Source organism: Dermochelys coriacea, chromosome 14 (genome assembly GCF_009764565.3).
Source record: "Dermochelys coriacea isolate rDerCor1 chromosome 14, rDerCor1.pri.v4, whole genome shotgun sequence".
In the NCBI taxonomy this organism is placed as follows: domain Eukaryota; kingdom Metazoa; phylum Chordata; order Testudines; family Dermochelyidae; genus Dermochelys; species Dermochelys coriacea.
This window is the reverse complement of record NC_050081.1, coordinates 32,255,311-32,373,128: the sequence shown is the minus strand read 5'-3', so window position 1 is coordinate 32,373,128 and position 117,818 is coordinate 32,255,311. Positions and strand designations below refer to the sequence as shown.

The 117,818-nt window shown below is 43.6% G+C and overlaps 5 protein-coding genes and 2 pseudogenes across 5 annotated transcripts; 2 read left to right on the top strand and 5 right to left on the bottom strand.

The window, feature by feature from the left end:
- Positions 1-18,122: 18,122 nt before the first annotated feature.
- Positions 18,123-19,065, bottom strand: LOC119842515 (olfactory receptor 14A16-like). The gene has a single exon (XM_038370779.2). The coding sequence runs from the start codon at positions 19,050-19,052 to the stop codon at positions 18,123-18,125; it is 930 nt and encodes a 309-aa protein (XP_038226707.1). The 5' UTR covers positions 19,053-19,065.
- A 19,848-nt stretch (positions 19,066-38,913) lies between these two features.
- Positions 38,914-40,407, bottom strand: LOC119842509 (olfactory receptor 14A16-like). Its single transcript, XM_038370772.2, has one exon. The coding sequence runs from the start codon at positions 40,319-40,321 to the stop codon at positions 39,368-39,370; it is 954 nt and encodes a 317-aa protein (XP_038226700.1). The 5' UTR covers positions 40,322-40,407; the 3' UTR covers positions 38,914-39,367.
- A 17,066-nt stretch (positions 40,408-57,473) lies between these two features.
- On the bottom strand, positions 57,474-63,220 carry LOC122456605 (olfactory receptor 14A16-like). The gene is made up of 2 exons (XM_043497021.1): positions 62,529-63,220; positions 57,474-62,433 (listed from the first exon to the last, which is right to left on the bottom strand). The coding sequence occupies exon 2, from the start codon at positions 58,650-58,652 to the stop codon at positions 57,693-57,695; it is 960 nt and encodes a 319-aa protein (XP_043352956.1). The 5' UTR covers positions 58,653-62,433; positions 62,529-63,220; the 3' UTR covers positions 57,474-57,692.
- A 6,322-nt stretch (positions 63,221-69,542) lies between these two features.
- LOC119843061 (olfactory receptor 1020-like) lies at positions 69,543-70,841 on the bottom strand. The gene has a single exon (XM_038371957.2). It carries the CDS (start codon positions 70,669-70,671, stop codon positions 69,730-69,732), a length of 942 nt encoding a protein of 313 aa, XP_038227885.1. The 5' UTR covers positions 70,672-70,841; the 3' UTR covers positions 69,543-69,729.
- Positions 70,842-83,073: 12,232 nt separating this feature from the next.
- LOC119842507 lies at positions 83,074-84,059 on the top strand (annotated as a pseudogene).
- Positions 84,060-95,185: 11,126 nt separating this feature from the next.
- On the top strand, positions 95,186-96,229 carry LOC119842510 (olfactory receptor 14A16-like). Its single transcript, XM_038370773.2, has one exon. The coding sequence runs from the start codon at positions 95,225-95,227 to the stop codon at positions 96,176-96,178; it is 954 nt and encodes a 317-aa protein (XP_038226701.1). The 5' UTR covers positions 95,186-95,224; the 3' UTR covers positions 96,179-96,229.
- Positions 96,230-98,756: 2,527 nt separating this feature from the next.
- Positions 98,757-100,161, bottom strand: LOC119843059 (annotated as a pseudogene).
- Between the last annotated feature and the right edge of the window lie 17,657 nt (positions 100,162-117,818).

Sequence of the window (117,818 nt, the reverse complement as noted above, 5' to 3'; positions counted from 1 at the left end):
CACTTCCCCCTTAATTGAATTGGCTTGTTATCACTGACCCCCAGCTTGGTAAGGCAACTCCTATCTTTTCATGTGCTAGAATATATATTCTGTTTCCTGTATTTTTCACTCCATGCATCTGATGAAGTGGGTTTTAGCCCAGGAAAGCTTATGCCCAAATAAATGTCTTAGTCTCTAAGGTGCCACAAGAACTCCTCATTGTTTTTGATGATACAGACTAACACGCCAACCACTCTGAAACTAATAATAGTAGGGCCCAGATTTTCCTGGATGTGATTGCTGACAGTTTTCTTCACCAAATAGTTGCTGAACCAACAAGAGATGATGCCATGTGAGATTTGGTATGGGTGAGCAATGAGGACCTCATAGAAGAACTGGTTGTAGGGACAACCTTGGTTCGAGTGATCATGAGCTAATTGAGTTTCAACTAAATGGAAGGATAAACAAAACTCGATCTGCAACTAGGGTGTTTGATTTCAAAAGGGCTAACTTAAAAAAATTAAGGGAATTATTTGGGAAGTGGACTGGAATGAAGAACTTCAGGATCTTAATGTGGAGGAGGCTTGGAATTACTTTGTAGAAGTTGCAGAAGCTATCTGAAGCTGGCATCCCAAGCAAGGGGAAAAAATTTGTAAGGAAGGGTTGCAGACCAGCCCAGACGAGCAAGCTTCTCAAACAGGTGATTAAGGGAAAGCAGAAAGCTTGCAAGGAATGGAAGATGGGATGGTTCATCAAGGAAAGGTACCTCATGTTGGTCAGAAAGTGTTGGGATAAAGTGAAAATGCCAAAAGGCAAGCAGAGTTGGACCTTGCAAAGGAAATTAAAACCAATAGTAAAAGGTTCTATAGCCATCTAAATAAGAAGAAAACAAGGAAAGAAGAAGTGGGACCACTAAGCACTGAGGGTGGAGATAAAAGATAATCTAGGCATGGCCTAACACCTAAACAAATACTTTGCCTCAGTTTTTAATGAGGCTAATGAAGAGCTTAGTGGTAGTGGCAGGGTGGCTAATGGGAACGAGGATATGGAAATTGAAATTACAACGTCCAAGGTGGAAGCTAAACTCAAACAGTTTAATGGGACTAAATCGGGGTCCCTGGATAATCTTCATTCAAGAATATTAAAGGAATTGGTACATGAAATTGCAAGCCTAATAGCAAGGATTTAATGAATCTGTAAACTTGGGGATCATAAGCTAGGATTGGAGAATTGCAAATATACTGCCTATATTTTAAAAAGGAGAAAAAAGTAAGCCAGGAAACTACAGATTTGTTAATTTGACCCCAATTGTATGCAAGATCTTAGAACAAATTTTGTAAGAGAAAGTAGTTAAGGACATAGAGGTAAACAGTAATTGGGATAAAATAAACGTGGTTTTACAAAAGGTAAATTGTGCCAGACCAACCTGATCTCTTTCTTTGAGAAGTTTCAGAGTAGCAGCCGTGTTAGTCTGTATTCGCAAAAAGAAAAGGAGTACCGGTGGCACCTTAGAGACTAACAAATTTATTAGAGCATAAGCTTTCGTGAGCTACAGCTCACTTCATCGGATGCATTGGTGGAAAAAACAGAGGAGAGATTTATATACACACACACAGAGAACATGAAACAATGGGTTTATCATACATACTGATATGTATGATAAACCCATTGTTTCATGTTCTCTGTGTGTGTGTATATAAATCTCTCCTCTGTTTTTTCCACCAAATGCATCCGATGAAGTGAGCTGTAGCTCACGAAAGCTTATGCTCTAATAAATTTGTTAGTCTCTAAGGTGCCACCGGTACTCCTTTTCTTTCTTTGAGAAGATAACTGATTTTCTAGACAAAGGAATTGCAGTAGATTTAACCTACCTGGATTTCAGTAAAGCATCTGATACAGTTCCACATGTGAAATTATTAGTTAAATTGGAGAAGATTGGGATCAATATGAGAACTGAAAGGTGAAGAAGGAACTGGTTAAAGGGGAGACTACAATAGGGTCATACTGAAAGGTGAACTATCTGGCTGGAGGGAGGTTACTAGTGGAGTTCATCCAGGATCGGTCTTGGGACCAATCATATTTAACATTTTTATTACTGACCTTGGCACAAAAAGTGGGAGTGTGCTAATAAAAATTGCGGATGACACAAAGTTGGGAGGTATTGCCAGGGCGGAGGAAGAGCAGAATATCAAATAAGAGGATCTGGATGACCTTGAAAACTGGAGTAATAGAAATGGGATGAAATTTAAAAGTGCAAAGTGCAAGATCATGCATTTAGGAACTAACAACAAGAATTTTTGCTTTAAACTGGGGACGTATCAGTTGGAAGCGACAGAGGAAGGGAAAGACCTGGGTGTATTGGTTGATCACAGGATGACCATGAGCTGCTAATGTGATGTGGTCGTGAAAAAGACTAATGCAGTCCTAGGTTGCATCAGGTGAGGTATTTCTAGTAGAGAGAGGGAAGTGGTTGTGAGACCACTGGTGAGACCTCATCAGGAATACTGTGTGCAGTTCTGGTCTCCCATGTTTAAGAAAGATGAATTCAAACTGGAACAGGTGCAGAGATGGGCTACTAGGATGATCCAAGGAATAGAGAACCTACCTTATGAGAGGAGACTCAAAGAGCTTAGCTTGTTTAGCCTAACCAAAAGAACGCTGAGGGGAGATATGATTGCTCTCTACAAATACATTAGAGGGATAAACACTAAGGAGGGAGAGGAGTTCTTTAAATTAAGTGCCAATGTGGACACAAGAACAAATGGATACAAACTGGCCATCAATAAGATTATGCTTGAAATTAGATTAAGGTTTCTAACCATCACAAGAGTGAAGTTCTGGAACAGCCTTCCAAGGGGAGCAGTGGTGGCAAAAAACCTAACTGGCTTCAAGACTGAGCTTGATAAGTTTATGGAGGGAATGGTATGATGAGATTGACTATATTAGCATGTAGCCGATCTGCAACTGATAGCAGCAAATATCTCCAGTGGTTGGTGATGGGTCACAAGATGGGGAGGGCTCTGAGTTACTACAGAGAATTCTTTCACAGGTATCTGCTTGGTGGGTTTAACCCACATGCTCAGGGTCTAACTGATTGCTATATTTGGGGTCGGGAAGCATTTTTTCCCCAGGTCAGATTGGCAAAGACCCTGGGGGGTTTTCGCCTTCCTCTGCAGCATGGGGCACAGGTCACTTGCCAGTTTAAACTAGTGTAAATGGTGGATTCTCTGTCACTTGAAGTCTTTAAACCATGATTTGAGGACTTCAGTAACGCAGCCAGAGGTTAGGGGTCTATTACAGGAGTGGGTGAACGAGGTTCTGTGGCCAGTGATGTGCAGGAGGTCAGACTAGTTGATCATGATGGGCCTTCTGGCCTTAAAGTCTATGAGTTATTAGATCATCCAGTCTGAGCTCCTGCTTAACAATAACCACAGAATTTTCCCCGTTATCCCTGCACTGAGCTCAATAACTTGTTTGGCTAAGACGTACCTTCCAGAAAAGCAGCCGGTCTTGATTTGAACATATCAGGAGATGAAAATCCATCATTTCCCTTGGTAGATTGTTCCAATGGATAATCACATAAAACATTGGCAACAAACTGTGCCTTATTTCTTATTGAAATGTATCTGGCTTTAGTTTCCAGCCATTGGTTCTAGCTGTGCCTTTCCCTGTTCGACGAAAGAGCCCTTTGATAACCAGTGTTTTCTCCCCAGTAAGGTGCTGATACGCTGTGATCAAATCACCTCTGTCTCGACTTTGATAAACTGAACACATCGAGCTCTATAAGTCTCTCTCTCACTGGAAGATATTTGAGAGCTGGAGAAAATCGATTTTATGGCTCTTTTCTGCTCCCTCACCAGTCTTTCAACATCCATTTTAAAATGTGCACCCCAGCGCTGCCCATGGTATTCCAAAATCGGTGTCACCAGTGCTCTTTACAGAGGTGAAATCCTCTCCCTGCTCCCCTGTTTATACAGCCACGGATCACATCAGCCCTTGCCCCGCAGCATCATGCTGGGAGCTGAAGCTGAGCTACTTGTCCACTGTAGTCTGAGCTCCAGCTTAACAATGTGATGGGGGCGAGGGTCAGACACATGAGCTTCCCCAGAGGAGGGCAGGAATGAGATTGCACCATATCAGTACCTGCGATGAGGAGTGACAAAGAGCAACAGCACAGATGGGAAAGTGACTCTGCCAATGGCAGTGCCCAAGGCACAGATGAAACCACCCCTTGGAGCAGATGCATACTCAGATTTCTCTCATTCATATCCCATTAGTGACTAGTCCAGAAACACTGAAACTGCTTATAATGAATTGCCAGCTATTATTGATTAATGTTAAATATTAATTATTGACTGAGTGACTATCCAAGGTCATACAAAGAGGCTGCGGCTGATCAGAGAAGAGACCCCAGGTCTTCTAAGTCACAGGCTGTGCCCTAACCGCTGTAGTACCCATCCTCAGGAAAAAAATTAAGGTAGAGCAGTAAACACTTGGGCAAAGTTTCCTAATCTGTAAGGAATCCAGTCTCCATTCAGTTCATTTCTAATGTACACCCTTTTTCTGTGGGGTGCTCAATATTGCCCAAGAAATGCTGAGGGCCCTCAAGTCCCACAGAAATCCAGGGAGGAAATACTCAGCATGAGACATAAAGCATCTGAGGACTGGGCTGGGATGGTGCATCGGTATCTGCCTCCCAGAAAAGTCTGGAGAGGCAGCTGATAAGTAGCTGAGAAACTGAAGGCCAAGGTCCCTGAGAAAATAATGATTTGTCAGGGAGAGAGAGATGGGGACAGCCAGCCAGCGAGCAAGAGGGTGAGGGGAGGACAGACAGAGGGATGTGTAAGGGCAGAGATGATAGCTGGGTCTCTGTTGTGATTCATCAGTTTTTCTAGCTGTGAACCACAAAGAAACTGACTCTGAAGTCCTTACTCCGGCAGAGCTCCCAGCGTGTGAGGACACTGTCCAAGGGGGGTGTCTCAGAGCAAGGGTTGCATATGAACAAGGACCTGAGGATTTGCCCCGAGGCTAGTGACACTTACCTTCAAACCACTGCATGAAGCAGTGAGCTCCCCATCACCAGTGACTGGGTCTGGTGTTAGTCAGCCGTCTTGTCCCAGTTTGTGGGCAGACACCTGCCTGTGGCTGCTGGGATGGGCATCTCTCGCTGCCTTTGTTGATCATTGGCATCATACAAACCCTTAATGTCTCCTGATCTGGATTCTTGCAGTATTTATCAGGGAAAGCAGCCAGCCCCTGGCCCTTGCCGCTGCTGTTGGGATCTCCCTTGGGACTGCTGCCAGTGATCCTCTGGATTTCCTCCATTGGAGAATTGATGCTGTGTTACTTGTTAAAACAATGTAACATCACAAGAATAGCCACTCTGGGTCAGACGAGTGGTCCATCTAGCCCAGTGTCCTGTCTCTGGCAGTGGCCAGTGTCAGATGCTTCAGAGGGAATGAACAGAACAGGAAAATTATTGAGTGATCCATCCCCTGTCATCCAGTCCCAGCTTCTGACAGTCAGAGGTTTAGGAACACCAAGAGCATGGGGTTGTGTCCCTGACCATCTTAACTAACAGCTGTTGATAGATCTGTCCTCCATAAACTGATCTAATTCTTTTTTTACTCCAGTTATGCTTTAGGCCTTCACAGCAGCCCCTGGCAATGAGTTCTGCAGCTTGACTGTGCGTTGTATGAAGAAGAACTTCCGTATGTGTGTGTTAAACCTGCTGCCTATCAATTTCATTGGGTGACCCCTAGTTCTTGGTTTCTGTGAAGGGGTAAATAACACTTCCTTATGCAGTTTCTCCACACCCGTCACAGTTTTATAGTCCTCTCTCTTATCCCCCCTTAGTCGTCTCTTTTCCAAGCGGAGAGTCCCAGTCTTTTTAATCTCTCATCATGCGGAAGCAGCTCCATACTCCTCATCATTTTTGTTGCCCTTCTCTGCACCTTTTCCAATTCCAATATATCTTTTTTGAGAGAGGGCGACCACATCTGCACACAGTATTCAAGGTGTGGGTGTACCATGGATTTATATAGAGGCAGTAAGATATTTACTGGCCTATAATCTATCATTTTCCTAAATGTTCCTAACGTTGTTCACTTTTTTGACTGCCGCTGCACATGGAGCAGATGTTTTCAGGGAACTATCCACAATGACTCCAAGATCTTTCTTCAGTGGTACCAGCTAATTTAGACCCCATCACTTTGTATGCATAATTGGGATTATGTTTTCCAATATGCATTTCTTTGCACTTATCAATAGTAATTTCATCTGCCATTTTGTTGTCCAGTCACCCAGTTTTGTGAGATCTCCTTTGTTACTCATCCTCTGTCTGTCCCTCACCTTCTTGCTTCCTGACTTTCTCTCTCTCTCTGAGAACTCATTGCTTTTTCAGGGACCTTGCCCTTCAGTTTCTCAACTACTTATCAGCTGCTTCTCCAGACTTTTCTGGGGGCAGATTCCTATGCACTTTCCTAGCTTTGGACTTAACTTTCTTGAGTAATTTTCTCTCATCTGAAAATGTTGCCACTTCACTATTTACCCCTTTTCCCGGATCATTTATGAATATGTTGAGCAACACTGGTCCCAGTACAGATCTTTGGGAGACCCCATAATTTACATCTCCCCATTGCGAAAATTGACTTTTATTCCTACCCGTTGTTTCCTATCTTTTTAACCAGTTACTGATCCATGCAAGAACCTTCCCTCTTATCCCCTCTCTGCTTGCTTTGTTTGAGAGCCTTTGGTGAGGGACCTTGTCAAAGCCTTTCTGACAGTCCAAGTACACTGTATCCATTGGATCACCCTTTTTCACATGTTTGTTGACACCCGCAAAGAATTCTAATAGATTGGTGGGGCAAGATTTCCCTTTAAAAAAGCTATGTTGGTTTTTCCCCCAACACATTGTGTCTATCTATGTGTCTGATCATTCTGTTCTTGACGATAGTTTCAACCAATTTGCCTGGTACTGAAGTTAGGCTTCCCAGCCTGTCATTGCCAGGATTGCCTCTGAAGCCTTTTTTAAAAATCGGTGTCACATTAGTTACCCTCCATTCATCTGGTACAGAGATTGATTTAAGTGCTGGGTTACATACCACAGTTAGTAGTTCTGCAATTTCATATAAGTTCCTTCAGAATTCCTGGGTGAATACCATCTAGTGCTGACTTATTACTGTTTAATTTATCAATTTGTTCCAAAACCTCCTCTATTGACATCTCAATCTGGGAGAGTTCCTCAGATTTGTCACCTAAAAAGAACAACATAGGTGTGGGAAGCTCCCTCACATCCTCTGCAGTAAAGACTGATGCAAAGAATTTGTTTAGCTTCTCTGCAATGGCCTTGTTTTCCTTGAGTGCTCCTTTCTCACCTTGATTGTCCAGTGGCCCCCCTTCCTGCTTCTGATGTACTTAAAAAAATTGCTTTTAGTGTTTGTGTCCTTATCCAGTTGTTCTTCAGATTCTTTCTTAGCCTCACTTACTTATACTTCTATGCTTGATTTACCAGAGCTTATGCTCCTTTCTCTTTTCCTCAGTAGTATTTGACTTCCAATTTGTAAAAAGATATCTTTTTGTCTCTGCCTTTTTTACTTTGCTGTTAGCCATTTTTCTGGTCCTCTTTACTTTTTTTTGGGGGGGGGGGGTAAATTTAGTTTGAGCCTCTATTATGGTGTTTTTAAATACTCTCCATGCAGTTTGCAGGCATTTCACCCTTGTGACTGTTCCTTTTAATTTCATTTAACTAGCCTCCTCATTTTCATGTAGTTCTCCTTTTTGAGGTTAAATGGTACTGTGGGGGTTTCCCCCTACAAGGATGTTTATATTTAATTACATTATGGTCACTGTTACTGAGCAGTTCATCTATATTCACCCACCTGGATCAGATCTTGTGCTCCACTTGGGATTAAATCAAGAATTGCCTCTTGTAGAAAGAAAAGGAATACTTGTGGCACCTTAGAGACTAACACATTTATTTGAGCATAAGCTTTCGTGAGCTACAGCTCTCTTCATTGGATGCATGAAGTGGAAAATACAGTGGGGAGATTTTATATATACAAAGAGCATGAAACAATGGGTGTTACTGTACACACTGTAACAAGAGCGATCAGGTAAGGTGAGCTATTACCAGCAGAAGAGCGGGGGTGGGGGAACCTTTTGTAGTGATAATCAAGGTGAGCCATTTCCAGCAGTGGAGAAGAACGTGTGAGGAACAGTGTGGGGAGGGGTGGGGGGAATAAACATGGGGAAATAGTTTTACTTTGTGTAATGACCCATCCACTCCCACTCTTTATTCAAGCCTAAATTAATTGTATCCAGTTTGCAAATTAATTCCAAGTTAGCAGTCTCTCATTGGAGTCTGTTTTTGAAGTTTTTTTGTTGAAGAATTGCCATTTTTAGGGCTGTAATCGAGTGACCAAAGAGATTGAAGTGTTCTCCGACTGGTTTTTGAATGTTATAATTCTTGACATCTGATTCAAGTCCATTTATTCTTTTACGTAGAGACTGTCCAGTTTGGCCAATGTACATGGCAGAGGGGCATTGCTGGCACATGATGCCATATATCATATTGGTAGATGTGCAGATGTATGAGCCTCTGATAGTGTGGCTGATGTGATTAGGCTCTATGATGGTGTCCCCTGAATAGATATGTTTATTTTTCTTATCTAATAAATCCTTAGGTAGTTTACTATAGGATTGGCTACAAGCATCATCTTTGGTGTAATATCTAAAGTGCAGTTGCCCTGGGGTAAGTGACTGGTCCTTTGGGGCTGGGAATAACCTGAATATTGTGATTGTTGGTGTAAGGGGCCATCTATTGCAAAGGCAGGCTCACCTGGGTGGCAAGACAGACTGGAGTGCCCAAGGGGACTGTCTGTGACTCCATGTTAAGGTTGTTGTGGTTCTTAAGGAGTTCCCACTTGATACTTGGTTGGTGAAATCTAAGTCTATTACTCACAGCCAATGTGGGGGTTGTGCCCTGCTTCTGAACAGTCTGCCCTGAGGTTGGTACCCGTGCTCTTCAGCCACTCCAGACAGTCTGACAGCTCTTCTTCCCCCATCATCAGGGATGGCATGAGTGAGCCAGGTGGTCTTGAAAAGTGTGACAATACTCTCCCCTGTCTTCAGCAACTCAGGGGCTGGAAAAGGGTGTGAAGTGGCCGTTACACTTTACAAGTGTGGTATTCTGTTGGGGGAGTAGGATCAGTGTTTGAACATAGGGCCAGGTCAGGGAGCACCTGCCCACTGCAGTGACACGGTAGAGTAGGAGTGTATGGTGTCTGTATTTTGGGGTTTCGCACAAATAGGGCAGTGTTAAGGTTGTGTGGGCATTTATCTTCTCTCCGTATTTCCTGGTTCTCAGAAGTCAGAGTTTTGCTGAACTCAGCCTTTGGGAAGGGCCCTAGCTATCACCGGGCACCTTAACTCTGCATTAACAAAGGTTTTTTGTGACATTTTATTTTCTAGATTTTTAAACAGAAGTAGCAATGTTTGTTGACGGGAGTTACTGGCTGTTTAGACAGCTGTCGTTCTCACCTAGGTTTGCAGTTGATGTGCTACTGTGGCTCAGTAATAAACAAAAGACCTAGTTTTTATATTGTGCCTTCCTGTCCCACCCACAGCAGCTCCAGGGCTCAGGCCTCAATGGGGGATTGTGGGGACCCACCTATTGTCCAAATCCCCCACGACTCCTACACAAGCAGAATGAGGAACTGAGACAGTGCCTGTCAAGGTTCCTTCCCCACTCTGAACTCTATGGTACAGATATGGGGACCTTCATGAAAACCTCCTAAGCTTATTTTTACCAGCTTAGGTTAAAATTTCCCCAAGGTACAAACTATTTTACCCTTTGTCCTTGGACTTCCACTGCCACCACCAAACATTTGACTGGGTTTATTGGGAAAGAGTTGTTTGGAAACATCTTTCCCCCCAAAATCCTCACCAAAACCTTGCACCCCACTGCCTGGGGAAGGCTTGATAAAAATCCTCACCAATTTGCATAGGTGACCACAGACCCAAACCCTTGGATCTTAAGAACAATGAAAAAAGCATTCAGTTTCTTAGAAGAAGAATTTTAATATAAGAAAAGGTAAAAAGAATCACCTCTGTAAAATCAGGATGGTAAATACCTTACAGGGTAATTAGATTCAAAACATAGAGAATCTCTCTAGACAAAACCTTAAGTTACAAAAAAGACATGAAGACAGGAATATCCATTCTATTCAGCACAGCTTAATTTTCTCAGCCATTTAAAGAAATCATAATGTAACGCATATCTAGCTAGATTACTTATTAAATTCTAAGACTCCATGCCTGTTCTGTCTCTGGCAAAAGCATCACCCAGACAGACACAGACCCTTTGTTTCTTCCCCCCATCCAGCTTTGAAAGTATCTTGTCTCCTCATTGGTCATTGTGGTCAGGTGCCAGCGAGGTTATCCTAGCTTCTTAACCCTTTACAGGTGCAAGGGTTTTTCCTCTGGCCAGGAGAGATTTTAAAGGTGTTTACCCTTCCCTTTATATTTATGGCAGTGCCTGTTGGGGGGGAAGACCTCGGCTGTTGTGGGACAAACACCTCCATCTTGGGGATCCACATCATGGATGTAAAGGGGCCCCATTGGGGTGGTGGATCATGATGGACAAGACCCTCGGCAGGGGCTGGGGATCCTGGAAAGGGACAGGACAATCTTGGTTCCAGCCCAGGTGGGGAACATTTGTACCTTTTCTCTGCACTGAAGCTGCTCTCTGATGACCTTGAAAGCAGCTTCATCTGTGGCCATGTCCACCCCTTCCTCCTCCTCCGAATCCCTGTGGTTCCCTGAACTAGGGAGAGAAGGTAACTGGGTGATGCCTGCTGCCACTTGAGGGAAGGATGGGGCGTGGTGGGGAGAGCAGGATTAAAGACCCCCCTTCCCACCTCAGGGATCCAGGGCAGATTGGGCCCCAAACCTCCCTCTCAGGGATGCCTTCAGCCCCCAACAGCTCCAGAAGCCCATAGCAGAGAGCCCTCCCTCCATTGTCCAGGACTCCATGGGAGGTGCCTACTCCCCCAGCCCTGGAGCAGCAAAGACCAAAGTGGCAGCAGCTCTTGATGCCCCCACCCCCACATCCCCTTGCTGAAGGGGCAGCTGTGTGATTGCTGCTGCTATCAGTGGGGTTTGCATGGCTCAGGCCAGACACCTGGGCTGGGGACCCTCCCCACCATCTCACTGGGAGAGCGTCTGGGCCCAGGGTGTTCACATCCCCATCCTCACCCTTCCCTGAGCCCAGCCTGGCTCCTCACCTGGAACAAAGCAGTGGCATCCATCAGCCTCGCTGCTGCCAGAGTCCCAGGTGCTGCTGCTGTCCCATGCTGAGCTGGGACAGGTGCTGGGACAGGGACCTTCCACCTCCTGGCCTTAGGGGGCTGGAATGTCCTCAGTGACCGGGCAGGGAGAGGCCTCCTGATGGGAATGAGGGCTGGGCTCCTGGGGCCGCTGCTGCCCACACAACATATGGATTTTAGCCCTTCAATGCACTACTCCTAGTGACACTCTCCAATGGATCCCCATCCTCCACCAACCGTGAGGTAGGTAGGAGTGGACCGTTATTATCCCTACTTGAAAGAGGGAGATGCTAAGACGGAGAAAGGAGAATTGATTTGTCTTAGGTCACACAGCCAGTCAGTGGCAGAGTTGGGAATAGGACCCAAGAGCCCTGATTTTCAAACTAACCATCGGATCTTGAATTTCATACACTGAATGACCTGAATAAAGTGCTCTCAAATGAGCTCCAGACCAACAAGAGTGCACAGGAATTATTCAGCAAGTATTTGAGAACTGGAATGTTTGAGAGAATCATGAACTGCTCAGAGACAATTAATGCAGAGGAGGAGGGACCTGGAGGGAGCTGGGTCCGTAGGGAGGGGGGTAAAGCGGTGCGGAGGTTGTAGCAAGTGTGGGCCAGGGGTTCCTTAGGTCAGTAGCAAGGACTGGAGGTGCATGTGAGACTTATGTCATCCCCAGTGAGAGGCTGATGGGAGGGGACGTGTAGGAGAGGTAGGGAGCAGGAGTAGCCACCCCAGGGGAGGTAGCAGAGGTAGCAGAGAGTTTCGGAGTGGGGGGGCAGCCTGGAGGTGAGGTTGACTCTGGTGCAAACTAGTGTGTTGGGAGGAAGAGAACACACATTTAAACACTGAATAAGAAAAAAAAGACATGGTTTTACAAAAGGTAGATCATGCCAAACCAACCTGATCTCCTTCTTTGAGAAAGTAACAGATTGTTTAGACAAAGGAAACACAATGGATCTAATTTACCTAGATTTCAGTAAGGCATTTGATACCATGCCACATGGGGAATTATTAGTTAAACTGGAAAAGATGGGGAACAATATGAAAATTGAAAGGTGGATAAGGAATTGGTTAACAGAGAGACTACAGTGGGTCCTACTGTAAGGTGAACTCTCAGGCTGGAGGGAGGTTACCAGTGGAGTTCCTCAGGGATCAGTTTGGGACCAATCTTATTTAATCTTTTTATTACTGACCTCGGCACAAAAAGTGGGAGTGTGCTAATAAAGTCTGCGGATGATACAAAGCTGGGAGGTATTGCCAATTTAGAGAAGGACCGGTATATCATACAGGAGGATCTGGATGACCTTGTAAACTGGAGTAATAGTAATAGGATGAAATTTAATAGTGAGAAGTGTAAGGTTATGCATTTAGGGATTAATAACAAGAATTTTAGGTATAAACTGGGGACACATCAATTAGAAGTAACGGAGGAGGAGAAGGACCTTGGAGTATTGGTTGATCATAGGATGACTATGAGCCGCCAATATGATATGGCCGTGAAAAAAGCTAATATGGTCTTGGGATGCATCAGGAGAGGTATTTCCAGTAGAGATAAGGAGGTTTTAGTACCGTTATACAGGGCACTGGGGAGACCTCATCTGGAATACTGTGTGCAGTTCTGGTCTCCCATGTTTAAAAGGGATGAATTCAGAGTGGAACAGGTACAGAGAAGGGCTACTTGGATGATCCAAGGAAAGGAAAACTTGTCTTATGAAAGGAGACTCAAGGAGCTTGGCTTGTTTAGCCTAACTAAAAGAAGGTTGAGGGGAGATATGATTGCTCTCTATAAATATATCGGAGGGATAAATACAGGAGAGGGAGAGGAATTATTTAAGCTCAGTACCAATGTGGACACAAGAACAAATGAATATAAACTGGTCTTTGGGAAGTTTAGACTTGAAATTAGACAAAGGTTTCTAATCATCAGAGGAGTGAAGTTTTGGAATAGCCTTCCAAGGGAAGCAGTGGGGGCAAAAGACCTATCTGGCTTTAAGATTAAACTTGATAAGTTTATGGAGGAGATGGTATGTGGGATAACATGATTTTGGTAATTAATTGATCTTTAAATATTCAGGGTAAATAGGCCCAATGGCCGGATGTTAGATGGGATGGGATCTGAGTTACTACAGAAAATTCTTTCTTGGGTATCTGGCTGGTGAATCTTGCCCAAATGCTCAGGGTTTAGCTGATTGCCATATTTGGGGTCGGGAAGGAATTTTCCTCCAGGGCAGATTGGAAGAGGCCCTGGAGGTTTTTCACCTTCCTCTGTAGCATGGGGCATGGGTCACTTGCTGGAGAATTCTCTGCTCCCTGAAGTCTTTAAACCACAATTTGAAGACTTCAATAACTCAGACATAGGTGAGAGGTTTTTCGCAGGAGTGGGTGGGTGAGATTCTGTGGCCTGCGTTGTGCAGGAGGTTGGACTGTACGATCATAATGGTTCCTTCTGACCGTAGTATCTAAGAAATCTATGAATCTATAAGAATGGATTCTCCTGTCACCCACAAAAGGGGTTCCTGCAGGGCAGGTCTGGCGCACATTGGCAAGGGGTGGGATGTGGAGGAAGTGTATCTAGCCACAATCTTTGCTTCTACATGTTCTTTTGAAAAATAGACTTCAGGCTGAGGTTTTCAAAGGAGCCTAAGGGATTTAGGCACCCAGGTTCCACAGTGTTTCAGCGGGAGTTGTGCACTCCTGACTCCTTTAGACACCTTTGAAAATTACAGCTTTCTGCCTCTTGGGCTGCTGATCTGGCTGTTTGACGAAGAAAGAAAACAGAACAGGCAGGGAAGGGGACATGGAAGAAAGCCCTTTGTCTGAAAAGTAGGTCATTCAGTGTTATCAGTGTATAGTCTGCAGCCATTAAAACATCTTGTTTCAGCCCTGAGTGTACAACATGCTGCATACAAGTTCCTCCATAAGCCCACAGAGCCAAATCCATTCCTGGTGTAACTCCCTGGAATCCAGTGGACTCTCACCAGATGAATTTGACCCAATCTCAAGTGTTTTACTACTGAATCCTCTGCAATGCCCACTGGGGATAATCACAGCTCTGTGCTCCCAATCGGCGTTGTGCCCAGGGAATTCTCCACATGGTCTGCATGGTCTACTTTCTATTGACACCTGAATCTCTGAGCCTTTACACACTCTGCAGAATTTAAACATGGAGACATGAATGGGAAGAGATTGTGCCTGATAAAGTGTCCTGAGGAATGATGACACGTCCTGATATAAATCTCCACTGGGTAATGGAGGAGATGAGGAGTCAAATGTGGAAAACTATCTAAAGTTTTAGGTATTTAGAAACCTAAATATTCAGCTAGGTTCCTACTGGGGTCCTCAAATGTGCCTAACTCCTATTGATTTCATGATTTCCACTCATCTGAGCTGTCACTAATTATCTCCTACTGGGCAGTCTTCTGAAGGACCAGTAAGCCAGCTTGGACCTGTGAAGCCCATCTGGACAGTGCAAAGGGGAGTTCAGTCTCCAGAACACATTCATGACCTGCATCTCCACAGAGATTGTGCCAACCAGCAATGGGGACATTGTCCATCCAGTTAGTGGTGGGTTTTATAGTGACAGGGCAGATCCATGACCTCAGATCCAAAAGCTCCTCTCTTGAATGTTGAGGAATTTGGGATCCCAGCGTGAATTAGAGTCTTGGTTTGGGCCCATCTCTCCTTTTCTGTCATGTAAATGCATTCTTGCTTAGGGGAATATTTCTTCTTTCAGCCTGAGTAAGTCTAGATGCTATACCCCAGCAATGTCCCAATCTTCTTCCCACTGGAGTCCATAGGCTCTCCATGAGTTCTGGGTACAGCTGGTTGGGAATTCTCCACTGGAACAATTTTCTAATGTGAAATTCTCTTTCACAAAATCAAAATCAAAATTTTCCATGAGAATATTCTCTAGTGGCACCTTGGTCACTCCTGTTCTCTGCCTGTGGAACACAATGGTTTAGTCTCCCAAAGACTGAAATGCTGAGTTTAACTAAGTCATTTGACTCAATGCAGGGGTATGTGGGTGAAGATTAATGGGCTATGACATACAGGAGGTCAAAGTGGATTATCTAACACTCCATTCTGGCCTTAAACACTATGAAGCTATGAACACTGGATCATTGCTTTCAGAGATGACTTAAGGTTGCCTGGGGCCCTGGGCCGGAGCAAGTAGGTGGGCCCTGGAGCCGGAACCATGGCCCTGTTCCGCCCCTTCAACCCATGGCCCCATCCTGTTCCGCCCCTTCCCCCATAGCTACGACCCCTGCTCGCTCCTTTTCGGGGGGCCCCCCTGCTGCAGCCACAAGACTGGAGAAGCTCTGTGCCAGTGCCATGACGGGGAGCGAGAGCTCCTTGGGGCCACAGTGGGGGGAGATTTTTCCATGGGCTCCAAATTGGCTGGGGCCCCAGGGCACAAGCCATGGTGGTGTGAGGTAATCTTCCACTGATTGCTTTCACAATATATTTAAATTGCATCCAAAACACTGCTATTATACATATATATGGTAAAAGTTGGAATATGCCCAATTTGTGGTTGCCTACACAACCCCCCATGCATCAATGTTGTGCCCTGCATGAGGGAGGGATACTGGCAAATCGTGCTTTAATGGAAACGGCACAATACAAACTACCCGCATTGCTCAAGTGTAATTGAAGATGCAATTTACAACTGGCATTAGATCATAGTTGACAGAACTGCAGTTGACTCTCCAGGGTAGTGTCGTCTCCGCAGGAGTAAGGGAAATTAAATTCAATAGGTATGAATGACACTGAGTATACACTTTGGGACAGATTTTACCACCTTTCTTCATGTTGAGTAGCTCTATGGATTTTAATGGGACTGCCCATGGAAAAGGAAATTCTCAATGTGAATAATGGTGTCAGGCTCTGTTGGTTAGTAGATAAAAAGAGATACATATTCACAGCATCATAGCACTGTACTCTGTACACCATTCACTCTCAGTGCTCAGTAAAGAGAACTGTCAATACCTGAAAAACAGTAGCACCTATGGCTGGTTAAACATTTTCCATCAAAAGATTTATGGTGGAAAATTGGACTTTTTACTAAATGATTTTTTTTTTCAGAAAGTGTCTTATTTTCTCTCGAGAATTGATTTTTCACTGGAAAACAGAAATCCTAAAAACCAAAAATTTTGAGCAAAAAAAAAAAGAGTTTTTCTAAAGTTTTGGCAGACTTTGACCTCAAAAAATTGGGTTTGGGATTTCAAACAAGCAAACAAACAAAACTGTTATGAGGTTTTCTATGAAAAGTCTAAATTTTTCATGAGAAAATTATACACACACACACTCAGAGATGACAATTTGTGACTAGCGCTGGTATCAGAGAAAGGAGACAAAACTGGTATGTGCCAACACAAGGAGAGGAATTTGAGTTTTGATACATCCTGAAACTACCAATCGGTCCCCATTCACATCTAGCTATCTATATATACTAACCACTAGGCTACAGAGTTATTCTTTCCTCTCTCGCTTGCTCTCTCACCCAATGAATCCTTATGTATTTATCCAAAGTGTAACAAGTTCAATGGGAGAGAATTCCACATCAGAATACCCCACAGCTCAGGGGTTAGACACTCAGTGGTTAGGACACAACCCACATTTTGAATGGGAATAGATCCAATAGGTGGTCTTTGAGCACATATACCAAATCGGGCCCCACACATGAGTTAGCAGACAAAATCCCATCTTCCCTCCAGATGGTGAATTGCTCTGGGACTGAGGTGGGAGACAGGTGTCTGGACACCTGGAGTGTGGCTGTAGTTTTATTTGAGCTTTAATATAATTAAAAGACACCTATCCAAGGCCCTAGGTGCCCTAACATGTCATTACTAATACAATACAATCCCAGTTGCCTTAAAATAATAATTTCAGCAGAAACTCAGTCATCCAGAGAGCTACAGAACCCTTTCTCACGCCTTCATCATTGTGGGAAGCAAACCTTCAGATCTTTCAGAAAACCCAGTCAAAGAGAGAACACATTGGCCTCCCGAATACATGACAAACTACTGAAACAACAATGTAACCAATCATTTCCCTTCCCCCGAAAAAGGGGGGAAAACAACCCTAAAACCAAATTGACCAACTGATAAAACCAAACAAAAGCCAGACGAGCTAGCTTTAACAACCTGGCCCGGTACCCATTTACACAGTCACCCATCTTGTGAAAGCGGACCTAATCACTGGGTGCCACATACTTCCAAGGTAATTGCGTATGGGTAGAGGCTCATCGTCACTAGCTCTGGGGCTCTAGGAAACACTGCCAAACTCAGACCTCTGGTCTGACGCCCTTCTTTTGGCCATTGGAGGCCACTGTCCAGCTGCCTTAGAACTCAAAACCAGTGTCTAAGTTCTCCCAAGCCCCCAGACACCTACACACACTCTGCCAGAGCTTCACCTAGACTGTGCTCATGCTCGGCTTCTAGTTGAACCCCTTTAAGAAGAATGTAACAGGAAGGCGAGGAACATGTGTTGAGCCAAGGGATTTCTTAACCACAGAAACTTTATGCATTAAGCCCTCAAGAGTTACAGATCTTCAAAAACAAGACGGTCCTGAGACATCCGCTCCCCTAATCTGATCTCATCCATTCTGTAAGTCCAAGGTTGCAGGCTGAGAAGAATCCCTTCTGCCCTCTTGCTTCTGCAAATCCTTTCTACTTGTGGGCATGGTGGGCCCCTCTCTGCACAGAGCAGAACGGCACTGTTAAATAGGCCCTCGTCTCTGTGCCAGGGGTTCAAACTGTAAAGAAACACGGAATGAAATCACAACCAAAGGGAAAAAATGGACAGTTTATTTCAGTTGAATAACCTCCACCCTATCAGTTTCCTCAATGCAGCTTTGATCTCCTTGTTCCTCATGCTGTAGATGATCGGATTCATCACTGCTGGCAGCACAGAATAGAGAACAGCCACCATGAGATCCAGACCTGAGGCTGAACTGGAGGTGGGATGACTGTAGGCAAAAGTGGCAGTGCAAAAAAACAAGGACACCACAGTGAGGTGAGGGAGGCAGGTGAGGAAGGCTTTATGCCGGCCCTGCTCAGAGGGTATTCTCAGCACTGTTTTGAAGATCTGAACATACGACACAATTATAAAAACAAAGCAACTTAAGCCTAAACACACACTAAAGGCAATAGCCCCAGTTTCACTGAGGTACAAGTCAGAGCAGGCGAGCTTGAGGAGCTGGGGGATTTCACAGAAGAACTGACCCACCACATTGCCTCCACGGAAGGAGACTGAAAATGTGATCCCAGTGTGGAGTGCAGAGTAGAGAAAAACACTGATCCAGACAACAGCTGCCACTTGGACACAAGCTCTCCTGTTCATCACTCTCTCATAGTGCAGTGGTTGGCAGATGGCAACGTATCGGTCATACGCCATGACAGTCAATAAAACAAGATCTGCTGAAACAAAAAAGACAAAGAGAAAAACTTGGGCAACACATCCAGAATAAGAAATTGATCTGGTGTTCATGAGGGAATTGGCCATGGATTTGGGGACAGTGATAGAGATGGAGCCGAGGTCTAGGATGGACAAATTCATCAGGAAGAAGTACATGGGGGTGTGAAGATGGTGGTCAAGGACAACAACTGTGATGATGAGAAGATTCCCCATCAGGGCTGCCAGGTAAATCACTAGAAACACCATGAAATGTAAAATCTGCAGCTCCCGAACATCAGAGAATCCCAGGAGAAGGAACTCGGTCATGGTGGTTCGGTTGGACATTTTCTTCCTCAGTGTGATGTCTGTGGAGGGAAGGAGAAGGGCAAAGGTCAGGATTAGAATGCCAGAGGAATTGATCCTGATTCTCTCTCTGTAATATCTCATGATGTGAATGTCAAGGGTGCACAGCACGCATCACTTCCATCAGCCAGAGCACTAATCAGGTGCATTATCGCATTAGTGTAAACTGGATTATTTCACTTAAAGTCAATGGAGCTGGGTCAGTTTACACCTTCTGAGGCTCTGGCCTTAGATAAAATGCAGTATGAAGGATGGGACAAAGAACAATCCAAATCCAACAATTCTAGCCAAGATGGTTCCCTATTGTGACAAACAGCAAGCCCACAACTTGGGCATGAAACTAACATACTAAAATGACAACAGCCTGATTCCCACTTTCCAAAGAAATACGACATTGACTCACCCAGCTTCCTATGTGGCAGCTCGTCTGTGATGATTCCTCCACACAGACGACCTGCTACCTCTTTCCAGATTGATTCATGGCACCAATCCTAGCTGCACTTCCATCTCTATGTGATGATGGGCTAGGAGCGTCGTTCAGTTACTGCTAGGTTGTATTGTTTCCCTCTGTGACTTTGTGTCCGTGCTGTGCAGGTCAGAGTCAGTCAGGAGACTTGGGTTCTGTTCTTGGTTCTGCCACTGACCTGCTGGGTGACCTTGGGCTGGTTACTTCCCCTCCCTGTGCCTCTGTTTCCCCTCCCTCCCTTTCTCTGCCTTGTCCATTAGGACGGGAAGCTCTTAGAGGGGTGGACTGTGTCATACTATGTGTATGTTCTGTGCACCACTCAACAGCACTGCCATTTAAGTGGCAGCAATATAGGACAGCAGATATGGTGCTAGAGCAGGAGATCTAGGTTCTAATCTCATTGACCTTCTGTCTCTCCTTGGGCAGTGTCAAGATAGAAAGGTTTTGTCTGTGGGCTTCAGCTCAGTCTTTTAGCTTCACAGTGCTTAAAATATATTCTGTGGGCTATCGACTTTGCTTTATTCAGTTTAACCATCCTGGAGCTATCCCTTTGAAACAGTTGCAGTAGAGTGAATGGGTCTGAAATTGTGGTTATTAGTGGAAAATCTTAATGTTTCCCACCTTGGTGAAAAGCTAAGTTTCCAGTTCTGGGTAGACAGACATTTTCTGCTTTAATTATTTCAAAGGCAAATTGGGTTTTCAATTAAACACATTTTCATGGAAAGTCTCTGCTATCCTCAATATATATTTTGTTTTTCCAAAGATAGCAGAGGTTAATTTTTTTCAGTTTTCAGTTAAAATTGTTTTCTTCTCAGTTCCATGATGAAACAAGTGTTTGAGTTTTCACAGTTTCTATGAACAATCCATTTTTGCTGCTGAAAAATAAGCAAATAAAAAAGCCTGACTGGTGCTAGGTATTTGATTAAATTTATAGTAAAACTCTTCAAGACTTCCAATTGTCAAACATATTTATGTTCTCACATGTGCCTTGTATATTAATACCCTAACATATTTAATTAAAATAGGAAACTTACTGTGCTGGTCTTTGTGGATTTTTTCCCAACTTGTGATGCATTTGATCCTCCTCTGTCAGAGAGATAATGTTCAAATAATCCTATCTGTCTGTCATGCCCACATCACTATATTATCCAGAAGCTGTTTTCTGAGTTGCCGGGTCTCTCTGCAGTTCCGAGCAGACAGCAGACTCCACAGATGTGTGCTCCCTGCTTCCCTCCTTGGACAGGCTTGGCTGAGAGATGATGTACTAAACGGGATCAGAGACTGAAAGCCCCTCTCAGCTCTAGAGCTGATCCTGGTTTGTGCAGGCACCAGACATGGTCACAACCTGGGATGTCCCTATTCTGGGGCTAAATAGCTGAATCTGGTCTCCAGGGCTGTGAGCCAAGCTATGATCTTACCTCTGGAGCAAACCACCCTAACAACCTCCCCTCCCCTAGATGAACCTAAACTCAGGGAACAGCACCCTCCCTGGATCTCACACAATGACAGCATCACCCGAAGGACACTTGACTAAAAATAAGGCAGGGCTGAGTCTCAAAGGGTGTCCCAAAGGGATTGCGGAATAAAATATATATTTATAGTACAGACATGTGACCTACAATCGCTAAGCCTAGTAGCACCAGAACCTCAGCTGGCCTGAAATAGCCTGTTCCTTCATTAATTCCACATAATTACCTCTGGGTGAGCAGAGATTGTTGTTGTTTTTTTCCGTCCCCCCCCACCCCCCCGCTTCTCCTGCATTGCATCAGCAACTCTTGGAGTACAGCCACCAGAGGAACCCACAACTCAGGTTGGCTGGGCTGATCGAAGTAAGTCATTAAGAGGTACCCAAAGCAAACACTAAAAACTAAGGACCAGATCCTCAGCTTGTGTAGCTAGGGCTATTTTTGCCAACTGGGGATCTGGCCCTTTGATTTCAATGGAGCAATGGCTGATTTACACCAGCTGGGGATCTAGCCTGTTACACAGTTTCAAATCCATATTCTTTTCCTGTGAATTTTTAAACCAAAGACGAGACAAAAGTTCTGAACCTGTCTGCACTTTCTTAGTTCTTTGTTCCATGGGATTAATTATAAGCGTGTAACTTTTAATGTTAAGGAGCGATTCATTCCCACTAGGGACAGAACTTTGGAGGAATTCAGTGTTGCTAAGATTTTCTGTATCTGAACTTTCACTTCTATTAGGATGAATGGCCGAACTTTTCCTTTCTTTCTAGCAGCAGTGCTATTATAGCTAAAGTTGGGTTGTGACTACCATTAAAAAGTCGACTTTCTAAGGCCTCTAACATTGACATGCTTAGTTAGATTCCTTTGAAAATTGGTGTGCTTCCAGAGGGTGCAGGGTAGGATTAGTAAATTGAATTATTGGTCATTTGAGCAAGGGGTTTCCTGATTTATAGCCAGTGGTGCAAGTAGAAATCATTTCTTGATGGTACTGCACTCGTGGGAGGGACACAAGGGGAGGGCATGTGACCTCCTCTTGTGACCCTCTATGTGACTCCTCCCCACCCCCAGCCCCACGTTCTTCCCATTCCCTGCGACACCCCCCTTTGTATATACAAACATCAAAATGCTTAACTATTCACTTTCTACCTACATATGTAATATTCAGTCTGTTTATATGGAATATGGGGAGTTGGGTGAGGAACCATTTCAGCATATGTAGGACTTATTAAAAGACAAATTTTAAGTAGAACTGTATCCTACACTGCTTTATGGTATTGTACCCAAACATTGCATTTCAATGTGGGATTCAACTTTTTTTATAGGAACAGAACAGACTCCTGAAACTCTTACCAGTCCACAAAAGTGGTCCATAGTCATGCAAATAGTCCCATTGTCTTCAATGGGATTGATCAAATGATTAAGGGTTTACAGGATTAGGTTCCAAGTTTGTAAATTGTTCTGGATGAAACTGACAATGTCTGAGCTGTCAGATCAGAAGGAGCTTCATCCGAATAAAGGTGGGCAGATGTGTGATACGTCTTAGCTCCATTGCTAAGATGAGGAACATCTTTTCAGCAAAGTTCTTGGCAAATTCCTGAGGCAGCTGGCTTAAGGCATTATAGTGTCCAGCATTATAATTTTCACTTATAGTTCTCTCACCCACAAAGCTGGGAAATGAGGCATTTGTTTTCTTTGTTTGCTGCTCCAGTTCCAGTTAACAAAATCCATGTTAGGCTAGTTTGACTGCAAAGAAGAACTCTAGGTACACTGGGGGCAACACCTGTTTCCCGTCAGATGGCAGAACTGGGCTGACATCAGAATCCAAACATCCTCTGGTCAGTGCAAGCAGAGGCATTCCTCTGATGATTTGGACTCGATGTGATGCAGTATGGATGCCATGGATAATTCAGACCAATGGGGAGAAACAGAATAAAAAACACTGTTTAAACACCTTCCATCCCTCCCCTCTTCAGGACTCCTGACCAATGTTACCACATAAAACATATGATAACAAACTTAAACATAGCCTTTGTTTGTTAGCATATGTATTGTGCTGTTAAAGCCATTTAAATAATGAATGTCCTCCCTAGCTGCATTCTGCCCCTTTAAGGAGCAGAGTGCAGCCCCGCCCCTGCTCCAGAGGCAGGGGCAAGCACCAAGTCTTTCTGGTACCCCGTACCCACTAAAAATCTCTTGCCAGTACTGCATACCAGCGAGTACCACCCTAGTTGCACTCCTGGTTGTAGTCCCCCAAAACAGTTTCCTGTTGCTGCCTTATAGGTATTATATGGAGAAGTACTAATGACCTCGTTGAGATTGATGGCTGTGTATTCACCCTTCAGTTAACATAACTAAGGATAAGTTAATCACAGGCCCCCCCTAAGACAAAAGGAGTGCTAGAGCTCATGGCAGGATGATAGCTGGCTCTTCAATCCTTGCCCTTAGCAGTCCCCTGCAGCATCCAGGCACCAAAGTGCACAGTGTGGAAGGAAGGAAGGGCTCCCCCGTGGAGGGGCCATGGACTCTCCTCTGAAAGGAAGGGGCCCTCACTGCCATTCTACTATGTTCCCAGCTCATTCTCATCTCTTCTCATCCCACCCCGATCTCAGCAGCTCCATCAAACCAAGGGAGCTGAGCCAGGGGCCACTCCTTCTCCTGGCCCTGAGGAGTGGGATGCTGATATGGCTGTTCCCCTTTCCTTCTCTTAGCAGGTTGAGGTCCTGGCTCCTCACTGAAGGCCTGGTTTGCAGAGATGTTGAGGCCGTTCAAACTGCTCTGACTGGAACTAGAGTTTTGGTGGTTGTGGCATCTCTGCAATTCATGCCCTTAGTCCATCCTGCTCATGGAGTTGAATTCACCTCTAGCAAGGCACCTGCTCTGACTCATTTTCCTTGCAGCTTCCCAGACATCGAATGGTGATGGGACAGGAGTGACTTTTTGGGGCCTAGAGGCAACAGGCCCTGGGTCCCACCCCCAATCACCTGAACCTAATCCAGCCTCTCACTTTATCCCCATCAGCTGGGCAGCTTCCCCAAAGATGGAGAAGTCCAGGACCAGTCCAGCCGGGCTGAGGTGCAGCAGTGGGTCATAGATGGCCAGCAGCGCCACCTGCAGGAAGGATCTTCTCTGCCCCTCAGAGAATATCTCTCCAAAGACCTAAAAGCAACAGGGCACAAACCTTTGGCAGATTGCACAAAGCCAGGCTCCAAACTGGGGGGGCTGGGACAGTATCGTCCTATAGTGGCCCCAGTGAAGGTCTCAGGTAGCACTCCCCACCCCACTGATGTTGCCACCAGCCTTTTGTAGGGTGAAGTAATGAAACCCAGGAGCTCACCATGTCCTCGACCCAAGGCAGGGCTCTTCTGCTTCCTGACTCGCGATGGTGCTGGGAAACCCCCACACCCACTCTGTGCTCCCACAGGGAGCCAGAAATCCATCTGGGATCTGGTCATGCAATAGCTGAGCGAGTCTTTCCCAGCTCATTGACCCAGCGGCTCCCCTCTCAGAAACTCAGGGATCAGTCACGGAGATAGAGGCCGGATCCCTTGAGACACCATCATGCATTGACTCACCCACCCCGGGGATTCCCTTGGTTATACGTAGCGATGGATCCCTGTAACACACACAAGCCATGGCCACTAGTGAGGCTCCAACCCAGGCCCTCACGTTCTGTTAAGTGCCAAGCACAGGACACCAGGTTGCATTGGAAATCAAGAACCTCTAACCCCTGTGAGACCCAGGAGATGGCCCTGAGAAAAGCCACTGGTTCCTCCCAGTGGAGGAGGGCCCTAGGGGAATCAAGCGTTCTCTCCCACGGGCACAGATTGTTGGAGAGGGGGCGGGAATTGTCCTGAATCCTCCCTGCACCCCAGAAAACTGCAGACATGAGCAGGGATTCTGAACCCCTGAATGATGAACAGATGGTCAGGAAGGAGACAGGCCAGCCGTGACTGACCACCTATCACCACAACTTCTGATCTAGTGAGACAATTATGGGACATAACCCAAAGTACATGGACAGAATCCGGAGAGCAGCAAAAGCCCTTCTACAGCTCTAAAATCAGGGAGTCACATACTTCCCCACGTCATTGAGTCTCAGCCCCATGGGGTGGGGAAGGGGTTCATTTTTACAGAACATTCACCTATCGATGGACCGTGACCTGCTTCCTTCTACCACAGCACATTGGCTTTAGTCTGACTTCCTGCACATTACAGGCCACAGAATCTCACCCATCCACTCCTGTAATAGACCCCTAACTTCTGGCTGAGTTACTGAAGTCCTCAAATAATGATTTAAAGACTTCAAGTTACAGAGAATCCACCATTTATACGAGTTTAAACCTGCAAGTGACCTGTGCTCCATGCTGCAGAGGAAGGCAAAACCCCCCAGGGTCTCTGCCAATCTGACCTGGGGGAAAATTCCTTCACCACCTCAAATATGGTAATCAATTAGACCCTGAGTATGTGGGCAAGACCTACTAGCCTGACACTTGGGAAAAAATTCTCTGTAGTAACTCAGAGCCCTCCCCATCTAGTGTCCCATCATCAGCCACTGGAAATATTTGCTGCCAGCAGCCACAGATTGGCTCCATGCCATTGTGGGCAGTCTCCTCAAACCATCCCCTCCATACATTTATCAAGCTCAGTCTTGAAGCCAGTTAGGTTTTTTGCCCCCACTGCTCCCCTGGAAGGCTGTTCCAGAACTTCACTCCTCCTCCAATGGTTAGAAATGTTGGCCAATATTTGAGCCTAAACTTGATGGCCAGTTTATATCCATTTATTCTTATTTCTACATTGGCGCTTAACTTAAAGAACTCCTCTATCTCCCTACTATTTATCCCTCTGATGTATTTATAGAGGGCAATCTTATCTCCCCTCAGCCTTCTTTTGGTTAGACTAAACAAGCCAAGTTCTTTGCATCTCCCCTCATAAGGTAAGTTTTCTATCCCTCGGATCATCCTAGTAGCCCTTCTCTGCACCTGTTCCAGTTTGAATTCATCTTTCTTAAACATGGGAGACCAGAACTGCACACAGTATTCCAGATCAGGTCTCACCATTATCAGTGAGATGTGAGTCCAGCCAAAGATATCCTTCAGCTCTAAGGGTATTTCATTGCAACAAACGGGGAAGGTTTAATGTCTGAAGAGAGAATTCTTAAAAGCCAAATGCAGGTGAGACAATGAAAATCAGCTGACCCAGTTCTCCTCTCAGCCCTGTTCAGAAAACAGGGCTGAGCTAGGGTAGCTGGCAGGAGAACGTCACTCAGTGTTTATGTTTTCACATTAATTTTGTATTTGGTGGCTGGCCTGGGAGATGAACTTTTTCCATCTCTACCCCTGATTCTGAGCCCTGCAGGGCTCCAGTGTACCTACCTAAAATGTCCTTTGGAGAACATAATTAAATAAATTCCCTTGGCAAAGCTTCAGTTGCTCAAAAGCTTGGTATTCGGTGGGCCCCCTGTGTAGGCAGCTAGATCAGGTCTCAAACCATTTGCATATCCAGTAGCTGCAGTTCTGGCAGGGTGGGAAGAGTGTGTTTTAATCTAGATGTGGTATGAACTTTATTCACAGCTCTTAATGAGCTCTGAAAGCCCTTTGTCATAAGTCGTTGTCCCCTCCATGTTCTCAGATAGTATCAGCTCCCACTGATGATCTCAGGAAAAAAAGTCACAGGGTTAATAGGGATGTCCATGCATTTCAGCACAAGAGATTTTTACCACACCATAAAGATCAGAGGACATCTTGACTCAAGAGACACCAACTGACCGCTACAGGCCTGTTTACTAATATGTAACTGACCAAGGACTGGGTTCTGAACTCAGTGGCATCAGTGTGAGCTCTGATTATGTTCTCCCAGATCTCTTTCCACTCTAAAGCATCCTGGAATCTGGTCTAGACTGTTAGTTTGTCCCTTGCCCACAAGGGGCTACATATTCTGATGTATTGCTGGGGGTTGAGGGAAAGGAGGAATGGTAAGGACATATTTTTATTTATTTATTTATGTTTTTTCATGGAAAATTTTGACCAGAATGATGAGAGACAAGGTGGGTGAGGTAATATCTTTTATTTGACCAACTTCTGCGGGTGTAAGAGACAAGCTTTCGAGCTACATCGAGCTCTTCTTCAGGTCTCTGAGTAAGCTCGAAAGCTTGTCTCTTTCACCAGCAGTAGTTGGTCCAATAAAAGCTATCACCACACTCACCTTGTCTTGCTGCTATCCTGGGACCACCACGGCTACAACAACACTGCCAATGACAAGGATGGAAACATTTTTGTTTCTGTAAATTTTTGGGTGGAAAATTTTGATTTTTGAAGGAAAAACCAAAAACGCTGAAAATGTCTGGCCAAGCCTGGGAAAAAATAATTGCTTTGGGGCCAAAAAAATTTGGTGTTGGGGGTTTTCAGTTTTCTGACTACAAGTCTTTAAAGAAAAGCCGACACTTTTAGTGAAAAGATTAATTTAACAGAAAACCCTGGAAATGAGTTTCCATGGAAAATTGTTGACCAGCCTCATTGAAAATCCCAGGAGCTGACAGAGCTGGTGCCAGGTGCATCTGGGCAGCACCGTGTCTCTTGCTGCGTGTGCAGTGGCTGAGGCAGGGAAGCAGCTAGGAAGAAGTAGCTGCCGGGTCTCTCTCTCCCTCCCACCCTCTGCCCTGCTGCTGCGGCTATAATGGGAGAACATTATGAGAGGAGGCTTAATGATAGAAACATGCCGTATCTTCCAGGCAGAGACTCCAGAACAGTAATAGATAGTTCTTACTTAGAACGTTTCATCAGTAGAATTCAAAGCACGTCACAACCTTCAAAGTATTTCTCCTCACAGCACTGCTGTGCAGTAGGGAAGTGCTATTTGTCCCCATTTCAGAGATGGGTAATTGAAGCCCAGAAAGGCTAAGTGATTAAAAGTTTGGTCAGTAGAGGTAATATACTTTGCCATCTGTAAGGCTTTTGACTTGGCACTGTGTGACATTTTGCTTAAAAATCTAGATTGAAAGAAAATTGACATAGCACATGTTAAATAATTTAAAAACTTGCTAACGGATACATTGCAAAATGTAATGCTACACAAGGAATCATCACAGAGCATCCAATGAAGTGAGCTGTAGCTCACGAAAGCTTATGCTCAAATAAACTTGTTAGTCTTTAAGGTGCCACAAGTACTCCTCTTATTTTTGTGGATACAGACTAACACAGCTGCTACCCTGAAACTTGTCGTATATGTTGTCCTGTGTGGTAGTATGTGTCACATGACTACTTTTTTTGTTTTTTTCTTATTTTGTTGCAACAAAAGCCAATTTTATACTTTTTAAAATATAAGTGGTACCACACTATTTTAATATTATGTTGGGTTATACCTATCAGAATACCAATTAATTTATTTTTTGCAAAGTTCAAAAAGGCCTCAGTTATAAATATGTGTACATATATTTCTGCCTCAACAACTAATGCAACTGCAAACAAAAAGGATTATCATTTATTAATCACAGGGGTTTTTTTATTCAAAGAAAAAACTGTAGGGGAAAAACCTCCACATTAATGCAAAGGGATATGAGAGTTTTTGTTTGCTTGACTATCTGAGTAGTGGGTCTTGCTCACATGCTCAGGGTCTAACTGGTCACCAGATTCAAGGTAGGAAGAAATTTCCCCCCAAGTCAAATTGTTGGGGATTTTTCACCTTCCTCTGTAGCATAGGGCACAGATCACCTGCTGGGATCATCTGGGCACATCTCACCTAATTAATTCCCTGCCACTCCAGGGATCTCAGGCTCTGCTGTTCTCTGCTAGTGGCTCACAACAGTGTAGTCTCCTGAGGACTGAAATCCTGAGTTTCACTAAAGTCATTGGGCTCAATATAGAGGTATCTGGGTGACGTTTAATGGCCTGTGATATACAGGTAGTTGGATTGGATGATGTAATGGTGCCTTCTGGCCCTAAACGTTGCAAAGCTATGAACACTATGAAGAATTCCTTTAAATTGCCTGCAAAAACCTTTATTAGAAAAGATATCTATTTGACTTGCAAAGCCAAGGACTTGAAAGTTGGAAAATGCCTGATTTGTAGTTGCCTGCATCCATACTGTGCACTGAGTGAGGCAAGGCTCCTGGTGAATCATCCTTTCAGGTAATCAGCACAATTGCTCAAGTGTAATCAAAGGCACAATTTGCAACTGGCATTAGGTTGTAGTTGACTGTCCAGGGTTGTGTTAGAACTAAGGGGAGTAAAATTCACTAGATGTGAAGGACACTGAGTATACACTTTGGGCCAGATTTTACCACCTTTCCTCATGTTGAGTAGATGTTACTCTAAGAAGTTCTATGGATTTCAGTGGGACTACTTTACATTACTTTACATGAGGGAAAAAGGAAATACTCAACATGAATAAGGGTGTCAGACTCTGTCAGTGAATATATAAGAAAGGATACATTTTCACAGCATCAGTTTTTAGAGCAAGAGTGTCCTCTGTACACTATTCACGCTCAGTGCTCAGTCAAGAGAACTGAGAGTACCTGAAAAGCTGTAGCATCTATGACTGGTTAAACATTTTCCATCAAAACATTTTTGTTGGAAAACTGGGCTTTTCACTAAATGAAAAATATTGGCAGGAAGTGCCTGATTTTCCTCAAAAATATTGATTTTTCATTGGAAAACGGAAATCCTGAAAATGAAAAATGTTCATATAAAAAAGTAGTTTTAAGATTTTCAGTTTTTCTATGAAATGCCTAAATTTTCCATAGGAGAAACTATTTCCAAGACTATTTCTGAAAAGCACTAGGAGCAAGATAAAGGAGAGGAAACTCGTCTGTGCTGACACATTCCATGGAGAGCGATATGAGCTATGACACATCCTAAGTTTACCTACCAGTCTAGGCTGAGCTTTTCAAAGCTCCCAAAGGGATTTGTAAGCTGCAGGCCCTCTCTTGGGGTTAGGCGCCTACAATATTTTTTTTACAAGAAGCTGGGGGGGAGGAGAGAAGGAGGGAGCCACCCTCATAACTTATAGCCCAGTGGTTAGGATATTCTCCTAGAATGAGGGAGACAATGCCCTCCTCTGCCGAAAGGGATCTCACCTCTTAGGCAACTGCCCTAACCACTGGGGTACTCTGAGGTGGGTCCTTCCCCATCTGTCCTGTAGAAACTGTTCCACTGTGTACTATTTATGAATCATTGGAGAAGGGGGACCAGATTCTGGGTCTCCCACATCCTGGCTGAGTGCTCTAACCTCCAGGCCATAGGATCTCTCAGTTTTACGCTAAATCTAATGACTAAGTATTCATGCCGTGGAACAGCTTCACCAGCTTCAATGGTCAGGATTAGAGTGACAGAGATAATGACCCTGATTCCCCACTTCATAATATCTCATGAGGTGAATATCAAGGGACCACAGAACTTTCCACTTCTATTGACCAGGAATGATGTGTGCGCCTCACTGCTGACCATCAAAGCACTGGTCATATGCTTTGTCCCACTAGTGTCCATTGGCATAGCTCTTTTATAGTTAATGGGTCTGTAAGATTTTACACCATTTGAGGATCTGGGCCAAGATGTCGCCTGATCAAATGAATTAAAAAAATAGAAAAAATTAGAGCCCAAGCCCAACAGACCTAGCAAAAAAGGTCTCCAGTTCTGTCAGACAATAGACTAAAAATTTTGCCATGAAACTAAAATACTAAAACAACACAGTGTATATTGCATTTTCTGCAATTTGTGCTCAGCTGGCAGCAGTACCGCACAATCAATATGGTGCTAGACTAGGAGGTCTGTATTCTGGTCCCATTGACCTTGAGTACGTACCTTCAGGGTCTAAGGCAGGTTTGTATATCAACACCTTGTGCATCTAACTCCCTTAGACTCCCTTCAACATCTCAGCCTAAAATAACAAGTACAACCAGGCAACAGTGGCTAGAGAGGTGACCCAGACACTAGGTTAGCTCAATTATCTGTGCCTCAGTTTCTCCAGGCATAACATGGGGCTTAATCACTGAGAGTGGATACATAACTCACAATGAATTCTCAATTAGAGCCTGGCCCACATTTTTTTCTCTCCATGCAAGTACTGTAAAGGGTCTCTTTGTTAAGCTACATGTGGATGTATTGTTTGGTTGTTTGGTTGGTTGATTGGTTGGTTGGTTGGTTGGTTTTATGGAAAATTGGGGTTTCAGCTAAAGAAAATTTTTCTCTGAATCTTTTCTTGAAAAAAATGATTATTCTTGGAAACTTGAACACAAAACAAAAAATTGGTTTCCAGTTTAAAATTTGCATTTTTCAGCTGAATTTTGGACTGCCAAAAAGTGAAAAATAAATACATAAATAAAAGTTACATTTTGGGGTTCTGGTGAAAATTCAAATTTTTGCAGAGGGGAATGAAAATTCTGACCAGCCACAGATATTTCATTAAGTTGATACTAAAAGTCTAAAAGAATTCAAATTGTAATTTCACATTTATGTTCTTAAATATCCCCTGAATATTAGTCCTCAAAAATGTGTTTAATTGAAATAGCAAATTTACTGTGCTGGTCTGTGAAGTTTGTCTCAATTTGTGATTCATTTGATTCTCAACCATCAGGATTGTTTAGTTAAATATTTGTCTATCTACCTATCATGCACCCATCATTGTATTAGCCCACAGTTGTTTCTATGTGTTCAATGCGGTTATGCTGATTTACACAGGCTGGGATCTGGCCCACTCTCTCCAGTAGAGCTGTATCAATTTACACCAGCTGGGGATCTGTCCCATTACACAGTTTCAAATCCATATTCAGTGCCTGTGAATCTGCACTGAAGACAAGTCACAAGTTGCTAACCGGTCTGCACTTTCTTAGTCCTTTGCCTTTGAGGATAATTAGAAGTGTAACTTTTTATGGTTTCAGAGTGATTCATTCCCACTGGGGACAGAACTTTGGAGGAATTCAGTGTTGCTAAGATTTTCTGTATCTGATTTTCAGCTTCTATTGGGATGAATGGCCCAATTCTTTCTTTCTTTCTTTCTTTCTTTCTTTCTTTCTTTCTTTCTTTCTTTCTTTCTTTCTTTCTCTGTAATTACATGTTTTTCTTACCTCAGACAATGGCTCATCAAGCGGCAGGTGCAATGCTGCATGACATATTTAAAATGTTTAATTCACACAGGTTGTAGGTATGTCAGAGAGACTAAAAAGATTTGAAGGGCCAGGTCCCTATCTGGTGTTTATCGGCCTTCATTTTATTGAAGTCAATGGGGCTTGATACCCCGTTGGTGTAAATTGGCATAGCACTAAAGAGCTATGCCATTTTCCAAGAGCTGTGTATCTGTGCCTTGATGCTTAATTTTGTGTTTGTTCTGTAGCTGAGATTCTCATCGCATAACACCACCCTCCCAGACTCTCTACTGATTCAAGCTGGAGTCATTGTGTTGGTTACACTCAGGGCAGACCTCTGCTTTCAGAGCTATTAGCTCAGGCTCTTTGCAGACTCAGACAGGCATTGTTGCATTGGTTGACTCAGGGCAACTCCCCGCTCTCAGAGCAATTGGTTCAGGTTCTCTGCAGACTCAGGTGGACATTGCTTTGAGGGTTATGCTTGGCTATTGTCTGAGGCTTGGATAACACTTTCAAGCTTTCCTTGTCAGCCATTTCGACTAGAAAATTACTATTGCTTAGAAAATAAAAGCCGAGATTCTGCTGCAATGCCATGACTCCGAGAGCCGGGCCCTGGAGATTGGCCGATAATGTTTAAACCTTAATCCATCCCCAAATGCTTTCCTAATATAACCTTTCCATACCCACAATTGTTGTAGCTTATGCCGGCATGTTATGTGAACTTGAATGGGCAAGGGACATGGTCCCCTTAACTGTGCCTGGGTGTTGAGGCAGTTGGTGTGATCATGAATGAGAGGGAAGTGTTCACAAGATAATCTCTCTATTGACGTGACCCGTGAGCTGAAAAAAAAATGGTGATGCACGCTTCCCAAAGTCTTCAGCTGGTATTTTCAAAGGAGCCTCATTTTCAAAGCTGCCCAGTTACAGTGGACTGTCAGATATCCAGTGAATGGAATAACCTTTAACTTATACCCAGCTAGGAACAAATTGACCAGTGTGAACTAAAGGTAAGAGGGTCCCTATCTCAGCTGAGGTGGGAGCAGAACTACACTTTCAACCCTCCAAACTCCTATTTTTGAGAATCCTACAAGACACCTACAAACCTTTAAAAATCTGTCCCTTTGGTGTTCTAAAATCACCGGTATTCACAAAACCTGAGTTAGTGGCCCAGAAGCCCTGAGAACCCTGGCTCAAGATAGGTTCTCAGTGTTCCCAGGCTCCCTGCTTCTGAGCCACAGTTAGAGATGGGGATCCCAGGGCTTTCAGTCTCCTGGCTCTGGGGTGGGGAGGCTGGAAGCCCTGGCATGGCAGGGCTGCCCTGGAGCCATGGATCCTGAGAGACTAGGCTCCCCAGCTTGGCAGGCAGGCAGGGCTTGGTGGCCAACCTGCTTTTGCTTCACTGAAAGTTCATGGAACCCCAAAGTTCCTGAGCTCTATGACTCTTTGAGTTCTATGAATCCACATTATTGGACAAAACTCAGTTTCATTGGAAAATTTCGATCCAGCTCTACACGTGGCCTCCCTGTTATTGTCTCTGCCAGAAGCTGGAGTGAGCTCCACCCTGCATCATTGGAAGAACTGACTGAATACAGAAAAGTCATCCCTGGATGACTCATAATGTTACTTTTTCAGGGAATTTGATTCAGCTGAGTTCATGACCCCTGTGTGAATATTCTGGCAATGCAGACAGGAAAGTTGATGGAATCAGTGACATTTAAGCAATGAGATGGGATTTTCAAAGGGGCCTAAGGGAATAATGGGCAGAACTCCCATTGTAAGTCAATAGGAGTTGGATACCTACATATTTTAGGCCCAGTTGAAAATCTCAGTTTCTCAGGGTACACTGGCCCTTTAAGGGGAGATGGTTCTTATAGTCAATCCCAGGTGATGGGTTTGAGTTTGGAGCTGTGGATGGGTCAGGTGACCAGGCATCACAGGAGGGAGCCTGATCCATCAGAACAAGGGTGACCAGTGGGTAGGACAGACCCAGGGGAAGTTTCTCTGGAAAAGTCCATAGTCTGGAATGGGCCTGGCAGAGCGCCACTGCTCAGCGAGATCTGAGGAGCAGAAAGAGCTGGTCATGATGCCCTGATCCAAGGTAAAGATGAGAAGAATTTCAGGGCACAGGGAGTCTCCTGCAGGGGATCCAGATGGGACCCAGGGTCAGAGAGGACTTGGGAAGAAGCTCTCCATAGCAGCCAGAGGCTGTGTGGGCTGTATAAGTAGGGGCATTGCCAGCAGATTGAGGGATGTGATCATTCCCCTCTATTCGACATTGGTGAGGCCCTCTGGAGTACTGTGTTCAGTTTTGGGCCCCACACTACAAGAAGGATGTGAAAAAATTGGAAAGCATCCAGCGGAGAGCAACACAAATGATTAGGGAACTGGAACACATGACTTATGAGGAGAAGCTGAGGCAACTGGGATTGTTCAGTCTGCAGAAGAGAAGAATGAGGGGGGATTTGATAGCTGCTTTCAACTACCTGAAAGGGGGTTCCAAATAGGATGTATCTAGACTGTTCTCGGTGGTAGCAGATGACAGAACAAGGAGTAATGGTCTCAAGTTGCAGTGGGGGAGGTTTAGGTTGGATATTAGGAAACACTGTTTCACTAGGAGGGTAGTGAAGCACTAGAATGGGTTACCTAGGGAGGTGGTAGAATCTCCTTCTTTAGAGTTTTTTAAGGTCAGGCTTGACAAAACCCTGGCTGGGATGCTTTAGTTGGGGATTGGTCCTGCTTTGAGCAGGGGGTTGGACTAGATGTCCTCCTGAGGTCCTTTCCAACCCTGATATTCTATGATTCTATGATTCTAGGAGAGACCTGGCTAGAACAACAAAACTAGAAGCCCAGGGGGGTGTAATGGCCTGGTGAGTCTGGAGAAGGCAGCTCCAAGAGTCTGTCTTTGAGACAAACTTTTATATTATGTCAATAACCAGACCCCAGAAGCGGAGAGAAATTCAAATGCACCAGTGACAGGTTTCAGAGTAGCAGCCGTGTTAGTCTGTATTCGCAAAAAGAAAAGGAGTACTTGTGGCACCTTAGAGACTAACAAATTTATTAGAGCATAAGCTTTCATGAGCTACAGCTCACTTCATCGGCATCCAATGAAGTGAGCTGTAGCTCACGAAAGCTTATGCTCTAATAAATTTGTTAGTCTCTAAGGTGCCACAAGTACTCCTTTTCTTTTTGCAAATGCACCAATGGTAGCAGTTTGTTTAATTGGGGAAGGGGAGAAACTGAGGCAGTGGCAGGGTCTGGCACCAGTTGGCCCTAACCCTAATCCAACAAAACACTTAAACATGAGATTAACTTCCAGCTTCCAATTGGACTTCTTGTGTGTTTAAAGTTAAACACGTGGTGAAGTGGTTTGCTGGATAAGGGCCTTAGTACAGAATATTCAAAGGAGCGGACTTTCGAATTCACAACTATGACCGTTCGGAACAGATCCTCAGGTGGTTTTAATTCTCAGAACTCTCTTGACTTCAATGGAGATATAACAATTTACACCAGCTGAGGATGGGCCTCTTCCTTTTTAAGGAACCTGAGTGTGACAATTCAACTGATCCACTCAGGGAAGGGAAACAGAGCATGTTAAAAATATATCCAGTCAAAACAGCTCAAAGTTCAAACGCCAAGTACTTAAGATGAGCTGTTTGTAGATGAGCTGTGGACTAAGATATTGTCAGAGAAATTCTTTGGGAAATAATGTTTAATAATTAAAGAAAATAAGAAAATCATGATCTGTACATAGTCTTCAAAAGAAAATGAGTCACAATAATTTGCATAAATTATTCATTATCTATCTCTCTATTCACAGTCAAATAGAAATCTATCATTATGACACAATGAGGTTGTGTGTTAGGACAAAGAATGGTCCTCTCTCTCTGTCTGTCTATCTAACCTCAGACTCTGCCTTTGTCTATTGTATGTGTAGTGTACACAACCATGCACAAAGACAGTATTCTAATACTAATAGGCCAACTTCTGAGATCCTTTCTCAGTTTGGATGTGACTAGATTTACATTGGATGGCATATGGAATACCAGATCAGTGCATGTGATGGCATTTTTCCTTTTACACCAAATTATAACAAAATGACCCCAGACAAATAACTTGCACCAGTGTTTATGTTACTATTGAACTTAGTCCAGTGTCTTTCGGCCAAGACCTCATGAGTATTAAACTGATGATGTCAATGGAGCAACTCTGTGCTAGCACTGGTCCAGCTGAGATGGGAATCTCACCCTTCCATCTCTGTTGCATTCGCTTTCTCCAGGCTGCCTTGAGCCACACTTGGATCCTTGTGTGTATTGGCAACTGACCAAATCCTGATCCCTTTGAAGTGAGTGGCTAAATTCCAGTTACTTCAATGGGATCAAAATTTGGCCTCATTATCCAGAGTCTGATTGTCTTTAGGAAACATTGCAAAACCTTCCTTTTAAATAAGCCTTTCAACAACAGCAAGAATGACACAACATTGATTTATGCAGCGGTGTTGTAGTCGTGTTGGTCCCAGGATATTAGAGAGACAAGGTGAGTGAGGTAAGATCTTTTATTCCTCAACTTCTGTTGGTAAGACAAGCTTTTGAGCTTACACAGAGCTCTTCTTCAGGTCTAGGAAATGTACTCAGAGTGTTACAGCTAAATACAATTTGGAACAGATTTTTTAGTGTAAGTAAACACATATTTAAAGTAACACATATTTAAAGGTGAATTGGCCCATTGATGATATGGGGTATCATCAAACAATTACAATCCACACTCAATGGGGACCACATCCTGAAAGAAATCTTTCTTGAACCCCTTCTTCTGGCCTTCAGACAGCCTTCCAACCTGTTCAAGCTCATCCTCAGAAGGAAGCTTCCCACAGACCATGACACATGAACTCAAAGCAGCACCAACCCCTGACAGAACTACAGATACAAAACCTGCAGACATATCTCCACTACTACGATGATCAACACCCCCCACAAAACAACTGTCAAGATCCATGGGTCCTACACATGCCTATCACAACATATGATGTATCTCATCCACTATACTAAACTCCTAATAACAACTATGTGGGTGAAACCAGACAATCATTATGCTTTCAAATGAACTCACACAGAAAAATGATAAAAGACAAAAAGCTGTAGGTGAACACTTTTCATAAACTGATCACTCTATATCTGATCTCTCAGTCCTTCTCCCAAAACAAACCTGCACAAAACCTTCAAGAGATGAGCCTGGAGCTTAAATTCATAACTTTGCTAGATGCCAAAAAACATGGAGTGAATAAAGACACTGGATTTATGGTTTATCACAACAATCTATAATAGACTAACCACCCCACCCCTCACCTCCTTCCCTATGACTGGAGATGTGTTAATGGGCATCCTCACCTTGAATGGTCTCTTACAATATGTGTTAACTACTTATATTAAAGGTTTCAGAGTAGCAGCCGTGTTAGTCTGTATTCGCAAAAAGAAAAGGAGTACTTGTGGCACCTTAGAGACTAACAAATTTATTAGAGCATAAGCTTTCGTGAGCTACAGCTCACTTCATCGGATGCACCGATGAAGTGAGCTGTAGCTCACGAAAGCTTATGCTCTAATAAATTTGTTAGTCTCTAAGGTGCCACAAGTACTCCTTTTCTTTTTACTTATATTAAACAATCTGTTCCATCTTATATTTAGCTAAAACAACATATGTATCTGCATGAGTTTTTTCATGAAGTTGGTGGATTTCCACTTCATATGGCTAAATTCAGTGCCTTGCATAGTGACAGGTTTCAGAGTGATAGCCGTGTTAGTCTGCAACAGCAAAAACAACGTGCTGATACAGACTAACACAGCTACCACTCTGAAACTTGTGTTTAGCTGTGACACTCTAAACACCTTTCCCAGACCGGAAGAAGAGCTCTGTGTAAGCTTGAAAATTTGTCTCTCTCAACAACAGCAGTTGGGCCAATACAAGACGTTACTTCACCCATTGCTCGCAAAACCCCATCAAGGAGATGACATACGGGCATGCCCAATAAATGAGAAAGCACTGACAACACTGTCTACCCAAACACTCAGCATCTCTCCAGGCAGGGGCACCAGAACGGAGATGGGGGGGGCAGGGGGCCATGGCCCCATCACTTTTAAAGGTGGGAGGGCTATGTTCTCCCACTTTTGACGGGCCTTAAGTGTGAGCAGCGGTGGGGAGGGGGCAGAGAGGAGCAAGCGGGGGGAAGGGCCTTGGGGGAAGAGGCCGTGTGGAGGTGGGGCCTTGGTTCAGGTGTCGGTGGCCCCCCCACTTCTAGGGAGCTTCCGGCTCTCCTGTCCCCAGGCACTCCCACCTCATAAAGAAACAAATCAATCCACCATTACAAAACCCCCCAAAAACCCTAAAATAAAATAAAAAAATCTGAGAAAGAAGCAAGAACCAAACAACTGCACTGATACCACAATCATATTTTTTACCCTGAAGGGAAGAACAAAAAAAGGAAAGGAGTCTCTGGCTCCTCAGGGTCTACTAGGGGCTTTTCTATGGCTACTGACTTTATGTGGAAGGTCTCAGATAGCAAGGTAATGGGTGGCAGTGTGGAATCCTATGATACATAGAACAAACTCCTGCAAGTCCTTCTTACATGGGATTATGGTTGGCACCTGACACAGGGTAGGACTCTGAACTTAAATAAGTCCCCTGTCTCTTTGTCATGTGCTAAAATTAAGACTTCCAGACCCACCAGTCATGCTCCCCCCTCCAATCACTTGCAGACTCCCTATACTGCAAAAAACTTGTTCCATGCAGCAGGGCCTGTAGGTGAAAAGCAACAAAAATCAAAGCGATAGACTGCTATTGAGCAAGCCCAGCCTTCTGAAGTCACCATGTGAATATATACCTAGATAGTAAAACACCGAGTTCATGATCTGATGCTGCCATATCCCATTCTGTCACACCAGCAAACAGAAACCCAAAAGCCATCGTACCCCAAGCAAAGTTTTAACCCCAAAAAAGGAGAAGAACCAGAGACTCCATGGAGTCCACTGGCTACCTTCTAATGGCTACTGATTTTATGTGGAAGGTACTCAGATAACATGGTGAGGAGTGGCAGTATAAAAGCATGAGATAGATAGGTTTTCATCTTATTTATACTGGTATAAACCTAGAAGAACTCCACTGACTTAGTGGAGTTAGTGTGGATTTACCACTATACATACAGCATTTTGCATAAAAAAAATCACACACCATATTCTTATGGGGACAATAATGTCATCAGTTGATTGTATTTGTAAAAAAAACACAGATAAAACCATGTTCATCAGAGAAACACAGACATTTTATTCTTGTTGAATAACCTCCACCCAGTCAGTTTCCTCAGGGAAGCTTTGATTTCCTTGTTCCTTATGCTGTAGATGATCGGATTCATAACAGGCGGCAGCACGGAATAGAGAACAGCCACCACGAGATCCAGAGCTGAGGGAGAGCTGGAAATGGGTTTCATGTAGGCAAAGACAACAGTGGAAAGAAACATGGAAATTACGATGAGGTGAGGAAGGCATGTGGAGAAGGTTTTATGTCGGCCCTGCTCAGAGGGGATTCTCAATACCGTGGTCAAGATCTGAACATATGTCACAATTATAAAAACAAAGCAACTTAGGGCTAAACACACACCAAATCCAATAACCCCTACTTCACTGAGGTATGAGTTAGAGCAGGCGAGCTTGAGTAGCTGGGGGATTTCACAGAAGAACTGATCCACCATGTTGCCTCCACAGAAGGTTATCGAAAACGTGTTCCCGGTATGCAATGAAGCATAGAGAATTACACTGATCCAGGCACTGGCTGTCATTTGGACACAAGCTCTCCTGTTCATTATAGTCTCATAGTGCAGTGGTTTGCAGATGGCAATGTATCGATCGTATGCCATGATCGTGAGTAAGACGAAGTCAGCTTCAGCAAAGAAGATGAGGAAAAAGACTTGGGCGACACATCCAGAATAGGAGATGGACTTGGTGTTCATAAGGGAATTGGCCATAGATTTGGGGATGGTGACAGAGATGGAGCCGAGGTCTAGGATGGACAAACTCATCAGGAAAAAGTACATGGGGCTGTGAAGGTGGTGGTCAAGAGCTATGGGTATGATGATTAGAAGATTCCCTGTCAGGGCTGCCAGGTAAAACATTAGAAACACCATGAAGTGCAAAATCTGCAGCTCTCGAACATCAGAGAATCCCAGGAGAAGGAACTCGGTCACGGTGGTTCGGTTGGACATTTTCTTTCTTAGTTCATCGTGTGATGGCTGTGGAGGGAAGGACAAGAGCAATGGTCAGGGTTATAGTGAGAGAGGGAATGACTCTGATTCCCTCTCCATGATATCTCATGATATGAATGTCAAAGGTGCACAGCACTTCCATTGACTGGAGTAGTGAGGGCTCCTCACCGCTCACAAACAGAGCACTACACTGGTGCGTTATCAGAGGAGTGTAAATTGGCATCACTCCCTTAAAGTCACTGGAGCTGGGTCAGTTTACACTTCTGTGGATCTGGCCCAAGATGTGGCTTGATCAAATGCAGTATGAAAGATGGAACAAAGTACAACCCAAATCCAACAATCTTAGCCAAAATTATGCCCCTATTGCTACAGACAGCAGACTCACAACTTGGCCAACTCAACTACTAAAATGCCAGCAAAGTCTGATTCCCACTTAACTGAGAAATACAGCACAGAATCACCCAGCTTCCCGCATGGCAGCTTTTCTGTGATGATTCCACCCCAACATCCCATATACCACCTGATGCCTATTTATACGTTGAATTATGGCACCAGATCCCAGCTGCACTCCCACTGCTGGGTGACGATGTGCTGGTCGCATCGCTCAGTTACTGCTAGGTTGTGTGGGTCCCCTCTATGACTATTTCTGTGCTGTGTGAGTCAGGAGACTTTGGTTCTAGTCTTGCCTCTGTCACTATGTGACCATGGAGCAGTCACTGCTGCCTCTCTTTCCTCCCCTTCCCTTTGTCTGTCTCGTGTACTTTGAACGTGAACTCTTTTGGGGATGGATTGTGTCTTCCTACATGCATGTTCTGTGCACATGTTGACGGTATTTTTGTTTAGCAGGCAGCAGTGTGGGACAGAGGCTATGATGGTAGAAGTGGAGATCTGGGTTCTAGTTCCATCAACCTCCTGCATGTCCTTGGGTAGGATAAAGAGAGACAGGCTTTATCTGGGAGCTTCGACTCTCAGGGCTTTAGTTTACAGAGGTTAGTATGTTTAAAACACATTCTCTGGGCTACCAACTTTGCTACTTAATCGTTTTTACCATCCTGCAGCTACCCCTTTGAAACAGACAAACACGGTTGCAATAGAGGGAATGGGGTTGAAAATTATGGTGTTACTGGACAATATTCATGTTCCCCACCCTGGCTTAAAGCTAAGTTTCCAGTTAGGAGTAGTCAGACAATTTCGACTTTATTTCAAGGGAAAATTCAGTTTTCAGTTGAATATATTTTCATGGAAAGTCTTTGATATCCATAAAAATGAAAAAAAAAATTGATTATACCTAAACATTTTCAGGTTCCAACAGTTTTAGGCTGAAACTGTTTGGTTCTCACAACCTCAATGAAAAGTCAATTTTTCTGGTGAAAAAAAAATCTGATCATCTCTAGACATCTGCATAATTTGATAGTAAAAGTCTTAAAGAGTTCTAATTGCAATTCATATTTCTGATATTAAATTTGCCCCATATATTAATACTCTAACATATTTAATTGAAATAGAAAACTTACCTTGTTGGTCTTTATTCCAATTTGCAATGCACTTGATCCTACTGTGTTTGGAATCATTTGTCATTATCTATCTATCTATCTATTCACCCACTGCCAGGATTGTTTGGTTCTCTTTCTCTCTCTCATGCCCCATCACTGTATTATCCACCAGTACACCAGCTGTTGTCGCATCCCTTCGCTGGACGTCCTGAGTTGCAGGGGTCTCTCTGCAGTTCCTAGCACAGATGGGCGCTCACTGCTTCCCTCCTAGGGCAGGCTTGGGTGAAAGGGGATGGACTAAATGGAATCAGAGACTGAAAGACACTCCCAGCTCTAGAGCTGATCCTGGTTTGTGCCTGCATCAGACAAGATCACAGCCCAAGATATCCCTGCTCTGGGGCTAACTAGCTGAATCTGGTCTCCAGGGCTGTGAGCCCAGCTCTGCTCTCACCTCAGGAGCAAAGCATCCTGACAATCTGCCCTAGTTGACCCTAACCCCCCAGAGGGGGAACAGCACCTGCCCTGCATCTCACATGATGACAGCATCTCTTGAAGGACCTTTAGCTAAAAACAAGGCAGGGCTGGATCTCAAAGGGGGTCCCCACAGGATGGCAAAATAAAACATATATTTGTAGCACAGACATGGGATCTACAATAGCTAAGAGCCTCTTGGCACCAGAGTCTCAGCCGGCCTGGAATAGCCTGTTCCTTCATTAACTCCACATAGTCACCTCTAGGGGAGCAGAAATGCTTTATTCCTGCATTGCACCAGCAGCTCTTGGGATGCAGCCACCAGAGGAACAGACAGCTCAGGCTGCCCTGGCTGCTTGAAGTTCCTCACTAAGAGACAAACACTAAAAACTAAGGACCAGTTCTTGAGTTGGTGTAAATTGGTACACTTCCATTGACTTCAGAGTAGCATAGGCTATTTACACCACTTTGGGATCTGACTCATTAACTTCCAGGGAGCTACATCTGTTTACACAAGCTGGGGATCTGACCCATAATGCAGTTTCCAACCCATATCCTTTGCCTGTGAAACTGAACCAAAGAAGAGTCAAACATTCGTAACCAGTCTCCTCTTTCCTAGCTCTTTGTCCACTGGGATTAATTACAAGTATAACTTGTAAGGGTGACAGAGCGATTCATTCCCACTTGGGACAGAACTCGGGACAGTGTTGTGGAGATTTTCTGCATCTGGTCTTCCACTTTTATTGGGATGAATAGCCCAGGTCTCTTTCTTTCTTTCTTTTTCTTTCTTTCTTTCTTTCTTTCTTTCTTTCTTTCTTTCTTTCTTTCTTTCTTTCTTTCTTTCTTTCTTTCTTTCTTTCTTTCTTTCTCCGGAGTAATATTTTTTTCCTTTCATCAGGACAACATTAAAACAAAAGCCTCATTTGGCTGCAGATTCACTGTTTAAAAATGTGTAATTTACACGAGACATTCGTGTCAGAGAAACTGATGAAATACAAAGAGCCAGAGAGTAGAAATCAGCCCTAGACCTATTGGAATCAATGGTTCTGATCCTCAGCAAGTTGAAATCAGGGAGCTCCACTGGAGTGAATGGGTCAGTGTCCCAGTTTCTGTAAATCACCTCTATCTGCCTTGGACTCAAAGGGTCCAGATTCCCAAACAGCTGTTGTGTAAATCAGCCCCAGCCCCAATGAAGTCAATTAGACCAGTTCCTCAGCGAATATAAATTGGCAGAATGCTATGGAAGTAGGCCACGTTACATGAGCTAAATATCTGTGCCGTGACGTCTAGTTTTTTGTTTGTTCCTGTATCTGAGATTCTCATTGCTGAACATCACTATCCCAGCTCAATGCTCCTGGAATATTCCAATAGGAGGGTTAATAGAAACCTGCAAGATGGGTACCCAACCAGTAAATGAACTGATGAATATTATTATCATCACAGCAACGCCCTTCTAGTTAAAGTTGCACCATGAGTTCTGTGTAAAGGTCCTCCTTTCTTAAAAAAAAAAAAAGTAAAGAAAAAAAAGAAAAAAAGAAGACATGCTTTCGTCAGATTCTTTTGAAATTTAATGTGCCTTAGGAGGGTGCAGAGTCGGATTAGTGACCTAAATGTGGGGTCATTTGAGCTAAAGGTTGTGGAGATATGAGCCCAGTTACAAGTTTCTAGGTTTGTTTATTTTGCCCTAAGCTAGAGATCAAATTATTGATGTGATGGAGGTCAAAATGGTCTCAATCTGTCTCATTTTACCCAAGGTAGTGCATGGCCCCCACTAAATTTTGGGGGACCCAAAATGAGAATGGAATTTAAGAAAGTCTGCATGTTTTATTGTGTGCTTGTGCCAATATAGAAGGAGGGCTAAAGGATTTCCATTCCCACCATTTTGTATGGTTTAAAGCTCAGTTTTTGTAAGTGCACTAGAAGCTGAATGGTTACTTGGATAGCTTTGGAATTTGGGTGCCTCAAGCAGGCACGGGGTAGAATTAGAGTTCCAAATTTGTTGTCATTTGACCATGGGCTTCCGGAGTTATAAGCCCCTCCATAACGTCCAGTTTCCTTCTGCTGCCTTGTGTTGTTAAACTGCGAGGTACTAATGACTGGATCAATCACAGACCTCATTGAGATTGATGGCTGTGAATTCATCCATCAATTATCAATAAGTTAACCAAAAGCCCCCACCTTAAGCTTTGTCTACACTACCACTTTTGTTGGTCAGGGTGTGAAAAAACCACCCCGACTGACAAAAGTTTGACCGACACAAGCAATAAAGGTAGTAAGATCCGAAGGGTAGACATGGCGGTAAAGGTAAAATTTGTAAGGTCCATAGTGTAGATATGGCCTAACTGAGTTGAGTCACTCACTGGGTGAGTAAGAGGAGAAACTGTTCCATTTACTCTACTAGTGTTACTCTTTATTTACACCAGGCTGAGGGCAAGAAGAATGAGTCTCACTGAGTCCAGTGGAATCACTGCTGATTTCCATGGGGGAGCGTATCAGCACCAATGACCAGTGGGGAACACACAGGGATGCCATTAACGTCTCTCTGTTTGAACTGGGGTAAATCAGCTTGGAAGCCCCAGCCCATGTTTGTAGCTCTCTCCATTCCTAACTGTGCAACACTGGACTAGGTCACTTCATTTCCTTCCCCACCTACATTTCCATCCATGCAAATGTCCTTTGCTTGATGTGGCCACCTCTCTATGGAATGGGGGAAAATGAAACAAAAAACTATGAAGTGAAGAAATTTCCTTGGAGAAATTTGCTCTAATGAACACACGGCGCGCACCTCTATGATCAAACCCTGGAACTGCTGAAGTCTGTGGGAGCATTGCTAGTGACTGCAGTGGGATCAGGACCGGGCCTTCCCTGCTATGTAAGAGCTGAGGATTGTGTGGCTGATAGAAGAAGACTATCTCTATCAGGAAATTGCAAATTAATTTGAGATGGGCCCAGCTCAGACACTGGGCTCTTTCTTGGGATCCTCACTTCCCCAAAGCTCAGGCGAGGGGTCTTAGGATGTGAAGTTCTGGTTCCACACTAAAGCCCATCCCTACAGAACCCACCTTTACTTTGACTGGCAACAATTGGCTCTTTGATGGCTATCGCAATCTCCATGGAGAGACCATATAGTGAAGGGGACTGGGAGCCTGATCTACCCTCTCTCATTTTGAGATGATCCCTTCAGGTCTGGGCTGGTCCATGGTCTCTGCTGAGGCTGCTCACAGGAGATTAACGTGTTCTAGTTTGGATGGATGAGATGTTTGGTGGGTTCTTTCATGACATGTCCAAGGAGATGAGGCAGAAAATCAATATTTCACAGAGCTCAGAAGGGGAGGACACTGGGGCACTGCTCAGTGGGGCTCGGTTGAATAGGTGACCTAGACATGAAAGCAGCAGCTTCATCTGTTATCTCCCAAGCCAACGTGTCCCATCCTGTGTCAAGATGGCTATAGCATTCATGTGGATATGGGGTGTGAACTGAGACTTCCTCTCCTTTCATATGTCCAGTGCTGGAAGCTAAGACCAGGGACGGTCCTGCTTTCTAAAGATGCCTTTTTGGGGAACAGAGAGACAAGGTGGGAGAGGTAATAACTTTTATTGACCCACCAATTTCTATTGGTGAGAGAGAGACAAGCTTTCAAGCTACACAGAGCTCTTTCTCAGGTGTGGGAAAGGAATTCAGAGTGTCACAACTAAATACAAGGTAGAAAAAATACTTTGCAATAAGTAGTTGGCACATATTCAAGGGACCATCCAAGGTGAATTGTCCCTTTAACACCCCTGTAGTCAAAGGAAAAAATATCAGGGTAGTGAATAGAAAACAGCTCAACAGAATGGACACCATATATCCCGGGTACTAATTACTGATTTCCATGGAGAGGCCCCAGGAATGGGTATGGCGCTCTGAAGGGACCTGTAACCGACTATGCAGCATCCTGTGCAATTAGAGCAGAAGCAAGGGGGCGTGGGTGCTGCAGAATCTGGAACATACAGTGGACACTTGCTCCAGGGTGTGAGCTATGACAGGGATTTTCAGAGTGGTTTCAGGGAAACAGGTGCCCAATGCCCATTGTCTGCACAATGGGAGTTAGATGCTTAACTCTCTTAGGGTATGTCTACACTACAAAATTAGGTCGGTTTTATAGAAGTCAATTTTTAGAAACCAATTTTATACAGTCGATCGCATTATGTCCACACTAAGTGCATTAAGTCGGTGGAGTGCGTCCTCAATAAAGTGGCTTGTGTCGACTTACAGAGCGGTGCACTGTGAGTAGCTATCCCACAGTTCCCGCAGTCTCCGCTGCCCATTGGAATTCTGGGTTAAGCTCCCAATGCCTGATAGGGCAAAAACATTGTTACGGTTGGTTTTGGGTACATGTCATTCGGCCTCCCCCCCGTCCCTCCCTCTGTGAAAGGAACGGCAGACAATCGTTTCTTGCCTTTTTTCTTGGGTTACCAGTGCAGATGCCATATCACGGCAAGCATGGAGCCTGCTCAGCTCGCCATACATCTCCTGGGTGCTGTTGGCAGACGTGGTACTGAATTGCTACACAGCAGCAGCTCCTTGTCTTCACGGCAGACGGTGCAGTAGAACTGATAGCTGTTGTACATCTCCTGGGTGCTCCTGGCAGACCTCGGTGAGGTCGATCAGGGAGCCTGGACAGACATGACTATCCACCTCTTAGAGTACCGAATGGGAGCCAGAGACTCCAGGTCATTCTCTTCTTTAAGTTTCGTCTCATGGAGATTCAGTCCTGCCTGGAATATCATGCGAGCTGGAGGCTTCTGCCTCAGGCTGCTCTCCCAGCCAGCAGTACCGTGCGGTCGCACCTATCCCAGCTATAATGATTTAGACCAACTGAGAACCTGACCCTTCACTTTTAAGAAACCTGTGTAATCCTTCTGCCAGTAGGAGTTGGCAGCAACAAGGGCCGGGTTTAATGTCTAGGGGTTCCTTTTCAATAATACAACACAAAACTGGCTTGAGCCTCCAACTAGTAACCTGGGAAAATTACACATCCCCCGTTGGGCACCTCTAGAGGTAACACTTCCCCTCTCACATGCACAGAGTCCGAGTGTAGAAAAGAAACTTTTAATAATGTAACCCTTCTTCCAGGCCGAGTTGATAGTAGCAAGGGTAGTACACAGGGGTTCCCTCTCAACAAAGCAAATACAAAACCGGCTCAAGCCCCCACCCAGTGACCTGGGAAAATCTTACACACAACTCTGGGTGCCTCAAAGAGATAATACTTCCTCTCTTGGAAGCACAGAGTCTCGGTATAGCAGAAAAACTTTTATAACATGAGGTAACGACATCAGCATTGAATTGAGAAAACACCCAACTAGGGTTCATCAACCAAACCATGAGCAAAGACCCACCCCAGCAGATTGGGCCATGTCCTTTCCCTCTGGTTCTTGAGTCCAACAACCAAAACCTCTCTTGAGTCCAGCAACCCAAAGATCACCCAAAGTCCCAAAATCCAAAAGCCCAGCCCCAGAGTTCAAAAGTTCATCTGCAGAGTGTTACTCCCCAGTCTGGGGTGTGTGTGTGTGTGGTAAGGGGAACCTTACATGATCTGAAGCAGACTGCCCAGCTGCTCCATAGATCTTCGCTGCACTTCGCTCTACCAGCTGTCCTGCAATCCACTCTGCTCTGCTCCATCCCACTCCACCAGCCATCCCGCAAGCCGCTCCTGCCATGCCACTCCAATCGCTGCTCAGCAATATATCTTCAGGCTCCCTACTACTTAACACAGTGCTCAGTAGTTTTAGCTCTTCAGTGATTTCATCTTGTAGTAGTGGGAACCTCAGTGCTGATACACTGTAAACCCAAAGCAAATTCAGCTCAGCACCTGTAGCTAGACTTCTAATAGACCCAAAATTAGCTCTGATATTTCACAGTGCAAAAAAGAAGAATGTGCAATTCATGTTTTAAACCCTTAAAAACAAGCCCACAAAAACTAACACCCATCACCAACCTCTCTCAATTCATTGAGTTTTGGAACCCATGTCCCTTGTCTAGCAAGTGCTACTTAGTGGATGGCCAGCCCCTCCATCATAACAAAAGGCCAAGTACAGTTCCACTGTTCTTGATTCACATAATCAGGATAATAACAATTTATTCTTCCTGCCCCAATAACAGAGAACTGGGGATCCCACAGCAGCCAAAGTGACCATTTGGGCAGCTATGGGCTCATGTTAGGCGGGGTGGGTGTGCCTATACAAATGAGCTCAGCCTCTGAAATTCTTTTCCACAACTTGCCACAACTCACCACTAGAAGTCAGGGTGGAGCTCATCCTGACTCTGCTTACAATAAAAAGGGGGAAAGGATCTTGGCATTAACTTGGGGAAACACTGCAAGCAGGATTCATAACATAAACCATGAACAAAACACCTACCCCCGAGTATGTTGGGCAGTGTCCTTTTGCCTCAGGTTCTTAAGTCCCACAACCACAAGTTCCTGTAACGTGCCTGTCCCTCCACCGCACCCCATTCACAGCTGTTGTCCTTGGTCAGTGAAGACCCAGAGTTCAGAGGTGCATCTGTGGAGTTCACCGCCCACCCTGGTGGTCGGAAAGAAAGGCACCCTGCTCTCTCCGCTGTGGGGGCATTTGCTCTGGCCCCTGCGGCTCTGCTCCACCAGCCATCCTGCACCTTCTGGGAAGTCTTGAGGTCCCGCCACATAACACAGCTCTCAGTGATTTCAGCTGTTACTGGGGGTGCCTCACAGACTGGGCAGCCTTATGTATCAGAGACACTGTCCTAAAGCAAGACTCATGCTTAGACCTGGTTATTAGTGGATTTAGCTCTATTGGTCTGCAACAAGATTCAGAAATGAGTCTTAATCAGCTCAGTTATTACACAGTGGAGAGAGGAAGGGTCAAATCATATCCAGGACTCCTTAGGCAGTGCCGACACCGCCGGCGCCGTGATCCAACACCAGCCAAAAGTCATCATTTGGGCAAAGCATTCCCATCATGCTGTGTGCCTAGGCAGAGTGGGAGTATGTGATGGTGTTCCCCGGGGTGCAACCTGGGACTGTGGGACTGCTGTGGCTGCTGAATTCACTAGCCTGGGGTGTCTCTCACAATGCTCTGCTAGTGACTAACAGCAAACCCCTCCAGATGCTGTTATCACTCAGTCCAGCAGCATGTGAAGCCCCACACCCAACTAGATTGCATGAATGCTCCCAGAGCCACTCGTGAATCGCACAAAGAAAGGCACCAGCCAGCTCCCCCCAGCTCCCAGCCTTGTACCTCAGGAATATACCGTCTTGCACTGCTCAAGGGATTTAGGCACCTACCGATGGAGACAGGCACCTAGGGAGATTAATTAAAGCTCCTAAGTAAGCCAGGTGGCTAAATCCCATGGACTTTCAATGGGAGTTAGGCACCTAACCTGCTTTGGTGCTATTGTAAATCCCACTGGACACCTATTAGAACAGCTTGGTGTCTAAATCCCTTTATAATCCAAGCCCTGTGTCTATCTTCTCAAGTTCTAAGGCCTGGGCTTCACTTGAATTTCAGTAATATTAAACCTTGGGTTTCTACAACTGATACACCACCATCTGCATACCTCTGCAATAGTGAGCATAGTGGACTGTATCCAGGGAAATGTAGGTGCTTACAGGGTTAGGCAGCAGCTAAGCAGAGGTTTTGAGAATGTAAATTTTGCACTTCGGCACCTAAATGCTTTTGCGGATTTAGCCCTCGGCTATTGCTCAGTGGGGCTGGGTTTGGAAAGGTGCCTTAGAGGTGAAAACAGCAGCTTCATCTCTTATCTCCAGTTTGTAGCATCCACATGGAAATGGGGTGTGAACTGAGACCTCAGCTCCTCTCAAATGTTCAGGGGGCTAAGGCGAGGGACAGTCCTGCTCTCTAAAGTTGCCTTATTGGGGCACAATCTATTCCCAGGTCCTGCCACAGCATGGTGCACAAAGCATGGTGTGCGAGGGACATAACATCAGCCCAGGGATTCAGTTACTGATAGCAACCAAAGCAATCAGACCATCAGACCAAGTAGGGAATCCACTAGGAAACCCCAGTGAAGAGCACAGAGTTGGGATTATCCCCAGGGGGCATTAGCAGGGGAGAGAGTAGAAAACAGCTCAGCAGAAGGGACCCATTGTATTCTTGGTTTCAGAGTAGCAGCCGTGTTAGTCTGTATTTGCAAAAAGAAAAGGAGTACCGGTGGCACCTTAGAGACTAACAAATTTATTAGAGCATAAGCTTTCGTGAGCTACAGCTCACTTCATCGGATGCATTCCGATGAAGTGAGCTGTAGCTCACGAAAGCTTATGCTCTAATAAATTTGTTAGTCTCTAAGGTGCCACCGGTACTCCTTTTCTTATTGTATTCTTGGTGCAACATCACTGATTTCCCTGGAGAGGCCCCAGGAATGGGCTTGGCCCTGTGGAGGAACCAGTGACTGACTCTGCAGTATCCTGTGCAATTAGAGCAGACACAAAGGGCTTTGGGTGCTGCAGAATCTGGAACCGTACAGTGAACTTTCACTACGGGCCATGAGCTGTGACAGGGATTTTCAGAGTGGCTTCTGGGAATTAGGGGCTCAACTCCCATTGACTGCACAATGGGAGTTAGGCAACTAATGTCCTTAGACCCCTTTGAATATCCCAGACTTAATATACAGAGATTTCTGTCTTGTCGCCTTGTATCCTAATTTTCTTTGCACCACCTTAACACTAAGCAGCCAAATGATTAGCCCAAGGTTCTGAAGTCTGACATTTTTCAGTAGTACATATAGAAGCCCAGGTGGCAGCTGTGCAATCTTCCCTCACTCACCATTCCCTGGACGTTTGCTTTTACCTTGCCCTGGAGGGAATCTTTCTATATATGACAGAGGATTCCTTTCTGCATACTTCTGGATCTCTCTATAGTATGGAGCACAAGGGTGCAAATCTATTTCCAGTGATGATGACGTTTGTGTGTTGAGGACACGTCTTCTAGAAACCGCACAAAGACCCCCAGTCCATTTCTTAAGGCCACCATGAAGCCATCACAAGGCACAAACTTTGATGCTTATGCCAACTTAATCACTAGTGGCCTAGCGGGGGAATGGTCCCTGTGCACCCCTAGGCAGTGATGAAGGTAAGGCTGGATGTTGAACACTGCAAAGCTCAGGGATGGATGTTTCTGTTTGGCCAATGATGAAGAGAGGGGCCATTTGTAAAATCTGACAATAGATAATTTTCCACTTGACAAAGCCCTCAGCTGGCATTTTCAAAGGGGCCTCATTTTCAAAGCTGCCCAGCTACCACTGATGGTCAGCTATCCAATGAATAACAGCCTTTCTCATATACCCTGCTGGGACCAGATTTTTATGCATGATCTAGAGGCGAGGTGGTCCCTATCTCAGCTGAGATGGGAGCAGCCTTATATTTGAAAACCTCAAACTCATGAGTCTTTGGTCCTGGAGTCTGTGTTTGGCTCACTTTAAAGGGACAGGGCCATTTGTAGAACCCATTTCTGTATATGGCTGCAGTTTACAAAGGCCTTCAGTGTGAAGAAGGGCTCAAAAATACTGGTTTTGTATCTGTCTTCAGTCTTCTGGGATGATACTGTTAAAGCTTCTTAGGGGATATCATAGAATCATAGAATCATAGAATATCAGGGTTGGAAGGGACCCCAGAAGGTCATCTAGTCCAACCCCCTGCTCAAAGCAGGACCAAGTCCCAGTTAAATCATCCCAGCCAGGGCTTTGTCAAGCCTGACCTTAAAAACCTCTAAGGAAGGAGATTCTACCACCTCCCTAGGTAACGCATTCCAGTGTTTCACCACCCTCTTAGTGAAAAAGTTTTTCCTAATATCCAATCTAAACCTCCCCCATTGCAACTTGAGACCATTACTCCTCGTTCTGTCATCTGCTACCATTGAGAACAGTCTAGAGCCATCCTCTTTGAAACCCCCTTTCAGGTAGTTGAAAGCAGCTATCAAATCCCCCCTCATTCTTCTCTTCTGCAGACTAAACAATCCCAGCTCCCTCAGCCTCTCCTCATAAGTCATGTGCTCTAGACCCCTAATCATTTTTGTTGCCCTATGACAGAGGATATCAGACATTCACGGCTAGATTCACAGAAGGAATTAGGGCCTGATTTTTTAAGATATTTAAGCGTCTAGTAGGACTTTCAAAACACCCTTTGATTTCAATTGGATTTAGGTACCTAAACGCTTTTGAAAATCCCACCAGGCACCTAAGAACCTTTAAAAATCTTGCCTTTAGGTATTCTAATGATGAGCATTGCAGCACCTAACATTTAGGCACTTAGGAAAATCCCCATGATTCATAAAGCCTGTGTTCGGAGCCCAGTCTCCCTGTTCAATGAATGGGGAGAGGTAAACACCTAAATGGGATCCACAGTTGCCACAATGCGGTGGGGAGGTGCCTAACCTGACCCCTCACAGAGATAGTTGCTTATGTCAAACTGTTGGGTGGCACCTATCTCTGTTTGTGATGCATAACTGGGAACCCTCTCCTTGGGTCAGGCACCTCTGGTGTTTTTGTGAGAAGGAGAAGGTCCTCCTGTTTAACTTTTAGCCCAGTGGTTAGGGTACTTACCTGGCCTAAGGGGAAACCCTCAGTTCAAGTCCCCCCTCTGCCTGAGGAGCAGAAGGGATTTGAAGGGGGATCTGCCACCTTTTGGGTGAGTGTCCTAATCACTGGGCTGTGGGATATTCCAATGTAGGGCTCCCTCAACCTCTCCTGTTCAAGCTGTTCCACTTTGGATTAAATAATTAAAAATCATTGGGTCAGAGAGGGAGAGAGAGCACATGAGAATTACCCTGTAGCCCCGTGGTCAAAGCACTCACCTGGGAGACCCAGTGTCCAGACCCCCTGCTCCAATAACTCTTTAATTATTTTTCCAGAAGGGAACAGCTTCAACTGGAGTGACTGTGGGAGCCTCACATCAAAATACCCCTAACACTGATGACATGTTTCAGAGTAGCAGCCTTGTTAGTCTGTATTCGCAAAAGGAAAAGGAGTACTTGTGGCACCTTAGAGACTAACAAATTTATTTCAGCATAAGCTTTCATAAGCTACAGCTCACTTCAATGCATCTGATGAAGTGAGCTGTAGCTCACGAAAGCTTATGCTCAAATAAATTTGTTAGTCTCTAAGGTGCCACAAGTACTCCTTTTCTTTTTACTGATGACATGGACAGTGGCACTGCATCCTTTCTCTGTGCAAGTCCTTGTCAACATTGATCTCTCTCTCCTACTCCATTCATCGGTGTGGTGCCAAAAATCACTGACACATCAGGTCCCAAAATCCTAATTTTTGAAAGAAGGCAGATGGGGAGAGTAATTCCAATGCACCAATCGCAGGGCTTTATTTGACTGGGAAAGGAGAGAAATGGAAAGAGTGTCAGAGTCTGGCACTGGTTTGATGTTAGCCTTAAGCCCTATCCATATCCCTAACCCATATTCAATAGGGACTTAAGCATGAGTATACCTTTAAACCTTCAATGGGGCCACTCATGTGATTAATGTTAAGAACGTGCTGAAGTGGCTGCGGAATCAGGACCATTGTACAGAATATTCAAAGGAAATGAGTTTTAAATTCATAATCATGAGTCTTTGGAGCAGATCCTCAGCTAGTGTAAATTCTCACAGATCTATTGACTTCAATAGAGCTATGACAATTTAAATCAGCTGAGCATGGGCCTAAGGCCCGGCTTGACTAAAGCCTTGTCTGGGATGATTTAGTTGGTGTTGGTCTTGCTTTGAGCAGGGGATTGGACTAGATGGCCCCCTGAGGTCTCTTCCAACCCGTCTGTGATACTTCCATTTGTTCTGAGAAGCAAACCAGAGCATATTAAAAATGTATCCAGTCAAAATAGCACAAAGTCCCAACACTAAGTGGGTTAGGATGAGCTCTTTGTAAATGAGCGATGGAGTAAGATATAGTCATACAAAATCTTTGCTAAATAATATGTAATAAGGAGTACTTATAAGAAAATCATGATCTGGACATAGACAATCATTAACAGGAAAAGAAGCACAATTGTTTGCACAATAATGTCCATAGATTATTCATTATCTAGTGTGACAGGGTCGAGCCAGATGGTTACAGGAGAGTAGTAGAAGGCAGATATATTAGCCCCAGGTTAAGCAGGTCCCTTTTCCCTTGGTAAGGTAACAGGGAAGGTTCCGGAACAATCATGAACTTCCTGGAGACAATTTAGACAGACAGGCTGATTGGCTGCAGGTGTTCTAATCAAGAAGCTGCTAGAATCAATTAAGGCAGGCTAATCAGGGCACCTGGGTTTAAAAAGTAGCTCACAGTTTGTGGTGCACGTGTAAGGAGCTGGGAGCAAGAGGCGCTAGGAGTGAGAATGTGGACCGTTGGAGGACTGAGGAATACAAGCATTATCAGACACCAGAAGGAAGGTCCTATGGTGAGGATAAAGAAGGTGTTGGAAGGAGACCATGGGGAGGTAGCCCAGGAGGTATCGCACAGCTGTTCCAGGAGACACTCTAGACAGCTGCATTCCACAGGGCCCTGGGCAGGAACCCGGCATAGAGGGCAGGCCCGGGTTCCCCCCAAACCTCCCAACTCCTGGTCAGACACAGGAGGAGTTGACCTGGACTATGGGTTCATGAAAATGGCCAAACTGAGGGCTGCCGTGAAGCTCCAAGGTGAGCAAATCTGCCAATAAGCACAAGACCCACCAAGGTAGAGGAGAAACTTTGTCATACTAGCTAGCTAGCTAATGTAATTCACAATCAAATAGAAATCTATCATTATCATTAAATGAGGTTATGGGTTAGGACAAGGAACGGTCCTGTCTGTCTATCTCTCTAGCTAATCACATATTCTGCTTTTGTCTGTCATATATGTTGTGTACACAACCATGTACAAAGATGATATTCTAATACGTCTAACAGGCCAACTTCTGAGATCCTTTCTCAGCTTGGGTGTGAGTACATATACACGGGAAGGCGTATGGAACACCAGAGCAGTGCATGTGATGGCACGTGTTCACTTACACCAGGGCTAGAATAAAATGACCACAGACAAGAAACTTACACCAGTGTTCATGTCACTACTGAGTGTAGCCTAGAGACTTTGGGCCAAAACCTCATCAGTAGTAAACTTGTGATGTCATTGGGTCTACTCTGCATTGGTGCTGATCTAGCTGAGTTGGGAAATCTGACCCTTACCTCTCTGTCACACTCACTTTCTCCAGGGTGCTGTCAGCCAAATCTGGACCCTTGTGTATATAGTCTATTGGCCAAATCCTGGTCTCCTTGAAGTGAGAAGCTAAACCCAATCACTTCTATGGCATCCAGATTTGGCCTCATTATTCCAAGTCAGATTTTCTTTAGGAAACTCTGGAAAAGTTTTTCTTTAAAACAGTCTTTCCACCATAGCAAGAATGACACTGTTTTCACATCCCCACAACAGAACGGATGTGGACAAATTGGAGAGAGTCCAGTGGAGAGCAATGAAAATGATTAGTGGGCTGGGGCACATGACTTATGAGGAGAGACTGAGGGAACTGGGCTTATTTAGTCTGCAGAAGAGAAGAGTGAGGGGGGATTTGATAGCAGCCTTCAACTACCTGAAGGGGGGTTCCAAAGAGGATGGAGCTAGGCTGTTCTCAGTGGTGGCAGATGACAGAACAAGGAGCAGTGGTCTCAAGTTACAGTGGGGGAGGTCTAGGTTGGATATTAGGAAACACTATTTCACTAGGAGGGCTACCTAGGGAGGTGGTGGAATCTCCATCCTTAGAGGTTTTTAAGACCCAGCTTGACAAAGTCTGGAGTGGGATGATTTAGTCGGCGTTGGTCCTGCTTTGAGCAGGGGATTGGACTACATGACCTCCTGAGTTCTCTTCCAACCCTAATATTCTATGATTCTATATTCATTTAGGTTAAAATAATAAAATAAATGCCTAACATATTGTCAAGGTTCCTTCCCCACTCTGAACTCTAGGGTGCAGATGTGGGGACCTGCATGAAAGACCCCCTAAGATTATTCTTACCAGCTTAGATTAAAAACTTCCTCATGGTACAAACTTTGCCTTGACCTTGAACCCAATGCTTCCACTACCAAGCATGTTAAACAAAGAACAGGGAAAGAGCCCAACTGGAGATGTCTTCCCCCCAAAATATCCCCCCAAGCCCTACACCCCCTTTCTTGGAAAAGATTGAAAAAAATCCTCACCAATTTGTAGAGGTGAACGCAGACCCAAACCCTTGGATCTTAAGAACAAAGAAAAAGCAATCAGGTTCTTAAAAGAATTATAATGAAAAAAAGAGTAAAAGAATCACCTCTGTAAAAATCAGGATGGTAAATACCTTACAGGGTAATCAGATTCAAAACATAGAGCATCCCTCTAGGCAAAACCTTAAGTTACAAAAAGACACAAAAACAGGAATATACATTCCATTCAGCACAGCTATTTTACCAGCCATTAAACAAAATAAATCTAATGCATTTCTAGCTAGATTACTGACTAATTTTTTACAGGAGTTCTGAGCTGCATTCCTGATCTGTTCCTGGCAAAAGCATCACACAGACAGACAGACCCTTTGTTCCCTCCCCACCTCCAGCTTTGAAAGTATCTTGTCTCCTCATTGGTCATTTTGGTCAGGTGCCAGCAAGGTTATCTTAGCTTCTTAATCCTTTACAGGTGAAAGGGTTTTACCTCTGGCCACGAGGGATTTTTTAGCACTGTATACAGAAAGGTGGTTACCCTTCCCTTTATATTTATGACACATATCATTAATAATACAGTAATATCCCAACAATATACACATAATCATGTCAGTAGGAACTAAGCCATGCATAATCCTTTTTTGCACTCTTTTGTCATTGTGGGGAGCAAACCTTCAGCTCGCTCAGAAAACCCCATCAAAGAGATGACATATGGATACTCCCAAGAAGGGAAAAACATTGAAAATCCTGTCTCACCAAACACTCACCATCTCCTCAGGCCTTTCCATCTCCAAAACCTCCTAAAACAAACAAACAAACAAACCAAACCACCAATCAATCAGTTAGGCAAAAATAAGCTAAAAATCTGACAATCAAACAAACAAAAAACACAAAGAACAAACGCATCAACACCTCCATCTGAGTTTTTATCCCAAAATATAAGAAGAGCCAAAGACCTCACTAGGGACTTTGCTATGGCTACTGATTTTATAGGCAACGGTCTCCGGTAGTATGGTGATTGGTAGCAGTATATGATAGATATATTCCAATCTTATTTACATTGGTGTAAACCTATACAAACTCCTTTTTTTCTTGAGTCCTGTTTGTCTGTATCTTTACTAGTGCAAATACCCAATTCTGCATAAACAGATTGCACAGTATTTTCTCATGGAGACAATAATGTCATCAGATGATTATATTTATAAAGAAATACAGAATGAAATTGCTACCAAAGGAGAAATATGGACATTTTGTTCTTAGTGAATAACCTCCAACCTATCTGTTTACTCAGTGCACCTTTGATCTCTTTGTTTCTCATGCTGTAGATGATCGGATTCATCATTGGTGGCAGCACAGAATAGAGAACAGCCACTATGAGATTCAGACCTGAGGTTGAGCTGGAGGTGGGTTTCAGGTAGGCAAAGGCAGCAGTACAATAGAACAAGGACACCACGGTGAGGTGAGGGAGGCAGGTGGAGAAGGCTTTATGCCCGCCCTGCTCAGAGGGTATTCTCAGCACTGTTTTGAAGATCTGAACATACGACACAATTATAAAAACAAAGCAGCTTAAGCCTAAGAATGAACTAAAGATGAGAAACCCAACTTCAATGAGGTATAAGTCAGAGCAGGCGAGATTGAGGAGCTGGGGGATTTCACAAAAGAACTGATCCACCACGTTGCCTCCACAGAAGGAGATTTCAAATGTGATCCCAGTGTGCAGTGCAGAGTAGAGAATACCAGTGATCCAGGCACTGGCTGCCATTTGGACACAAGCTGTCCTGTTCATCACTGTCTCATAGTGCAGTGGTTGACAGATGGCGACGTATCGGTCGTACGCCATGATGGTCAGTAAGGCAAAATCTGCTGAAGCGAAGAAGAAGACGAGAAAGACTTGGGCAACACATCCAGAAAAAGAAATCGATCTGGTGTTCGTGATGGAATTGGCCATGGATTTGGGGATGGTGACAGAGATGGAGCCGAGGTCTAGGATGGACAGATTCATCAGGAAGAAGTACATGGGGGTGTGAAGGTGGCAGTCAAGGGCTATGGCTGTGATGATGAGAAGGTTCCCCAGCAGGGATATCAGGTAAAGCACTAGAAACACCACAAAGTGTAAAATCTGCAGCTCCCGACTGTCAGAGAATCCCAGGAGAAGGAACTCGGTCATGGCAGTTTGGTTGGACATTTTCTTCAGCAGTGTGATGTCTGTGGAGGGAATGAGAAGGACAATGGTCAGGATTAGAGCAACAGAGGGAATGGCCCTGATTCCCCTTTCCCTAATATCTCATTATATGAATGTCAAAGGTGCACAGAACTCATCACTTACAATGAGTAGGTGTTGTTAGTGCTCCTCGCCTCTGACAATCAATGAGTCACGTTACCATATTAGTGTAAATTAGGTCAGCTCCTTTAAAGTCAATGGAGCATTGTCACTTTATCTCATCTGAGGATTTGGCCCAAGGTGTGGCTTGATAAAATGCAATATGAAGGATGGAACAAAGCACACTCCAAACCCAACAATTCTCTCAACTTGTATATGAAACTGGTAAACTAAAATGCTAACACAGCTTGATTCTCACTTTGCAGGACAATATGATGTCTACTCACCCAGCATCATAAATAGCAGCTCATCTGTAATTTTTCTACCCCAAGCTCTGTGCATACAGGCTGGTTGGATATTTTCAGCTGTGTTCTTTTTAATGGAGATTGGTTTTTAAGCTAAATAATAACACATCTCAGAATCTGTCTGCTTTTCTCAAACATTTTGGGATTGTTTTGTAAAAAAAATGAAAACTTATATAACCAAACTATATTGGGTTTGGAATAAAAAAAAAATCAGTTTTCAGCAGAAAGTTTTCATTTGCCAAAAACTGGGTGAGGGGAGGGGGGATGGATTTAGGGTGTTCAGTGAAAGGTAAAAATTTTCCTGATGGGAGGAAAAATTCCAATCAGCAGTAGATATTTGATTAAACTGATAGTAAAGGTCTTAACCAGTTCATATTGTAATTCATATTTATCATCTTAATTCTTCCCTGTATGTTGATCCCCTAACACATTTAACTGAAATAGCAAATTTCCTGTGTTAGTCTTTGTGGATTTTTTCCCAACAGAAGACACATTCAGTCATCCAGCACTAGGATTTTTGGTCAATATCTATCTATATACCAGAATCTAGAAGCTAATGGCACAGGTATCTGAGAATCCTTTCACCCTCATTTTGCGATTAAACTAGACTCAAACTGGTTGCTCTCTGCAGACAAGCTGTGAGTAGCTGGCTTTGAGCTGCACTGGCATTAAAGGCCTAATGCTGCGGGAAGGTGATTTATCCATGTCTATTTCCTGAGGGCTAGCAGGACTCACCCCTAAAGCCCTGCACAGCTCAGAAGCAGAGATTCAGAGGCAAGGGCACAGAAATAAAGGTGATAACACCAAAAGGGCCATTCTGATCCTCTAGTCTGACCCTAGCATAACACAGGGTGTACAATCTCCACCAGGGTTCCCTGATTCCAGCCAAGCTTCTGTATTATCTGTGGGCCAGGATTAAAAGATAGCACCTAACCTGCTCAGATGCTATTGTAAATCCGAAAAGGCACCTTTCTCCTTCTTTAGGTACTTAAACCCTTTGTAATCCTGGTCCTGTGTCTATCTTGTTAACTTCCAAGGCCTGGAAATATGAGTTCTAGTCCCATTTACCTCCTGTATATCCTTTGGCAACATTGAGATACACTGGCTTTAACTGGTGGTTCAACTCTGAGTCTAAAGGTGTTAGTGTACATAACATATCAACTGTGGCGATCAGCTCTGCTGCTTATTCAATTTTTACCTTCCAGTAATTATCACTTTGATACAGAAACAAACCCAGTTTCAAGAGAAAAAATGGTTTTGAAATTATGGTATTATTGAACAGTATTAGTGTTCCCCTCTCTTGTGTAAAGCTCCATTCCAAATTAGAGATGTTTGGAAATTTAGATTTTTTTGTAGTAGTAGGAAAATGAGTTTTTTGTAGGAAAATGAGTTTTTGAACTAAACAAAAATGTTCAGGGAAAGTATCTCCTATACTCAGATATTTTGTTTTGTTTTTTTGAAATCTGCAAATCCCAAAATTCTTTGGTTTGCAACGTGTAATTTCCAGTTTACAGTAGTTTTTAGCTGAAAATAAATTAGTTTTTGGTTGCCAAACCCTGCAAACATTTCTGATTTCTGATACAAAGTCATTGTCTACCTTCTTTTTCTCTGACTGGATCTAGATGTCTGACTAGACTGAGAGTTAAAACCTTAGAGTTCAAATTGTAACTTATATTTAGATTCTTACATTCTGCTGAAAAGAAATCTGACAGGCTCTAGATGTTTGATAATAAAAGTCTTTAAAAGTTCCAATTACAATTCATATATCTATTATTAAATTTGTCTGTATATTAATATCTTCACATGTAGAATTGAAAGCAAAAATTTAGTCCGTTGGGCTTTGTGGAATTTTTCCCAACATGCAATTCTTTTGATCCTCCAGCGCCAGGATTCTTTGGTCATATCTCTCATGCCCCCATCACTGTATTATCCAGCAGCAGTTTCCATGTCCCTTCGCTGGATTTCCTGAGTCTCTCTGCAGTTCCTAGTAGACAGGGATCCACTCCACAGAGGGGTGCTCCCTGCTCCCCTCCTTGGACAGGCTTGGCTGAGAGACGAAGGACTGAATGGGATCAGAGACTGAAAACTCCCCCCAGCTTTAGAGCTGATCCTGTCTTGTGTAGGGTTCAGATATTGTCACAGCCCAGGATGTCCCTACACTGGGGCTAAATAGTTGAATCCGGTCTCCAAGGCTTTACGCCCAGCTCTGATCTCACCTCTGGAGCAAACCACCCTGATAACCTGTCCAACTCTAACCCCACAGAGGCAGAATAGTACCCTCCCTTTATCTCACATGATGGCGGCATCCCTGGAAGGACCCTTGGCTAAAAACAAGGCAGGGCAGAGGCCCAAAGAAAGTCCCAAGGTGTCTGTAGAATAAAACAGGGATTTCGAACACAGACACATGATCTACAATAGCAAAGAGCCTTGTCGCACCAGAATCTCAGCTGGCCTGGAATAGCCTGTTCCTTCATTAACATCACATAATCATTTATGGGGGAGCAGAGTTTTTTTTTCCTTCTGCATTGTATCAGCAGCTCTTGGGATGCCTCTGCTACAGGAACCCACAGCTCAGGCTGCCTTGTCTGATTGAAGTCAGTCACCAAGAGGTACCCAGAGGTGAAGACTAAAAACTAAGGGCCAGGTCATGAGCTTGTGTAAATTGTTACTCTTCCATTGAGTTCATGGTAGTTTGGATTATTTACTCCAACAGGGAATCTGGGCCTTTGATTTCCATCGAGTGATGTCAATTTACATCAGCTGGGGATCTCGCCCATTACACAGTTATAAATCCATATTTTTTGCCTGCCAATGTGATCCGAAGCTGATTCAAAAGTTCTGAACCAGTCTACACTTTCTTAGCTCTTTGCCCCATGGGTTTAATTACAAGTGTAACTTTTACTGGTGACAGAGAATGGTTCAGTCCTACTAGGGATAGAACTTTGGAGGAATTCAGTGTTCCACAGTTTTCAAGTATCTCATCTTCAACTTCTGTTGGGATGAACGGCCCAGAATCAATCAATTTCTTTCTTTCTTTCTTTCTTTCTTTCTTTCTTTCTTTCTTTCTTTCTTTCTTTCTTTCTTTCTTTCTTTCTTTCTTTCTTTCTTTCTTTCTTTCTCAGCCATTACATTATTTTTCTCTTACTACAGACAGCACTAAACTAAAAAGCTCAATGGGCTGCAGATGCAATGCTGCATGACTTTTAAAAAAATATTTAATTCACATTGGTCGCCCAGCAGGTGTAAATTGGCTGTAGCTCCTTTGGAGTCAATGGGCCCTGATGCCTATTCTGCAGAGTGTTAATCGCCCACTTCATGTTAATTGCCCACTTCAGCTGTAGCTCATGAAAGCTTATGCTCAAATAAATTTGTTAGTCTCTAAGGTGCCACAAGTCCTCCTTTTCTTTTTGCGAATACAGACTAACATGGCTGCTACTCTGAAACCTACAATACATGTGATCCCCTTATGCATAACAATCTGTCCCACCTTGTACTGATCTTGGACACTATGGTTCTCTTCTCCAGACCAGAGGAAGAGCTCTGTGAAGCAGAAAAGCTTGTCCCATCCACCAACAGAAGTTGGTCCAATAAAAAATGATACCTCACCTTCTTTGTCTCTTTCAAAATCTTGAAAAGTCTTGCAGGATGGGAAACCCATTTCCCACCCAACTGCATTCTTCAGGTATTCTTCCCTGCTCTGTGCCTGGCTACCCTGTAGATCGAGATAACAATACAACTTAGCTGTAGATCTCAAAGTGATTTATCAAGCTGGGTCAGTATCATCATCCTCCTTTTTCAGATTGTACAGAGAGGGGAAGTGACTGGCCAGAGGTCACACAGAAGCTCTGAGGAATATAACCCGGGTGTCATGAGTCCCAGTCTCTTCGGGTATGTCTACACGGGGATAAAAGCCCTGTGGCATGGCTTCGGCAGGCCTGGGTCATCTGACTCGGGGTTGCAGAACTTGGACTGTGGGGCTAAAAATTGCTGCGTAGGATCCTAGAGCTCAGGCTCCAGCCTGGGTCTGAATGTCTACACAGGAATATTTCAGCCCCGGAGCCCAAGCCCCATGAGCTTGAGTCGGCGGATCCAAGGCCAGCCATGGGTTTATTAATCCCTGTGAAGGCATACCTGAGTAATGTTGCTCCCTCTGGTCACGTAGCAATTATGACACTGACAGGCCAGCTCAGGTCAGTGTACGCCCTGGTACCATCCTTGCAATTTGTGATCATATTCCGTTTTGGAGGGGCTTGAGTCTGGGGTCTTCGGTACCACCTCTTTTGTACCCCATGGGAGGGGTAGGGAGTGAAGTTATGCAGTGGTCAGGGTTACCTTTTTCACTGGTTTTTAGTGTTCCTTATAGCTCTTCCCATCTCCCTGGCCCCTCCCAACTGGTTACTTGACCTTGTCTTGGGAGAGGAGTCAGGCAGCCGTCAATTATACACTGTATATCAAACTCCGCCACATCCAGCAACACTTGACCTCTATTTCTTATCTTTTTCTTTGTACTAAAAAATCCCATCTGGCTGTAGGCAGAAGCAACACACAGCGTCGTCCCTTCTCCCCCCTTTGTTCACATATGTTGATAAGGGTATAAGACACAAACAATTATATTTTTAAAACCTCAAAATTCATATGGGTAAACAAAACACAAAATTCTATCTCAGGCAAATAAACAGAACTACATACTATATTACCATCACTAACGTGTGAATATCAAAGAAATGTTAAGTGTACTAATTCACTCAAGTGTTAATTTAGTTCAAAGGAAACGGGATACTGCCTGCACTTATCTGTAATCCGTTGAATGCTATCCCTTTACATTATGTCGGGTTTCAGAGTAGCAGCCGTGTTAGTCTGTATTCGCAAAAAGAAAAGGAGTACTTGTGGCACCTTAGAGACTAACAAATTTATTAGAGCATAAGCTTTCGTGAGCTACAGCTCACTTCATCGGATGCATTTGGTGGAAAAAACAGAGGAGAGATTTATATACACACACACAGAGAACATGAAACAATGGGTTTATCATACACACTGTAAGGAGAGTGATCACTTAAGATAAGCCATCACCAGCAGCAGGGGGGGGAAAGGAGGAAAACCTTTCATGGTGACAAGCAAGGTAGGCTAATTCCAACAGTTAACAAGAATATCAGAGGAACAGTGGGGGGGTGGGGTAGGAGGGAGAAATACCATGGGGAAATAGTTTTACTTTGTGTAATGACTCATCCATTCCCAGTCTCTATTCAAGCCTAAGTTAATTGTATCCAGTTTGCAAATTAATTCCAATTCAGCAGTCTCTCCTTGGAGTCTGTTTTTGAAGCTTTTTTGTTGAAGGATAGCCACTCTTAGGCCTGTAATCGAGTGACCAGAGAGATTGAAGTGTTCTCCAACTGTTTTTTGAATGTTATAATTCTTGACGTCTGATTTGTGTCCATTCATTCTTTTACGTAGAGACTGTCCAGTTTGGCCAATGTACATGGCAGAGGGGCATTGCTGGCACATGATGGCATATATCACATTGGTAGATGCGCAGGTGAAGGAGCCTCTGATAGTGTGGCTGATGTGATTAGGCCCTATGATGGTATCCCCTGAATAGATATGTGGACAGAGTTGGCAACGGGCTTTGTTGCAAGGATAAGTTCCTGGGTTAGTGGTTCTGTTGTGTGGTGTGTGGTTGCTGGTGAGTATTTGCTTCAGATTGGGGGGCTGTCTGTAAGCAAGGACTGGCCTGTCTCCCAAGATCTGTGAGAGTGATGGGTCATCCTTCAGGATAGCTTGTAGATCCTTGATGATGCATTGGAGAGGTTTTAGTTGGGGGCTGAAGGTGATGGCTAGTGGCGTTCTGTGATTTTCTTTGTTGGGCCTGTCCTGTAGTAGGTGACTTCTGGGTACTCTTCTGGCTCTGTCAATCTGTTTCTTCACTTCAGCAGGTGGGTATTGTCGTTGTAGGAATGCATGATAGAGATCTTGTAGGTGTTTGTCTCTGTCTGAGGGGTTGGAACAAATGTGGTTATATCGTAGAGCTTGGCTGTAGACAATGGATCGAGTGGTATGATCTGGATGAAAGCTAGAGGCATGTAGGTAGGAATAGCGGTCAGTAGGTTTCCGATATAGGGTGGTGGCATTCCTACAACTACAATACCCACCTGCTGAAGTGAAGAAACAGATTGACAGAGCCAGAAGAGTACCCAGAAGTCACCTACTACAGGACAGGCCCAACAAAGAAAATCACGGAACGCCACTAGCCATCACCTTCAGCCCCCAACTAAAACCTCTCCAATGCATCATCAAGGATCTACAAACTATCCTGAAGGATGACCCATCACTCTCACAGATCTTGGGAGACAGGCCAATCCTTGCTTACAGACAGCCCCCCAATCTGAAGCAAATACTCACCAGCAACCACACACCACACAACAGAACCACTAACCCAGGAACTTATCCTTGCAACAAAGCCCGTTGCCAACTCTGTCCACATATCTATTCAGGGGATACCATCATAGGGCCTAATCACATCAGCCACACTATCAGAGGCTCCTTCACCTGCGCATCTACCAATGTGATATATGCCATCATGTGCCAGCAATGCCCCTCTGCCATGTACATTGGCCAAACTGGACAGTCTCTATGTAAAAGAATGAATGGACACAAATCAGACGTCAAGAATTATAACATTCAAAAACCAGTTGGAGAACACTTCAATCTCTCTGGTCACTCGATTACAGACCTAAGAGTGGCTATCCTTCAACAAAAAGCTCAAAAACAGACTCCAAGGAGAGACTGCTGAATTGGAATTAATTTGCAAACTGGATACAATTAACTTAGGCTTGAATAGAGACTGGGAATGGATGAGTCATTACACAAAGTAAAACTATTTCCCCATGGTATTTCTCCCCCCAACCCCACCCCCCACTGTTCCTCTGATATTCTTGTTAACTGTTGGAATTAGCCTACCTTGCTTGTCACCATGAAAGGTTTTCCTCCTTTCCCCCCACCGCTGCTGGTGATGGCTTATCTTAAGTGATCACTCTCCTTACAGTGTGTATGATAAACCCATTGTTTCATGTTCTCTGTGTGTGTGTATATAAATCTCTCCTCTGTTTTTTCCACCAAATGCATCCGATGAAGTGAGCTGTAGCTCACGAAAGCTTATGCTCTAATAAATTTGTTAGTCTCTAAGGTGCCACAAGTACTCCTTTTCTTTTTACATTATGTATATCCCTGTACTTAATTAACCCTAGATCAAAAGTGTGAATATACTTGATGTGTGAACTTCATGAAAACTAAGGAAGGATTGTTGTATGCTGTTACATTGCAATTTAAATTACATGTATCCCGGTAATTATGTTTGCCCATCAAATGCGATTGGAGCCTTGGAAATGTAAATGAAGAACATGCTAACTTCAAAGCACTGGTCATTGTGTTTGACAAAGGGAAATCCACAGACCCAGTCTGCGTTTAGTCAACAGAGAAAAAACCCATGCTGTGATGGAAACACTTGCCAGATTGCTTTCCCGGGAAGACAGCTGTAAGAATGGATCCAGGGAATGGTTCCATTGTTCTGAGCTGTTTGGACACTTTCAGGGAACATTCCAGATGCAAGACAGAGATCCCCAAAGTTATCTTGGGTAACCCTGAGAGACTTATGGAAAACTAGCAGATACCACATCTCTGCTGTCACTTTGCACTGACAAACTTGGACTGTCCAAACCTGTTCATGTATTTTACCTGCTTTAACCTCTCAATAACTTTCATTTCTTTTCTTAGCTCATAAACCTTTAGTTAGTTTACTAGAGAAATTTGCTGCCAGTGTTGCCTTTGATGTGAGATCAAGAGTATCCATTGACTTGGGATAAATGACTGACCCTTAGGGGTTGGGAGTAACCCAATAGAATGTGATTCTTTGTTCTTTATTTTAAGAACTTTTTATCACAAAGTTCAGTTTATCTGGTTGGTATGATTGGCCGGAGATCCTAGGGGACTGTCTGTGACTGCATGATAATTCTAATATAGTGATACAAGAGTTCACATTTATTACTGGCTTCGTGAAATCTAATTATAGAATATACCTCCAGTTTGGGGTATCAGCCCTGTGTTCTGACCGTCTGACCTGAGATTGGCACTCATGGTTGTGAGCCGTTCCAGACAGAATGACAGCAATGACTGAGGAAGAATGGTCGAGATGGTTTGGACGCTAACCTGGAACCTGAGAGACCAAGCTCAGCTACCTGTTTTGCCATGGGTTTCCTGTGTGATCTTGGGCACGTCATTCTGTCTGGACAACAGTTCCCATCTATAACATGGATATAATAGTACTGCCCTGCCTTGCAGGGTTGGGGTGAGGATGAATATATTAAAAAGTTAGTGGTTTAAACAGAGGTGGGTGGAAACTTTGTTTCCTCATGAAAATTTTTGGGTTTTTTTGTCAAAGAAAATCCCCAACACTTCTCAAAACTGAACATTTTTTGTCTGAAAACTGTCAAAAAACATTAAATTATATTAAATTAAAAATACATTTTTCAGCCAAAACTATTTGTTTTCCCAGTTTTCATTTCTTTACATGAAAAACAGAAAAAGTTCAAGGAAAGTGAAGACTTTCTGTGAAAATTTTGTTTGGTGAACCCTGTAATTTATACATTGGAAAACTTTGTGATGGAATGTTTTTGAACACTCCTGGCTCAGATACTGCAGTCATGGCAGCCATATAGACACTTTAGATAGACAGAGCAGTGAATAATGGGACTTTTTTTCCTGATCATCTATAGAGTTGAGTTATGACAGGTCCTTCCATTAGAGGCTATCATGAGGCTGATGTCATTCTCAGATTAAAATTATCCATGGGCACCATTTAATTTGGTGCCTGAATGGGAACTGAGTTCCTCTGTATTTTTGGGGGAAGATATCTCCAAGTGGGCTCTTTCCCTGTTCTTTGTTTAACACGCTTGGTGGTGGCAGCATAGGGTTCAAAGACAATATATTGAATAAAACCGTCCCCAGGACCAACCCTTGGGGCACTCTGCTTGATACCGGCTGTCAACTAGACATGGAGCCATTGATCATTACCCATTGAGCCCGACAATCTAGCCAGCTTTCTAGCCACCTTATAGTCCATTCCTCTAGCCCATACTTCCTTAACTTGCTGGCAAGAATACTGTGGGAGACTGTCAAGGTTCCTTCCCCACTCTGAACTCTAGGGTACATATGTAGGGACCTGCATGAAAACCTCCTAAGCTTATTTTTACCAGCTTAGGTTAAAACTTCCCCAAGGTACAAACTATTTTACCTTTTGCCCTTGAAATTTTTTGCTGCCATCACCAAGCATCTAACAAAGAGCCCACTTGGAAACGTCTTTCCCCCCCAAAATCCTCCCCAAAAACTACACCCCCTTTCCTGGGGAAGCCTTGATAAAAATCCTCACTAATTTGCATAGGTGAACACAGACCCAAACCCTTGGATCTTAAGAACAATGAAAAAAGCAATCAGGTTCTTAAATGAAGAATTTTAATAGAAGAAAAAGTAAAAGAATCACCTTTGTAAAATCAGGATGGTAAATACCTTACAGGGTAATCAGATTCAAAACATAGAGAATCCCTCTAGGCAAAACCTTAAGTTACAAAAAGACACAAAAACAGAAATATACCTTCCATTCAGCACAGCTTATTTTCTCAGCCATTTAAAAAAACAGAATCTAAAGCATATCTAGCTAGATTACTTACTAAGTTCTAAGACTCCATTCCTGTTCTGTTCCCGGCAAAAGCATCACACAGACAGAGAGAACCTTTGTTTCTCCCCCCACCCCCTCCAGCTTTGAAAGTATCTTGTCTCCTCATTGGTCATTGTGGTCAGGTGCCAGCGAGGTTATCCTAGCTTCTTAACCCTTTACAGGTGAAAGAGTTTTGCCTCTGGCCAGGAGGGATTTTAAAGGTGTTTACCCTTCCCTTTATATTTATGACAGAGATCATGTGAAAAACTTTGCTAACGTCAAGGAATAATATGTCCACTGCTTTCCCCTCATCCACAGAGCCAGTTATCTCATCATAGAAGGCAATTAGATTAGTCAGGCATGACTTGCCCTTGGTGAATCCATGCTGACTGTTTCTGATCACTTTCCTCTCCTCTAAGTGCTTTAGAAGTGATTCCTTGAGGACCTGCTCCATGATTTTTCCAGGGACTGAGGTGAGGCTGAGTGGCCTGTAGTTCCCCGGATCCTCCTTCTCCCGTTTTTTAAAGATGGGAATGTAGGTATTGCGTTTTGTGTAGGGTATATCACTCACCCTACAAGGGATGGATGCTCAGCATTCCAACTGCATCCATTTACCCTGCAACCTCTCCCTGAGCACAATCACCACCCATTGTCTGAACTTCAATCAGCCACCAGTTCAAATCTCCCACCAGCCCAGTAGTACCCACCAATGGCATCTGATATTGGTCCTAAAAAGAACGAGGTCACGGGTTTTTAAAAGGTCTATGCACCTCCATTTCTCCCAGGGCTTTGACTCTGCAAAAGCATGACAAGAAACCAATGGAAGGGAATGGAAATGTGACCTTGTACTTTAGTAGGCTTTGATACTGACTCCAAATCACCCCATGTTATATCTATTTCAGTTTAATCTAAGGAAACAGATCAGCTAACATTGTCAAAAGCTGCATTTCCTCCAAGCTTTCCTCAGGACTTCCTTGACCTCTTTATTTCTCAGGCTGTAGATGAGGGGATTGACCAGGGGAGTCAGGACAGTATAGATGACAGAGAGAACTTTCTTGAAGTCACTCAGTGTGTTGGTCGTTGGGAACATATAGACAGTCAGTAGAGTTCCATAAAAAATGGTCACCACAATGAGGTGGGAAGAGCAGGTGGAAAAGGCCTTTTGCCTCCCAGTGGTGGAAGGGATTCTCAGGATGGTCTCAATGATACAGATGTAGGACATCAAGGTAAGTAGGAATGGGACCAGTGAGATAATCAAGCAGAGTGTGAAAGTCAATATTTCCATCAGGTGAGGGTCATTACAGGAGAGATTTATCAGGGGGATAAGATCGCAAAAGAAATGGTTAATATCATTGGGGCCACAGAATGTTAACTGTGATATTGAGAACATTGTTATGCTATTACCTAGGAAGCCACCTATCCGAGAAGCACCTGCGAGCTGGATCCAGGCTCTGCCACTCATACGGGTGGCATAGTGCATTGGATTGCATATCGCTAAATACCGATCATAAGACATCACCGATAAGAGAAGGCATTCTGTACCTGCCAGAGAACCAAAGAAATAATATTGTGTGAGACACCCACTAAATGAAACAGTCCTGTCCTCAGTCAGGAGACTGGCCAGCATCCTGGGCAGGATGGTCGAGGTGTAGAAGGTCTCCAAGCAGGACAAGTTCCCCAGGAAGAAGTACCTGGCGGTGCGAAGGTGTTGATGAGTCACAACTAAGGTCACAATGAGGATGTTCCCAGCCATGGTTGCAATGTAGATCACAAGAAATAGCAGGAAAAGAAGGATTTGCAGTTCAGGGAGAGTCCCGAATCCCAAGAGGATGAATTCTGTGATGGACATTTGATTTCCCTGTTCCGGGCTCACCATACCATAGATATGCCTATGGGTAAGAAATTAACTCTGTGATATAAATGAACAACATTCACTCAATAAATGTCAGCATTGTTTTCATGATCTCCCTCTTCTAGCTACTGAAAAAATAGCTGAGTTGAGACTAGAAGACAGGGGTGGGGAAATGCCATCTCTCTTGATCCCTGGGACAGATTTCATATCTGAGCAGACTGCAGGTTAAACAAAATGTGAATCTCTCTGGAAACCTGTGTAGTACCTTGACAGATGGCACCAAGCACTCAGGTACTCTGGTGTTGGGGCTCAGACACTACCGCACAGAAACACAGATAGAGGAAACAGATTAGGTAGATATCGGTCCAAATAGTAACAGATATCACTGCTTGGTGTCTAAAAGCAGAAAAAGTAGGCTGGAGTTCCACTGCTGAAATGGGTCAGAATTTTAGATTTGAGGGGAAGCCACAACACAGAAAGAAACCAAGCAAATAGGGCTGGGAATTGCAATGGGTGGGCAGCCAACTGCAAGTTAATTGCAGGGGAAATTGGCAGCCTAACTCTATTAGCGCCCTTTGAAAATGTAATGCTAAACAGAGAGAAACACCTGTCCTTCGCTATGACAATAGTTCATAGTCCTGCAGTAGGACACTCCACATACAGAGACTCAGCCAGGTGACCATCTTATGCAAGAAAGAATGAAATTTGAAAAACCCTGCAGTTAGCCCCCAGTGTTGGAAACGTTACTGCTGATCATACAGTTACCCAATCTCTTTTTAAAGCAAGAATCCACCAATTTTGCTAAATAATTACCCTCTCTTGCATAAATGATTTCTATTGGAAATTTTTAAGAAATGTTATATTGTCATATTAGTAGAACAGTGAGAACCCAAATTTCCATTTCATGGGTAATTCCATGATTTCAGACGATGTTTTTCATGCCAATTTTGACTTTTTAAAAATGCATTTATCATTAATTTTATTTCTAGATTATTTTTATTTTAGATTACTTGTTTTTTTATTTTTATTGTATTTTATGTGTATATTTTAAAATTATTTAAATTTTATTTTATTTTATTTCATTTCATTTATAAAACAATATATAACAACTTTTTTTTCCCAAACAAAATTTTGTAGAAATAAATTTTGATCTTGATGAATTGGTATTTTCTGATGGAAAATATTCCAACAGATATTTTTATTAGCTCTACATTTTATTCTTTTTTTCTTTATATTTGGTTAAAAATATTAATTCTTTCTCTCTCTTTTTGTGGCTGTCGTTTTTTCAAATCTGCCAAATTGGAGACAATTTTTTATTTCAGAAGGTGGAGAAAGCTCCTAGGGGTGAGACCGTTCTAGATTTGATTTTGACAAATACAGAGGAACTGGTTGAGAATTTGAAAGTGGAAGGCAGCTGGGGTGAAAGTGATCATGAAATGACAGAGTTCATGATTCTAAGTAAGGTAAGAGGGAAACAATACAATAAACATAATGAAAAGGAGTACTTGTGGCACCTTAGAGACTAACAAATTTATTGGAGCATAAGCTTTTGTGAGCTATAGCTCACTTCATCGGATGCATTTGGTGGAAAAAACAGAGGGGAGATTTATATACACACACAGAGAACATGAAACAATGGGTTTATCATACACACTGTAAGGAGAGTGATCACTTAAGATAAGCCATCACCAGCAGCACCACTAACCCAGGAACCTATCCTTGCAACAAAGCCCGTTGCCAACTCTGTCCACATATCTATTCAGGGGATACCATCATAGGGCCTAATCACATCAGCCACACTATCAGAGGCTCCTTCACCTGCGCATCTACCAATGTGATATATGCCATCATGTGCCAGCAATGCCCCTCTGCCATGTACATTGGCCAAACTGGACAGTCTCTACGTAAAAGAATGAATGGACACAAATCAGACGCCAAGAATTATAACATTCAAAAACCAGTTGGAGAACACTTCAATCTCTCTGGTCACTCGATTACAGACCTAAGAGTGGCTATCCTTCAACAAAAAAGCTTCAAAAACGGACTCCAAGGAGAGACTGCTGAATTGGAATTAATTTGCAAACTGGATACAATTAACTTAGGCTTGAATAGAGACTGGGAATGGATGAGTCATTACACAAAGTAAAACTATTTCCCCATGGTATTTCTCCCCGCCACCCCACCCCGCACTGTTCCTCTGATATTCTTGTTAACTGCTGGAATTAGCCTACCTTGCTTATCACCATGAAAGGTTTTCCTCCTTTCCCCCCCCGCTGCTGGTGATGGCTTATCTTAAGTGATCACTCTCCTTACAGTGTGTATTATAAACCCATTGTTTCATGTTCTCTGTGTGTGTGTATATAAATCTCTCCTCTGTTTTTTTCCACCAAATGCATCCGATGAAGTGAGCTGTAGCTCACGAAAGCTTATGCTCTAATAAATGTGTTAGTCTCTAAGGTGCCACAAGTACTCCTTTTCTTTTTGCGAATACAGACTAACACGGCTGCTATTCTGAAACCTGTCAATAAACATAATAAATCTCAAGAAAGGAGACTTTAGCAAACTCAAGGAGTGGGTAGGTAAGATCCCATGGGAAGCAAATTTAAGAGGAAAAACAGTTCAAGACAGTTGGCAATTTTTCAAAGAGACTTTATTAATGGCACAAGAACAAACTATCCTACAGTGTAGAAAATATAGGAAGTCTGGCAAGAGACCACCCTGGCTTAACCACGAGATCTTAAATGATCTGAAACTCAAAAAAGAGTCCTACAAAAAGTGGAAACTAGGTCAAATTACAAAGGATGAATATAAACAAATAACAGAAGTATGTAGGGACAAAATGAGAAAGGCCAAAGAACAAAAGGAGATGAAACTGGCTGGAGACATAAAAGGTAACAGGAAAACATTCTTCAAATACACTAGAAGCGAGAGGAAGACGAAGGACAGGGTAGGCCCGTTATTCAATGTGTGTGGTGGGGACCAATAACAGAAAATGTGGAAATGGAAGAAGTGCTAAATGACATTTTTGTTTCTGTTTTCACCAAAAAGTTTCGGAGCAACTGGACATCTAACATAGTGAACACCAGTGAAAATGAGGTAGGATCTGAGGCTAAAATATGGAAAGAACAAGTTAAAAATTACTTAGACAAGTTAGATGTCTTCAAGTCACCAGGGCCTGATGAAATACATCCTAGCATACTCAAGGAGCTGACTGAGGAGATATCTGGGCTATTAGCAATAAGATTTGAAAAGTCAAGGAAGATAGGAGAGATTCCGGAGGACTGGAAAAGGGAAAATATAATGCCAACCTCTAAAAAGAGGAATAAGTACAAGATGGGGAATGACAGACCAGTCAGCTTAACTTCAGTATCCAGAAACATAATGGAGCAAATAATTAAGCAACCAATTTGCAAACACCTAGAAGATAATAAGGTGATAAGTAACAGTAGCATGTATTTGTCAAGAACAAATCACGTCAAACCAACCTGATAGCTTTTCTTGACAGGATAACAAGCCTTGTGGATGGAGGGAAGGGGTAGATTTGGTATATGTTAACTTGAATAAGGCTTTTGGTATATGTTAACTTTTAAAAAGGCATCTTAGATGACTTTCTCATAAACAAAGTAGGAAAATACAAACTAGATGGAGCTACTATAAGGTGAGTGCATAACTGGTTGGAAAACAGTTCCCAGAGAGTAGTTATCAGTTGTTCACAGTTAAGCTGGAAGGGCACAAGGAGTGGGATCCTGCAGGGATTGGTTCAGGGTCTAGTTTTGTTCAATATCTTCATAAGTGATTTAGATAATGGCATAGAGAGTACACTTATAAAGTTTGCGGATGATACCAAGCTGGGAGGGGTTGCAAGTGCTTTGGAGGATAGAATTTAAATTCAAAATGATCTGGACAAACTGGAGAAATGGTCTGAAGTAAATAGGATGAAATTCAATAAGGACAAATGCAAAGTACTCCACTTAGGAAGGAACAATCAATTGCACACATACACAATGGGAAAGGGCTGCCTAGGAAGGAGTACTGTGGAAAGGGATCTGGGGTCAAAGTGGATCACAAGCTAAATATGAGTCAACAGTGTAAGACTGTTGCAAAAAAAGCAAACATTATTCGGGGATGTATTAGCAGGAGTGTTGTAAGCAAGACACGAGAAGTAATTCTTCCGCTCTATTCCACGTTGATTAGGCCTTAACTGGAGTATTGTGTCCAGTTCTAGGCGCCATATATCAGGAAAGTTGTGGCTAAATTGAAGAAAGTCCAGGAAAGAGCAACAAAAATGATGAAAGGTCTAGAAAACATGACCTATGAGGGAAGACTGAAAAAAATGGGTTTGTTTAGTCTGGAGAAGAGAAGACTGAGAGGGGACATGATAACAATTTTCAAGTACATAAAAGGTTGTTACAAGGAGGAGGGAAAAAAATTCTTCTTTTTAACTTCTGAGGATAGGACAAACAGCAATAGGTTTAAATTGAAGCAAGGGCGGTTTAGGTTGGACATCAGGAAAAACTTCCTAACTGTCAGGGTAGTTAAGCATTGGAATAAATTGCTAGGGAGGAAATTCCATCATTGGAGATTTTTAAGAACAGGTTAGACAAACACCTTTGAGGGGTTGTCTAGATAATACTAAGTCCTGCCTTGAATGCAGGGGAGTGGACTAGAAGACCTCTTGAGGTCCCTTCCAGACCTATGATTCTATGATTACTGTCTCTCTTGCCATTACTGATCATTAGAAGGACAAGGTGGATGAGGTCATATCTTTTATTAGACACATTTATTAATCCTTATTAACTGCTAAGAAAGGACCTGATCCCTGCACAGAGTTATGCACAGAGTTAATTTTACACCTCAGAAATAATTCTGTTCAGTCTGAGCTTCTGTCATGGACATGAAAGATAAAATTTCCACTGACTTCAAGGGTGGGACACTTTGATTTCAATGGGATTTGGACAGCTAATGCTTTGAGCCTTCTCTGAAATGTATAGTTCGACTCGGCAGGATGCAGTTTCAACTGATAAATGTCACTAAATGTCTCTATAAGCTGAGACGCTGAAACCAACAACAGAATATATCGGTCACAGGTGGCTTTAGCGCAGCCTCCCCGATGCCATGCTCCAGCAGGGATGGGTGTCATCGGCTCTGCTGACATGCAGGGAGCCTTGTGCCCCCAGCTCTCACAGCACAGTGACACCCATCCCTGAAGGTGCAAGGTGCAGGACGGGCTGTGGTCCTGGAGGGAAAAAACCCAGAGACACAGCCTGGTCTGCGAGGAGGAGAATGAGTCCCTGGCAGTGGGAAAGGCCACCCTGTTGCTGGATGACTTCTACCCATAGACAGAGCCTTTCAACTAGGGGGTGACTTCTGCTATGGCCCAGGGCTCATAGTTTTCCTCCTCCTCGTAGCCCTGGCCACAGATCTCTGCTCTGCTGGGTCAGAGCAGTCGCCTTCCCTGCACCTTACACCACAGTGTCTTGGACCCCTCAGCCATGTAGGGAGCCACCTGTACCTGTTGTCACTGCTGGAAGTTCCCCGCAACCCCATTGCCCTAACCCTGACCCCAATCCTCCCCCACTACTGAATTTCCTGCAACTATAATGACTAAAATGTTAAAAATACAAAGAAACTTAAAAATACAAAACAATATTTGATGAAATTGTACAAATAAAATCAAATTCTGCCAAGCCTGTATATAGCCAGTGTCTGCTCTCTTAGCACTGAACACAGCAGCAAATATCAGCTCTGTTGTACCCACATCATCACACTAACCCTCCCAATGCTCCAGCGAGGTCTGTGCCAGAAAGAAAAGTACAATCTTGTGTGTAGCATGGAGGAAAGCTTCAAGTGGAATGAAGGATGCTCCAGTGTTTGAAGTGCTCACCGTGGACTTTGCAGATGTTGCTTCAATTCCCTCCTTTGTCAAATGACTTCTGTGACTGTCAGGCCAAATTTCCAAAGGCCGGTAGGTACCTAAAAATGTGGATTGATGCCTGAGTAGGTGTGGTACCTAATGCCTATTAGGACTGTCTCTGTATCTTTAGGTGCCAAACCCCCTCTGTAAATCTGTCCCTCTGTGCATCAGGTCCCCATCTGGAAAGCAGGGATAATAGCACCTCACAGGGGTGGTGGGAGGATAGATACATTCAGTACAGTGAGGTGCCCAGATATCATGGTGATGGGGGCCAGATAAGGAGCTAAGATAGCAGTGACCTGGCAGGTCTTTTCTTTGTCCAAATTCAGTCATTTTGCTTTGGGTTGGGACTTTAAGAGAGATCATTGCCCAGTTCCCCTTGGATTCCCATGGAATCAGTTATCTAACAAACTTATGTTTCTTCCAAAACCTTGAGCTGAAAGGAGCAGGAAGGAAAAGGTTGATTTACCTCTAAGGCGAGTCTATCAGCAGCTGGAGTCTCTGTTGTCACCTCCTCACTTAGCATATCAGGGACCAGGATCCAGGTTATTCAGTCCATCTTCTCTCCTCACCTCATTGACGTACTTCCATGTTCACAGTAAATAGAATGTCATATCCCAGAACAGCTACCGAGGTGCCATTGTCATGTCTAGTAATGTGCCCTGTGCCTCATACCCTCCACCAAGTGGGGAAAGTTTTTTCTGATTCATTATATATCCTTCTGTGGGAAGGTGCAATCTCCCAAGGCACATCTGTTCTGGGGAATGTAAGAAGCAAGGAAAATTTTCTCTAAAAATTAAACCAAACACTATGTCAGTAAAGTCAAACTTTTAATCTCAAAGGGAAAGTCCTGGAGAGGGAAGAAACTTTTAATGCTAAAACAAATCTCTCTCTTTATTGGATGAATGCTACGTTGGCTGTCAAGAAATAACACATTAACCCTAGAAATAAAATTTACACCTGAGATTTTCAGAGCCACTTAAGTGATTTAGACACTGACTTCCCATCCAGTTCCCTTAGAAAGTTTTTAAAATCTCAGCAGAGCATTAGCTGACCTTTCATATTCTCCAATAAAACCTCCTGTTGCCCTTCATTGTAAGCACACAAATAGCCAGTCCCCATCCAATAAGCTCATTCAATCTGTTTGGGTAACATTTTAAAAAGAGTCTAAGTGATTTAGGAGCCTACATCCCATTTTCCAAAGTGCCTTAGCTACGAAGGCTTAACAGCCTCAATCTCACTGAAAGATTTAGATTTAGTCAGCAGATCAAGGAGCTGTCCACTAGCTATGTGCCGACATTCTCAGCCACCCCCGGTCTGACTGAACAAGCATACCACTCCATTGACACAGGTAATGCTCACCCAATTAAAGCCCAACCTTACCGGGTGTCTCCTCAAGCTAAAACTGCTATAGGACGGGAGATCCAGGATATGCTACACATGGGTCTAATTCACCCCTCTGGCAGTGCATGGGCATCTCCAGTGGTTCTAGTTCCCAAACCAGATGGGGAGATATGTTTTTGCTTGGATTACCATAAGCTAAATGCTATAACTCACCCAGACAACTATCCAATGCCATGCACAGATGAACTATTGGAGAAACTGGGACGGGCCCAATTCATCTCTACCTTGGACTTAACCAAGGGGTACTGGCAGGTACCGCTAGATGAATCCGCCAAGGAAAGGTCAGCCTTCACCACACGTTTCGGGCTGTATGAATTTAATGTACTTCCTTTCGGGCTGCAGAATGCACCCACAACCTTCCAAAGACTTGTAGATGGTCTCTTAGCAGGATTGGGAGACTATGCAGTCACCTACCTTGACAATGTGGCCATATTTTTGGATTCCTGGGCAGAACACCTGGAACATCTACAAAAAGTCTTCGAGAGCATAAGGGAGGCAGGACTAACTGCTAAGGCTAAGAAGTGTCAAATAGGCCTAAACAGAGTGATTTACCTTGGACACCAGGTGGGTCAAGGAACTATCAACCCCCTACAAGCCAAAGTGGATGCTATCCAAAAGTGGCCTATCCCAAAGTCAAAGAAACAGGTCCAATCCTTTTTAGATTTGGCCGGATATTACAGGCGATTTTTTCCACAATACAGCCAAATCGCCGCCCCACTGACAGACCTAACCAAAAAGAAACAGCCAAATGCGTTCAGTGGACTGAAGAGTGTCAGAAGGCCTTTAACCAGCTTAAAGTGACACTCATGTCTGACCCTGTACTAAGGGCCCCAGACCTTGACAAACCGTTTCTAGTAACCACAGATGCATCCGAGCGTGGTTTGGGAGCAATCTTCATGTAGGAAGCACCGAATCAAGAGTTCCATCCTGTCGTGTTTCTCAGCAAGAAGCTTTCTCAGAGGGAGAGCCACTGGTCAATCAGTGAAAAGGAATGTTATGCCATTGTCCACGCTCTGGAAAAGCTACTCCCATATGTTTGGGGATGGCATCTCCACATGCAAACTGACCATGCTGAATTACCGTGGCTTCATACTGCCAAGGGAAAAAACAAAAAACTTATTAGGTGGAGTTTAGCTCTCCAGGTTATTCATTTCGACAAACAACACATTTCAGGAACTTCTAACAAAGTGGCTGATGCACTCTCCCATGAAAGTTTCCTGGAATCAACTGGTTAAAATCATCCTTGAGATGTGGAAAATATTGTTAGTCTTTATACACTTGGTAGTATATTTAGAGGTGCATGTGTCTTATTAACTCTGTTTTCTCCTAGAGCTCCAGGAAGAAATCACAGCCAGTGTTTCAGCCTATGTGTGATTTGGGGGGGGGGCATGTCATAAATATAAAGGAAAGGGTCACCACCTTTCTGTATACAGTGCTCTAAATCCCTCCTGGCCAGAGGCAAAACCCTTTCATCTGTAAAGGGTTAAGAAGCTAAGATAACCTCGCTGGCACCTGACCAAACTGACCAATCAAGAGACAAGATACTTTCAAAGCTGGAGGGGGTGGGGGGAACAAAGGGTCTGTCTGTCTGTGTGTTGCTTTTTCCGGGAACAGATCAGGAATGTAGTCTCAGAACTTGTTAGTAAGTAATCTAGCTAGAAATGCATTAGATTTCCTTTTGTTAAATGGCTGATAAAATAGGCTGTGCTGGATGGAATGTATATTCCTGTTTTTGTGTCTTTTTGTAACTTAAGGTTTTGTCTAGAGGGATTCTCTATGTTTTGAATCTGATTACCCTGTATGGTATTTACCATCCTGATTTTACAGAAGTGATTCTTTTACCTTTTATTTAATTAAAATTCTTCTTTTAAGAACCTGATTGCTTTTTCCTTTTTCTTAAGATCTAAGGGTTTGGGTCTGTGTTCACCTGTACAAATAGGTGAGGATTCTTATCAAGCCTTCCCCAGGAAAGGGGGTGTAGGGCTTGGGGGGATATTTTGGGGGGAAGACATCTCCAAGTGGGCTCTTTCTCTGTTCTTTGTTTAACATGCTTGGTGGTGGCAGCATAGGGTTCAGGAAAAGGCAAAGTTTGTACCTTGGGGAATTTTTTAACCTAAACTGGTAAGAATAAGTTTAGGGGTCTTTCATGCAGGTCCCCACATCTGTACCCTAGAATTCAGAGTGGGGAAGGAACCTTGACAGTGTGTGTGTGTGTGTGTTTATATGAGAAGAAGAGAGAGAATGTATTGTGAGACAATTTATAGCCAGATCTACACTGGAAAAGTTTTGCTGATATAGCAATAGAAATAAACTGTCCTAATGTAAATGTACTAGTAGTTTTGCTGGTATTGCTTACACTGGTAATCTGAGAGAAACAAGCCACATCGCAGAAGAATTTGTAAGCTGGTTTAACCATGTTTACACTAGGGGTTTTATCGGTATAGAAATGTTGCAAAAAATCATACTTCCAAGCTGATATTGCTATGATGGTGAAAGTTTCTAGTGTAGATCTGGCTTATGGGTTTCTTTTTGTGAGATTACATTATAAGTGCAGTGTACTGAGACTTTGCTTTCAGTGTGTGTTTGCTAGTCAAGTACACTGCTCACATGTGTTGTTGTCAGTGTACATTATTGTGAGTGTATACCTGAGTTGAAATCAGTGTGCATGTGAGTTTTCTATTCCTGTGTCTGTCCTTGAGAACATATATGATGTGAATGTACAATATCATATGTTTATTACTGAAAAATATTGTGTAACTTTTGTGTGTATTGTCAGTGCTTCTTCTGGTGTGCAAGTATGCATTATTGTTGTGTTTGTGAATACACAATATTTTGTGTTTATTAGTGAAAAATATTGTGTGACTACATGTGTATTGTGACTATGGATTATTGTGTGTGCATTTCTACATGTACGCAATTGTGTATTTATGGGCAAATATTATTTTGTGCATGTGTATGTTTGAAAATGAACATTAATAAGGACTTACCGCTGAGTTTGGTATAAAAATCAAAAGCTGCTGTCTTCCTGCAGCTCCTCAGCTAGTGAGAGTTTAGTCCATTCAAAGGTGATGCCTACAATGCATCATTTCCTCCCATGCCAAGTCCAGCCATTTCAGGAGTCCTTCAACGTTTGTATTTGCTGCCTTGTTAATTTTAAAACAAAATTTGCAATAATTATTTTGAGCCAAATTTTCAAATGTCACCTTTATTCTGCATCCTGAAAGGACTCCAGAATGGTGCAAAAAATTCCATATTTGGGCTTTTATTTTCAAGGGAGTCTAAAGAAGTTAGAAATTCAGATCTTGTTCCAGGCCCAGCTCCTCCAAGGTATTATGCACCCAGCTCTCATGGGACTTGGTTTTTGGTTTAGCCACTGACATACTTGGTGGCTCTGGGCAATAGCCAATAGTTGGTGCTTCACAGCAAGTGAAAACATTAACTCATCCAGTGCTGAACGTGGAATGGAACTTATTCCTTAGGCCTGGAGGCCAGCTCAGAAGAACTCAGTTCCCATTCAAGGCACCAAATTAAATGATGCCCATGGATGAATTTAATCTAAGAATGACATCAGCCTCATGATAGCCTCAAATGGAAGGAACTGTCATAACTCCAACTCTACAGATGATCGGGGGAAAAGTCCCATTATTTACTGCTCTGTCTATCTAAAGTGTCCATATGGCTGCCATGACTGCATTCCATCACAATGTTTTCCAATGTATAAAGTGCAGGGTTCACCAAACAAAATTTTCACAGAAAGTCTTCACTTTCCTTATACAGTGTCTCTTTTTCATTTAAAGAAATGAAAACTGGGAAAACAAATAGTTTTGGCTGAAAAATTGTATTTTTAATTTAAAGTAATTTAATTTAATATTTTTTGACAGTTTTCAGACAAAAAGGTTCAGTTTTGAGAAGTGTTGGGGATTTTCTTTGACAAAAAAACCCAAAAATTTTCATGAGGAAACAAAGTTTCCACCCACCTCTGTTTAAACCACTAACTCTTTAATATATTTATCCTCACCCCAACTCTGCAAGGCAGGGCAGTACTATTATATCCATGTTATAGATGGGAACTGTTGTCCAGACAGAATGACATGCCCAAGATCACACAGGAAACTCATGGCAAAACAGGTAGCTGAGCTTGGTCTCTCAGGTTCCAGGTTAGCATCCAAACCACCTGGAACATTCTTCCTCAGTCATTGCTGTCATGCTGTCTGTAACAGCTCACAACCATGAGTGCCAATCTCAGATCAGACGGTCAGAACACAGGGCAGACGCCCCAAACTGGTGGTATATTCGATAATAGGATTTCACCAAGCCAGGAATAAATGTGAACTCCTGCATCACTATATTAGTATTACCATGGAGTCACAGACAGCGTGCTCTAGCCCTTTTAGTCCTAGAAGACATGGCAGAGAAAGGGAGACGGGGGAAACAGAGGCAGAAAGCAGGGAAATGACTGGTCCAAGATCACACAGCAGATCACTGGCAGAGACAAGAACAGAGCCCAGGTGTCCTGACAGCCACTGCACCACACTGCACAGAGTAAACAATACAACAGAGCGGTGACGGAGGGATGCTGCTAGCCCATTGTACATGCAGGCAGAAGTGCAGTTGGGAGTTGTTGCCATAAATCAATTTGGAAGGAAGCAGGAGACCGTCTAGGCACAGAGCTTGGGGTAGAAAAATTACAGATAAGCTGCTATTTACGATGCTGGGTGAGTCAACATCGTATTGCCCTGCAAAGTGAGAATCAGGCTGTGTTAGCATTTTAGTTTATCAGTTTCATACCCAAGTTGTGAGAATTGTTGGTTTCGAGTGTGCTTCGTTCCATCCTTCAATTGCATTTTATCCAGCCACACCTTGGGCCAAATCCTCTGATGGGATAAATAGATGAAGCGCCATTTACTTTAAAGGAGCTGATCCAATTTACACTAGTGTGATAACACAACTCATTGATTGTCAGAGGCAAGGAACACTAACAACACCTACTCATTGTAAGTGACAAGTGCTGTGCACCTTTCAAGTTCATATAACGAGATATTAGGGAAAGGGGAATCAGGGCCATTCCCTCTGTTGCTCTAATCCTGACCATTGTCCTTCTCATTCCCTCCACAGAATCACACAGTGTACTGAGGAAGAAAATGTCCAACCAAACCACTGTGACAGAGTTCCTTCTCCTGGGATTCTCTGACAGTCGGGAGCTGCAGATTTTACACTTTGGTGTTTCTAGTGCTTTACCTGATATCCCTGCTGGGGAACCTTCTCATCACCACAGCCATAGCCCTTGACTGCCACCTTCACACCCCCATGTACTTCTTCCTGATGAATCTGTCCATCCTAGACCTCGGCTCCATCTCTGTCACCATCCCCAAATCCATGGCCAATTCCATCACGAACACCAGATCAATTTCTTATTCTGGATGTGTTGCCCAAGTCTTTCTTGTCTTCTTCTTCGTTTCAGCAGATTTTGCCTTACTGATCATCATGGCATATGACCGATATGTCGCCATCTGCCAACCACTATACTATGAGACACTGATGAACAGGACAGCTTGTGTCCAAATGGCAGCCAGTGCCTAGACCAGTAGTATTCTCTACTCTGCACTGCACACTGGGATTACCTTTGAAATCTCCTTCTGTGGCGGCAACATGGTGGATCAGTTCTCCTGTGAAATCCCTCCTCAATCTCGCCTGCTCTGACTTTTACCTCACTGAAGTTGGGTTTCTCATCTTTAGTTCATTCTTAGGCTTAAGCTGCTTTCTTTTCATAATTGTGTCAGATGTTCAGATCTTCAAAGCAGTGCTGAGAATCTCCTCTGAGCAGGGCGGGCATAAAGCCTTCTCCACCTGCCTCCCTCACCTCACTGTGGTGTCCTTGTTCTTTTGTACTGCTGCCTTTGCCTACCTGAAACCCACCTCCAGCTCAACCTCAGGTCTGAATCTCATAGTGGCTGTTCTCTACTCTGTGCTGCCACCAATGATGAATCCGATCATCTACAGAAATGGAAACAAAGAGATCAAAGGTGCACTGAGTAAACAGATAGGTTGGAGGTTATTCACTAAGAACAACATGTCCATATTTCTCCTTCGGTAGCAATTTCATTCTGTGTTTCTTTATAAATATAATCATCTGATGACATTATTGTCTCCATGAGAAAATACTGTGCAATCTGTTTATGCAGAATTGGGTATTTGCACTAGTAAAAATAGGGACCATTCCCCTGCTAGGCAGCTAGTGGCTATGTTGGCATAAGCATCAAAGTTTGTGCCTTGTAATGGCTTCATGGTGGCCTTAAGAAATGGACTGGGGGTCTTTGTGCGGTTCCTAGAAGACAAGTCCCCACCGCACAAATGTCAGTATCACTGGAAAAAGATTTGCACCCTTGTGCTCCATTACTACAGAAAGGTCCAGAAGTATGCAAAAAGGAATCCTCTGTCATATATAGAAAGAGTCCCTCCAGGGCAAGGTAAAAGCACACGGCCAGGGAATGGTGAGTGAGGGAAGATTGCACAGCTACCACCTGGGCTTCTATATATACTACTGAAAAATGTCAGACTTCAGAACCTTGGGCTAATCATCTGGCCACTTAGGGTTAGGGTGGTGCAAAGAAAATGAGGATACAAGGGGACAAGACAAAAATCTCTGTATATTAAGTCTGGGATATTCAAAGGGGTCTAAGGACATTAGTTGCCTTACTCCCATTGTGCAGTCAATGGGAGTTGGGCCCCTAATTCCCTGAAGCCACTCTGAAAATCCCTGTCACAGCTCATGGCCTTTAGTGAAAGTTCACTGTACGGTTCCAGATTCTGCAGCACCCACAGCCCCTTGTGTCTGCTCTAATTGCACAGGATACTGCAGAATCAGTCACTGGTTCCTCCACAGGGCCAAGCCCATTCCTGGGGTCTGTCCAGGGAAATCAGTGATTTTGCACCAAGAATACAATGGGTCCCTTCTGCTGAGCTGCTTTCTACTCTCTCCCCTGCTAATGTCCGCTGGGGATAATCCCAACTCTGTGCTCCTCACTGGGGTTTCCTAGTGGATTCCCCACTTGGTCTGATGGTCTGATTGCTTTGGTTGCTATCAGTAACTGAATCCCTGGGCTGATATGTCCCTCGCACACCATGCTGTGTGCACCACGCTGTGGCAGGCCGTGGGAATAGATTGTGCCCCAATAAAGCAACTTTAGAGAGAGGACTATCCCTCACCTTAGCCCCCTGAACATTTGAGAGGAGCTGAGGTCTCAGTTCACACCCCATTTCCATGTGGATGCTACAAACTGGAGATAAGAGATGAAGCTGCTGCTTTCACCACTAAGTCACCTGTCCAAACCCAGCCCCACTGAGCAGTAGCCGAGGGCTAAATCCGCAAAAGCATTTAGGTGCCGAAGTGCAAAATTTACATTCTCAAAACCTCTGCTCAGCTGCTGCCTAACCCTGTAAACACCTACATTTCCCTGGATACAGTCCACTATGCTCGCTATTGCAGAAGTATGCAGATGGTGGTGTATCAGTTGTAGAAACCCAAGGTTTGTTCCAATAGGCTCTTTTGCAAATGACGGGTTTAATATTTCTGAAGTTCAAGTGAAGCCCAGGCCTTAGAACTTGAGAAGACAGACACAGGGCTAGGATTATAAAGGGATTTAGACACCTAGCTATGCTAATAGGTGCCCAATGGGATTTACAATAGCACCAAAGCAGGTAAAGTGCCTAACTCCCATTGAAAGTCCATGGGATTTAGCCACCTGGCTTACTTAGGAGCTTTAATTAATCTCCCTAGGTGCCTGTCTCCATCGGTAGGTGCCTAAATCCCTTGAGCAGTGCAAGACGGTATATTCCTGAGGTACAAGGCTGGGAGCTGGGGGGATCTGGCTGGTGCCTTTCTTTGTGCGATTCACGAGTGGCTCTGGGAGCATTCATGCAATCTAGTTGGGTGTGGGGCTTCACATGCTGCTGGACTGAGTGATAACAGCACCTGGAGGGGTTTGTTGTTAGTCACTAGCAGAGCATTGTGAGAGACACCCCAGGCTAGTGAATTCAGCAGCCACAGCAGTCCCACAGTCCCAGGTTGCACCCCGGGGAACACCATCACATACTCCCACTCTGCCTAGGCACACAGCATGATGGGAATGCTTTGCCCAAATGTTGACTTTTGGCTGGTGTTGGATCACGGCGCCGGCGGAGTCGGCACTGCCTAAGGAGTCCTGGATATGATTTGACCCTTCCTCTCTCTACTGTGTAATAACTGAGCTGATTAAGACTCATTTCAGAGTCTTGTTGCAGACCAATAGAGCTAAAGCTCCTAATAACCAGGTCTAAGCATGAGTCTTGCTTTAGGACAGTGTCTCTGATACATAAGGCTGCCCAGTCTGTGAGGCACCCCCAGTAACAGCTGAAATCACTGAGAGCTGTGTTATGTGGCGGGACCTCAAGACTTCCCAGAAGGTGCAGGATGGCTGGTGGAGCAGAGCCGCAGGGGCCAGAGCAAATGCCCAGACTGCGGAGAGAGCAGGGTGCCTTTCTTTCCGACCACCAGGGTGGACGGTGAACTCCACAGATGCACCTCTGAACTCTGGGTCTTCACTGACCAAGGACAACAGCTGTGAGTGGGGTGCAGTGAAGGGACAGGCACGTTACAGGAACTTGTGGTTGTGGGACTTAAGAACCTGAGGCAAAAGGACACTGCCCAACATATTCGGGGGTGGGTGTTTTGCTCATGGTTTATATTATGAATCCAGCTTGCAGTGTTTTCCCAAGTTAATGTCAGGTTCCTTCTCCCCTTTTTATTGTAAGCAGAGTCAGGATGAGCTCCACCCTGACTTCTAGTGGTGAGTTGTGGCAAGTTGTGGAAAAGAACTTCAGGGGCTGAGCTCATTTGTATAGGCACACCCACCCCGCCTAACATGAGCCCATAGCTGCCCAAATGGTCACTTTGGCTGCTGTGGGATCCCTAGTGTCTCTGTTATTGGGGCAGGAAGAATAAATTGTTATTATCCTGATTATATGAATCAAGGACAGTGGAACTGTACTTGGCCTTTTGTTATGATGGAGGGGCTGGCCATCCACTAAGTAGCACTTGCTAGACAAGGGACATGGGTTCCAAAACTCAATGAATTGAGAGAGGTTGGTGATAGGTGTTAATAGCTGGTTTTGTGGCCTTTTGTGAGAGCCTGAAACATGAATTGCATATTCTTCTTTTTCCACTGTGAAATATCAGAGCTAATTTTGGGTCTATTAAGAGTCTAGCTACTGGTGCTGAGCTGAATTTGTTTTGGGCTTATGGTGCATCAGCACTGAGGTTCCTACTACTACAAGATGAAATCACTAAAGAGCTAACATTACTGAGCACTGTGTTAAGTAGTAGGGAGCCTGAAGATATATTGCTGGGCAGTGAGTGGAGTGGCACGGCAGGAATTGCTTGCGGGATGGCTGGTGGAGTGGGACGGAGCAGAGCAGAGTGGCTTGTGGGACAGCTGATAGAGCGGAGTGGAGCAAAGCCCTATTGAGCAGCGAGGCAGTCCACTTCGGATCATGTAAGGTGCCCCTTACCACACACACACACCCCAAACTGGGGAGTAACACTCTGCAGATGAACTTTTGAACTCTGGGGCTGGGCTTTTGGATTTTTTGACTTTGGGTTGCTGGACTCAAGAGATGTTTGGGTTGTTGGACTCAAGAACCAGAGGGAAAGGACATGGCCCAATCTGCTGGGGTGGGTCTTTGCTCATGGTCTGGTTGATGAACCCTAGTTGTGGTGTTTTCCCAATTTAATGCTGATGTCGTTTACCTCATGTTATTAAAGATTTTCTGCTACACCGAGACTCTGTGCTTACAAGAGGGGAAGTATTGTCTCTTTGAGGTGCCCAGGGTTGTGTGTAAGATTTTCCCAGGTCACTGGGTGGGGGCTTGAGCCGGTTTTGTATTTGCTTTGTTGAGAGGGAACCCCTGTGTACTGAACCCGGCTCTTGCTGCTACCAACTCAGCCTGGCAGAAGGGTTACATTATTAAAAGTTTCTTTTCTACACTCGGACTCTGTGCTTGTGAGAGGGGAAGTGTTACCTCTAGAGGAGCCCAATGGGGGATGTGTAATTTTCCCAGGTTACTAGTTGGGTGCGCAAGCCGGTTTTGTGTTGTATTATTGAAAAGGAACCCGTAGATATTGAACCCGACCCTTGTTGCTGCCAACTCCAACTGGCAGAAGAGTTACACAGGTTTCTTAAAAGTGACGGGGCAGGTTCTCAGTTGGTCTAAATCATTATAGCTGGGATAGGTGCGACCGCACGGTGCTGCCGGCTGGGAGAGCAGCCTGAGGCAGAAGCCTCCAGCTCACATGATATTCCAGGCAGGACTGAATCTCCATGAGACGAAACTTAAAGAAGAGAATGACCTGGAGTCTCTGGTTCCCCTTCGGTGCTCTAAGAGGAGGATAGTCATGTCTGTCCAGGCACCCTGATCGACCTCATCGAGGTCTGCCAGAAGCACCCAGGAGATGTACGACAGCTATCAGTCCTACTGCACCGTCTGCCGTGAAGGCAAGGAGCTGCTGCTGTGTAGCAATTCAGTACCGTGTCTGCCAACAGCACCCAGGAGACGTATGGTGAGCTGAGCAGGCTCCATGCTTGCCGTGGTATGGCATCTGCACAGGTAACCTAGGAAAAAATGCAAGAAATGATTGTCTGCCATTCCTTTCACAGAGGGAGGGACCGGGGGGGGGAGGCCGGATGACATGTACCCAAAACCAACTGTAACAATGTTTTTGACCTATCAGGCATTGGGAGCTTAATCCAGTATTCCAATGGGCAGCGGAGACTGTGGGAACTGTGGGATAGCTACTCATAGTGCACCGCTCTGTAAGTCAACACAAGCCACGGTATTGAGGACGCACTCCACCGACTTAATGCACTTAGTGTGGACATAATGCGATCGACTGTATAAAATTGGTTTCTAAAAATTGACTTCTATAAAACCGACCTAATTTTGTAGTGTAGACATACCCTAAGAGAGTTTCAGAGTAGCAGCCGTGTTAGTCTGTATTCGCAAAAAGAAAAGGAGTACTTGTGGCACCTTAGAGACTAACAAATTTATTAGAGCATAAGCTTTCGTGAGCTACAGCTCACTTCATCGGATACATCCGATGAAGTGAGCTGTAGCTCACGAAAGCTTATGCTCTAATAAATTTGTTAGTCTCTAAGGTGCCACAAGTACTCCTTTTCTTCTTCCTAAGAGAGTTAAGCATCTAACTCCCTTTGTGCAGACAAAGGACATTGGGCACCTGTTTCCCTGAAACCACTCTGAAAATCCCTGTCATAGCTCACACCCTGGAGCAAGTGTCCACTGTATTGTTCCAGATTCTGCAACACCCACACCCCCTTGCTTCTGCTCTAATTGCACAGGATGCTGCAGAATCGGTTACAGGTCCCTTCAGAGCGCCATACCCATTCCTGGGGCCTCTCCATGGAAATCAGCAATTAGTACCCAGGATTCATGGTGCCCATTCTGTAGAGCTGTTTTCTATTCACTACCCTGATATTTTTTCCTTTGACTACAGGGGTGTTAAAGGGACAATTCACCTTGGATGGTCCCTTGAATATGTGCCAACTACTTATTGCAAAGTATTTGTTCTACCTTGTATTTAGTTGTGACACTCTGAATTCCTTTCCCACACCTGAGAAAGAGCTCTGTGTAGCTTGAAAGCTTGTTGCTCTCACCAACAGAAATTGGTTGGGTCAATAAAAGTTATTACCTCACCCACCTTTTCTCTCTGTTCCCCGAAAAGACATCTTTAGAGAGCAGGACAGTCCCTGGTCTTAGCTTCCAGCACTGGACATATGAAAGAAGAGGAGGTCTCAGTTCACACCCCATGCCCACATGAATGCTATAGCCATCTCGGTGCAGGATGGGACATGTTGGATTGGGAGATAACAGATGAAGCTGCTGCTTTCATGTCTAGGTCCCCTATGCAACCGAGCCGAGCAGTGCCCCAGTGTCCTCCCCTTCTGAGTTCTGTGAAATATTGATTTTCTGCCTCATCTCCTTGGACATGTCATGAAAGCACCCACCAAACATCTCATCCATCCAAACTAGAACGCGTTAATCTCCTGTGAGCAGCCTCAGCAGAGACCATGGACCAGCCCAGACCTGAAAATGGGAGTGGGTAGATCAGGCTCCCAGTCCCCTTCGCTACATGGTCTCTCCATGGAGATTGCAATAGCCATCAAAGGAGCCAATTGTTGCCAGTCAAAGTAAAGGTGGGTTCTGTAGGGATGGGCTTTAGTGTGGAACCAGAATCTAAGTTCCTAAGCCCCCTCGCCTGAGCTTTGGGGAAGTGAGGATCCCAAGAAAGAGCCCAGTGTCTGAGCTGGGCCCATCTCAAATTAATTTGCAATTTCCTGATAGAGATAGTCTTCTTCTGTCAGCCACACAACTCTCAGCTCTTACATAGCAGGGAAGGCCCGGTCCTGATCCCACTGCAGTTACTAACAATGCTCCCACAGACTTCAACAGTTCCAGGTTGATCATAGAGTTGTGCGCCGTGTGTTCATTAGAGCAAATTTTTCCAAGGAAATTTCTTCACTTCACAGTTTTTTGTTTCATTTTCCCCCATTCCATAGAGAGATGGCCACATCAAGCAAAGGACATTTGCATGGATGGAAATGTAGGTGGGGAAGGAAATGAAGTGACCTAGTCCAGTGTTGCACAGTTAGGAATGGAGAGAGCTACAAACATGGGCTGGGGCTTCCAAGCTGATTTACTCCAGTTCAAACAGAGAGACGTTAATGGCATCTCTGTGTGTTCCCCCACTGGTCATTGGCGCTGATACGCTCCCCCATGGAAATCAGCAGTGATTCCACTAGACTCAGTGAGACTCATTCTTCTTGCCCTCAGCCTGGTGTAACACTAGCAGTGTAAATGGAGCAGTTTCTCCTCTTAGTCACCCAGTGAATGACTCAACACAGTTAGGCCATGTCTACACTATGGACCTTACAGCTTTTACCTTTTACCGCCATGTCTACCCTTCGGATCTTACTACCTTACCGCTTGTGTCGGGTCAAACTTTTGTTGGTCAGGGTGTTTTTTTCACACCCTGACCGACAAAAGTGGTAGTGTAGACAAAGCTTAAGATGAGGGCTTTTGGTTATCTTATTGTTAATTCAAGGATGAATTCACAGCCATCAATCTCAATGAGGTCTATGATTGATCCAGTCATTAGTACCTCGCAGTTTAACAATACAAGGCAGCAGAAGGAAACTGGAAGTTATGGAGGGGCTTATAACTCCGGAAGCCCTTGGTCAAATGACAACAAATTTGGAACGCTAATGCTACCCCGTTCCTGCCTGAGGCACCCAAATTTCAAAGCTATCCAAGTAACCATTCAGCTTCTGGTGAACTTACAAAAACTGAGCTTTAAACCATACAAAATGTCGGGAATGGAAATCCTTTAGCCCTCCTTCTGTACTGGCACAAGCACACAATACAACATGCAGACTTTCTTAAATTCCATTCTCATTTTGAGTCCCCCAAAATTTAGTGGGGGCCATGCACTACCTTGGGTAAAATGAGACAGATTGAGACCATTTTGACCTCCATCACATCAATAATTTGATCTCTAGCTTTGAGCAAAATAAACAAACCTAGAAACTTGTAACTGGGCTCATATCTTCACAACCCTTAGCTCAAATGACCCCACATTTAGGTCACTAATCCGACCCTGCACTCTCCTAAGGCACATTAAATTTCAAAACAATCTGACTAAGCATGTCTTCTTTTTTTCTTTTTCTTTTTTTTTTAAGAAAGTAGGACCTTTACACAGAAGTCATGGTGCAACCTTAAATAGAAGGGTGTTGTTGTGATGGTAATAATATTCATCAGTTCATTTACTGGTTGGGTACCCATCTTGCAGGTTTCTGTTAATCCTGTTATTGGAATATTCCAGGAGCATTGAGCTGGGATTGTGATGTTCAGCAATGAGAATCTCAGATACAGGAACAAACAAAAAACTAGACTTCACGGCACAGATATTAGCTCATGTAACCTGGCGTAGTTCCATAGCACTCTGCCAATTTACATTCACTGAGGAACTGGTCTAATTGACTTCATTGGGACTGGGGCTGATTTACACAACAGCTGTTTGGGGATCTGGACCTTTTGAGTCCAAGGCAGCTAGAAGTGATTTACAGAAAGTGACCCATTCACTCCAGTGGAGCTACCCTGATTTGAACTTGCTGAGGATCAGAACCATTAATTCCAATAGGTCTAGGGCTGATTTCTACTCTCTGGCTCTTTGTATTTCATCAGTTTCTCTGACACGAATGTCTCGTGTAAATTACACATTTTTAAACAGTGCATCTGCAGGCAAAGGAGCCTTTTATGTTAATGTTGTCCTGCCAAAACGGGAAAAATGTTACTCTGGAGAAAGAAAGAAAGAAAGAAAGAAAGAAAGAAAGAAAGAAAGAAAGAAAGAAAGAAAGAAAGAAAGAAAGAAAGAAAGAAAAAGAAAGAAAGAAAAAGACCTAGGCTATTCATCCCAATAAAACTGGAAGTTCAGTTGCAGAAAATCTCCACAACACTGTCCCCAGTTCTGTCCCAAGTGGGAATGAATCGCTCTGTCACCCTTACAAGTTATACTTGTAATTAATCCCAGTGGACAAAGAGCTAGGAAAGAGGAGACTGGTTACGAATGTTTGACTCTTCTTTGGTTCAGTTTCACAGGCAAAGGATATGGGTTAGAAACTGCCCATGGGCCAGATCCCCAGCTGGTGTAAACAGCTGTAGTTCCCTGGAAGTCAATGAGTCAGATCCCCAAGTGGTGTAAATAGCCATCGCTACTCTGAAGTCAATGGGAGTGTACCAATTTACACCAGCTCAGGACCTGATCCTTAGTTTTTTGTGTTTGTCTCTTAGTGAATAACTTCAAGCAGCCAGGGCAGCCTGAGCTGTGGATTCCTCGGGTGGCTGCATCCCAAGAGCTGCTGGTGCAATGCAGGAGAAAAAAATCTCTGCTCCCCTAGAAGTGACTATGTGGAGTTAATGAAGGAACAAGCTATTCCAGGCCAGCTGAAACTCTGGTGCCAAGAGTCTCTTAGCTATTGTAGATCCCATGTCTGTGCTACAAATATATGTTCTATTTTGCCAACCTGTGGGGACCCCCTTTGTGATCCAGCCCTGCCTTGTTTTTAGCTAAAGGTCCCTCAAGAGATGCTGCCATCATATGAGATGCAGGGCAGGTGCTGTTCTCCCTCTGGGTGCGGGTTAGGGTCAACTAGGGAAGGTTGTCAGGATGCTTTGCTCCTGACGTGAGAGCAGAGCTGGGCTCACAGCCCTGGATACCAGATTCAGCTATTTAACCCTAGAGCAGGGATATCTTGGGCTGTGACCTTGTCTGAAGCCGGCACAAACCAAGATCAGCTCTAGAGCTGGGAGTGTCTTTCAGTCTCTGATCCCATTTAGTCCATCACCTTTCACCCAAGCCTGCCCTAGGAGGGAGGCAGGGAGAGCCATCTGTGCTAGGAACTGCAGAGAGACCCCCGCAACTCAGGACATTCAGCGAAGGGATGCGACAACAGCTGGTGGATAATACAGTGATGAGGGCATGAGAGAGAGAGAGAGAGAGAGAGAGAGAGAGAACCAAACAATTCTGGGAGTGGGTGAATAGATGATAGCTAGATAATGACCAATGATTCCTAACACAATCGGATCAAATGCATCGCAAATTGGAATAAAGACCAACAAAGTAAGTTTTCTATTTCAATTAAATATGTTAGAGTATTAATATATGGGGCAAATTTAATATCAGAAATATGAATTGCAATTAGAACTCTTTAAGACTTTTACTTTCAAATTATGCAGATATCTAGAGATGATCAGATTTTTTTTTCCACCAGAAAAAATTGACTTTTCATTGAGATTGTGAAAACCAAACAGTTTCTGCCTAAAACTGTTGGAACCTGAAAATGTTTAGGCACAATCAAAAAAAGTTTTCATTTTTATGAATATCAGAGACTTTCCATGAAAATATATTCAACTGAAAACTGAATTTTCCTTTGAAATAAAGTCGAAATTGTCTGACTACTCCTAACTGGAAACTTAGCTTTAAGCCAGGGTGGGGAACATGAATATTGTCCAGTAACATCATAATTTTCAACCCCATTCCCTCTATTGCAACCGTGTTTGTCTGTTTCAAAGAGGTAGCTGCAGGATGGTAAAAACGAGTAAGTAGCAAAGTTGGTAGCCCAGAGAAAGTGTTTTAAACATACTAACCTCTCTAAACTAAAGCCCTGAGAGTTGAAGCTCCCAGATAAAGCCTGTCGCTCTTTATCCTACCCAAAGACATGCAGGAGGTTGATGGAACTAGAACCCAGATCTCCACTTCTACCATCATAGCCTCTGTCCCACACTGCTGCCTGCTAAACAAAAATACTGTCAACATGTGCACAGAACATGCACATAGGAAGACACAATCCATCCCCAAAAGAGTTCACATTCAAAGTACACGAGACAGACAAAGGGAAGGGGAGGAAAGAGAGGCAGCAGTGACTGCTCCATGGTCACAAAGTGACAGAGGCAAGACTGGAACCGAAGTCTCCTGACACACACAGCAGAGAAATAAAGTCACAGAGGGGAACCACACAACTTAGCACTAACTGAGCGATGCGACCAGCCCATCATCACCCAGCAGTGGAAGTGCAGCTGGGATCTGGTGCCATAAATCAACGTGTACGTAGGCATCTGGCAGTATGTGGGATGTTGGGGTGGAATCATCACAGAAAAGCTGCCATGTGGGAAGCTGGGTGGTTCTGTGCTGTATTTCTCAGCTAAGTGGGACTCAGACTGTGCTGGCATTTTAGTGTTTTAGTTGAGTTGGCCAAGTTGTGAGCCTGCTGTCTGTAGCAATAGGGGCATAATTTTGGCTAAAATTGTTGAATTTGGGTTGTACTTTGTTCCATCTTTCATACTGCATTTGACCAAGCCACATCTTGGGCCAGATCCTCAGATGGTGTAAACTGACCCAGCTCCAGTGACTTTAAGGGAGTGATGCCAATTTACACTCCTCTGATATTGCACCAGTATAGTGCTCTGTTTGTGAGTGGTGAGGAGCCCTCACTACTCCAGTCAATGGAAGTGACAAGTGCTGTGCACCTTTGACATTCACATCATGAGATATCATGGAGAGGGGAATCAGAGTCATTTCCTCTCTCACTATAACCCTGACCATTGCTCTTGTCCTTCCCTCCACAGCCATCACACGATGAACTAAGAAAGAAAATGTCCAACCGAACCACCGTGACCGAGTTCCTTCTCCTGGGATTCTCTGATGTTCGAGAGCTGCAGATTTTGCACTTCATGGTGTTTCTAGTGCTTTATCTGGCAGCCCTGACAGGGAATCTTCTCATCATCATAGCCATAGCTCTTGACCACCACCTTCACACCCCCATGTACTTCTTCCTGATGAGTTTGTCCATCCTAGACCTCGGCTCCATCTCTGTCACCATCCCCAAATCTATGGCCAATTCCCTTATGAACACCAGGTCCATTTCCTATTCTGGATGTGTTGCCCAAGTCTTTTTCCTCATCTTCTTTGCTGTAGCCGACTTCGCCATACTCACCATCATGGCGTACGATCGATACGTTGCTATCTGCAAACCACTGCACTATGAGACTATAATGAACAGGAGAGCTTGTGTCCAAATGACAGCCAGTGCCTGGATCAGTGTAATTCTCTATGCTTCATTGCATACCGGGAACACGTTTTCGATAACCTTCTGTGGAGGCAACATGGTGGATCAGTTCTTCTGTGAAATCCCCCAGCTACTCAAGCTCGCCTGCTCTAACTCGTACCTCAGTGAATTTGGGATTATTGGATTTGGTGTGTGTTTAACCCTCAGTTGCTTTGTTTTTATAATTGTGACATATGTTCAGATCTTGACCACGGTATTGAGAATCCCCTCTGAGCAGGGCCGACATAAAACCTTCTCCACATGCCTTCCTCACTTCATTGTAATTTCCATGTTTCTTTCCACTGTTGTCTTTGCCTACATGAAACCCATCTCCAGCTCTCCATCAGCTCTGGATCTCGTGGTAGCTGTTCTCTATTCCGTGCTGCCGCCTGTTATGAATCCGATCATCTACAGCATAAGGAACAAGGAAATCAAAGCTTCCCTGAGGAAACTGACTGGGTGGAGGTTATTCAACAAGAATAAAATGTCTGCGTTTCTCTGATGAACATGGTTTTATCTGTGTTTTTTTTACAAATACAATCAATTGATGACATTATTGTCCCCATAAGAGTATGGTGTGTTATTTTTTTATGCAAAGTGCTATACGTATAGTGGTAAATCCACACTAACTCCACTAAGTCAGTGGAGTTTTTCTAGGTTTATACCAGTATAAGTAAGATGAAAATCTATCTCATGCTTTTATACTGCCACCCCTCACCATGTTATCTGAGTACCTTCCACATAAAATCAGTAGCCATTAGAAAGTACCCAGTGGACTTCATGGAGGCTCTGGGTCTTCTCCTTTTTTGGGGTCAAAACTTTGCTTGGGATATGGTGGCTTTTGGGTTTCTGTTTGCTGATGTGACAGAATGGGATATGGCAGCATCAGATCATGAATTCGGTGTTTTGCTATCTGGCTAAATATTGACATGGTGATTGCAGAAGTCTGGGCTTGCTCAATAGCAGTCTATCACTCTTTGTTCATGGCAGCTTTCCTACCTGAGAAAGGTGCATGTTACTTTGCTGAAGGACTATCACTCAGAGAAATCAAGACTGAAGTCTGGGGCCTTTGATTTTTTTTGCCTTTCACAGTCCCTGCTGCATGGAACAAATTTTTTGCTGCATAGGGAGTCTGGAAGTGATGGGGGCGGGGAGAGCATGGCTGGTGGGTCTGGAAGTCTTAATTTTAGCACATGACAAAGAGATGGGGACCTATTTAAGTTCAGAGTCCTACCCTGTGTCAGGTGCCAGCCATAATCCCATGTAAGAAGGACTTGCAGGAGTTCGTTCTATCTAATCTAATCTATCTATCTATCATAGGATTCCACACTGTCACCCTTTACCATGCTATCTGAGCACCTTCCACATAAAATCAGTAGCCATAGCAAAGCCCCTAGTAGACCCTGAGGAGCCAGAGAGTCCATTCCTTTTTTTGTTCTTCCAGTCAGGGTAAAAAATATGATTGTGGTATCAGTGCAGTTGTTTGGTTCTTGCTTCTTTCTCAGATTTTTTTAATTTTATTTTCTGGTTTTTTTGGTTTTTTTTTACTGGTAGATTGATTTGTTTCTTTATGAGGTGGGAGTGCCTGGGGACAGGAGCGCTGGAAGATCCCTAGAAGTGGGGGCGCCACCGACACCTGAACCTGAGGCCCCGACCTCGAGCTGGCTCTTCCCCCTAAGGCCCTTCCCCACGCTTCCTCCTCTCTGCCCCCTCCCCACCATCACTTACCCTTAAGGCCAGTCAAAAGTGGGAGAACATAGCCCTTCCACTTTTAAAAGTGATGGGGCCATGGCCCCCTGTCCCCCCATCTCCATTCTGGTGCCCCTGCCTGGGGAGATGCTGAGTGTTTGGGTAGACAATGTTGTCAGTGTTTTCTCATTTATTGGGTGTGCCCGTATATCATCTCCTTGATGGGGTTTTCCGAGCAATGGGTGAAGTAACATCTTGTATTGGCCCAATTTCTGTTGTTGAGAGAGACAAATTTCCAAGCTTACACAGAGCTCTTCTTCGGGTCTGGGAAAGGTATTCAGAATGTCACAGCTAAATACAAGTTTCAGAGTGGTAGCCATATTAGTCTGTATCAGCACGTTTTAAATTTTCATCCAGATTTGGGATAAAAACCAATTTCAAAATATTGGAATTTCCTCTACAATGCAAATTCCAACCAGCTCTAATTATGGCTGGGACTTCCAAAGATGCCAAAGAGACAGATGTGCAAAAATTCTATTGAAAGTCTCTCAGATTCCTTTGGTAAACCCAGCCTATGTCTTTACACTCCTTTGAAATCCCCAGCCTTAATAAGTAAAACACTTTCCAAGAGGTAGGGGGATACAAAGGTAAAAGTTAAAGTTTATTTATACTCTGATGATAAGACTGGTCTTGATACAAATATACAAAAATACAAATAAGTCATGCATTAAGGGCAAGATATGTAAAAGTATTTAGGAACCTAGTGGGATTCTCAAAAGCATTTAAGTGTCTATCACCCATTAAAATCAACAGTTCCCATCAACAGTTATGTTTTGAGAATTATCAGTTAGCCAGTGTTTAATCAATTTACTATTGTTTTTGTGTAGTGTTATTTTGTTTAAATAGTGTGATGTTACCCTGAATCAAACCTTTAGAAAAATCCAAATCTATTACATCAACACCATTGCCTTTATCAATCAGAAATGTCACAGTTAAATCAAGTTCATTTGATAAAAAACACTTTCTGTGAAAACATATTGATCACCCCATTAATTGAACTTCTCCCTTGTAATTCCTTTTTGTTGAAAAATGACCATTTTCAAAAATGAAAATTTTTGTAACGACCTGTTGATTTAGTGAATTTTTGTTTTCTTTTTTTAATTAAATTTTTCATTTAAATTTTTAACAACATTTAAATGGAAAACTTTATACAAAACATTATTGACTTGTTTCCATTTACCAACATGTAGGACCCCCAAACTTAGAACCCTTAAAAAGGGAAATAAGTTTGATTTTTTGAAATATTCACTAATTAAAAAAAAATCCACCAATGTTGTTCATCATTCTGTATTTCCTGTATGTTGTTCTTTAGTCTGCTGTTTAATAGTTTTTCAGCTATTGAAGCAGGGAACAGACACAATGTCATGTGAGTTGGCCAATCAGTCATACATCACAGATAATGAAAACTCTGAGTTTTGAATTGCTACAAATTTAAACTTAGGACAAACTTCTGAGTGCAGATCCAGTGTCACTAAGGTCTTGATCCTGCACACGCTTTATGCACAAGTTTTCTTTCCTAGTGTGAGTAATCCTATTAGAGTCAATTGGACTACTCAAAATAATATAATTTAGCACTTGAGTAAGGATCTCTCAGGATGGGGGCCTAAATGTGAATTGCTAAAAGTAATGTCCACATAGGGCTGATCTAAAAGCCATTTAATTCAGTTGAAAGATGATCACTGATGCCAATGGGCTGTTGTTGAGACCTCTCGAGAGATTTTAAGGGACAGATTTTCAAAAGTATTTGTAGCTACCACTGAAATCAATGGGATGTGGTGCCTCATCTGCTGAAGTGCTTTTGAAAAGCCCACTAAACAACTATCTGCATCTTTAGACACCTAAATATCTTAGAAAATATGTCCAAGGTATTCTGTTTGGAAGGCCTGACATACAGAAAGATGGTGGAGCTGTACCATATAATCACAAGAGTGAGATGGGCAGAGCAAGTGGAAAAGGCCTTTTGCTGGCCATGTGCTGACGGGATTCTCAGTATGGCAGAGATGGTGTAAATGTAGGAGACCAGAGTTATTGAACATAATCCCAGGATGACTATGATCGAGATGATAAAAGCTACCATCTCAATCACATAGGTGTCTGTGCAGGAGAGAATAATTAAGGAATCTATGCTGCAGAAGAAATGAGTAATGACATTAGTGCCACAGAAGGACAACCTAACTATCAGAGATTCTGGGATAGAAATAGCCAGGAACCTACACACCCAAGAGCCAAGGGCCAGCTGAGCAGACAAGAGGTGCTGTTCATGATGGTGCTATAGTGCAATGGGTAGCAAATAGCCAGAGAGCAGGCCATGGCAGAGAAGAGGAAATATTCTGTGCAGGCCAGGGAGAAAATGAAGTATATCTGCAGGATGCAGCGACTAAAGGGGATGGTTCTGCTTTTCCCCAGGAAAATCGCAATGGTCTTGGGGACACAGACTGTGGTGTATCATATCTCCAGCAAGGAGAGGTTTCAAAGGAAGAAGTACATGGGAGTGTGGAGTTGATGGCTGGCCCTCACTAGGAATATGATGGCAACATTTCCTGCAACTGTCAGGACATACATCATGGTAAACACCACAAAAAGAGAGATCTGCAAATACTGACTACCGGAGAAGCCCAGAAGGATAAATTCCTCTATCTTGGACTGGTTTTCCTTCTCTATTCCAGTCACAGGCTCCATCTGTCAAGATACAAGAGATCATAATTCAGGAGAAGCTTTGTTACATGGATTGTTAGACATCACAGGTACAATTTGCAAGGGTGCCTGTCAAGGTTCCTTCCGCACTTTGAACTCTAGGGTACAGATGTGTGGATCTGCATGAAAGACCCCCTAAGCTTATTCTTACCAGCTTAGGTTAAAAAATTCCCCAAGGTACAAACTTTGCCTTGTCCTTGAACCCTATGCTGCCACCACCAAGCGTGTTACACAAAGAACAGGGAAAGAGCCCACTTTGAGACATCTTCCCCCCAAAATATCCCCCCAAACCCTACACCCCCTTTCCTGGGGAAGGCTTGATAAAAATCCTCACCTATTTGTACAGGTGAACACAGACCCAAACCCTTGGATCTTAAGAACAATGAAAAAGCAATCAGGTTCTTAAAAGAAGAATTTTAATGAAAGAAAAGGTAAAAGAATCACCTTTGTAAAATCAGGATGGTAAATACCTTACAGGGTAATCAGATTCAAAACATAGAGCATCCCTCTAGGCAAAACCTTAAGTTACAAAAAGACACAAAAACAGGAATATACATTCCATTCAGCACAGCTTATTTTACCAGCCATTAAACAAAAGGAATTCTAATGCATTTCTAGCTAGATTACTGACTAATTTTTTACAGGAGTTCTGAGCTGCATTCCTGATCTGTTCCCAGCAAAAGCATCACACAGACAGACAGACCCTTTGTTCCTCCCCCTCCAGCTTTGAAAGTATCTTGTCTCCTCATTGGTCATTTTGGTCAGGTGCCAGCGAGGTTATCTTAGCTTCTTAGCCCTTTACAGATGAAAGGGTTTTGCCTTTGGCCAGGAGGGATTATATAGCACTGTATACAGAAAGGTGGTTACCCTTCACTTTATATTTATGATAGTGCCTAAATGATATAGAAGCCTAAATCCCTTTACAAAATCATGTAAGTTGCTTAGGAGCCTAAGAGCTAGAGTTTCAAAAGTGTTTAGATGTCAACGGTGCAGACTGACAAAAATGCTTAAGCAGGTTAGGCACCTAATCTGGATAGGTGTTTCTGAAAATCCCACTAAGCATCTATCTGAAGCTTTAGACAACTTCATACTTTTGAAAATCTGGCTCTGAAAGATTAAAGCTCTTTTGAAAATTGGATTTAGGCTCTCAAGTCACTCAGGGCCAGATTTTAAATGGTATTTAGGCATGTAGTGGGATTTTCAAAAACACCAAGGTACCGAAACTCATTGATTTCATTGATTCATAGATTCCAAAGCCAGAAGGGACCATTGTGATCATCTAGTCTGACCTTCTGTATAACACAGGACATAGACCTTCTCCAAAATAATTTGTAGAGCAGATCTTTTAGAAAAACATCCAATCTTGATTGAAAAATTCTCAGTGATGGAGAATCCACCATGACCGTTAGTAAATTGCTCCAAAAGTTAATTACTCTCACTGTACGCCTTATTTCCAGACTGATTTTGCCTATCTTAAACTTCCAGCCATTGTATGGTGTTATCCCCTTCTATGCTAGACTGAAGAGACCATGAAGGAATTTATAGACTGTGGTTAATTCACCCATTAACCTTCTTTTTGTTAAGCTAAATAAATTGAGCTCCTTGAATCTATCACTATAAGGCATGCTTCCAAAACTTTTAATCATTCTCATGGCTCTTCTCTGAACCCTCTCCAATTTATCAACATCCTTTTTGAATTAATGACACGAGAACTGGAGATAGTCTTTTTCCTGTTTATGCATCCAAGAATTGCATTAGTCCTTTTGGCACAGCATCACACTGGGAGCTCATGTTCAGCTGATTATCCACCATGACCACCAAATCTTTTTCAGAATCACTGTTTCCCACAATAGAGTTCCCCATCCTGCAAGTATGTCCTACATTCTTTGTTCCTAGTATGTGTATACATTCACATTTAGCCATAGTAAAATCATATTGTTTGCTTGTGCCCAGCTTACCAAGCGATCCAGATCGCTCTGTAGCCCTGTCCTCTTCATTATTAACTACTTCCTCATTTTTGTGTCATTTGAAAACTTTATCAGTGATGAGTTTATGTCATCTTCCATAGCATTAAAAATGTTAAATATCGTTAGGATATGAACAGAACCCTGTTGGACCCCACTGGAAACATATCTGTTCCATGACCATTCCCTTTTACAATTACATTTTGAGACCTAACCGTTAGCCAGCTTTTAGTCCATGTATTGTGTGCCATGTTATTTTTGTATCCTTTTTAGTCAAAATGTCATGCAGTAACAAGTCAAATGCTATCGAGATGTCTATTATATCAATACCATTGCCTTTATCAATCACAATTGTAATGTCATCAAAAATGATACCAAGTTAGTTTGACAGGATCTATTTACCATAAACCCATGTTAAATGACATTAATTATATTACTTTATTTCTTTATGAATTGAGTCCCTTATCAGTGTAACAATGCTGGTTCTAGCGGGACCTAACTAAGAGTGCCAATTCAGGACAAATTGCTTCAAGCAGGGCAGTTACAACCCAAGGCAAACCAAACCAGCCAAACAGAGACTTTGCTTTTACCCCACTGCCTAACCACAAGTCACACAAGCAATTCCCTTAGACACCCCAGTTTCCCAGTATTACCACCAGTGCCACACGTTATGAGGATAAATGGTGATGAAAACCAATACCCCAGTAAAAGAAAAAAGGTTCTCTCGATCCCAAAGGACCAAGCCCCAGACGCAGGTCAATATACATATCAGATCTTACCCACAAATCACGCTGTTGCCAATCCTTTAGAATCTAAAGATTTATTCATAAAAAGAAAAGATATACATGAGAGCTAGAATTGTTTAAATGAAATCAATGACATACAGTAATGGCAAAGTTCTTGGTTCAGGCTTGCAGCAGTGATAGAATAAATGGCAGGTTCAAATCCAGTCTCTGGAGTACATCCACAGCTGGGATGCGTCTTTCAGTCCTTGGTTCAAAGCTTCAGTGTAGCTAAGTTCCTCCAGAGGTATGAAGTAGGACTGAAGACAAGATGGAGGAGCTTCAGCAGCTTTTTATATTCTCATGCCATGTGGTCTTTCTTTCTTTGTGTCAAAGACAAGCTGTCCAACACATGGCATGGAAAAACCTCAGAGTTCTGTCCAAAGGCATGTCCCTGCATACCTTGCGGAGTCCCAAGGCTTGTCTGCCTTCTCTCAATGGGTCAGTTGTATAGCTGATGGTCCTTAATGGGCCATCAAGCAGGCTAGGCAGAGCTGACACCAACTTGTCTGGGGTGTCACGGAGAAGCGTAGCTTAAGTTTGAAATACAGACAGTATAGAGCCAATATTCATAACTTTAACTACAAAAATAATACACACAAATAGACAGCATAATCATAACCAGCAAACCATAATCTTATCTTAGACACCTTATTTTTCTCCCTTTATACAAGATTTGGTGCCACTACAGGACTTTGTTTGCAACAGTGATCTATACAGTCCCAGCTTATGTCAATAACCTCACAATCAGTCATTCCATTATCTTGCCTGATAGGCCTATCAGGCTGACAGGTCTATAATTACCTTGGTCCTCCCAGTTACGCTTTTTAAATATTGGCACAACATTAGCTTTCTTCCAGTGTTTCAACAGTAAAGGCCCAGTGAGCTCCTCAGCTAGTATTTTTAAAACTCCTGGTTATCTGGGTTGTCTGGATCTACTGATTTAAAAATGTCTAACTTTAGTAGCTTCTGTTTAACATCCTCCTGAGGTACTAGTGGATTTGAGTGGGTTTTAGCCACCTAGATGCTTTTGAAAATCCCACTAGGTGCCTAAATACCTTTAAAAATCTGGCCCTTAGCTGCTGTTGAAAATATTACCCCACCCCACACAGTGACCAAATTCATTTTCCACAGATTTTCTAAACATCTGGAGAAACAAAGGATACTTTGTATTGAATTCTGTTCTTCTCAGTCCTCCTAATGAGAAACAATCTCATCATCCATAGGAGTGGATGCTTCCTTCTGTATGCAAATAGCAGCAATAGGGAAATCCAGGACTCAGAGGATGAAAACCAACACACTGAATCAGTTTTCCATCTCTACCCCAGTCTTGAATTCTGTAGGTCACAAGAGATGCTCATGGAGTTAAACAGTTAAAATGCATTATTGGATGTTCCTTGAATGTTTAAGTCAGAATCCTAATGCCTGAATAATTATTACCACCTCCCCTATCTCCCTAAGCCTCTATCAGCTACTACTTACAACTAGACTTTGTCAAGAAACAGGGGAAGGGGATCATAATCATTTCATCATTTTTCCCATTGACATTTGAAATGTTGATGGCACTTTTGATCTACTAATTCTTCATTCAATCTTCAGCCAGTGCTATTCCTTGTCAAAAGTCCCTCCATGCTGTTAGCTGGGATTTTCAAGAGAGTTTGGTACCCAATACCCATTGAACTCCATTAGGTTATGGACACATGGCATGTAGAATTTCCCTTGATTTTGGATGTCCATATTTAAGGGATGATCTTGACTCACATTCTGGAGAATCACTGATGTGCAAATCCCATTTTAACAGATCTACGGAATGTAGCATGAAGAAGAATAGGAAGAAAAATATCCCAGTTTCCCTGAAAATTTCCTTTTTTCTAGTATTAAGGTAAATGGATCAGTCTTGTCCTCTGCTATTTTCTCCTTCATGAATCTCTGCTGTGCTCTGGGGCAGGCAGGACTTGTCTTTGTTCCTCAAAGGCTCTACAATGAACATTTTACATTGGTATATTCCAAGGCAGAGAATCATAATCTCTAATTCCAGCACAACATTGAACTCCTAATCTTGTCTCCTAGATCCTCCCTCACTTTTCATTTTCCAACTCATTTCAAAACTCAGCTACCGTTCCCAACACACATCTTTGGAAAACTGGGGTTATTTATGTGTCTTCTTCTGAGTCCATGATCATGATTTTTGTCTTTGGTGAAGATTTTCAGAGGCAAAGAGGGCAATTCTGTGGCCCAACTCTCACTGAAAATCCTTTGACAATCTCCCGCTTTGTATCAAACATTAAAACTGATTCTACATTTTGTCCAGGATCAAATTCTAACAACCAAGGAACAGAAGTCATGACTAGGCTTGGAAGGATTAGATTTGTATTGGTGAATGTTGGTAAATGTTGATTTCACCATACACACACACACTGATGAAAATGTATTTCCATCGATAATACTCAAAATTTACAGATAGGCAAAGTAAGAAAAATACTGTCGGAGAACTTATTAGAGTCAAAATCCGGCGATTTAGACTTTTGAATTAGGCTTACAAATGGATTAGTGAATGAACAGTAAAAACAGGTATGATCTGTTGAATTAAGGATATTTACTTTCTATAGTTTAACACGTGATCTTGACAATTTATAGTTTAATGGTTTATAGAGCTTTCACTTTTTGAATCTCAGTGTCAACTATCATTTGTCTGACAGTCTCCCACTCCCCACCCCCATAATTTTGTGCAACTGTAAACATTGAAATAAATAAAAAGTGGAGAAAATGCTTAAAAATAAACATTCATAGTACCCATCAAAATTATAAATAATAAAAATAAAATGCTGCCAAGCCTATCCATGACATATTAACTTATAAGTGAGAACAGAACAAGAATTTCATACAGAATTATGTACCAGACAGTGCTTAATTGTCAATGCTCATTAAGTATAATCCCTAGCTTTTGTGCAATGCTTTTCATCAGTAGATCTCAAAGCATTTTACAAACGGAGTCAGGATCATTATCCCCATTTTACAAAAGAAGAAATTATAAACCAAAATAAGTGTACCTCATTTTGCAGTGCTGGACCTTAGCCCTGGTCTGCAGTAGAAGTTGAGGTCGAATTTAGCAGCATTAAATCAATTTAACCCTGCACCTGTCCACATGACGAAGCCTTTTTTTCGACTTAAAGGGCTCTTAAAATTGATTTCCGTACTCCACCCCCGACAAGGGGATTAGCACTGAAATCAGCCTTGCTGGGTCGAATTTGGGGTACTGTGGATGCAATTAGATGGTATTGGCATCTGGGAGCTATCCCAGAGTGCTCCATTGTGACCCGCGCTGGATGTGCTCTCAACTCAGATGCACTGGCCAGGTAGACCAGGAAAAGGCCCGCGAACTTTTGAATCCATTTCCCTGTTTGGCCAGTGTGGAAAGCTGCAGGTGAGTGCAGAGTCATCAGCGCAGAGGTGACCATGCAGAGCTCATCAGCAGAGGGATCAGATGGAGTCCCAGAATTGCAAAAGAGCTCCAGCATGGACAACTGGGAGGTACGGGATCTGATCGCTGAATGGGGAGCAGGAATCGTGCTTTCAGAACTCCGTCTCCAGTTTTCAAAATGCCAAAACATTTGTCAAAATCTCCAGGGCATGAGGACAGAGGCCATAACAGGGACCCGAAGCAGTACCGCCTGAAACTGAGCTGAGGCAAGCCTACCAGAAAACCAGAGAGGTGAATGGTCGCTCCTGGATGTATTCCCAAAACCTTTGCAAAAGGTTTCTGGGGAGGGCAGCCTTATTCCATCCACCATGGTAGGACACTTTACCACTCCAGGCCAGTAGCATGTACTCGGGAACCATTGTAAAACAAAGCATTGCAGTGTATGTTTGCTGGCATTCAAACACCATCTGTTCTTTATCTCTCTGTGTTATCCTCAGGAGAGTGATATCATTCATGGTCACCTGGTTGAAATAGGGTGCTTTTCTTAAGGGGACATTCAGAGGTGCCCATTCCTGCTGGGCTGTTTGCCTGTGGCTGAACAGAAATGTTCCCCACTATTAGCCACAGGGAGGAGGGAGGAGCTAGACACGTGGCATGGGGAGGCAAAATGCGACCTTGTAACGAAAGCACATGTGCTATGTATGTAATGTTAACAGCAAGGTTTACCGTGAAAGAGTGTACCCATTGTTTTATAAAATGTGTCTTTTTAAATACCACTGTCCCTTTTTTTTTCTCCACCAGCAGCATGTGTTTCAAGGATCACAGGATCTTCTCCTTCCCAGAGGCTAGTGAAGATTAGAAGGCGAAAAAAATGCACTTGCAATGAAATGTTCTCTGAGCTCATGCTGTCCTCCCAGACTGACAGAGCACAGACGAATGTGTGGAGGCAGACAATGTCAGAGTGCAGGAAAGCACAAAATGATTGGGAGGGGAGGTGGCGGGCTGGAGAGCGTAAGTGGTGGGCTGAAGAGAGTAAGTGGTGGGCTGAAGAGAGGGCTGAAGCTGAAAGGTGGCAGCAGCATGATGGGGGAAGGCAGGATTCAATGCTGAGGCTGCTTGAGGATCAAACTAATATGCTCCAGCGTATGGTTGAGCTGCAGGAAAAGAATCTGGAGCACAGACCATCGCTACAGCCCCTGTGTAACCAACCGCCCTCCTCCCCAAGTTCCATAGCCTCCTCAACCAAACGCCCAAGAACGCGGTGGGGGGGCCTCCGGCCATCCAGGCACTCCACCCCAGAGGATTGCCCAAGCAACAGAAGACTGGCATTCAATAAGTTTTAAAGTTTTAAACTTTTAAAGTGCTGTGTGGCCTTGTCCTTCCCTCCTCCACCACCCTTCCTGGAGCTTCTCTCCTCCACCACCCCTCCTGGGCTACCTTGGCAGTTATCCCCCTATCTGTGTGATGAATTAATAAAGAATGCATGAATGTGAAGCAACAATGACTTTATTGCCTCTGCAAGTGGTGATCGAAGGGAGATGGGGAGGGTGGTTAGCTTACAGGAAAATAGAGTGAACCAAGGGGCGGGGGATTTCATCAAGGAGAAACAAACAAAACTGTCACACCGTAGCCTGGCCAGTCATGAAACTGGTTTTCAAAGCTTCTCTGATGCGCACTGCACCCTCCTGTGCTCTTCTAACAGCCCCGGTGTCTGGCTGCGCGTAAGCAGCAGCCAGGCGATTTGCCTCAACCTCCCACCCTGCCATAGACGTCTCCACCTTACTCTCACAGATATTGTGGAGCTCACAGCAGCAGTAATAACAGTGGGAATATTGGTTTCGCTTAGGTCTAACTGAGTCAGTAAACTGTGCCAGAGCACTTTTAAATGTCCAAATGCACATTCTACCACCATTCTGCACTTGCTCAGCCTGTAGTTGAACAGCTCCTGACTACTGTCCATGGCATTAAGGGGTAGGCTGGGTTCCCAAGGATAGCTATAGGCATTTCAACATCCCCAATGGTTATTTTCTGCTCTAGGAAGAAAGTCCCTTCCTGCAGCTTTTTAAATAGACCAGAGTTCCTGAAGATGCGAGTGTCATGTACCTTTCCTGGCCATAGCACGTTGATGTTGGTGAAACGTCCCTTGTGATCCACCAGTGCTTGCAGCACTATTGAAAAGTACCCCTTGCAGTTTATGTACTTGCTGGCTTGGTGCTCCGGTGCCAAGATAGGGATATGGGTTGGTCTATGGCCCCACCACAGTTAGGGAGTGCTATTGCAGCAAAGCCATCCACTATGACCTGCACATTTCCCAAGGTCACTACCCTTGATATCAGCAGATCTTTGATTGCGTTGGCTACTTGCATCACAGCAGCCCCCGCAGTAGATTTGCCCACTCCAAATTGATTCCCGACTGACCGGTAGCTGTCTGGCGTTGCAAACTTCCACAGGGCTATTGCCATTCGCTTCTCAACTGTGAGGGTTGCTCTCATCTTGGTATTCATGCACTTCAGGGCAGGGGAAAGCAAGTCACAAAGTTCCATGAAAGTGCCCTTACGCATGTGAAAGTTTTGCAGCCACTGGGAATCGTCCCTGACCTGCAACACCATGCAGTCCCACCAGTTTGTGCTTGTTTCCCGGGCCCAGAATCGGTGTTCCACCGCATGAGCCTGCCCCATTAGCACCAAGATGCCCACATTGCCAGGGCACGTGCTTTGAGAGAAGTCTGTGTCCATGTCCTCATCACTCTCGTCACCGCGCTGACGTCGCCTACTCGCCCAGTTTCACTTTGCCAGGTTCTGGTGCTGCATATACTGCTGAATAATGCATGTGGTGTTTAAAGTGCTCCTAATTGCCAAAGTGATCTGAGCGGGCTCCATGCTTGCCGTGGTATGGCGTCTGCACAGAAAAAGGGCGCGGAACGATTGTCTGCCGTTGCTCTGATGGAGGGAGGGGCGACTGACGACATGGCTTACAGGGTTGGCTTACAGGGAATTAAAATCAACCAAAGGGGGTGGCTTTACATCAAGGAGAAACAAAAACAACTGTCACACAGAATGGCCCCCTCAAGGATTGAGCTCAAAACCCTGGGTTTAGCAGGCCAATGCTCAACCCACTAAGCTATCCCTCCCTCTAGTATTTCAGGAAGGACTGAATCTTCATTAAATTTTTCAAGGTGCCCCTGACAAACCTCACCAAAATGATTGTCAGCTGTTGATTTCACAGAGGGAGGGAGGAGCAAATGCATACAAAACAAATCTGGTCTATTTCTTGTTTTGATCCACTCCATCTATCTTTTACATCTTTGGCTGGCAGCAGACGGTGCAGTAGGATTGCAAGCCATCCACATCTCCTGGTTGCTCATCATAAGATGGTACAATAGGACTGCCTGCGGGACTAAAGAGAATGACCTGGTCGAGTTACTCCTAATTTAGTCCCTACGCCCATGTCTGCCCAGGAGCTCCTGACCGACCTTACCGAGGCAGCCAGGGGCATCTCAGACGATGGTTTTCAGGCCTATTGCATCATCTTCTGCCACAAGGCAATGGGTTGCCCAAGGGTCAGATTTTTAAAAGTATTTAGGCACCTAGTGGAATTTTCAAACCTTCTAGTTGCCTAACATACATTGAAATCAATGTTTTAGGTACCTAGGTGCTTTTGAAAATCCTAGTAGGTGCTAAATACCTCAACTAATCTGGCCCTAAATCACTTTTGAAAATAGGATTGACAGTTACATTTTCAAGTGCAGCTAATTGACTAAAGAGCCAATGAGACTTAAGCTCCTAAGTCACCTAGGTGCTTTAGGAAATTTTACCCTAAGGCTCCCTAGTGTGCTTGAATGTAGTATAGTTTGAATTCTAGGGACTTCAATGGAAGTTAGACACCAAGGTGCTTTTGAAAATCCTGCTAGGCACCTGTTTGTCTCTTTAGTGCCTTTATACCTTTGAGGATCTCAGCCCTAGTGCCCATCCAGTTCCACTGGGTTGTCATTGTGCTCATGAAATCCTGAACTGCTCAGAGCATTTGCCATCCACATGGGTGTGGAAATTACTGAGCAATATCAGGCATCATCCCGGTAAATACAATGGGAATGTGCTGGGCTAAGGACTGAATAAAATTTAAGTTGGGGGTAAAATAATTGCTGAAATTATGCACCTGATCTCCCTTCCCCTTACAGAGATTTAGGCTGGGATTTTCAAAGGCGACTAAGGGAGTTAGGTTTCCAACTCCCATTTAAATTAATGAGATTTGGGCACCTAAATTCCTTTAGGCACATTTGAAAATACCAGTCCACTTTGGCATGGACTTAATTGAGGCAGGACTGGCCCCTAAAGCAGAAGCTACTCCCCATAATAGAGTAATACATATGAGAAGAGAATCAGGATCTGTGACTTTATGGCCCTCAACTCCATGAGAGATTCATGATAACATCACTAGGCTTGGCAACATGGACACCCCATTCGACATGATACGTCAGAACTCCTAAATGTAAATGAGCTGCAAAGATGAGAGCATGTGTGTTTGTGGCTAGAATACAGAAATTGTGACTTGTTCCAGTTCAGAGCCAGTGGGCAGATTCTGTACGCCTTAGGGTGAAAATCATCCTGTGCAGAGAAGTACCTACCTTACACCTAACCCTCACAGTATCACTTAAGGAGGTCTTCAGTAGTGTACTGGTTGAATTCGATTCCTCATCTCAAGCATGGGACACAGGACCAAAGACATAGGTTTGATAGAAATCTACAGTTGATATAGTGAGTTGATGACCTGTGTGATATGAATTAGTAAGTCTTTGCCCACATTGTGGTGGAGAAATATCAACATTGCATTTGTCACCAATTTGCACCCTGTTGTTAGAGTCATAGATTCATAGATACTAAGGTCAGAAGGGACCATTCTGATCATCTAGTCCGACCTCCTGCACAGCACAGGCCACAGAATCTCACCCACCCACTCCTATGAAAAACCTCACCCATGTCTGAGCTATTGAAGTCCTTAAATCATGGTTCAAAGACTTCAAGGAGCAGAGAAGCCTCCCACAAGTCAACCATGGCCCATGCTACAGAGGAAGGCGAAAAACCTCCAGGGCCTCTCCAATCTGCCCTGGAGGAAAATTCCTTCCCCGACCCCAAATATGGTGATGAGCTAAACCCTGAGCATATGGGCAAGATTCACCAGCCAGATACCCAGGAAAGAATTTTCTATAGTAACTCAGATCCCATCTCAGGGGATTTGGCCTATTTACCCTGAATATTTAAAGATCAATTACTTACCAAAATCCCATTGTCCCATCATACCATCTCCTCCATAAACTTATCAAGTAGAATCTTAAAACCAGACAGATCTTTTGCCCCCACTGCTTCCCTTGGAAGGTTATTCCAAAACTTCACTCCTCTGATGGTTAAAAACCTTCGTCTGATTTCAAGTCTAAACTTCCTGGTGGCCAGTTTATACCCATTTGTTCTTGTGCCCACATTGGTGCTGAGCTGAAATAATTCCTCTCCCTCTCCTGTATTTATCCCTCTGATATATTTATAAAGAGCAATCATATCTCCCCTCAACCTTCTTTTAGTTAGGCTAAACAAGCCAAGCTCCTTAAGTCTCCTTTCATAAGACAAGTTTTCCATTCCTCGGATCATCCTAGTAGCCCTTCTCTGTACCTGCTCCAGTTTGAATTCATCCTTTTTAAACATGGGAGACCAGAACTGCACACAGTATTCTAGGTGAGGTCTCACCAGTGCCTTGTATAACGGTACTAAAACCTCCTTATCCCTACTGGAAATGCCTCTCCTGATGCATCCCAAAACCGCATTAGCTTTTTTCACAGCCATATCACATTGGCAGCTCATAGTCATCCTATGATCAACCAATACTCCAAGGTCCTTCTCCTCTTCCGTTACTTCTAATTGATGCGTCCCCAACTTATAACTAAAATTCTTGTTATTAATCCCTAAATGCATAACCTTACACTTCTCACTATTAAATTTCATCCTATTACTATTACTCCAATTTACAAGGTCATCCAGATCCTCCTGTATAATATCCCGATCCTTCTCCGAATTGGCAATACCTCCCAGCTTTGTATCATCTGCAAACTTTATTAGCACACTCCCACTTTTTGTGCCAAGGTCAGTAACAAAAAGATTAAATAAGATTGGTCCCAAAACCGATCCCTGAGGAACTCCACTGGTAACCTCCCTCCAACCTGACAGTTCGCCTTTCAGTAGGACCCGTTGCAGTCTCCCCTTTAACCAATTCCTTATCCACCTTTTGATGTTCATATTGATCCCCATCTTCTCCAATTTAACTAATAATTCCCCATGTGGCACGGTATCAAATGCCTTACTGAAATCTAGGTAAATTCGATCCACTGCATTTCCTTTATCTAAAAGATCTGTTACTTTTTCAAAAAAGGAGATTAGGTTGGTTTGGCACGATCTACCTTTTGTAAAACCATGTTGTATTTTGTCCCATTTACCATTGACTTCAATGTCCTTAACTAATTTCTCCTTCAAAATTTTTTCCAGGACCTTGCATACTACAGATGTCAAACTAACTGGCCTGTAGTTACCCGGATCACTTTTTTTCCCTTTCTTAGAAATAGGAACTATATTAGCAATTCTCCAATCATTCAGTACTATTCCTGAGTTTACAGATTCATTAAAAATTCTTGTTAATGGGCTTGCAATTTCAGGTGCCAATTCCTTTAATATTCTTGGATGAAGATTATCTGGGCCCCCCGATTTAATCCCATTAAGCTGTTTCAGTTTTGCTTCTACCTCCGATATGGTAATATCTACCTCTATATCCTCCTTCCCTTTTCTCATGCTACCATTATCCCCAAGATCCTCTTTAGCCTTATTAAAGACTGAGGCAAAGTATTTGTTTAGATATTGGGCCATGCCTAGATTATCTTTAACCTCCACTCCATCCTCAGTGTTAAGCGGCCCCACTTCTTCCTTCTTAGTTTTCTTCTTATTTATATGGCTATAGAACCTTTTACTATTGGTTTTAATTCCCTTTGCAAGGTCCAACTCTACTCGACTTTTAGCCCGTCTCACTTTATCCCTACATGTTCTGACCTCAATTAGGTAGCTTTCCTTGCTGATCCCTCCCATCTTCCACTCCCTGTATGCTTTCTGCTTCTTCTTAATCACCTCTCTAAGATGCTTGCTCATCCAGCTTGGTCTACAACTCCTTCTTATAGACTAACAAATTTATTAGAGCATAAGCTTTCGTGAACTACAGCTCACTTAGCTGTAGCTCATGAAAGCTTATGCTCTAATAAATTTGTTAGTCTCTAAGGTGCCACGGGTACTCCTTTTCTTTTTGCGAATACAGACTAACACGGCTGCTATTCTGAAACTCCTTCTTATGAATTTTTTCCCCTTTCTTGGGATACAGGCTTCCGATAGCTTCTGCAGTTTTGATTTAAAGTAATCCCAGGCCTCCTCTACCTTTAGATCCATAAATTCTTCAGTCCAATCCACTTCCCTAACTAATTTCCTTAATTTTTGAAAGTCAGCCCTTTTGAAATCAAAAACCCTAGTTGCAGATTTATTTTTGTTAATCCTTCCATTTAGTTTGAACTGAATTAGCTCATGATCACTTGAGCCAAGATTGTCCCCTACAACCATTTCTTCTATGAGGTCCTCGCTACTCACCAAAATTAAATCTAAAATGGCATCCCCTCTAGTTGGTTCAGCAACTACTTGATGAAGGAATCCATCAGCTATCGCATCTAGGAAAATCTGAGCCCTATTATTATTACTAGCACTGGTCCTCCAGTCTATATCTGGGAAGTTAAAGTCTCCCATGATCATGCAGTTTCCATTAGTATTTACTTTATTAAAGACATTAAAAAGGGCTCTATCCATATCCAAATTAGATCCCGGAGGTCTATAGCACACCCCAAGCACTATCGTAGGAGAGGCTTTACTAGTTTTCTTCCCCAATGTAATTTTTGCCCAGACGGACTCTGTCTTATCCATTGCATCGCTTCTTATTTCTTTACATTCTACCTCATCATTGATATACAATGCTACTCCACTCCCTTTACCTTTGTTTCTGTCTTTTCTAAAGAGCACATACCCTTCAATACCTGTAGTCCAGTCATGACTACTATTCCACCATGTTTCTGTTATCCCTATAATATCTGGTTTCACTTCCTGCACCAGTAGCTCTAGTTCCTCCATTTTGTTACCTAGACTCCTCGCATTGGTGTACAAACATCTTAATTTTTGCTGTTTGGCCTCGCTCACATTTTGTACCCTATTAGGCACAGTCATTCTACAGCCAGTATAACCTATTAGACTAGTATCCACACCGCCCTCGCTCCTTATATACATTCTCCTACTCACGGCTGTATCCTTTCTTACTTCATCTTCTTCCCTCTCAATGCTAAAATCTGGCGTGGAGATTTTCTGGACATCTCCCATCCATCTCCCCCCAATTACTAGTTTAAAGCTCTCTTTATCAGTTGTGCCAGCCTCGATCCTAGAAGTCTATTTCCTTCCCTACTCAGATGAAGTCCATCCCGAGAGAACTGACCTCTGTCCGTGAATGCCTCCCAGTGGCCATACATCCCAAAGCCCTCCTTATAGCACCACTGCCTAAGCCATCTGTTGACAGTCATAATCTTGTCACACCTTTGTTGCCCTTCTCTAGGAACAGGAAGGATCCCGCTAAAGATCACCTGAGCCTCAATTTCCTTAAGTGTCTTCCCCAGCCTAGCATAGTCTCCCTTAATACTTTGCAGCGAGAATCTAGCCGTATCATTTGTTCCCACATGAAGGATAATTAGGGGATTCTTTCCCGCTCCCTTTAGGATCCTTTTCAACCTCAGGTCTACATCCCGTATCTTAGCACCTGGAAGACAGCACACCCTTCTATTCTCAGGATCAGCTCTAGTTACAGGCCTGTCTATTCTTCTCAATAAAGAATCCCCGATCACATAGACCTGCCTTTTCCTGGTGACAGTGCTATTCTCCAGTCTCTCCCCTGTTCCCTATGGCTGCAAGTTCTTTCCATTCCTATTTTCCCTTACAATCTTCTTCAACCCATCCTGTATCCTCCTGGGGCTCATATTTGGTGTAGTCTCCCTTGACTCTTCCCCTTTTTCTATAGGACTAGCCTCTCTTCTCTTCTTCCTTACCCTTCCACCTTCAACAAGTACCTGCTGAGCCCCTTCTTCATTTTCCAACTCTGCAAACCTGTTCCTAAGCTCTATTTCTCCTTCACTAGCCCGTCTTTTTCTCTGCCTGGTTCTTTGAGTCACATGTTTCCACTGACCACTTTCCTCATCCAGTCTCTCCTCAAAATTCCCCAGCCCTGCTTCCATCTGTGAGTCTGAGCTTTTCCCTTCAGATACCTCATATCTTTGCTCCATCATCTGCTCAAACCCCTTCCTAAACTCAACCAGACTTTCCACCTGCATCTCCAAACCTCGGATCTTTTCCTCCATCAGCTCTATCAGACGACATTTCATGCAGAAAAAACTCTTACCGGTTCCCCCCTCCAGGATCATTTACATACCACAGCTTCCACATCCAGTCATCCTCAATGTGTCCTTCACTACAGGAGTCACTCCCACAGCTGCCTCTGTATCTGTCATCGCCTTCCCACCTAAATCCTGTTAATCTTCTCCTCCAACAGAACTCCCACTCAAACTCCCCTGTTTATAGCTCTGTTTGCTAGCTCCTGTGCTAAGAGTCTAAGGAAAGCATCTGTAACAGTGACCAGTGCCTGGTGTTGGAAGAGTCCTACACATGAGTCTAGTATGGTGAATAAATGTGGACAGGCCAGAGTAATATTTATGCTAAGCTAACTGGCTTCAGCCAAGTCTTTGCTTGACATGAGTGTTGTTTGCGAAATTCGTCCGGGTGTAGAGACTTGTTTAAACAATGCTTTCAGTGGCTGGGTAAGACAAAGGTGTTTTGTATTGTGTTGAAGGACATAGATAAAAGGAAGTTAATCAGTACAATACATAAAAGGTATTGCCAAAAAGTCCTTGTATTGTGAAAAAGAGAAAAGTCCCTATATTGAGTGGTACGATCCAAGTAAATAAACCAATTGGAAAAGGGACACGATGACATGAAAGTAGCATGGACAGAAAAAGTTTTGTAAACTGAAGCCTGCACATGTACATACTATGGGTTAGGTAAGACACAATGCTTAATGTTGATTGGACGGTCAGATAACGTCTAAAGGTATAAATATGCTAGAGTGTAAGGGAATAGTCAGACCCTCGTAGGAAAAATCGACAGTGACTACACCCCAAGAGAAGGTAATTGGGCAATATCTTTTTCTGTATATCTGTCATTCATGGCTTTTATGGTAATTATAACGTGCAGGGCCTTGCTTTTGGTTCAAAGAAAGGTTTGAATGAATAAACCTGACTGTCTCAGTCTCGAGTGTATGGTAATCCTCACCAAATGCTAGTCCTTCAGAAAGAGCTGTAAGAGGCCACATGCAGAAGCAGTTATGGGAACAGCCTGCCCATACTGGAAGTTTCTTCTGTTAGTACAAGCGAATGTGAACAAAGAACAAATGTAATGCATGATAGCAACTGTGAGCTGAACAGAATGTTCCACCACCCATGGGATCATAAACTGTTCCTCAGAAAGTAGCTCATGTGTGACTTTTTCACATGACCTCAGAAAGGATGTAAACATTCTGTGGAGAACTAATCATCAGGGAGTTTGCAAACGTACAAAATAACTCTTCCTCTCCCAAAAAGCTTGTATTTTCCATCAATATCTGAAGCAACCACCTAACTTTATCGGAGGTTAGAAAATTATTTTAACTTTGTTAAAAGGGTATTATCTAGACTATCCCTGACAGTGTTTGTCTTACCTGCTCTTAAAAATCTCCAAAGATAGGGATTCCACAACTTCCCTAGACAATTTATTCCAGTGCTTAACTACCCTGACAATTAGGAAGTTTTTCCTAATGTCCAACCTAAACTGCCCTTGTTGCAATTTAAGCCCGTTACTTCTTGTTCTATCTTCACAGGTTAATGAGAACAATTTACCTCCCTCCTCCTTGTAACAACCTTTTATGTACTTGAAAACTGCTTATCGTGTCCCCCCTCAGTCTTCTCGTCTCCAGACTAAACAAGCCCTTTCCTTCTCCCTCTCCCCCCCCCCATCTTCCCTCATAGGTCATGTTTTCTAGACCTTTCATCATTTTGTTGTTCTTCTCTGGACTTTCTCCAATTTGTCCACATCTTTCCTGAACTGTGGTGCCCAGAACTGGACACAATATGCCAGTTGAGCCCTAATCAGCGTGGAATAGAGCAGAAGAATTACTTCTTGTGTCTTGCTTACAACACTCCTGCTAATAGATCCCAGAATGATGTTTGCTTTTTCTTTTGAAACAGTGTTACACTATTGACTCTTGTTTAGCTTGTGATCCACTATGGCCCCAAGATCCCTTTCCACAGTACTCCTCCCTGGGCAGTCATTTCCCATTGTGTATATGTGCAACTGATTGTGCCTTCCTAAGTGGAGTACTTTGCATTTGTCTTCATAG

Excerpts from the sequence above, each read along its gene's own strand:
- LOC122456605 (XM_043497021.1), bottom strand. The coding sequence starts at position 58,652 with ATGTCCAACCAAACTGCCATGACCGAGTTCCTTCTCCTGGGATTCTCT.
- LOC119842509 (XM_038370772.2), bottom strand. The coding sequence starts at position 40,321 with ATGTCCAACCGAACCACCGTGACCGAGTTCCTTCTCCTGGGATTCTCT.
- LOC119842515 (XM_038370779.2), bottom strand. The coding sequence starts at position 19,052 with ATGTCCAACCGAACCACCATGACCGAGTTCCTTCTCCTGGGATTCTCT.
- LOC119842510 (XM_038370773.2), top strand. The coding sequence starts at position 95,225 with ATGTCCAACCGAACCACCGTGACCGAGTTCCTTCTCCTGGGATTCTCT.
- LOC119843061 (XM_038371957.2), bottom strand. The coding sequence starts at position 70,671 with ATGGTGAGCCCGGAACAGGGAAATCAAATGTCCATCACAGAATTCATC.